This window comes from Cyanistes caeruleus, chromosome 5, assembly GCF_971803275.1.
Source record: "Cyanistes caeruleus chromosome 5, bCyaCae1.hap1.1, whole genome shotgun sequence".
Classification (NCBI taxonomy): Eukaryota; Metazoa; Chordata; class Aves; order Passeriformes; family Paridae; genus Cyanistes; species Cyanistes caeruleus.
The window spans coordinates 63,071,302-63,214,856 of NC_141705.1; positions in this window are offsets into that span (position 1 = coordinate 63,071,302).

Sequence of the window (143,555 nt, forward strand, 5' to 3'; positions counted from 1 at the left end):
TGGAATTGTGTGGGATTCTGAGGAGACTTGAAGAATTTTGAGGAATTTGTTTTAGATTTTGTGGGAATTTGTGGAGCTTTTGTGGGATTTTACTGGAATTTGGTGGGCCTTTTCAAGGACTTTGTGTGGTTTTGAGGAGACTTGAAGAATTTTCAGGGATTTTTCTTAGATTTTGTGGAAACTTGTGGAGGTTTTGTGCGATTTTTGTGTGATTTTGTGGGATATTGAGGCGATTTAGGGATCTTGAGGGATTTTTCATGTATTTTGTGGGAATTTGTGGTGATTTGGTGGGATATTTTTCTAGAATTTGGTCGTGTTTTGAGAAGATTTAGGGAATTTTGTGAGATTTTTCCTGGAATTTTGTTGGATACTGGGGAGATTTTGTGGGATGTTTGTGGAACTTTGAGGGACTCTTCTGGAATTTGGTGAGATTCTGTAGAGAACTGACGAATTATCAGGGATTTTTCATGTATTCTGTGGGAATTTGTGGAGATGTGGTGGGATTTTTGTGGATTTTGGCCATGTTTTGAGAAGATTTAGGGAATTTTGTGGGATTTTTCCTGGAATTTTGTTGGGTATTGAGGACATTTTGTGGGATGTTTCTGGAATTTGGTGGGGCTTTTCAAGAATTTTGTGGTATTTTGAAAAGATTTAGGGAATTTTGTGGTGTTTTTTCTTGAATTTTGTGGGAAACTGTGCTGATTTTATGGGGCGTTTCTGGAATTTGGTTGAGTTTTCCGAAGATTTAGGGATTTTTGTGAGATTTTTGTGGGATGTTCTGGGAATTGGTGGAGATTTTGTGGGACATTCCTGTGAATTGGTAGGGTTTTGAAATGATTTAGGGAGTTTTGTGGGACTTCTCTGGAATTTTGTGGGTTTTTTCTGGAATTGTGTGGGATTCTGAGGAGACTTGAAGAATTTTGAGGAATTTGTTTTAGATTTTGTGGGAATTTGTGGAGATTCTGTGGGATTTTACTGGAATTTGGTGGGCCTTTTCAAGGACTTTGTGTGGTTTTGAGGAGACTTGAAGAATTTTCAGGGATTTTTCTTAGATTTTGTGGAAACTTGTGGAGGTTTTGTGTGATTTTTGTGTGATTTTGTGGGATATTAAAGTGATTTAGGGATCTTGAGGGATTTTTCATGTATTTTGTGGGAATTTGTGGTGATTTGGTGGGATATTTTTCTAGAATTTGGTCGTGTTTTGAGAAGATTTAGGGAATTTTGTGAGATTTTTCCTGGAATTTTGTTGGATACTGGGGAGATTTTGTGGGATGTTTGTGGAACTTTGAGGGACTCTTCTGGAATTTGGTGAGATTCTGTAGAGAACTGATGAATTATCAGGGATTTTTCATGTATTCTGTGGGAATTTGTGGAGATTCTGTGGGATTTTTGTGGATTTTGGCCGTGTTTTGAGAAGATTTAGGGAATTTTGTGTGATTTTTCTGGGATTTTGTTGGGTATTGAGGACATTTTGTGGGATGTTTCTGGAATTTGGTGGGGCTTTTCAAGAATTTTGTGGTATTTTGAAAAGATTTAGGGAATTTTGTGGGTTTTTTTTCTTGAATTTTGTGGGAAACTGTGCTGATTTTATGGGGCGTTTCTGGAATTTGGTCGAGTTTTCCGAAGATTTAGGGATTTTTGTGAGATTTTTGTGGGATGTTCTGGGAATTGGTGGAGATTTTGTGGGACATTCCTGTGAATTGGTAGGGTTTTGAAATGATTTAGGGAGTTTTGTGGGACTTCTCTGGAATTTTGTGGGTTTTTTCTGGAATTGTGTGGGATTCTGAGGAGGCTTGAATTTTGAGGAATTTGTTTTAGATTTTGTGGGAATTTGTGGAGATTCTGTGGGATTTTACTGGAATTTGGTGGGCCTTTTCAAGGACTTTGTGTGGTTTTGAGGAGACTTGAAGAATTTTGAGGAATTTTTCTTAGATTTTGTGGAAACTTGTGGAGGTTTTGTGTGATTTTTGTGTGATTTTGTGGGATATTGAGGCGATTTAGGGATCTTGAGGGATTTTTCATGTATTTTGTGGGAATTTGTGGAGATTTGGTTGGATATTTTTCTAGAATTTGGTCGTGTTTTGAGAAGATTTAGGGAATTTTGTGAGATTTTTCCTGGAATTTTGTTGGATACTGGGGAGATTTTGTGGGATGTTTGTGGAACTTTGAGGGACTTTTCTGGAATTTGGTGAGATTCTGTAGAGAACTGACGAATTATCAGGGATTTTTCATGTATTCTGTGGGAATTTGTGGAGATGTGGTGGGATTTTTGTGGATTTTGGCCATGTTTTGAGAAGATTTAGGGAATTTTGTGGGATTTTTCCTGGAATTTTGTTGGGTATTGAGGACATTTTGTGGGATGTTTCTGGAATTTGGTGGGGCTTTTCAAGAATTTTGTGGTATTTTGAAAAGATTTTGGGAATTTTGTGGTGTTTTTTCTTGAATTTTGTGGGAAACTGTGCTGATTTTATGGGGCGTTTCTGGAATTTGGTTGAGTTTTCCGAAGATTTAGGGATTTTTGTGAGATTTTTGTGGGATGTTCTGGGAATTGGTGGAGATTTTGTGGGACATTCCTGTGAATTGGTAGGGTTTTGAAATGATTTAGGGAGTTTTGTGGGACTTCTCTGGAATTTTGTGGGTTTTTTCTGGAATTGTGTGGGATTCTGAGGAGACTTGAAGAATTTTGAGGAATTTGTTTTAGATTTTGTGGGAATTTGTGGAGATTCTGTGGGATTTTACTGGAATTTGGTGGGCCTTTTCAAGGACTTTGTGTGGTTTTGAGGAGACTTGAAGAATTTTCAGGGATTTTTCTTAGATTTTGTGGAAACTTGTGGAGGTTTTGTGCGATTTTTGTGTGATTTTGTGGGATATTGAGGCGATTTAGGGATCTTGAGGGATTTTTCATGTATTTTGTGGGAATTTGTGGTGATTTGGTGGGATATTTTTCTAGAATTTGGTCGTGTTTTGAGAAGATTTAGGGAATTTTGTGAGATTTTTCCTGGAATTTTGTTGGATACTGGGGAGATTTTGTGGGATGTTTGTGGAACTTTGAGGGACTTTTCTGCAATTTGGTGAGATTCTGTAGAGAACTGACGAATTATCAGGGATTTTTCATGTATTCTGTGGGAATTTGTGGAGATTCTGTGGGATTTTTGTGGATTTTGGCCGTGTTTTGAGAAGATTTAGGGAATTTTGTGTGATTTTTCTGGGATTTTGTTGGGTATTGAGGACATTTTGTGGGATGTTTCTGGAATTTGGTGGGGCTTTTCAAGAATTTTGTGGTATTTTGAAAAGATTTAGGGAATTTTGTGGTGTTTTTTCTTGAATTTTGTGGGAAACTGTGCTGATTTTATGGGGCGTTTCTGGAATTTGGTCGAGTTTTCCGAAGATTTAGGGATTTTTGTGAGATTTTTGTGGGATGTTCTGGGAATTGGTGGAGATTTTGTGGGACATTCCTGTGAATTGGTAGGGTTTTGAAATGATTTAGGGAGTTTTGTGGGACTTCTCTGGAATTTTGTGGGTTTTTTCTGGAATTGTGTGGGATTCTGAGGAGACTTGAATTTTGAGGAATTTGTTTTAGATTTTGTGGGAATTTGTGGAGATTCTGTGGGATTTTACTGGAATTTGGTGGGCCTTTTCAAGGACTTTGTGTGGTTTTGAGGAGACTTGAAGAATTTTGAGGAATTTTTCTTAGATTTTGTGGAAACTTGTGGAGGTTTTGTGTGATTTTTGTGTGATTTTGTGGGATATTGAGGCGATTTAGGGATCTTGAGGGATTTTTCATGTATTTTGTGGGAATTTGTGGAGATTTGGTTGGATATTTTTCTAGAATTTGGTCGTGTTTTGAGAAGATTTAGGGAATTTTGTGAGATTTTTCCTGGAATTTTGTTGGATACTGGGGAGATTTTGTGGGATGTTTGTGGAACTTTGAGGGACTTTTCTGGAATTTGGTGAGATTCTGTAGAGAACTGACGAATTATCAGGGATTTTTCATGTATTCTGTGGGAATTTGTGGAGATGTGGTGGGATTTTTGTGGATTTTGGCCGTGTTTTGAGAAGATTTAGGGAATTTTGTGTGATTTTTCTGGGATTTTGTTGGGTATTGAGGACATTTTGTGGGATGTTTCTGGAATTTGGTGGGGCTTTTCAAGAATTTTGTGGTATTTTGAAAAGATTTAGGGAATTTTGTGGTGTTTTTTCTTGAATTTTGTGGGAAACTGTGCTGATTTTATGGGGCGTTTCTGGAATTTGGTCGAGTTTTCCGAAGATTTAGGGATTTTTGTGAGATTTTTGTGGGATGTTCTGGGAATTGGTGGAGATTTTGTGGGACATTCCTGTGAATTGGTAGGGTTTTGAAATGATTTAGGGAGTTTTGTGGGACTTCTCTGGAATTTTGTGTGTTTTTTCTGGAATTGTGTGGGATTCTGAGGAGACTTGAAGAATTTTGAGGAATTTGTTTTAGATTTTGTGGGAATTTGTGGAGCTTTTGTGGGATTTTACTGGAATTTGGTGGGCCTTTTCAAGGACTTTGTGTGGTTTTGAGGAGACTTGAAGACTTTTCAGGGATTTTTCTTAGATTTTGTGGAAACTTGTGGAGGTTTTGTGTGATTTTTGTGGGATTTTGTGGGATATTGAGGCGATTTAGGGATCTTGAGGGATTTTTCATGTATTTTGTGGGAATTTGTGGTGATTTGGTGGGATATTTTTCTAGAATTTGGTCGTGTTTTGAGAAGATTTAGGGAATTTTGTGAGATTTTTCCTGGAATTTTGTTGGATACTGGGGAGATTTTGTGGGATGTTTGTGGAACTTTGAGGGACTCTTCTGGAATTTGGTGAGATTTTGTAGAGAACTGACGAATTATCAGGGATTTTTCATGTATTCTGTGGGAATTTGTGGAGATGTGGTGGGATTTTTGTGGATTTTGGCCATGTTTTGAGAAGATTTAGGGAATTTTGTGGGATTTTTCCTGGAATTTTGTTGGGTATTGAGGACATTTTGTGGGATGTTTCTGGAATTTGGTGGGGCTTTTCAAGAATTTTGTGGTATTTTGAAAAGATTTAGGGAATTTTGTGGTGTTTTTTCTTGAATTTTGTGGGAAACTGTGCTGATTTTATGGGGCGTTTCTGGAATTTGGTTGAGTTTTCCGAAGATTTAGGGATTTTTGTGAGATTTTTGTGGGATGTTCTGGGAATTGGTGGAGATTTTGTGGGACATTCCTGTGAATTGGTAGGGTTTTGAAATGATTTAGGGAGTTTTGTGGGACTTCTCTGGAATTTTGTGGGTTTTTTCTGGAATTGTGTGGGATTCTGAGGAGACTTGAAGAATTTTGAGGAATTTGTTTTAGATTTTGTGGGAACTTGTGGAGATTTTGTGGGACATTCCTGTGAATTGGTAGGGTTTTGAAATGATTTAGGGAGTTTTGTGGGACTTCTCTGGAATTTTGTGGGTTTTTTCTGGAATTGTGTGGGATTCTGAGGAGACTTGAAGAATTTTGAGGAATTTGTTTTAGATTTTGTGGGAACTTGTGGAGATTCTGTGGGATTTTACTGGAATTTGGTGGGCCTTTTCAAGGACTTTGTGTGGTTTTGAGGAGACTTGAAGAATTTTGAGGAATTTTTCTTAGATTTTGTGGAAACTTGTGGAGGTTTTGTGGGATTTTTGTGTGATTTTGTGGGATATTGAGGCGATTTAGGGATCTTGAGGGATTTTTCATGTATTTTGTGGGAATTTGTGGTGATTTGGTGGGATATTTTTCTAGAATTTGGTCGTGTTTTGAGAAGATTTAGGGAATTTTGTGGGATTTTTCCTGGAATTTTGTTTGATACTGGGGAGATTTTGTGGGATGTTTGTGGAACTTTGAGGGACTCTTCTGGAATTTGGTGAGATTCTGTAGAGAACTGACGAATTATCAGAGATTTTTCATGTATTCTGTGGGAATTTGTGGAGATTTGGTGGGATTTTTGTGGATTTTGGCCGTGTTTTGAGCAGATTTAGGGAATTTTGTGTGATTTTTCTGGGATTTTGTTGGGTATTGAGGACATTTTGTGGGATGTTTCTGGAATTTGGTGGGGCTTTTCAAGAATTTTGTGGTATTTTGAAAAGATTTAGGGAATTTTGTGGTGTTTTTTCTTGAATTTTGTGGGAAACTGTGCTGATTTTATGGGGCGTTTCTGGAATTTGGTCGAGTTTTCCGAAGATTTAGGGATTTTTGTGAGATTTTTGTGGGATGTTCTGGGAATTGGTGGAGATTTTGTGGGACATTGCTGTGAATTGGTAGGGTTTTGAAATGATTTAGGGAGTTTTGTGGGACTTCTCTGGAATTTTGTGGGTTTTTTCTGGAATTGTGTGGGATTCTGAGGAGACTTGAAGAATTTTGAGGAATTTTACTTAGATTTTGTGGAAACTTGTGGAGGTTTTGTGTGATTTTTGTGTGATTTTTTGGGATATTGAGGCGATTTAGGGATCTTGAGGGATTTTTCATGTATTTTGTGGGAATTTGTGGAGATTTGGTGGGATATTTTTCTAGAATTTGGTTGTGTTTTGAGAAGATTTAGGGAATTTTGTGTGATTTTTCTTGAATTTTGTGGGATATTGAGGAGATTTTGTGGGATGTTTGTGGAACTTTGAGGGACTTTTCTGGAATTTGGTGAGATTCTGTAGAGAACTGACAAATTATCAGGGATTTTTCATGTATTCTGTGGGAATTTGTGGAGATTTGGTGGGATTTTTGTGGATTTTGGCCGTGTTTTGAGAAGATTTAAGGAATTTTGTGTGATTTTTCTGGGATTTTGTTGGGTATTGAGGACATTTTGTGGGATGTTTCGGGAATTTGGTGGGGGTTTTCAAGAATTTTGTGGTATTTTGAAAAAATTTAGGGAATTGTGTGGTGTTTTTTCTTGAATTTTGTGGGAAACTGTGCTGATTTTATGGGGCGTTTCTGGAATTTGGTCGAGTTTTCAGAAGATTTAGGGATTTTTGTGAGATTTTTGTGGGATGTTCTGGGAATTGGTGGAGATTTTGTGGGACATTCCTGTGAATTGGTAGGGTTTTGAAATGATTTAGGGAGTTTTGTGGGACTTCTCTGGAATTTTGTGGGGTTTTTCTGAAATTGTGTGGTTTTGAGGAGACTTGAAGAACTTTGAGGAATTTGTTTTAGATTTTGTGGGAATTTGTGGAGATTCTGTGGGATTTTACTGGAATTTGGTGGGCCTTTTCAAGGACTTTGTGTGGTTTTGAGGAGACTTGAAGAATTTTGAGGAATTTTTCTTAGATTTTGTGGAAACTTGTGGAGGTTTTGTGGGATTTTTGTGTGATTTTGTGGGATATTGAGGCGATTTAGGGATCTTGAGGGATTTTTCATGTATTTTGTGGGAATTTGTGGTGATTTGGTGGGATATTTTTCTAGAATTTGGTCGTGTTTTGAGAAGATTTAGGGAATTTTGTGAGATTTTTCCTGGAATTTTGTTGGATACTGGGGAGATTTTGTGGGATGTTTGTGGAACTTTGAGGGACTTTTCTGCAATTTGGTGAGATTTTGTAGAGAACTGACGAATTATCAGGGATTTTTCATGTATTCTGTGGGAATTTGTGGAGATGTGGTGGGATTTTTGTGGATTTTGGCCGTGTTTTGAGAAGATTTAGGGAATTTTGTGTGATTTTTCTGGGATTTTGTTGGGTATTGAGGACATTTTGTGGGATGTTTCTGGAATTTGGTGGGGCTTTTCAAGAATTTTGTGGTATTTTGAAAAGATTTAGGGAATTTTGTGGTGTTTTTTCTTGAATTTTGTGGGAAACTGTGCTGATTTTATGGGGCGTTTCTGGAATTTGGTCAAGTTTTCCGAAGATTTAGGGATTTTTGTGAGATTTTTGTGGGATGTTCTGGGAATTGGTGGAGATTTTGTGGGACATTCCTGTGAATTGGTAGGGTTTTGAAATGATTTAGGGAGTTTTGTGGGACTTCTCTGGAATTTTGTGGGTTTTTTCTGGAATTGTGTGGGATTCTGAGGAGACTTGAAGAATTTTGAGGAATTTGTTTTAGATTTTGTGGGAATTTGTGGAGATTCTGTGGGATTTTACTGGAATTTGGTGGGCCTTTTCAAGGACTTTGTGTGGTTTTGAGGAGACTTGAAGAATTTTCAGGGATTTTTCTTAGATTTTGTGGAAACTTGGGGAGGTTTTGTGGGATTTTTGTGTGATTTTGTGGGATATTGAGGCGATTTAGGGATCTTGAGGGATTTTTCATGTATTTTGTGGGAATTTGTGGTGATTTGGTGGGATATTTTTCTAGAATTTGGTCGTGTTTTGAGAAGATTTAGGGAATTTTGTGAGATTTTTCCTGGAATTTTGTTGGATACTGGGGAGATTTTGTGGGATGTTTGTGGAACTTTGAGGGACTCTTCTGGAATTTGGTGAGATTCTGTAGAGAACTGACGAATTATCAGGGATTTTTCATGTATTCTGTGGGAATTTGTGGAGATTTGGTGGGATTTTTGTGGATTTTGGCCGTGTTTTGAGCAGATTTAGGGAATTTTGTGGGATTTTTCCTGGAATTTTGTTTGATACTGGGGAGATTTTGTGGGATGTTTGTGGAACTTTGAGGGACTCTTCTGGAATTTGGTGAGATTCTGTAGAGAACTGACGAATTATCAGAGATTTTTCATGTATTCTGTGGGAATTTGTGGAGATTTGGTGGGATTTTTGTGGATTTTGGCCGTGTTTTGAGAAGATTTAGGGAATTTTGTGTGATTTTTCTGGGATTTTGTTGGGTATTGAGGACATTTTGTGGGATGTTTCTGGAATTTGGTGGGGCTTTTCAAGAATTTTGTGGTATTTTGAAAAGATTTAGGGAATTTTGTGGTGTTTTTTCTTGAATTTTGTGGGAAACTGTGCTGATTTTATGGGGCGTTTCTGGAATTTGGTCGAGTTTTCCGAAGATTTAGGGATTTTTGTGAGATTTTTGTGGGATGTTCTGGGAATTGGTGGAGATTTTGTGGGACATTGCTGTGAATTGGTAGGGTTTTGAAATGATTTAGGGAGTTTTGTGGGACTTCTCTGGAATTTTGTGGGTTTTTTCTGGAATTGTGTGGGATTCTGAGGAGACTTGAAGAATTTTGAGGAATTTTACTTAGATTTTGTGGAAACTTGTGGAGGTTTTGTGTGATTTTTGTGTGATTTTTTGGGATATTGAGGCGATTTAGGGATCTTGAGGGATTTTTCATGTATTTTGTGGGAATTTGTGGAGATTTGGTGGGATATTTTTCTAGAATTTGGTTGTGTTTTGAGAAGATTTAGGGAATTTTGTGTGATTTTTCTTGAATTTGTGGGACATTGAGCAGATATTGTGGGATGTTTGTGGAACTTTGAGGGACTTTTCTGGAATTTGGTGAGATTCTGTAGAGAACTGACAAATTATCAGGGATTTTTCATGTATTCTGTGGGAATTTGTGGAGATTTGGTGGGATTTTTGTGGATTTTGGCCGTGTTTTGAGAAGATTTAGGGAATTTTGTGTGATTTTTCTGGGATTTTGTTGGATATTGAGGACATTTTGTGGGATGTTTCGGGAATTTGGTGGGGCTTTTCAAGAATTTTGTGGTATTTTGAAAAGGTTTAGGGAATTGTGTGGTGTTTTTTCTTGAATTTTGTGGGAAACTGTGCTGATTTTATGGGGCGTTTCTGGAATTTGGTCGAGTTTTCAGAAGATTTAGGGATTTTTGTGAGATTTTTGTGGGATGTTCTGGGAATTGGTGGAGATTTTGTGGGACATTCCTGTGAATTGGTAGGGTTTTGAAATGATTTAGGGAGTTTTGTGGGACTTCTCTGGAATTTTGTGGGGTTTTTCTGAAATTGTGTGGTTTTGAGGAGACTTGAAGAATTTTGAGGAATTTGTTTTAGATTTTGTGGGAATTTGTGGAGAATCTGTGGGATTTTACTGGAATTTGGTGGGCCTTTTCAAGGACTTTGTGTGGTTTTGAGGAGACTTGAAGACTTTTGAGGAATTTTTCTTAGATTTTGTGGAAACTTGTGGAGGTTTTGTGGGATTTTTGTGGGATTTTGTGGGATATTGAGGCGATTTAGGGATCTTGAGGGATTTTTCATGTATTTTGTGGGATTTTGTGGAGATTTGGTGGGACATTTTTCTAGAATTTGGTCGTGTTTTGAGAAGATTTAGGGAATTTTGTGTGATTTTTCTTGAATTTTGTGGGATATTGAGGAGATTTTGTGGGATGTTTGTGGAACTTTGAGGGACTTTTCTGGAATTTGGTGAGATTCTGTAGAGAACTGACAAATTAACAGGGATTTTTCATGTATTCTGTGGGAATTTGTGGAGATTTGGTGGGATATTTTTCTAGAATTTGGTCGTGTTTTGAGAAGATTTAGGGAATTTTGTGTGATTTTTCTTGAATTTTGTGGGATATTGAGGAGATTTTGTGGGATGTTTGTGGAACTTTGAGGGACTTTTCTGGAATTTGGTGAGATTCTGTAGAGAACTGAGGAATTTTCAGGAGTATTTTCATGTATTCTGTGGGAATTTGTGGAGATTCGGTGGGATTTTTGTGGATTTTGGCCATGTTTTTAGAAGATTTAGGGAATTTTGTGGGATTTTTCCTGGAATTTTATTGGATTCCGGGGAGATTTTGTGGGATGTTTGTGGAACTTTGAGGGACTTTTTAGGAATTTGGTGAGATTTTGTAGAGAATTGACGAATTATCAGGGATTTGTCATGTATTCTGTGGGAATTTGTGGAGATTCTGTGGGATTTTTCTGGAATTTGGTAGAGTTTTGAGAAGATTTAGGGAATTTTGTGTGATTTTTCTGGGATTTTGTTGGGCATTGAGGACATTTTGTGGGATGTTTCGGGAATTTGGTGGGGCTTTTCAAGAATTTTGTGGTATTTTGAAAAGGTTTAGGGAATTGTGTGGTGTTTTTTCTTGAATTTTGTGGGAAACTGTGCTGATTTTATGGGGCGTTTCTGGAATTTGGTCGAGTTTTCCGAAGATTTAGGGATTTTTGTGAGATTTTTGTGGGATGTTCTGGGAATTGGTGGAGATTTTGTGGGACATTCCTGTGAATTGGTAGGGTTTTGAAATGATTTAGGGAGTTTTGTGGGACTTCTCTGGAATTTTGTGGGGTTTTTCTGAAATTGTGTGGTTTTGAGGAGACTTGAAGAATTTTGAGGAATTTGTTTTAGATTTTGTGGGAATTTGTGGAGAATCTGTGGGATTTTACTGGAATTTGGTGTGCCTTATCAAGGACTTTGTGTGGTTTTGAGGAGACTTGAAGAATTTTGAGGAATTTTTCTTAGATTTTGTGGAAACTTGTGGAGGTTTTGTGGGATTTTTGTGGGATTTTGTGGGATATTGAGGCGATTTAGGGATCTTGAGGGATTTTTCATGTATTTTGTGGGATTTTGTGGAGATTTGGTGGGACATTTTTCTAGAATTTGGTCGTGTTTTGAGAAGATTTAGGGAATTTTGTGTGATTTTTCTTGAATTTTGTGGGATATTGAGGAGATTTTGTGGGATGTTTGTGGAACTTTGAGGGACTTTTCTGGAATTTGGTGAGATTCTGTAGAGAACTGACGAATTATCAGGGGTATTTTCATGTATTTTGTGGGAATTTGTGGAGATTCGGTGGGATATTTCTCTAGAATTTGGTCGTGTTTTGAGAAGATTTAGGGAATTTTGTGTGATTTTTCTTGAATTTTGTGGGATATTGAGGAGATTTTGTGGGATGTTTGTGGAACTTTGAGGGACTTTTCTGGAATTTGGTGAGATTCTGTAGAGAACTGAGGAATTTTCAGGGGTATTTTCATGTATTCTGTGGGAATTTGTGGAGATTCGGTGGGATTTTTGTGGATTTTGGCCATGTTTTTAGAAGATTTAGGGAATTTTGTGGGATTTTTCCTGGAATTTTATTGGATTCCGGGGAGATTTTGTGGGATGTTTGTGGAACTTTGAGGGACTTTTTAGGAATTTGGTGAGATTCTGTAGAGAATTGACGAATTATCAGGGATTTGTCATGTATTCTGTGGGAATTTGAGGAGATTCTGTGGGATTTTTCTGGAATTTGGTACAGTTTTGAGAAGATTTAGGGAATTCTGTGGGACTTTTCTGGGATTTTGTTGGATATTGAGGACATTTTGTGGGATGTTTCTGGAATTTGGTGGGGCTTTTCAAGAATTTTGTGGTATTGAAAAGATTTTGGGAATTTTGTGGTGTTTTTTCTTGAATTTTGTGGGAAACTGTGCTGATTTTATGGGGCGTTTCTGGAATTTGGTCGAGTTTTCAGAAGATTTAGGGATTTTTGTGAGATTTTTGTGGGATTTTCTGGGAATTGGTGGAGATTTTGTGGGACATTCCTGTGAATTGGTAGGGTTTTGAAATGATTTAGGGAGTTTTGTGGGACTTCTCTGGAATTTTGTGGGGTTTTTCTGGAATTGTGTGGTTTTGAGGAGACTTGAAGAATTTTGAGGAATTTTTCTTAGATTTTGTGGAAACTTGTGGAGGTTTTGTGGGATTTTTGTGGAATTTTTTGGGATATTGAGGCGATTTAGGGATCTTGAGGGATTTTTCATGTATTTTGTGGGAATTTGTGGAGATTTGGTGGGATATTTTTCTAGAATTTGGTTGTGTTTTGAGAAGATTTAGGGAATTTTGTGTGATTTTTCTTGAATTTTGTGGGACATTGAGGAGATTTTGTGGGATGTTTGTGGAACTTTGAGGGACTTTTCTGGAATTTGGTGAGATTCTGTAGAGAACTGACAAATTATCAGGGATTTTTCATGTATTCTGTGGGAATTTGTGGAGATTTGGTGGGATTTTTGTGGATTTTGGCCGTGTTTTGAGAAGATTTAGGGAATTTTGTGTGATTTTTCTGGGATTTTGTTGGGTATTGAGGACATTTTGTGGGATGTTTCGGGAATTTGGTGGGGCTTTTCAAGAATTTTGTGGTATTTTGAAAAGGTTTAGGGAATTGTGTGGTGTTTTTTCTTGAATTTTGTGGGAAACTGTGCTGATTTTATGGGGCGTTTCTGGAATTTGGTCGAGTTTTCCGAAGATTTAGGGATTTTTGTGAGATTTTTGTGGGATGTTCTGGGAATTGGTGGAGATTTTGTGGGACATTCCTGTGAATTGGTAGGGTTTTGAAATGATTTAGGGAGTTTTGTGGGACTTCTCTGGAATTTTGTGGGGTTTTTCTGAAATTGTGTGGTTTTGAGGAGACTTGAAGAATTTTGAGGAATTTGTTTTAGATTTTGTGGGAATTTGTGGAGAATCTGTGGGATTTTACTGGAATTTGGTGGGCCTTTTCAAGGACTTTGTGTGGTTTTGAGGAGACTTGAAAACTTTTGAGGAATTTTTCTTAGATTTTGTGGAAACTTGTGGAGGTTTTGTGGGATTTTTGTGGGATTTTGTGGGATATTGAGGCGATTTAGGGATCTTGAGGGATTTTTCATGTATTTTGTGGGATTTTGTGGAGATTTGGTGGGACATTTTTCTAGAATTTGGTCGTGTTTTGAGAAGATTTAGGGAATTTTGTGTGATTTTTCTTGAATTTTGTGGGATATTGAGGAGATTTTGTGGGATGTTTGTGGAACTTTGAGGGACTTTTCTGGAATTTGGTGAGATTCTGTAGAGAACTGACGAATTATCAGGGGTATTTTCATGTATTTTGTGGGAATTTGTGGAGATTTGGTGGGATATTTTTCTAGAATTTGGTCGTGTTTTGAGAAGATTTAGGGAATTTTGTGAGATTTTTCCTGGAATTTTGTTGGATACTGGGGAGATTTTGTGGGATGTTTGTGGAACTTTGAGGGACTTTTCTGCAATTTGGTGAGATTCTGTAGAGAACTGACGAATTATCAGGGATTTTTCATGTATTCTGTGGGAATTTGTGGAGATGTGGTGGGATTTTTGTGGATTTTGGCCGTGTTTTGAGAAGATTTAGGGAATTTTGTGTGATTTTTCTGGGATTTTGTTGGGTATTGAGGACATTTTGTGGGATGTTTCTGGAATTTGGTGGGGCTTTTCAAGAATTTTGTGGTATTTTGAAAAGATTTAGGGAATTTTGTGGTGTTTTTTCTTGAATTTTGTGGGAAACTGTGCTGATTTTATGGGGCGTTTCTGGAATTTGGTCAAGTTTTCCGAAGATTTAGGGATTTTTGTGAGATTTTTGTGGGATGTTCTGGGAATTGGTGGAGATTTTGTGGGACATTCCTGTGAATTGGTAGGGTTTTGAAATGATTTAGGGAGTTTTGTGGGACTTCTCTGGAATTTTGTGGGTTTTTTCTGGAATTGTGTGGGATTCTGAGGAGACTTGAAGAATTTTGAGGAATTTGTTTTAGATTTTGTGGGAATTTGTGGAGATTCTGTGGGATTTTACTGGAATTTGGTGGGCCTTTTCAAGGACTTTGTGTGGTTTTGAGGAGACTTGAAGAATTTTCAGGGATTTTTCTTAGATTTTGTGGAAACTTGGGGAGGTTTTGTGGGATTTTTGTGTGATTTTGTGGGATATTGAGGCGATTTAGGGATCTTGAGGGATTTTTCATGTATTTTGTGGGAATTTGTGGTGATTTGGTGGGATATTTTTCTAGAATTTGGTCGTGTTTTGAGAAGATTTAGGGAATTTTGTGAGATTTTTCCTGGAATTTTGTTGGATACTGGGGAGATTTTGTGGGATGTTTGTGGAACTTTGAGGGACTCTTCTGGAATTTGGTGAGATTCTGTAGAGAACTGACGAATTATCAGGGATTTTTCATGTATTCTGTGGGAATTTGTGGAGATTTGGTGGGATTTTTGTGGATTTTGGCCGTGTTTTGAGCAGATTTAGGGAATTTTGTGGGATTTTTCCTGGAATTTTGTTTGATACTGGGGAGATTTTGTGGGATGTTTGTGGAACTTTGAGGGACTCTTCTGGAATTTGGTGAGATTCTGTAGAGAACTGACGAATTATCAGAGATTTTTCATGTATTCTGTGGGAATTTGTGGAGATTTGGTGGGATTTTTGTGGATTTTGGCCGTGTTTTGAGCAGATTTAGGGAATTTTGTGTGATTTTTCTGGGATTTTGTTGGGTATTGAGGACATTTTGTGGGATGTTTCTGGAATTTGGTGGGGCTTTTCAAGAATTTTGTGGTATTTTGAAAAGATTTAGGGAATTTTGTGGTGTTTTTTCTTGAATTTTGTGGGAAACTGTGCTGATTTTATGGGGCGTTTCTGGAATTTGGTCGAGTTTTCCGAAGATTTAGGGATTTTTGTGAGATTTTTGTGGGATGTTCTGGGAATTGGTGGAGATTTTGTGGGACATTGCTGTGAATTGGTAGGGTTTTGAAATGATTTAGGGAGTTTTGTGGGACTTCTCTGGAATTTTGTGGGTTTTTTCTGGAATTGTGTGGGATTCTGAGGAGACTTGAAGAATTTTGAGGAATTTTACTTAGATTTTGTGGAATCTTGTGGAGGTTTTGTGTGATTTTTGTGTGATTTTTTGGGATATTGAGGCGATTTAGGGATCTTGAGGGATTTTTCATGTATTTTGTGGGAATTTGTGGAGATTTGGTGGGATATTTTTCTAGAATTTGGTTGTGTTTTGAGAAGATTTAGGGAATTTTGTGTGATTTTTCTTGAATTTGTGGGACATTGAGCAGATATTGTGGGATGTTTGTGGAACTTTGAGGGACTTTTCTGGAATTTGGTGAGATTCTGTAGAGAACTGACAAATTATCAGGGATTTTTCATGTATTCTGTGGGAATTTGTGGAGATTTGGTGGGATTTTTGTGGATTTTGGCCGTGTTTTGAGAAGATTTAAGGAATTTTGTGTGATTTTTCTGGGATTTTGTTGGGTATTGAGGACATTTTGTGGGATGTTTCGGGAATTTGGTGGGGGTTTTCAAGAATTTTGTGGTATTTTGAAAAGGTTTAGGGAATTGTGTGGTGTTTTTTCTTGAATTTTGTGGGAAACTGTGCTGATTTTATGGGGCGTTTCTGGAATTTGGTCGAGTTTTCAGAAGATTTAGGGATTTTTGTGAGATTTTTGTGGGATGTTCTGGGAATTGGTGGAGATTTTGTGGGACATTCCTGTGAATTGGTAGGGTTTTGAAATGATTTAGGGAGTTTTGTGGGACTTCTCTGGAATTTTGTGGGGTTTTTCTGAAATTGTGTGGTTTTGAGGAGACTTGAAGAATTTTGAGGAATTTGTTTTAGATTTTGTGGGAATTTGTGGAGAATCTGTGGGATTTTACTGGAATTTGGTGTGCCTTATCAAGGACTTTGTGTGGTTTTGAGGAGACTTGAAGAATTTTGAGGAATTTTTCTTAGATTTTGTGGAAACTTGTGGAGGTTTTGTGGGATTTTTGTGGGATTTTGTGGGATATTGAGGCGATTTAGGGATCTTGAGGGATTTTTCATGTATTTTGTGGGATTTTGTGGAGATTTGGTGGGACATTTTTCTAGAATTTGGTCGTGTTTTGAGAAGATTTAGGGAATTTTGTGTGATTTTTCTTGAATTTTGTGGGATATTGAGGAGATTTTGTGGGATGTTTGTGGAACTTCGAGGGACTTTTCTGGAATTTGGTGAGATTCTGTAGAGAACTGACGAATTATCAGGGGTATTTTCATGTATTTTGTGGGAATTTGTGGAGATTCGGTGGGATATTTTTCTAGAATTTGGTCGTGTTTTGAGAAGATTTAGGGAATTTTGTGTGATTTTTCTTGAATTTTGTGGGATATTGAGGAGATTTTGTGGGATGTTTGTGGAACTTTGAGGGACTTTTCTGGAATTTGGTGAGATTCTGTAGAGAACTGAGGAATTTTCAGGGGTATTTTCATGTATTCTGTGGGAATTTGTGGAGATTCGGTGGGATTTTTGTGGATTTTGGCCATGTTTTTAGAAGATTTAGGGAATTTTGTGGGATTTTTCCTGGAATTTTATTGGATTCCGGGGAGATTTTGTGGGATGTTTGTGGAACTTTGAGGGACTTTTTAGGAATTTGGTGAGATTCTGTAGAGAATTGACGAATTATCAGGGATTTGTCATGTATTCTGTGGGAATTTGTGGAGATTCTGTGGGATTTTTCTGGAATTTGGTACAGTTTTGAGAAGATTTAGGGAATTTTGTGGGACTTTTCTGGGATTTTGTTGGATATTGAGGACATTTTGTGGGATGTTTCTGGAATTTGGTGGGGCTTTTCAAGAATTTTGTGGTATTTTGAAAAGATTTTGGGAATTTTGTGGTGTTTTTTCTTGAATTTTGTGGGAAACTGTGCTGATTTTATGGGGCGTTTCTGGAATTTGGTCGAGTTTTCAGAAGATTTAGGGATTTTTGTGAGATTTTTTTGGGATTTTCTGGGAATTGGTGGAGATTTTGTGGGACATTCCTTTGAATTGGTAGGGTTTTGAAATGATTTAGGGAGTTTTGTGGGACTTCTCTGGAATTTTGTGGGGTTTTTCTGGAATTGTGTGGTTTTGAGGAGACTTGAAGACTTTTGAGGAATTTTTCTTAGATTTTGTGGAAACTTGTGGAGGTTTTGTGGGATTTTTGTGGAATTTTTTGGGATATTGAGGCGATTTAGGGATCTTGAGGGATTTTTCATGTATTTTGTGGGAATTTGTGGAGATTTGGTGGGATATTTTTCTAGAATTTGGTCGTGTTTTGAGAAGATTTAGGGAATTTTGTGTGATTTTTCTTGAATTTTGTGGGATATTGAGGAGATTTTGTGGGATGTTTGTGGAACTTTGAGGGACTTTTCTGGAATTTGGTGAGATTCTGTAGAGAACTGAGAAATTATCAGGGATTTTTCATGTATTCTGTGGGAATTTGTGGAGATTTGGTGGGATTTTTGTGGATTTTGGCCGTGTTTTGAGAAGATTTAGGGAATTTTGTGTGATTTTTCTGGGATTTTGTTGGATATTGAGGACATTTTGTGGGATGTTTCGGGAATTTGGTGGGGCTTTTCAAGAATTTTGTGGTATTTTGAAAAGGTTTAGGGAATTGTGTGGTGTTTTTTCTTGAATTTTGTGGGAAACTGTGCTGATTTTATGGGGCGTTTCTGGAATTTGGTTGAGTTTTCAGAAGATTTAGGGATTTTTGTGAGATTTTTGTGGGATGTTCTGGGAATTGGTGGAGATTTTGTGGGACATTCCTGTGAATTGGTAGGGTTTTGAAATGATTTAGGGAGTTTTGTGGGACTTCTCTGGAATTTTGTGGGGTTTTTCTGAAATTGTGTGGTTTTGAGGAGACTTGAAGAATTTTGAGGAATTTGTTTTAGATTTTGTGGGAATTTGTGGAGAATCTGTGGGATTTTACTGGAATTTGGTGGGCCTTTTCAAGGACTTTGTGTGGTTTTGAGGAGACTTGAAGACTTTTGAGGAATTTTTCTTAGATTTTGTGGAAACTTGTGGAGGTTTTGTGGGATTTTTGTGGGATTTTGTGGGATATTGAGGCGATTTAGGGATCTTGAGGGATTTTTCATGTATTTTGTGGGATTTTGTGGAGATTTGGTGGGACATTTTTCTAGAATTTGGTCGTGTTTTGAGAAGATTTAGGGAATTTTGTGTGATTTTTCTTGAATTTTGTGGGATATTGAGGAGATTTTGTGGGATGTTTGTGGAACTTTGAGGGACTTTTCTGGAATTTGGTGAGATTCTGTAGAGAACTGACAAATTAACAGGGATTTTTCATGTATTCTGTGGGAATTTGTGGAGATTTGGTGGGATATTTTTCTAGAATTTGGTCGTGTTTTGAGAAGATTTAGGGAATTTTGTGTGATTTTTCTTGAATTTTGTGGGATATTGAGGAGATTTTGTGGGATGTTTGTGGAACTTTGAGGGACTTTTCTGGAATTTGGTGAGATTCTGTAGAGAACTGAGGAATTTTCAGGAGTATTTTCATGTATTCTGTGGGAATTTGTGGAGATTCGGTGGGATTTTTGTGGATTTTGGCCATGTTTTTAGAAGATTTAGGGAATTTTGTGGGATTTTTCCTGGAATTTTATTGGATTCCGGGGAGATTTTGTGGGATGTTTGTGGAACTTTGAGGGACTTTTTAGGAATTTGGTGAGATTTTGTAGAGAATTGACGAATTATCAGGGATTTGTCATGTATTCTGTGGGAATTTGTGGAGATTCTGTGGGATTTTTCTGGAATTTGGTAGAGTTTTGAGAAGATTTAGGGAATTTTGTGTGATTTTTCTGGGATTTTGTTGGGCATTGAGGACATTTTGTGGGATGTTTCGGGAATTTGGTGGGGCTTTTCAAGAATTTTGTGGTATTTTGAAAAGGTTTAGGGAATTGTGTGGTGTTTTTTCTTGAATTTTGTGGGAAACTGTGCTGATTTTATGGGGCGTTTCTGGAATTTGGTCGAGTTTTCAGAAGATTTAGGGATTTTTGTGAGATTTTTGTGGGATGTTCTGGGAATTGGTGGAGATTTTGTGGGACATTCCTGTGAATTGGTAGGGTTTTGAAATGATTTAGGGAGTTTTGTGGGACTTCTCTGGAATTTTGTGGGGTTTTTCTGAAATTGTGTGGTTTTGAGGAGACTTGAAGAATTTTGAGGAATTTGTTTTAGATTTTGTGGGAATTTGTGGAGAATCTGTGGGATTTTACTGGAATTTGGTGTGCCTTATCAAGGACTTTGTGTGGTTTTGAGGAGACTTGAAGAATTTTGAGGAATTTTTCTTAGATTTTGTGGAAACTTGTGGAGGTTTTGTGGGATTTTTGTGGGATTTTGTGGGATATTGAGGCGATTTAGGGATCTTGAGGGATTTTTCATGTATTTTGTGGGATTTTGTGGAGATTTGGTGGGACATTTTTCTAGAATTTGGTCGTGTTTTGAGAAGATTTAGGGAATTTTGTGTGATTTTTCTTGAATTTTGTGGGATATTGAGGAGATTTTGTGGGATGTTTGTGGAACTTTGAGGGACTTTTCTGGAATTTGGTGAGATTCTGTAGAGAACTGACGAATTATCAGGGGTATTTTCATGTATTTTGTGGGAATTTGTGGAGATTCGGTGGGATATTTCTCTAGAATTTGGTCGTGTTTTGAGAAGATTTAGGGAATTTTGTGTGATTTTTCTTGAATTTTGTGGGATATTGAGGAGATTTTGTGGGATGTTTGTGGAACTTTGAGGGACTTTTCTGGAATTTGGTGAGATTCTGTAGAGAACTGAGGAATTTTCAGGGGTATTTTCATGTATTCTGTGGGAATTTGTGGAGATTCGGTGGGATTTTTGTGGATTTTGGCCATGTTTTTAGAAGATTTAGGGAATTTTGTGGGATTTTTCCTGGAATTTTATTGGATTCCGGGGAGATTTTGTGGGATGTTTGTGGAACTTTGAGGGACTTTTTAGGAATTTGGTGAGATTCTGTAGAGAATTGACGAATTATCAGGGATTTGTCATGTATTCTGTGGGAATTTGTGGAGATTCTGTGGGATTTTTCTGGAATTTGGTACAGTTTTGAGAAGATTTAGGGAATTCTGTGGGACTTTTCTGGGATTTTGTTGGATATTGAGGACATTTTGTGGGATGTTTCTGGAATTTGGTGGGGCTTTTCAAGAATTTTGTGGTATTGAAAAGATTTTGGGAATTTTGTGGTGTTTTTTCTTGAATTTTGTGGGAAACTGTGCTGATTTTATGGGGCGTTTCTGGAATTTGGTCGAGTTTTCAGAAGATTTAGGGATTTTTGTGAGATTTTTGTGGGATTTTCTGGGAATTGGTGGAGATTTTGTGGGACATTCCTGTGAATTGGTAGGGTTTTGAAATGATTTAGGGAGTTTTGTGGGACTTCTCTGGAATTTTGTGTGTTTTTTCTGGAATTGTGTGGTTTTGAGGAGACTTGAAGACTTTTGAGGAATTTTTCTTAGATTTTGTGGAAACTTGTGGAGGTTTTGTGGGATTTTTGTGGAATTTTTTGGGATATTGAGGCGATTTAGGGATCTTGAGGGATTTTTCATGTATTTTGTGGGAATTTGTGGAGATTTGGTGGGATATTTTTCTAGAATTTGGTTGTGTTTTGAGAAGATTTAGGGAATTTTGTTTGATTTTTCTTGAATTTTGTGGGACATTGAGGAGATTTTGTGGGATGTTTGTGGAACTTTGAGGGACTTTTCTGGAATTTGGTGAGATTCTGTAGAGAACTGACAAATTATCAGGGATTTTTCATGTATTCTGTGGGAATTTGTGGAGATTTGGTGGGATTTTTGTGGATTTTGGCCGTGTTTTGAGAAGATTTAGGGAATTTTGTGTGATTTTTCTGGGATTTTGTTGGGTATTGAGGACATTTTGTGGGATGTTTCGGGAATTTGGTGGGGCTTTTCAAGAATTTTGTGGTATTTTGAAAAGGTTTAGGGAATTGTGTGGTGTTTTTTCTTGAATTTTGTGGGAAACTGTGCTGATTTTATGGGGCGTTTCTGGAATTTGGTCGAGTTTTCCGAAGATTTAGGGATTTTTGTGAGATTTTTGTGGGATGTTCTGGGAATTGGTGGAGATTTTGTGGGACATTCCTGTGAATTGGTAGGGTTTTGAAATGATTTAGGGAGTTTTGTGGGACTTCTCTGGAATTTTGTGGGGTTTTTCTGAAATTGTGTGGTTTTGAGGAGACTTGAAGAATTTTGAGGAATTTGTTTTAGATTTTGTGGGAATTTGTGGAGAATCTGTGGGATTTTACTGGAATTTGGTGGGCCTTTTCAAGGACTTTGTGTGGTTTTGAGGAGACTTGAAAACTTTTGAGGAATTTTTCTTAGATTTTGTGGAAACTTGTGGAGGTTTTGTGGGATTTTTGTGGGATTTTGTGGGATATTGAGGCGATTTAGGGATCTTGAGGGATTTTTCATGTATTTTGTGGGATTTTGTGGAGATTTGGTGGGACATTTTTCTAGAATTTGGTCGTGTTTTGAGAAGATTTAGGGAATTTTGTGTGATTTTTCTTGAATTTTGTGGGATATTGAGGAGATTTTGTGGGATGTTTGTGGAACTTTGAGGGACTTTTCTGGAATTTGGTGAGATTCTGTAGAGAACTGACGAATTATCAGGGGTATTTTCATGTATTTTGTGGGAATTTGTGGAGATTTGGTGGGATATTTTTCTAGAATTTGGCCATGTTTTGAGAAGATTTAGGGAATTTTGTGTGATTTTTCTTGAATTTTGTGGGATATTGAGGAGATTTTGTGGGATGTTTGTGGAACTTTGAGGGACTTTTCTGGAATTTGGTGAGATTCTGTAGAGAACTGAGGAATTTTCAGGGGTATTTTCATGTATTCTGTGGGAATTTGTGGAGATTCGGTGGGATTTTTGTGGATTTTGGCCATGTTTTTAGAAGATTTAGGGAATTTTGTGGGATTTTTCCTGGAATTTTATTGGATTCCGGGGAGATTTTGTGGGATGTTTGTGGAACTTTGAGGGACTTTTTAGGAATTTGGTGAGATTCTGTAGAGAATTGACGAATTATCAGGGATTTGTCATGTATTCTGTGGGAATTTGTGGAGATTCTGTGGGATTTTTCTGGAATTTGGTAGAGTTTTGAGAAGATTTAGGGAATTTTGTGGGACTTTTCTGGGATTTTGTTGGATATTGAGGACATTTTGTGGGATGTTTCGGGAATTTGGTGGGGCTTTTCAAGAATTTTGTGGTATTTTGAAAAGATTTTGGGAATTTTGTGGTGTTTTTTCTTGAATTTTGTGGGAAACTGTGCTGATTTTATGGGGCGTTTCTGGAATTTGGTCGAGTTTTCAGAAGATTTAGGGATTTTTGTGAGATTTTTTTGGGATTTTCTGGGAATTGGTGGAGATTTTGTGGGACATTCCTTTGAATTGGTAGGGTTTTGAAATGATTTAGGGAGTTTTGTGGGACTTCTCTGGAATTTTGTGGGGTTTTTCTGGAATTGTGTGGTTTTGAGGAGACTTGAAGACTTTTGAGGAATTTTTCTTAGATTTTGTGGAAACTTGTGGAGGTTTTGTGGGATTTTTGTGGAATTTTTTGGGATATTGAGGCGATTTAGGGATCTTGAGGGATTTTTCATGTATTTTGTGGGAATTTGTGGAGATTTGGTGGGATATTTTTCTAGAATTTGGTCGTGTTTTGAGAAGATTTAGGGAATTTTGTGGGATTTTTCTTGAATTTTGTGGGATATTGAGGAGATTTTGTGGGATGTTTGTGGAACTTTGAGGGACTTTTCTGGAATTTGGTGAGATTCTGTAGAGAACTGACGAATTATCAGGGGTATTTTCATGTATTTTGTGGGAATTTGTGGAGATTCGGTGGGATATTTTTCTAGAATTTGGTCGTGTTTTGAGAAGATTTAGGGAATTTTGTGTGATTTTTCTTGAATTTTGTGGGATATTGAGGAGATTTTGTGGGATGTTTGTGGAACTTTGAGGGACTTTTCTGGAATTTGGTGAGATTCTGTAGAGAACTGACGAATTATCAGGGGTATTTTCATGTATTTTGTGGGAATTTGTGGAGATTCGGTGGGATATTTTTCTAGAATTTGGTCGTGTTTTGAGAAGATTTAGGGAATTTTGTGTGATTTTTCTTGAATTTTGTGGGATATTGAGGAGATTTTGTGGGATGTTTGTGGAACTTTGAGGGACTTTTCTGGAATTTGGTGAGATTCTGTAGAGAACTGACGAATTATCAGGGGTATTTTCATGTATTTTGTGGGAATTTGTGGAGATTCGGTGGGATATTTTTCTAGAATTTGGTCGTGTTTTGAGAAGATTTAGGGAATTTTGTGTGATTTTTCTTGAATTTTGTGGGATATTGAGGAGATTTTGTGGGATGTTTGTGGAACTTCGAGGGACTTTTCTGGAATTTGGTGAGATTCTGTAGAGAACTGACGAATTATCAGGGGTATTTTCATGTATTTTGTGGGAATTTGTGGAGATTCGGTGGGATATTTTTCTAGAATTTGGTCGTGTTTTGAGAAGATTTAGGGAATTTTGTGTGATTTTTCTTGAATTTTGTGGGATATTGAGGAGATTTTGTGGGATGTTTGTGGAACTTTGAGGGACTTTTCTGGAATTTGGTGAGATTCTGTAGAGAACTGAGGAATTTTCAGGGGTATTTTCATGTATTCTGTGGGAATTTGTGGAGATTCGGTGGGATTTTTGTGGATTTTGGCCATGTTTTTAGAAGATTTAGGGAATTTTGTGGGATTTTTCCTGGAATTTTATTGGATTCCGGGGAGATTTTGTGGGATGTTTGTGGAACTTTGAGGGACTTTTTAGGAATTTGGTGAGATTCTGTAGAGAATTGACGAATTATCAGGGATTTGTCATGTATTCTGTGGGAATTTGTGGAGATTCTGTGGGATTTTTCTGGAATTTGGTACAGTTTTGAGAAGATTTAGGGAATTCTGTGGGACTTTTCTGGGATTTTGTTGGATATTGAGGACATTTTGTGGGATGTTTCTGGAATTTGGTGGGGCTTTTCAAGAATTTTGTGGTATTTTGAAAAGATTTTGGGAATTTTGTGGTGTTTTTTCTTGAATTTTGTGGGAAACTGTGCTGATTTTATGGGGCGTTTCTGGAATTTGGTCGAGTTTTCAGAAGATTTAGGGATTTTTGTGAGATTTTTTTGGGATTTTCTGGGAATTGGTGGAGATTTTGTGGGACATTCCTGTGAATTGGTAGGGTTTTGAAATGATTTAGGGAGTTTTGTGGGACTTCTCTGGAATTTTGTGTGTTTTTTCTGGAATTGTGTGGTTTTGAGGAGACTTGAAGACTTTTGAGGAATTTTTCTTAGATTTTGTGGAAACTTGTGGAGGTTTTGTGGGATTTTTGTGGAATTTTTTGGGATATTGAGGCGATTTAGGGATCTTGAGGGATTTTTCATGTATTTTGTGGGAATTTGTGGAGATTTGGTGGGATATTTTTCTAGAATTTGGTTGTGTTTTGAGAAGATTTAGGGAATTTTGTGTGATTTTTCTTGAATTTTGTGGGACATTGAGGAGATTTTGTGGGATGTTTGTGGAACTTTGAGGGACTTTTCTGGAATTTGGTGAGATTCTGTAGAGAACTGACAAATTATCAGGGATTTTTCATGTATTCTGTGGGAATTTGTGGAGATTTGGTGGGATTTTTGTGGATTTTGGCCGTGTTTTGAGAAGATTTAGGGAATTTTGTGTGATTTTTCTGGGATTTTGTTGGGTATTGAGGACATTTTGTGGGATGTTTCGGGAATTTGGTGGGGCTTTTCTAGAATTTTGTGGTATTTTGAAAAGGTTTAGGGAATTGTGTGGTGTTTTTTCTTGAATTTTGTGGGAAACTGTGCTGATTTTATGGGGCGTTTCTGGAATTTGGTCGAGTTTTCCGAAGATTTAGGGATTTTTGTGAGATTTTTGTGGGATGTTCTGGGAATTGGTGGAGATTTTGTGGGACATTCCTTTGAATTGGTAGGGTTTTGAAATGATTTAGGGAGTTTCGTGGGACTTCTCTGGAATTTTGTGGGGTTTTTCTGAAATTGTGTGGTTTTGAGGAGACTTGAAGAATTTTGAGGAATTTGTTTTAGATTTTGTGGGAATTTGTGGAGAATCTGTGGGATTTTACTGGAATTTGGTGGGCCTTTTCAAGGACTTTGTGTGGTTTTGAGGAGACTTGAAGAATTTTGAGGAATTTTTCTTAGATTTTGTGGAAACTTGTGGAGGTTTTGTGGGATTTTTGTGGGATTTTGTGGGATATTGAGGCGATTTAGGGATCTTGAGGGATTTTTCATGTATTTTGTGGGATTTTGTGGAGATTTGGTGGGACATTTTTCTAGAATTTGGTCGTGTTTTGAGAAGATTTGTGGAATTTTGTGTGATTTTTCTTGAATTTTGTGGGATATTGAGGAGATTTTGTGGGATGTTTGTGGAACTTTGAGGGACTTTTCTGGAATTTGGTGAGATTCTGTAGAGAAGTGACGAATTATCAGGGGTATTTTCATGTATTTTGTGGGAATTTGTGGAGATTTGGTGGGATATTTTTCTAGAATTTGGTCGTGTTTTGAGAAGATTTAGGGAATTTTGTGTGATTTTTCTTGAATTTTGTGGGATATTGAGGAGATTTTGTGGGATGTTTGTGGAACTTTGAGGGACTTTTCTGGAATTTGGTGAGATTCTGTAGAGAACTGAGGAATTTTCAGGGGTATTTTCATGTATTCTGTGGGAATTTGTGGAGATGTGGTGGGATTTTTGTGGATTTTGGCCATGTTTTTAGAAGATTTAGGGAATTTTGTGGGATTTTTCCTGGAATTTTATTGGATTCCGGGGAGATTTTGTGGGATGTTTGTGGAACTTTGAGGGACTTTTTAGGAATTTGGTGAGATTCTGTAGAGAATTGACGAATTATCAGGGATTTGTCATGTATTCTGTGGGAATTTGTGGAGATTCTGTGGGATTTTTCTGGAATTTGGTACAGTTTTGAGAAGATTTAGGGAATTTTGTGTGATTTTTCTGGGATTTTGTTGGGTATTGAGGACATTTTGTGGGATGTTTCGGGAATTTGGTGGGGCTTTTCAAGAATTTTGTGGTATTTTGAAAAGGTTTAGGGAATTGTGTGGTGTTTTTTCTTGAATTTTGTGGGAAACTGTGCTGATTTTATGGGGCGTTTCTGGAATTTGGTCGAGTTTTCAGAAGATTTAGGGATTTTTGTGAGATTTTTTTGGGATGTTCTGGGAATTGGTGGAGATTTTGTGGGACATTCCTGTGAATTGGTAGGGTTTTGAAATGATTTAGGGAGTTTTGTGGGACTTCTCTGGAATTTTGTGGGGTTTTTCTGGAATTGTGTGGTTTTGAGGAGACTTGAAGACTTTTGAGGAATTTTTCTTAGATTTTGTGGAAACTTGTGGAGGTTTTGTGGGATTTTTGTGGAATTTTTTGGGATATTGAGGCGATTTAGGGATCTTGAGGGATTTTTCATGTATTTTGTGGGAATTTGTGGAGATTTGGTGGGATATTTTTCTAGAATTTGGTCGTGTTTTGAGAAGATTTAGGGAATTTTGTGGGATTTTTCTTGAATTTTGTGGGATATTGAGGAGATTTTGTGGGATGTTTGTGGAACTTTGAGGGACTTTTCTGGAATTTGGTGAGATTCTGTAGAGAACTGACGAATTATCAGGGGTATTTTCATGTATTTTGTGGGAATTTGTGGAGATTCGGTGGGATATTTTTCTAGAATTTGGTCGTGTTTTGAGAAGATTTAGGGAATTTTGTGTGATTTTTCTTGAATTTTGTGGGATATTGAGGAGATTTTGTGGGATGTTTGTGGAACTTTGAGGGACTTTTCTGGAATTTGGTGAGATTCTGTAGAGAACTGACGAATTATCAGGGGTATTTTCATGTATTTTGTGGGAATTTGTGGAGATTCGGTGGGATATTTTTCTAGAATTTGGTCGTGTTTTGAGAAGATTTAGGGAATTTTGTGTGATTTTTCTTGAATTTTGTGGGATATTGAGGAGATTTTGTGGGATGTTTGTGGAACTTTGAGGGACTTTTCTGGAATTTGGTGAGATTCTGTAGAGAACTGACGAATTATCAGGGGTATTTTCATGTATTTTGTGGGAATTTGTGGAGATTCGGTGGGATATTTTTCTAGAATTTGGTCGTGTTTTGAGAAGATTTAGGGAATTTTGTGTGATTTTTCTTGAATTTTGTGGGATATTGAGGAGATTTTGTGGGATGTTTGTGGAACTTTGAGGGACTTTTCTGGAATTTGGTGAGATTCTGTAGAGAACTGACGAATTATCAGGGGTATTTTCATGTATTTTGTGGGAATTTGTGGAGATTCGGTGGGATATTTTTCTAGAATTTGGTCGTGTTTTGAGAAGATTTAGGGAATTTTGTGTGATTTTTCTTGAATTTTGTGGGATATTGAGGAGATTTTGTGGGATGTTTGTGGAACTTTGAGGGACTTTTCTGGAATTTGGTGAGATTCTGTAGAGAACTGAGGAATTTTCAGGGGTATTTTCATGTATTCTGTGGGAATTTGTGGAGATTCGGTGGGATTTTTGTGGATTTTGGCCATGTTTTTAGAAGATTTAGGGAATTTTGTGGGATTTTTCCTGGAATTTTATTGGATTCCGGGGAGATTTTGTGGGATGTTTGTGGAACTTTGAGGGACTTTTTAGGAATTTGGTGAGATTCTGTAGAGAATTGACGAATTATCAGGGATTTGTCATGTATTCTGTGGGAATTTGTGGAGATTCTGTGGGATTTTTCTGGAATTTGGTACAGTTTTGAGAAGATTTAGGGAATTCTGTGGGACTTTTCTGGGATTTTGTTGGATATTGAGGACATTTTGTGGGATGTTTCTGGAATTTGGTGGGGCTTTTCAAGAATTTTGTGGTATTTTGAAAAGATTTTGGGAATTTTGTGGTGTTTTTTCTTGAATTTTGTGGGAAACTGTGCTGATTTTATGGGGCGTTTCTGGAATTTGGTCGAGTTTTCAGAAGATTTAGGGATTTTTGTGAGATTTTTTTGGGATTTTCTGGGAATTGGTGGAGATTTTGTGGGACATTCCTGTGAATTGGTAGGGTTTTGAAATGATTTAGGGAGTTTTGTGGGACTTCTCTGGAATTTTGTGTGTTTTTTCTGGAATTGTGTGGTTTTGAGGAGACTTGAAGACTTTTGAGGAATTTTTCTTAGATTTTGTGGAAACTTGTGGAGGTTTTGTGGGATTTTTGTGGAATTTTTTGGGATATTGAGGCGATTTAGGGATCTTGAGGGATTTTTCATGTATTTTGTGGGAATTTGTGGAGATTTGGTGGGATATTTTTCTAGAATTTGGTTGTGTTTTGAGAAGATTTAGGGAATTTTGTGTGATTTTTCTTGAATTTTGTGGGACATTGAGGAGATTTTGTGGGATGTTTGTGGAACTTTGAGGGACTTTTCTGGAATTTGGTGAGATTCTGTAGAGAACTGACAAATTATCAGGGATTTTTCATGTATTCTGTGGGAATTTGTGGAGATTTGGTGGGATTTTTGTGGATTTTGGCCGTGTTTTGAGAAGATTTAGGGAATTTTGTGTGATTTTTCTGGGATTTTGTTGGGTATTGAGGACATTTTGTGGGATGTTTCGGGAATTTGGTGGGGCTTTTCTAGAATTTTGTGGTATTTTGAAAAGGTTTAGGGAATTGTGTGGTGTTTTTTCTTGAATTTTGTGGGAAACTGTGCTGATTTTATGGGGCGTTTCTGGAATTTGGTCGAGTTTTCCGAAGATTTAGGGATTTTTGTGAGATTTTTGTGGGATGTTCTGGGAATTGGTGGAGATTTTGTGGGACATTCCTTTGAATTGGTAGGGTTTTGAAATGATTTAGGGAGTTTCGTGGGACTTCTCTGGAATTTTGTGGGGTTTTTCTGAAATTGTGTGGTTTTGAGGAGACTTGAAGAATTTTGAGGAATTTGTTTTAGATTTTGTGGGAATTTGTGGAGAATCTGTGGGATTTTACTGGAATTTGGTGGGCCTTTTCAAGGACTTTGTGTGGTTTTGAGGAGACTTGAAGAATTTTGAGGAATTTTTCTTAGATTTTGTGGAAACTTGTGGAGGTTTTGTGGGATTTTTGTGGGATTTTGTGGGATATTGAGGCGATTTAGGGATCTTGAGGGATTTTTCATGTATTTTGTGGGATTTTGTGGAGATTTGGTGGGACATTTTTCTAGAATTTGGTCGTGTTTTGAGAAGATTTGTGGAATTTTGTGTGATTTTTCTTGAATTTTGTGGGATATTGAGGAGATTTTGTGGGATGTTTGTGGAACTTTGAGGGACTTTTCTGGAATTTGGTGAGATTCTGTAGAGAAGTGACGAATTATCAGGGGTATTTTCATGTATTTTGTGGGAATTTGTGGAGATTTGGTGGGATATTTTTCTAGAATTTGGTCGTGTTTTGAGAAGATTTAGGGAATTTTGTGTGATTTTTCTTGAATTTTGTGGGATATTGAGGAGATTTTGTGGGATGTTTGTGGAACTTTGAGGGACTTTTCTGGAATTTGGTGAGATTCTGTAGAGAACTGAGGAATTTTCAGGGGTATTTTCATGTATTCTGTGGGAATTTGTGGAGATTCGGTGGGATTTTTGTGGATTTTGGCCATGTTTTTAGAAGATTTAGGGAATTTTGTGGGATTTTTCCTGGAATTTTATTGGATTCCGGGGAGATTTTGTGGGATGTTTGTGGAACTTTGAGGGACTTTTTAGGAATTTGGTGAGATTCTGTAGAGAATTGACGAATTATCAGGGATTTGTCATGTATTCTGTGGGAATTTGTGGAGATTCTGTGGGATTTTTCTGGAATTTGGTACAGTTTTGAGAAGATTTAGGGAATTTTGTGTGATTTTTCTGGGATTTTGTTGGGTATTGAGGACATTTTGTGGGATGTTTCGGGAATTTGGTGGGGCTTTTCAAGAATTTTGTGGTATTTTGAAAAGGTTTAGGGAATTGTGTGGTGTTTTTTCTTGAATTTTGTGGGAAACTGTGCTGATTTTATGGGGCGTTTCTGGAATTTGGTCGAGTTTTCAGAAGATTTAGGGATTTTTGTGAGATTTTTTTGGGATGTTCTGGGAATTGGTGGAGATTTTGTGGGACATTCCTGTGAATTGGTAGGGTTTTGAAATGATTTAGGGAGTTTTGTGGGACTTCTCTGGAATTTTGTGGGGTTTTTCTGGAATTGTGTGGTTTTGAGGAGACTTGAAGACTTTTGAGGAATTTTTCTTAGATTTTGTGGAAACTTGTGGAGGTTTTGTGGGATTTTTGTGGAATTTTTTGGGATATTGAGGCGATTTAGGGATCTTGAGGGATTTTTCATGTATTTTGTGGGAATTTGTGGAGATTTGGTGGGATATTTTTCTAGAATTTGGTCGTGTTTTGAGAAGATTTAGGGAATTTTGTGGGATTTTTCTTGAATTTTGTGGGATATTGAGGAGATTTTGTGGGATGTTTGTGGAACTTTGAGGGACTTTTCTGGAATTTGGTGAGATTCTGTAGAGAACTGACGAATTATCAGGGGTATTTTCATGTATTTTGTGGGAATTTGTGGAGATTCGGTGGGATATTTTTCTAGAATTTGGTCGTGTTTTGAGAAGATTTAGGGAATTTTGTGTGATTTTTCTTGAATTTTGTGGGATATTGAGGAGATTTTGTGGGATGTTTGTGGAACTTTGAGGGACTTTTCTGGAATTTGGTGAGATTCTGTAGAGAACTGACGAATTATCAGGGGTATTTTCATGTATTTTGTGGGAATTTGTGGAGATTCGGTGGGATATTTTTCTAGAATTTGGTCGTGTTTTGAGAAGATTTAGGGAATTTTGTGTGATTTTTCTTGAATTTTGTGGGATATTGAGGAGATTTTGTGGGATGTTTGTGGAACTTTGAGGGACTTTTCTGGAATTTGGTGAGATTCTGTAGAGAACTGACGAATTATCAGGGGTATTTTCATGTATTTTGTGGGAATTTGTGGAGATTCGGTGGGATATTTTTCTAGAATTTGGTCGTGTTTTGAGAAGATTTAGGGAATTTTGTGTGATTTTTCTTGAATTTTGTGGGATATTGAGGAGATTTTGTGGGATGTTTGTGGAACTTTGAGGGACTTTTCTGGAATTTGGTGAGATTCTGTAGAGAACTGACGAATTATCAGGGGTATTTTCATGTATTTTGTGGGAATTTGTGGAGATTCGGTGGGATATTTTTCTAGAATTTGGTCGTGTTTTGAGAAGATTTAGGGAATTTTGTGTGATTTTTCTTGAATTTTGTGGGATATTGAGGAGATTTTGTGGGATGTTTGTGGAACTTTGAGGGACTTTTCTGGAATTTGGTGAGATTCTGTAGAGAACTGAGGAATTTTCAGGGGTATTTTCATGTATTCTGTGGGAATTTGTGGAGATTCGGTGGGATTTTTGTGGATTTTGGCCATGTTTTTAGAAGATTTAGGGAATTTTGTGGGATTTTTCCTGGAATTTTATTGGATTCCGGGGAGATTTTGTGGGATGTTTGTGGAACTTTGAGGGACTTTTTAGGAATTTGGTGAGATTCTGTAGAGAATTGACGAATTATCAGGGATTTGTCATGTATTCTGTGGGAATTTGTGGAGATTCTGTGGGATTTTTCTGGAATTTGGTACAGTTTTGAGAAGATTTAGGGAATTCTGTGGGACTTTTCTGGGATTTTGTTGGATATTGAGGACATTTTGTGGGATGTTTCTGGAATTTGGTGGGGCTTTTCAAGAATTTTGTGGTATTTTGAAAAGATTTTGGGAATTTTGTGGTGTTTTTTCTTGAATTTTGTGGGAAACTGTGCTGATTTTATGGGGCGTTTCTGGAATTTGGTCGAGTTTTCAGAAGATTTAGGGATTTTTGTGAGATTTTTTTGGGATTTTCTGGGAATTGGTGGAGATTTTGTGGGACATTCCTGTGAATTGGTAGGGTTTTGAAATGATTTAGGGAGTTTTGTGGGACTTCTCTGGAATTTTGTGTGTTTTTTCTGGAATTGTGTGGTTTTGAGGAGACTTGAAGACTTTTGAGGAATTTTTCTTAGATTTTGTGGAAACTTGTGGAGGTTTTGTGGGATTTTTGTGGAATTTTTTGGGATATTGAGGCGATTTAGGGATCTTGAGGGATTTTTCATGTATTTTGTGGGAATTTGTGGAGATTTGGTGGGATATTTTTCTAGAATTTGGTTGTGTTTTGAGAAGATTTAGGGAATTTTGTGTGATTTTTCTTGAATTTTGTGGGACATTGAGGAGATTTTGTGGGATGTTTGTGGAACTTTGAGGGACTTTTCTGGAATTTGGTGAGATTCTGTAGAGAACTGACAAATTATCAGGGATTTTTCATGTATTCTGTGGGAATTTGTGGAGATTTGGTGGGATTTTTGTGGATTTTGGCCGTGTTTTGAGAAGATTTAGGGAATTTTGTGTGATTTTTCTGGGATTTTGTTGGGTATTGAGGACATTTTGTGGGATGTTTCGGGAATTTGGTGGGGCTTTTCAAGAATTTTGTGGTATTTTGAAAAGGTTTAGGGAATTGTGTGGTGTTTTTTCTTGAATTTTGTGGGAAACTGTGCTGATTTTATGGGGCGTTTCTGGAATTTGGTCGAGTTTTCCGAAGATTTAGGGATTTTTGTGAGATTTTTGTGGGATGTTCTGGGAATTGGTGGAGATTTTGTGGGACATTCCTTTGAATTGGTAGGGTTTTGAAATGATTTAGGGAGTTTCGTGGGACTTCTCTGGAATTTTGTGGGGTTTTTCTGAAATTGTGTGGTTTTGAGGAGACTTGAAGAATTTTGAGGAATTTGTTTTAGATTTTGTGGGAATTTGTGGAGAATCTGTGGGATTTTACTGGAATTTGGTGGGCCTTTTCAAGGACTTTGTGTGGTTTTGAGGAGACTTGAAGAATTTTGAGGAATTTTTCTTAGATTTTGTGGAAACTTGTGGAGGTTTTGTGGGATTTTTGTGGGATTTTGTGGGATATTGAGGCGATTTAGGGATCTTGAGGGATTTTTCATGTATTTTGTGGGATTTTGTGGAGATTTGGTGGGACATTTTTCTAGAATTTGGTCGTGTTTTGAGAAGATTTAGGGAATTTTGTGTGATTTTTCTTGAATTTTGTGGGATATTGAGGAGATTTTGTGGGATGTTTGTGGAACTTTGAGGGACTTTTCTGGAATTTGGTGAGATTCTGTAGAGAAGTGACGAATTATCAGGGGTATTTTCATGTATTTTGTGGGAATTTGTGGAGATTTGGTGGGATATTTTTCTAGAATTTGGTCGTGTTTTGAGAAGATTTAGGGAATTTTGTGTGATTTTTCTTGAATTTTGTGGGATATTGAGGAGATTTTGTGGGATGTTTGTGGAACTTTGAGGGACTTTTCTGGAATTTGGTGAGATTCTGTAGAGAACTGAGGAATTTTCAGGGGTATTTTCATGTATTCTGTGGGAATTTGTGGAGATTCGGTGGGATTTTTGTGGATTTTGGCCATGTTTTTAGAAGATTTAGGGAATTTTGTGGGATTTTTCCTGGAATTTTATTGGATTCCGGGGAGATTTTGTGGGATGTTTGTGGAACTTTGAGGGACTTTTTAGGAATTTGGTGAGATTCTGTAGAGAATTGACGAATTATCAGGGATTTGTCATGTATTCTGTGGGAATTTGTGGAGATTCTGTGGGATTTTTCTGGAATTTGGTACAGTTTTGAGAAGATTTAGGGAATTTTGTGTGATTTTTCTGGGATTTTGTTGGGTATTGAGGACATTTTGTGGGATGTTTCGGGAATTTGGTGGGGCTTTTCAAGAATTTTGTGGTATTTTGAAAAGGTTTAGGGAATTGTGTGGTGTTTTTTCTTGAATTTTGTGGGAAACTGTGCTGATTTTATGGGGCGTTTCTGGAATTTGGTCGAGTTTTCAGAAGATTTAGGGATTTTTGTGAGATTTTTTTGGGATGTTCTGGGAATTGGTGGAGATTTTGTGGGACATTCCTGTGAATTGGTAGGGTTTTGAAATGATTTAGGGAGTTTTGTGGGACTTCTCTGGAATTTTGTGGGGTTTTTCTGAAATTGTGTGGTTTTGAGGAGACTTGAAGAATTTTGAGGAATTTGTTTTAGATTTTGTGGGAATTTGTGGAGAATCTGTGGGATTTTACTGGAATTTGGTGGGCCTTTTCAAGGACTTTGTGTGGTTTTGAGGAGACTTGAAAACTTTTGAGGAATTTTTCTTAGATTTTGTGGAAACTTGTGGAGGTTTTGTGGGATTTTTGTGTGATTTTGTGGGATATTGAGGCGATTTAGGGATCTTGAGGGATTTTTCATGTATTTTGTGGGATTTTTTGGAGATTTGGTGGGACATTTTTCTAGAATTTAGTCGTGTTTTGAGAAGATTTAGGGAATTTTGTGTGATTTTCCTGGGATTTTGTGGGATATTGAGGAGATTTTGTGGGATGTTTGTGGAACTTTGAGGGACTTTTCTGGAATTTGGTGAGATTCTGTAGAGAACTGACAAATTATCAGGGATTTTTCATGTATTCTGTGGGAATTTGTGGAGATTTGGTGGGATATTTTTCTAGAATTTGGTCGTGTTTTGAGAAGATTTAGGGAATTTTGTGTGATTTTTCTTGAATTTTGTGGGATATTGAGGAGATTTTGTGGGATGTTTGTGGAACTTTGAGGGACTTTTCTGGAATTTGGTGAGATTCTGTAGAGAACTGAGGAATTTTCAGGAGTATTTTCATGTATTCTGTGGGAATTTGTGGAGATTCGGTGGGATTTTTGTGGATTTTGGCCATGTTTTTAGAAGATTTAGGGAATTTTGTGGGATTTTTCCTGGAATTTTATTGGATTCCGGGGAGATTTTGTGGGATGTTTGTGGAACTTTGAGGGACTTTTTAGGAATTTGGTGAGATTCTGTAGAGAATTGACGAATTATCAGGGATTTGTCATGTATTCTGTGGGAATTTGTGGAGATTCTGTGGGATTTTTCTGGAATTTGGTACAGTTTTGAGAAGATTTAGGGAATTTTGTGGGACTTTTCTGGGATTTTGTTGGATATTGAGGACATTTTGTGGGATGTTTCTGGAATTTGGTGGGGCTTTTCAAGAATTTTGTGGTATTTTGAAAAGATATAGGGAATTTTGTGGTGTTTTTTCTTGAATTTTGTGGGAAACTGTGCTGATTTTATGGGGCGTTTCTGGAATTTGGTTGAGTTTTCCGAAGATTTAGGGATTTTTGTGAGATTTTTGTGGGATGTTCTGGGAATTGGTGGAGATTTTGTGGGACATTCCTGTGAATTGGTAGGGTTTTGAAATGATTTAGGGAGTTTTGTGGGACTTCTCTGGAATTTTGTGGGTTTTTTCTGGAATTGTGTGGGATTCTGAGGAGACTTGAAGAATTTTGAGGAATTTGTTTTAGATTTTGTGGGAATTTGTGGAGAATCTGTGGGATTTTACTGGAATTTGGTGGGCCTTATCAAGGACTTTGTGTGGTTTTGAGGAGACTTGAAGAATTTTGAGGAATTTTTCTTAGATTTTGTGGAAACTTGTGGAGGTTTTGTGGGATTTTTGTGGGATTTTGTGGGATATTGAGGCGATTTAGGGATCTTGAGGGATTTTTCATGTATTTTGTGGGATTTTGTGGAGATTTGGTGGGACATTTTTCTAGAATTTAGTCGTGTTTTGAGAAGATTTAGGGAATTTTGTGTGATTTTCCTGGGATTTTGTGGGATATTGAGGAGATTTTGTGGGATGTTTGTGGAACTTTGAGGGACTTTTCTGGAATTTGGTGAGATTCTGTAGAGAACTGACAAATTATCAGGGATTTTTCATGTATTCTGTGGGAATTTGTGGAGATTTGGTGGGATATTTTTCTAGAATTTGGTCGTGTTTTGAGAAGATTTAGGGAATTTTGTGTGATTTTTCTTGAATTTTGTGGGATATTGAGGAGATTTTGTGGGATGTTTGTGGAACTTTGAGGGACTTTTCTGGAATTTGGTGAGATTCTGTAGAGAACTGAGGAATTTTCAGGGGTATTTTCATGTATTCTGTGGGAATTTGTGGAGATTCGGTGGGATTTTTGTGGATTTTGGCCATGTTTTTAGAAGATTTAGGGAATTTTGTGGGATTTTTCCTGGAATTTTATTGGATTCCGGGGAGATTTTGTGGGATGTTTGTGGAACTTTGAGGGACTTTTTAGGAATTTGGTGAGATTCTGTAGAGAATTGACGAATTATCAGGGATTTGTCATGTATTCTGTGGGAATTTGTGGAGATTCTGTGGGATTTTTCTGGAATTTGGTACAGTTTTGAGAAGATTTAGGGAATTTTGTGGGACTTTTCTGGGATTTTGTTGGATATTGAGGACATTTTGTGGGATGTTTCTGGAATTTGGTGGGGCTTTTCAAGAATTTTGTGGTATTTTGAAAAGATTTTGGGAATTTTGTGGTGTTTTTTCTTGAATTTTGTGGGAAACTGTGCTGATTTTATGGGGCGTTTCTGGAATTTGGTCGAGTTTTCAGAAGATTTAGGGATTTTTGTGAGATTTTTTTGGGATTTTCTGGGAATTGGTGGAGATTTTGTGGGACATTCCTGTGAATTGGTAGGGTTTTGAAATGATTTAGGGAGTTTTGTGGGACTTCTCTGGAATTTTGTGTGTTTTTTCTGGAATTGTGTGGTTTTGAGGAGACTTGAAGACTTTTGAGGAATTTTTCTTAGATTTTGTGGAAACTTGTGGAGGTTTTGTGGGATTTTTGTGGAATTTTTTGGGATATTGAGGCGATTTAGGGATCTTGAGGGATTTTTCATGTATTTTGTGGGAATTTGTGGAGATTTGGTGGGATATTTTTCTAGAATTTGGTTGTGTTTTGAGAAGATTTAGGGAATTTTGTGTGATTTTTCTTGAATTTTGTGGGACATTGAGGAGATTTTGTGGGATGTTTGTGGAACTTTGAGGGACTTTTCTGGAATTTGGTGAGATTCTGTAGAGAACTGACAAATTATCAGGGATTTTTCATGTATTCTGTGGGAATTTGTGGAGATTTGGTGGGATTTTTGTGGATTTTGGCCGTGTTTTGAGAAGATTTAGGGAATTTTGTGTGATTTTTCTGGGATTTTGTTGGGTATTGAGGACATTTTGTGGGATGTTTCGGGAATTTGGTGGGGCTTTTCAAGAATTTTGTGGTATTTTGAAAAGGTTTAGGGAATTGTGTGGTGTTTTTTCTTGAATTTTGTGGGAAACTGTGCTGATTTTATGGGGCGTTTCTGGAATTTGGTCGAGTTTTCCGAAGATTTAGGGATTTTTGTGAGATTTTTGTGGGATGTTCTGGGAATTGGTGGAGATTTTGTGGGACATTCCTGTGAATTGGTAGGGTTTTGAAATGATTTAGGGAGTTTTGTGGGACTTCTCTGGAATTTTGTGGGGTTTTTCTGAAATTGTGTGGTTTTGAGGAGACTTGAAGAATTTTGAGGAATTTGTTTTAGATTTTGTGGGAATTTGTGGAGAATCTGTGGGATTTTACTGGAATTTGGTGGGCCTTATCAAGGACTTTGTGTGGTTTTGAGGAGACTTGAAGAATTTTGAGGAATTTTTCTTAGATTTTGTGGAAACTTGTGGAGGTTTTGTGGGATTTTTGTGGGATTTTGTGGGATATTGAGGCGATTTAGGGATCTTGAGGGATTTTTCATGTATTTTGTGGGATTTTGTGGAGATTTGGTGGGACATTTTTCTAGAATTTGGTCGTGTTTTGAGAAGATTTAGGGAATTTTGTGTGATTTTTCTTGAATTTTGTGGGATATTGAGGAGATTTTGTGGGATGTTTGTGGAACTTTGAGGGACTTTTCTGGAATTTGGTGAGATTCTGTAGAGAACTGACGAATTATCAGGGGTATTTTCATGTATTTTGTGGGAATTTGTGGAGATTCGGTGGGATATTTTTCTAGAATTTGGTCGTGTTTTGAGAAGATTTAGGGAATTTTGTGTGATTTTTCTTGAATTTTGTGGGATATTGAGGAGATTTTGTGGGATGTTTGTGGAACTTTGAGGGACTTTTCTGGAATTTGGTGAGATTCTGTAGAGAACTGAGGAATTTTCAGGGGTATTTTCATGTATTCTGTGGGAATTTGTGGAGATTCGGTGGGATTTTTGTGGATTTTGGCCATGTTTTTAGAAGATTTAGGGAATTTTGTGGGATTTTTCCTGGAATTTTATTGGATTCCAGGGAGATTTTGTGGGATGTTTGTGGAACTTTGAGGGACTTTTTAGGAATTTGGTGAGATTCTGTAGAGAACTGACGAATTATCAGGGATTTGTCATTTATTCTGTGGGAATTTGTGGAGATTCTGTTGGATTTTTCTGGAATTTGGTAGAGTTTTGAGAAGATTTAGGGAATTTTGTGGGACTTTTCTGGGATTTTGTTGGATATTGAGGACATTTTGTGGGATGTTTCTGGAATTTGGTGGGGCTTTTCAAGAATTTTGTGGTATTTTGAAAAGATATAGGGAATTTTGTGGTGTTTTTTCTTGAATTTTGTGGGAAACTGTGCTGATTTTATGGGGCGTTTCTGGAATTTGGTCGAGTTTTCAGAAGATTTAGGGATTTTTGTGAGATTTTTGTGGGATGTTCTGGGAATTGGTGGAGATTTTGTGGGACATTCCTGTGAATTGGTAGGGTTTTGAAATGATTTAGGGAGTTTTGTGGGACTTCACTGGAATTTTGTGGGTTTTTTCTGGAATTGTGTGGTTCTGAGGAGACTTGAAGAATTTTGAGGAATTTGTTTTAGATTTTGTGGGAATTTGTGGAGAATCTGTGGGATTTTACTGGAATTTGGTGTGCCTTATCAAGGACTTTGTGTGGTTTTGAGGAGACTTGAAGAATTTTGAGGAATTTTACTTAGATTTTGTGGAAACTTGTGGAGGTTTTGTGGGATTTTTGTGGGATTTTGTGGGATATTGAGGCGATTTAGGGATCTTGAGGGATTTTTCATGTATTTTGTGGGATTTTGTGGAGATTTGGTGGGACATTTTTCTAGAATTTGGTCGTGTTTTGAGAAGATTTAGGGAATTTTGTGTGATTTTTCTTGAATTTTGTTGGATATTGAGGAGATTTTGTGGGATGTTTGTGGAACTTTGAGGGACTTTTCTGGAATTTGGTGAGATTCTGTAGAGAACTGACGAATTATCAGGGGTATTTTCATGTATTTTGTGGGAATTTGTGGAGATTCGGTGGGATATTTTTCTAGAATTTGGTCGTGTTTTGAGAAGATTTAGGGAATTTTGTGTGATTTTTCTTGAATTTTGTGGGATATTGAGGAGATTTTGTGGGATGTTTGTGGAACTTTGAGGGACTTTTCTGGAATTTGGTGAGATTCTGTAGAGAACTGAGGAATTTTCAGGGGTATTTTCATGTATTCTGTGGGAATTTGTGGAGATTCGGTGGGATTTTTGTGGATTTTGGCCATGTTTTTAGAAGATTTAGGGAATTTTGTGGGATTTTTCCTGGAATTTTATTGGATTCCGGGGAGATTTTGTGGGATGTTTGTGGAACTTTGAGGGACTTTTTAGGAATTTGGTGAGATTCTGTAGAGAATTGACGAATTATCAGGGATTTGTCATGTATTCTGTGGGAATTTGTGGAGATTCTGTGGGATTTTTCTGGAATTTGGTACAGTTTTGAGAAGATTTAGGGAATTTTGTGGGACTTTTCTGGGATTTTGTTGGATATTGAGGACATTTTGTGGGATGTTTCTGGAATTTGGTGGGGCTTTTCAAGAATTTTGTGGTATTTTGAAAAGATTTTGGGAATTTTGTGGTGTTTTTTCTTGAATTTTGTGGGAAACTGTGCTGATTTTATGGGGCGTTTCTGGAATTTGGTCGAGTTTTCCGAAGATTTAGGGATTTTTGTGAGATTTTTTTGGGATTTTCTGGGAATTGGTGGAGATTTTGTGGGACATTCCTGTGAATTGGTAGGGTTTTGAAATGATTTAGGGAGTTTTGTGGGACTTCTCTGGAATTTTGTGTGTTTTTTCTGGAATTGTGTGGTTTTGAGGAGACTTGAAGACTTTTGAGGAATTTTTCTTAGATTTTGTGGAAACTTGTGGAGGTTTTGTGGGATTTTTGTGGAATTTTTTGGGATATTGAGGCGATTTAGGGATCTTGAGGGATTTTTCATGTATTTTGTGGGAATTTGTGGAGATTTGGTGGGATATTTTTCTAGAATTTGGTTGTGTTTTGAGAAGATTTAGGGAATTTTGTGTGATTTTTCTTGAATTTTGTGGGACATTGAGGAGATTTTGTGGGATGTTTGTGGAACTTTGAGGGACTTTTCTGGAATTTGGTGAGATTCTGTAGAGAACTGACAAATTATCAGGGATTTTTCATGTATTCTGTGGGAATTTGTGGAGATTTGGTGGGATTTTTGTGGATTTTGGCCGTGTTTTGAGAAGATTTAGGGAATTTTGTGTGATTTTTCTGGGATTTTGTTGGGTATTGAGGACATTTTGTGGGATGTTTCGGGAATTTGGTGGGGCTTTTCAAGAATTTTGTGGTATTTTGAAAAGGTTTAGGGAATTGTGTGGTGTTTTTTCTTGAATTTTGTGGGAAACTGTGCTGATTTTATGGGGCGTTTCTGGAATTTGGTCGAGTTTTCCGAAGATTTAGGGATTTTTGTGAGATTTTTGTGGGATGTTCTGGGAATTGGTGGAGATTTTGTGGGACATTCCTGTGAATTGGTAGGGTTTTGAAATGATTTAGGGAGTTTTGTGGGACTTCTCTGGAATTTTGTGGGGTTTTTCTGAAATTGTGTGGTTTTGAGGAGACTTGAAGAATTTTGAGGAATTTGTTTTAGATTTTGTGGGAATTTGTGGAGAATCTGTGGGATTTTACTGGAATTTGGTGGGCCTTATCAAGGACTTTGTGTGGTTTTGAGGAGACTTGAAGAATTTTGAGGAATTTTTCTTAGATTTTGTGGAAACTTGTGGAGGTTTTGTGGGATTTTTGTGGGATTTTGTGGGATATTGAGGCGATTTAGGGATCTTGAGGGATTTTTCATGTATTTTGTGGGATTTTGTGGAGATTTGGTGGGACATTTTTCTAGAATTTGGTCGTGTTTTGAGAAGATTTAGGGAATTTTGTGTGATTTTTCTTGAATTTTGTGGGATATTGAGGAGATTTTGTGGGATGTTTGTGGAACTTTGAGGGACTTTTCTGGAATTTGGTGAGATTCTGTAGAGAACTGACGAATTATCAGGGGTATTTTCATGTATTTTGTGGGAATTTGTGGAGATTCGGTGGGATATTTTTCTAGAATTTGGTCGTGTTTTGAGAAGATTTAGGGAATTTTGTGTGATTTTTCTTGAATTTTGTGGGATATTGAGGAGATTTTGTGGGATGTTTGTGGAACTTTGAGGGACTTTTCTGGAATTTGGTGAGATTCTGTAGAGAACTGACGAATTATCAGAGATTTTTCATGTATTCTGTGGGAATTTGTGGAGATGTGGTGGGATTTTTGTGGATTTTGGTAGAGTTTTGAGAAGATTTAGGGAATTTTGTGGGACTTTTCTGGGATTTTGTTGGATATTGAGGACATTTTGTGGGATGTTTCTGGAATTTGGTGGGGCTTTTCAAGAATTTTGTGGTATTTTGAAAAGATTTAGGGAATTTTGTGGTGTTTTTTCTTGAATTTTGTGGGAAACTGTGCTGATTTTATGGGGCGTTTCTGGAATTTGGTCGAGTTTTCAGAAGATTTAGGGATTTTTGTGAGATTTTTGTGGGATTTTCTGGGAATTGGTGGAGATTTTGTGGGACATTCCTGTGAATTGGTAGGGTTTTGAAATGATTTAGGGAGTTTTGTGGGACTTCTCTGGAATTTTGTGGGGTTTTTCTGGAATTGTGTGGTTTTGAGGAGACTTGAAGACTTTTGAGGAATTTTTCTTAGATTTTGTGGAAACTTGTGGAGGTTTTGTGGGATTTTTGTGGAATTTTTTGGGATATTGAGGCGATTTAGGGATCTTGAGGGATTTTTCATGTATTTTGTGGGAATTTGTGGAGATTTGGTGGGATATTTTTCTAGAATTTGGTTGTGTTTTGAGAAGATTTAGGGAATTTTGTGTGATTTTTCTTGAATTTTGTGGGACATTGAGGAGATTTTGTGGGATGTTTGTGGAACTTTGAGGGACTTTTTAGGAATTTGGTGAGATTCTGTAGAGAACTGACGAATTATCAGGGATTTGTCATGTATTCTGTGGGAATTTGTGGAGATTCTGTGGGATTTTTTTGGATTTTGGCCGTGTTTTGAGAAGATTTAGGGAATTTTGTGTGACTTTTCTGGGATTTTGTTGGGTATTGAGGACATTTTGTGGGATGTTTCGGGAATTTGGTGGGGCTTTTCAAGAATTTTGTGGTATTTTGAAAAGATTTAGGGAATTTTGTGGTGTTTTTTCTTGAATTTTGTGGGAAACTGTGCTGATTTTATGGGGCGTTTCTGGAATTTGGTCGAGTTTTCAGAAGTGTTAGGGATTTTTGTGAGATTTTTTTGGGATGTTCTGGGAATTGGTGGAGATTTTGTGGGACATTCCTGTGAATTGGTAGGGTTTTGAAATGATTTAGGGAGTTTTGTGGGACTTCTCTGGAATTTTGTGTGTTTTTTCTGGAATTGTGTGGGATTCTGAGGAGACTTGAAGAATTTTGAGGAATTTGTTTTAGATTTTGTGGGAATTTGTGGAGAATCTGTGGGATTTACTGGAATTTGGTGGGCCTTTTCAAGGACTTTGTGTGGTTTTGAGGAGACTTGAAGAATTCTGAGGAATTTTTCTTAGATTTTGTGGAAACTTGTGGAGGTTTTGTGGGATTTTTGTGGAATTTTTTGGGATATTGAGGCGATTTAGGGATCTTGAGGGATTTTTCATGTATTTTGTGGGAATTTGTGGAGATTTGGTGGGATATTTTTCTAGAATTTAGTCGTGTTTTGAGAAGATTTAGGGAATTTTGTGTGATTTTTCTTGAATTTTGTGGGATATTGAGGAGATTTTGTGGGATGTTTGTGGAACTTTGAGGGACTTTTCTGGAATTTGGTGAGATTCTGTAGAGAAGTGACGAATTATCAGGGGTATTTTCATGTATTTTGTGGGAATTTGTGGAGATCCGGTGGGATATTTTTCTAGAATTTGGTCGTGTTTTGAGAAGATTTAGGGAATTTTGTGTGATTTTTCTTGAATTTTGTGGGATATTGAGGAGATTTTGTGGGATGTTTGTGGAACTTTGAGGGACTTTTCTGGAATTTGGTGAGATTCTGTAGAGAACTGAGGAATTTTCAGGGGTATTTTCATGTATTCTGTGGGAATTTGTGGAGATGTGGTGGGATTTTTGTGGATTTTGGCCATGTTTTTAGAAGATTTAGGGAATTTTGTGGGATTTTTCCTGGAATTTTATTGGATTCCGGGGAGATTTTGTGGGATGTTTGTGGAACTTTGAGGGACTTTTTAGGAATTTGGTGAGATTCTGTAGAGAATTGACGAATTATCAGGGATTTGTCATGTATTCTGTGGGAATTTGTGGAGATTCTGTGGGATTTTTCTGGAATTTGGTACAGTTTTGAGAAGATTTAGGGAATTTTGTGTGATTTTTCTGGGATTTTGTTGGGTATTGAGGACATTTTGTGGGATGTTTCGGGAATTTGGTGGGGCTTTTCAAGAATTTTGTGGTATTTTGAAAAGGTTTAGGGAATTGTGTGGTGTTTTTTCTTGAATTTTGTGGGAAACTGTGCTGATTTTATGGGGCGTTTCTGGAATTTGGTCGAGTTTTCAGAAGATTTAGGGATTTTTGTGAGATTTTTTTGGGATGTTCTGGGAATTGGTGGAGATTTTGTGGGACATTCCTGTGAATTGGTAGGGTTTTGAAATGATTTAGGGAGTTTTGTGGGACTTCTCTGGAATTTTGTGGGGTTTTTCTGGAATTGTGTGGTTTTGAGGAGACTTGAAGACTTTTGAGGAATTTTTCTTAGATTTTGTGGAAACTTGTGGAGGTTTTGTGGGATTTTTGTGGAATTTTTTGGGATATTGAGGCGATTTAGGGATCTTGAGGGATTTTTCATGTATTTTGTGGGAATTTGTGGAGATTTGGTGGGATATTTTTCTAGAATTTGGTCGTGTTTTGAGAAGATTTAGGGAATTTTGTGTGATTTTTCTTGAATTTTGTGGGATATTGAGGAGATTTTGTGGGATGTTTGTGGAACTTTGAGGGACTTTTCTGGAATTTGGTGAGATTCTGTAGAGAACTGACGAATTATCAGGGGTATTTTCATGTATTTTGTGGGAATTTGTGGAGATTCGGTGGGATATTTTTCTAGAATTTGGTCGTGTTTTGAGAAGATTTAGGGAATTTTGTGTGATTTTTCTTGAATTTTGTGGGATATTGAGGAGATTTTGTGGGATGTTTGTGGAACTTTGAGGGACTTTTCTGGAATTTGGTGAGATTCTGTAGAGAACTGACGAATTATCAGGGGTATTTTCATGTATTTTGTGGGAATTTGTGGAGATTCGGTGGGATATTTTTCTAGAATTTGGTCGTGTTTTGAGAAGATTTAGGGAATTTTGTGTGATTTTTCTTGAATTTTGTGGGATATTGAGGAGATTTTGTGGGATGTTTGTGGAACTTTGAGGGACTTTTCTGGAATTTGGTGAGATTCTGTAGAGAACTGACGAATTATCAGGGGTATTTTCATGTATTTTGTGGGAATTTGTGGAGATTCGGTGGGATATTTTTCTAGAATTTGGTCGTGTTTTGAGAAGATTTAGGGAATTTTGTGTGATTTTTCTTGAATTTTGTGGGATATTGAGGAGATTTTGTGGGATGTTTGTGGAACTTTGAGGGACTTTTCTGGAATTTGGTGAGATTCTGTAGAGAACTGACGAATTATCAGGGGTATTTTCATGTATTTTGTGGGAATTTGTGGAGATTCGGTGGGATATTTTTCTAGAATTTGGTCGTGTTTTGAGAAGATTTAGGGAATTTTGTGTGATTTTTCTTGAATTTTGTGGGATATTGAGGAGATTTTGTGGGATGTTTGTGGAACTTTGAGGGACTTTTCTGGAATTTGGTGAGATTCTGTAGAGAACTGAGGAATTTTCAGGGGTATTTTCATGTATTCTGTGGGAATTTGTGGAGATTCGGTGGGATTTTTGTGGATTTTGGCCATGTTTTTAGAAGATTTAGGGAATTTTGTGGGATTTTTCCTGGAATTTTATTGGATTCCGGGGAGATTTTGTGGGATGTTTGTGGAACTTTGAGGGACTTTTTAGGAATTTGGTGAGATTCTGTAGAGAATTGACGAATTATCAGGGATTTGTCATGTATTCTGTGGGAATTTGTGGAGATTCTGTGGGATTTTTCTGGAATTTGGTACAGTTTTGAGAAGATTTAGGGAATTCTGTGGGACTTTTCTGGGATTTTGTTGGATATTGAGGACATTTTGTGGGATGTTTCTGGAATTTGGTGGGGCTTTTCAAGAATTTTGTGGTATTTTGAAAAGATTTTGGGAATTTTGTGGTGTTTTTTCTTGAATTTTGTGGGAAACTGTGCTGATTTTATGGGGCGTTTCTGGAATTTGGTCGAGTTTTCAGAAGATTTAGGGATTTTTGTGAGATTTTTTTGGGATTTTCTGGGAATTGGTGGAGATTTTGTGGGACATTCCTGTGAATTGGTAGGGTTTTGAAATGATTTAGGGAGTTTTGTGGGACTTCTCTGGAATTTTGTGTGTTTTTTCTGGAATTGTGTGGTTTTGAGGAGACTTGAAGACTTTTGAGGAATTTTTCTTAGATTTTGTGGAAACTTGTGGAGGTTTTGTGGGATTTTTGTGGAATTTTTTGGGATATTGAGGCGATTTAGGGATCTTGAGGGATTTTTCATGTATTTTGTGGGAATTTGTGGAGATTTGGTGGGATATTTTTCTAGAATTTGGTTGTGTTTTGAGAAGATTTAGGGAATTTTGTGTGATTTTTCTTGAATTTTGTGGGACATTGAGGAGATTTTGTGGGATGTTTGTGGAACTTTGAGGGACTTTTCTGGAATTTGGTGAGATTCTGTAGAGAACTGACAAATTATCAGGGATTTTTCATGTATTCTGTGGGAATTTGTGGAGATTTGGTGGGATTTTTGTGGATTTTGGCCGTGTTTTGAGAAGATTTAGGGAATTTTGTGTGATTTTTCTGGGATTTTGTTGGGTATTGAGGACATTTTGTGGGATGTTTCGGGAATTTGGTGGGGCTTTTCAAGAATTTTGTGGTATTTTGAAAAGGTTTAGGGAATTGTGTGGTGTTTTTTCTTGAATTTTGTGGGAAACTGTGCTGATTTTATGGGGCGTTTCTGGAATTTGGTCGAGTTTTCCGAAGATTTAGGGATTTTTGTGAGATTTTTGTGGGATGTTCTGGGAATTGGTGGAGATTTTGTGGGACATTCCTTTGAATTGGTAGGGTTTTGAAATGATTTAGGGAGTTTCGTGGGACTTCTCTGGAATTTTGTGGGGTTTTTCTGAAATTGTGTGGTTTTGAGGAGACTTGAAGAATTTTGAGGAATTTGTTTTAGATTTTGTGGGAATTTGTGGAGAATCTGTGGGATTTTACTGGAATTTGGTGGGCCTTTTCAAGGACTTTGTGTGGTTTTGAGGAGACTTGAAGAATTTTGAGGAATTTTTCTTAGATTTTGTGGAAACTTGTGGAGGTTTTGTGGGATTTTTGTGGGATTTTGTGGGATATTGAGGCGATTTAGGGATCTTGAGGGATTTTTCATGTATTTTGTGGGATTTTGTGGAGATTTGGTGGGACATTTTTCTAGAATTTGGTCGTGTTTTGAGAAGATTTAGGGAATTTTGTGTGATTTTTCTTGAATTTTGTGGGATATTGAGGAGATTTTGTGGGATGTTTGTGGAACTTTGAGGGACTTTTCTGGAATTTGGTGAGATTCTGTAGAGAAGTGACGAATTATCAGGGGTATTTTCATGTATTTTGTGGGAATTTGTGGAGATTTGGTGGGATATTTTTCTAGAATTTGGTCGTGTTTTGAGAAGATTTAGGGAATTTTGTGTGATTTTTCTTGAATTTTGTGGGATATTGAGGAGATTTTGTGGGATGTTTGTGGAACTTTGAGGGACTTTTCTGGAATTTGGTGAGATTCTGTAGAGAACTGAGGAATTTTCAGGGGTATTTTCATGTATTCTGTGGGAATTTGTGGAGATTCGGTGGGATTTTTGTGGATTTTGGCCATGTTTTTAGAAGATTTAGGGAATTTTGTGGGATTTTTCCTGGAATTTTATTGGATTCCGGGGAGATTTTGTGGGATGTTTGTGGAACTTTGAGGGACTTTTTAGGAATTTGGTGAGATTCTGTAGAGAATTGACGAATTATCAGGGATTTGTCATGTATTCTGTGGGAATTTGTGGAGATTCTGTGGGATTTTTCTGGAATTTGGTACAGTTTTGAGAAGATTTAGGGAATTTTGTGTGATTTTTCTGGGATTTTGTTGGGTATTGAGGACATTTTGTGGGATGTTTCGGGAATTTGGTGGGGCTTTTCAAGAATTTTGTGGTATTTTGAAAAGGTTTAGGGAATTGTGTGGTGTTTTTTCTTGAATTTTGTGGGAAACTGTGCTGATTTTATGGGGCGTTTCTGGAATTTGGTCGAGTTTTCAGAAGATTTAGGGATTTTTGTGAGATTTTTTTGGGATGTTCTGGGAATTGGTGGAGATTTTGTGGGACATTCCTGTGAATTGGTAGGGTTTTGAAATGATTTAGGGAGTTTTGTGGGACTTCTCTGGAATTTTGTGGGGTTTTTCTGAAATTGTGTGGTTTTGAGGAGACTTGAAGAATTTTGAGGAATTTGTTTTAGATTTTGTGGGAATTTGTGGAGAATCTGTGGGATTTTACTGGAATTTGGTGGGCCTTTTCAAGGACTTTGTGTGGTTTTGAGGAGACTTGAAAACTTTTGAGGAATTTTTCTTAGATTTTGTGGAAACTTGTGGAGGTTTTGTGGGATTTTTGTGTGATTTTGTGGGATATTGAGGCGATTTAGGGATCTTGAGGGATTTTTCATGTATTTTGTGGGATTTTTTGGAGATTTGGTGGGACATTTTTCTAGAATTTAGTCGTGTTTTGAGAAGATTTAGGGAATTTTGTGTGATTTTCCTGGGATTTTGTGGGATATTGAGGAGATTTTGTGGGATGTTTGTGGAACTTTGAGGGACTTTTCTGGAATTTGGTGAGATTCTGTAGAGAACTGACAAATTAACAGGGATTTTTCATGTATTCTGTGGGAATTTGTGGAGATTTGGTGGGATATTTTTCTAGAATTTGGTCGTGTTTTGAGAAGATTTAGGGAATTTTGTGTGATTTTTCTTGAATTTTGTGGGATATTGAGGAGATTTTGTGGGATGTTTGTGGAACTTTGAGGGACTTTTCTGGAATTTGGTGAGATTCTGTAGAGAACTGAGGAATTTTCAGGAGTATTTTCATGTATTCTGTGGGAATTTGTGGAGATTCGGTGGGATTTTTGTGGATTTTGGCCATGTTTTTAGAAGATTTAGGGAATTTTGTGGGATTTTTCCTGGAATTTTATTGGATTCCGGGGAGATTTTGTGGGATGTTTGTGGAACTTTGAGGGACTTTTTAGGAATTTGGTGAGATTCTGTAGAGAATTGACGAATTATCAGGGATTTGTCATGTATTCTGTGGGAATTTGTGGAGATTCTGTGGGATTTTTCTGGAATTTGGTAGAGTTTTGAGAAGATTTAGGGAATTTTGTGGGACTTTTCTGGGATTTTGTTGGATATTGAGGACATTTTGTGGGATGTTTCTGGAATTTGGTGGGGCTTTTCAAGAATTTTGTGGTATTTTGAAAAGATATAGGGAATTTTGTGGTGTTTTTTCTTGAATTTTGTGGGAAACTGTGCTGATTTTATGGGGCGTTTCTGGAATTTGGTTGAGTTTTCCGAAGATTTAGGGATTTTTGTGAGATTTTTGTGGGATGTTCTGGGAATTGGTGGAGATTTTGTGGGACATTCCTGTGAATTGGTAGGGTTTTGAAATGATTTAGGGAGTTTTGTGGGACTTCTCTGGAATTTTGTGGGTTTTTTCTGGAATTGTGTGGGATTCTGAGGAGACTTGAAGAATTTTGAGGAATTTGTTTTAGATTTTGTGGGAATTTGTGGAGAATCTGTGGGATTTTACTGGAATTTGGTGGGCCTTATCAAGGACTTTGTGTGGTTTTGAGGAGACTTGAAGAATTTTGAGGAATTTTTCTTAGATTTTGTGGAAACTTGTGGAGGTTTTGTGGGATTTTTGTGGGATTTTGTGGGATATTGAGGCGATTTAGGGATCTTGAGGGATTTTTCATGTATTTTGTGGGATTTTGTGGTGATTTGGTGGGACATTTTTCTAGAATTTAGTCGTGTTTTGAGAAGATTTAGGGAATTTTGTGTGATTTTCCTGGGATTTTGTGGGATATTGAGGAGATTTTGTGGGATGTTTGTGGAACTTTGAGGGACTTTTCTGGAATTTGGTGAGATTCTGTAGAGAACTGACAAATTATCAGGGATTTTTCATGTATTCTGTGGGAATTTGTGGAGATTTGGTGGGATATTTTTCTAGAATTTGGTCGTGTTTTGAGAAGATTTAGGGAATTTTGTGTGATTTTTCTTGAATTTTGTGGGATATTGAGGAGATTTTGTGGGATGTTTGTGGAACTTTGAGGGACTTTTCTGGAATTTGGTGAGATTCTGTAGAGAACTGAGGAATTTTCAGGGGTATTTTCATGTATTCTGTGGGAATTTGTGGAGATTCGGTGGGATTTTTGTGGATTTTGGCCATGTTTTTAGAAGATTTAGGGAATTTTGTGGGATTTTTCCTGGAATTTTATTGGATTCCGGGGAGATTTTGTGGGATGTTTGTGGAACTTTGAGGGACTTTTTAGGAATTTGGTGAGATTCTGTAGAGAATTGACGAATTATCAGGGATTTGTCATGTATTCTGTGGGAATTTGTGGAGATTCTGTGGGATTTTTCTGGAATTTGGTACAGTTTTGAGAAGATTTAGGGAATTCTGTGGGACTTTTCTGGGATTTTGTTGGATATTGAGGACATTTTGTGGGATGTTTCTGGAATTTGGTGGGGCTTTTCAAGAATTTTGTGGTATTTTGAAAAGATTTTGGGAATTTTGTGGTGTTTTTTCTTGAATTTTGTGGGAAACTGTGCTGATTTTATGGGGCGTTTCTGGAATTTGGTCGAGTTTTCAGAAGATTTAGGGATTTTTGTGAGATTTTTTTGGGATTTTCTGGGAATTGGTGGAGATTTTGTGGGACATTCCTGTGAATTGGTAGGGTTTTGAAATGATTTAGGGAGTTTTGTGGGACTTCTCTGGAATTTTGTGTGTTTTTTCTGGAATTGTGTGGTTTTGAGGAGACTTGAAGACTTTTGAGGAATTTTTCTTAGATTTTGTGGAAACTTGTGGAGGTTTTGTGGGATTTTTGTGGAATTTTTTGGGATATTGAGGCGATTTAGGGATCTTGAGGGATTTTTCATGTATTTTGTGGGAATTTGTGGAGATTTGGTGGGATATTTTTCTAGAATTTGGTTGTGTTTTGAGAAGATTTAGGGAATTTTGTGTGATTTTTCTTGAATTTTGTGGGACATTGAGGAGATTTTGTGGGATGTTTGTGGAACTTTGAGGGACTTTCCTGGAATTTGGTGAGATTCTGTAGAGAACTGACAAATTATCAGGGATTTTTCATGTATTCTGTGGGAATTTGTGGAGATTTGGTGGGATTTTTGTGGATTTTGGCCGTGTTTTGAGAAGATTTAGGGAATTTTGTGTGATTTTTCTGGGATTTTGTTGGGTATTGAGGACATTTTGTGGGATGTTTCGGGAATTTGGTGGGGCTTTTCAAGAATTTTGTGGTATTTTGAAAAGGTTTAGGGAATTGTGTGGTGTTTTTTCTTGAATTTTGTGGGAAACTGTGCTGATTTTATGGGGCGTTTCTGGAATTTGGTCGAGTTTTCCGAAGATTTAGGGATTTTTGTGAGATTTTTGTGGGATGTTCTGGGAATTGGTGGAGATTTTGTGGGACATTCCTGTGAATTGGTAGGGTTTTGAAATGATTTAGGGAGTTTTGTGGGACTTCTCTGGAATTTTGTGGGGTTTTTCTGAAATTGTGTGGTTTTGAGGAGACTTGAAGAATTTTGAGGAATTTGTTTTAGATTTTGTGGGAATTTGTGGAGAATCTGTGGGATTTTACTGGAATTTGGTGGGCCTTATCAAGGACTTTGTGTGGTTTTGAGGAGACTTGAAGAATTTTGAGGAATTTTTCTTAGATTTTGTGGAAACTTGTGGAGGTTTTGTGGGATTTTTGTGGGATTTTGTGGGATATTGAGGCGATTTAGGGATCTTGAGGGATTTTTCATGTATTTTGTGGGATTTTGTGGAGATTTGGTGGGACATTTTTCTAGAATTTGGTCGTGTTTTGAGAAGATTTAGGGAATTTTGTGTGATTTTTCTTGAATTTTGTTGGATATTGAGGAGATTTTGTGGGATGTTTGTGGAACTTTGAGGGACTTTTCTGGAATTTGGTGAGATTCTGTAGAGAACTGACGAATTATCAGGGGTATTTTCATGTATTTTGTGGGAATTTGTGGAGATTCGGTGGGATATTTTTCTAGAATTTGGTCGTGTTTTGAGAAGATTTAGGGAATTTTGTGTGATTTTTCTTGAATTTTGTGGGATATTGAGGAGATTTTGTGGGATGTTTGTGGAACTTTGAGGGACTTTTCTGGAATTTGGTGAGATTCTGTAGAGAACTGAGGAATTTTCAGGGGTATTTTCATGTATTCTGTGGGAATTTGTGGAGATTCGGTGGGATTTTTGTGGATTTTGGCCATGTTTTTAGAAGATTTAGGGAATTTTGTGGGATTTTTCCTGGAATTTTATTGGATTCCGGGGAGATTTTGTGGGATGTTTGTGGAACTTTGAGGGACTTTTTAGGAATTTGGTGAGATTCTGTAGAGAATTGACGAATTATCAGGGATTTGTCATGTATTCTGTGGGAATTTGTGGAGATTCTGTGGGATTTTTCTGGAATTTGGTAGAGTTTTGAGAAGATTTAGGGAATTTTGTGGGACTTTTCTGGGATTTTGTTGGATATTGAGGACATTTTGTGGGATGTTTCTGGAATTTGGTGGGGCTTTTCAAGAATTTTGTGGTATTTTGAAAAGATTTTGGGAATTTTGTGGTGTTTTTTCTTGAATTTTGTGGGAAACTGTGCTGATTTTATGGGGCGTTTCTGGAATTTGGTCGAGTTTTCAGAAGATTTAGGGATTTTTGTGAGATTTTTTTGGGATTTTCTGGGAATTGGTGGAGATTTTGTGGGACATTCCTGTGAATTGGTAGGGTTTTGAAATGATTTAGGGAGTTTTGTGGGACTTCTCTGGAATTTTGTGTGTTTTTTCTGGAATTGTGTGGTTTTGAGGAGACTTGAAGACTTTTGAGGAATTTTTCTTAGATTTTGTGGAAACTTGTGGAGGTTTTGTGGGATTTTTGTGGAATTTTTTGGGATATTGAGGCGATTTAGGGATCTTGAGGGATTTTTCATGTATTTTGTGGGAATTTGTGGAGATTTGGTGGGATATTTTTCTAGAATTTGGTTGTGTTTTGAGAAGATTTAGGGAATTTTGTGTGATTTTTCTTGAATTTTGTGGGACATTGAGGAGATTTTGTGGGATGTTTGTGGAACTTTGAGGGACTTTTCTGGAATTTGGTGAGATTCTGTAGAGAACTGACAAATTATCAGGGATTTTTCATGTATTCTGTGGGAATTTGTGGAGATTTGGTGGGATTTTTGTGGATTTTGGCCGTGTTTTGAGAAGATTTAGGGAATTTTGTGTGATTTTTCTGGGATTTTGTTGGGTATTGAGGACATTTTGTGGGATGTTTCGGGAATTTGGTGGGGCTTTTCAAGAATTTTGTGGTATTTTGAAAAGGTTTAGGGAATTGTGTGGTGTTTTTTCTTGAATTTTGTGGGAAACTGTGCTGATTTTATGGGGCGTTTCTGGAATTTGGTCGAGTTTTCCGAAGATTTAGGGATTTTTGTGAGATTTTTGTGGGATGTTCTGGGAATTGGTGGAGATTTTGTGGGACATTCCTGTGAATTGGTAGGGTTTTGAAATGATTTAGGGAGTTTTGTGGGACTTCTCTGGAATTTTGTGGGGTTTTTCTGAAATTGTGTGGTTTTGAGGAGACTTGAAGAATTTTGAGGAATTTGTTTTAGATTTTGTGGGAATTTGTGGAGAATCTGTGGGATTTTACTGGAATTTGGTGGGCCTTATCAAGGACTTTGTGTGGTTTTGAGGAGACTTGAAGAATTTTGAGGAATTTTTCTTAGATTTTGTGGAAACTTGTGGAGGTTTTGTGGGATTTTTGTGGGATTTTGTGGGATATTGAGGCGATTTAGGGATCTTGAGGGATTTTTCATGTATTTTGTGGGATTTTGTGGAGATTTGGTGGGACATTTTTCTAGAATTTGGTCGTGTTTTGAGAAGATTTAGGGAATTTTGTGTGATTTTTCTTGAATTTTGTGGGATATTGAGGAGATTTTGTGGGATGTTTGTGGAACTTTGAGGGACTTTTCTGGAATTTGGTGAGATTCTGTAGAGAACTGACGAATTATCAGGGGTATTTTCATGTATTTTGTGGGAATTTGTGGAGATTCGGTGGGATATTTTTCTAGAATTTGGTCGTGTTTTGAGAAGATTTAGGGAATTTTGTGTGATTTTTCTTGAATTTTGTGGGATATTGAGGAGATTTTGTGGGATGTTTGTGGAACTTTGAGGGACTTTTCTGGAATTTGGTGAGATTCTGTAGAGAACTGACGAATTATCAGAGATTTTTCATGTATTCTGTGGGAATTTGTGGAGATGTGGTGGGATTTTTGTGGATTTTGGTAGAGTTTTGAGAAGATTTAGGGAATTTTGTGGGACTTTTCTGGGATTTTGTTGGATATTGAGGACATTTTGTGGGATGTTTCTGGAATTTGGTGGGGCTTTTCAAGAATTTTGTGGTATTTTGAAAAGATTTAGGGAATTTTGTGGTGTTTTTTCTTGAATTTTGTGGGAAACTGTGCTGATTTTATGGGGCGTTTCTGGAATTTGGTCGAGTTTTCAGAAGATTTAGGGATTTTTGTGAGATTTTTGTGGGATTTTCTGGGAATTGGTGGAGATTTTGTGGGACATTCCTGTGAATTGGTAGGGTTTTGAAATGATTTAGGGAGTTTTGTGGGACTTCTCTGGAATTTTGTGGGGTTTTTCTGGAATTGTGTGGTTTTGAGGAGACTTGAAGACTTTTGAGGAATTTTTCTTAGATTTTGTGGAAACTTGTGGAGGTTTTGTGGGATTTTTGTGGAATTTTTTGGGATATTGAGGCGATTTAGGGATCTTGAGGGATTTTTCATGTATTTTGTGGGAATTTGTGGAGATTTGGTGGGATATTTTTCTAGAATTTGGTTGTGTTTTGAGAAGATTTAGGGAATTTTGTGTGATTTTTCTTGAATTTTGTGGGACATTGAGGAGATTTTGTGGGATGTTTGTGGAACTTTGAGGGACTTTTTAGGAATTTGGTGAGATTCTGTAGAGAACTGACGAATTATCAGGGATTTGTCATGTATTCTGTGGGAATTTGTGGAGATTCTGTGGGATTTTTTTGGATTTTGGCCGTGTTTTGAGAAGATTTAGGGAATTTTGTGTGACTTTTCTGGGATTTTGTTGGGTATTGAGGACATTTTGTGGGATGTTTCGGGAATTTGGTGGGGCTTTTCAAGAATTTTGTGGTATTTTGAAAAGATTTAGGGAATTTTGTGGTGTTTTTTCTTGAATTTTGTGGGAAACTGTGCTGATTTTATGGGGCGTTTCTGGAATTTGGTCGAGTTTTCAGAAGTGTTAGGGATTTTTGTGAGATTTTTGTGGGATGTTCTGGGAATTGGTGGAGATTTTGTGGGACATTCCTGTGAATTGGTAGGGTTTTGAAATGATTTAGGGAGTTTTGTGGGACTTCTCTGGAATTTTGTGTGTTTTTTCTGGAATTGTGTGGGATTCTGAGGAGACTTGAAGAATTTTGAGGAATTTGTTTTAGATTTTGTGGGAATTTGTGGAGAATCTGTGGGATTTACTGGAATTTGGTGGGCCTTTTCAAGGACTTTGTGTGGTTTTGAGGAGACTTGAAGAATTCTGAGGAATTTTTCTTAGATTTTGTGGAAACTTGTGGAGGTTTTGTGGGATTTTTGTGGAATTTTTTGGGATATTGAGGCGATTTAGGGATCTTGAGGGATTTTTCATGTATTTTGTGGGAATTTGTGGAGATTTGGTGGGATATTTTTCTAGAATTTAGTCGTGTTTTGAGAAGATTTAGGGAATTTTGTGTGATTTTTCTTGAATTTTGTGGGATATTGAGGAGATTTTGTGGGATGTTTGTGGAACTTTGAGGGACTTTTCTGGAATTTGGTGAGATTCTGTAGAGAACTGACAAATTATCAGGGATTTTTCATGTATTCTGTGGGAATTTGTGGAGATTTGGTGGGATATTTTTCTAGAATTTGGTCGTGTTTTGAGAAGATTTAGGGAATTTTGTGTGATTTTTCTTGAATTTTGTGGGATATTGAGGAGATTTTGTGGGATGTTTGTGGAACTTTGAGGGACTTTTCTGGAATTTGGTGAGATTCTGTAGAGAACTGACGAATTATCAGGGGTATTTTCATGTATTCTGTGGGAATTTGTGGAGATGTGGTGGGATTTTTGTGGATTTTGGCCATGTTTTTAGAAGATTTAGGGAATTTTGTGGGATTTTTCCTGGAATTTTATTGGATTCCGGGGAGATTTTGTGGGATGTTTGTGGAACTTTGAGGGACTTTTTAGGAATTTGGTGAGATTCTGTAGAGAATTGACGAATTATCAGGGATTTGTCATGTATTCTGTGGGAATTTGTGGAGATTCTGTGGGATTTTTCTGGAATTTGGTAGAGTTTTGAGAAGATTTAGGGAATTTTGTGTGATTTTTCTGGGATTTTGTTGGGCATTGAGGACATTTTGTGGGATGTTTCGGGAATTTGGTGGGGCTTTTCAAGAATTTTGTGGTATTTTGAAAAGGTTTAGGGAATTGTGTGGTGTTTTTTCTTGAATTTTGTGGGAAACTGTGCTGATTTTATGGGGCGTTTCTGGAATTTGGTCGAGTTTTCCGAAGATTTAGGGATTTTTGTGAGATTTTTGTGGGATGTTCTGGGAATTGGTGGAGATTTTGTGGGACATTCCTGTGAATTGGTAGGGTTTTGAAATGATTTAGGGAGTTTTGTGGGACTTCTCTGGAATTTTGTGGGGTTTTTCTGAAATTGTGTGGTTTTGAGGAGACTTGAAGAATTTTGAGGAATTTGTTTTAGATTTTGTGGGAATTTGTGGAGAATCTGTGGGATTTTACTGGAATTTGGTGTGCCTTATCAAGGACTTTGTGTGGTTTTGAGGAGACTTGAAGAATTTTGAGGAATTTTTCTTAGATTTTGTGGAAACTTGTGGAGGTTTTGTGGGATTTTTGTGGGATTTTGTGGGATATTGAGGCGATTTAGGGATCTTGAGGGATTTTTCATGTATTTTGTGGGATTTTGTGGAGATTTGGTGGGACATTTTTCTAGAATTTGGTCGTGTTTTGAGAAGATTTAGGGAATTTTGTGTGATTTTTCTTGAATTTTGTGGGACATTGAGGAGATTTTGTGGGATGTTTGTGGAACTTTGAGGGACTTTTCTGGAATTTGGTGAGATTCTGTAGAGAACTGACGAATTATCAGGGATTTTTCATGTATTCTGTGGGAATTTGTGGAGATTCTGTGGGATTTTTGTGGATTTTGGTCGTGTTTTGAGAAGATTTAGGGAATTTTGTGTGATTTTTCTTGAATTTTGTGGGATATTGAGGAGATTTTGTGGGATGTTTGTGGAACTTTGAGGGACTTTTCTGGAATTTGGTGAGATTCTGTAGAGAACTGAGGAATTTTCAGGGGTATTTTCATGTATTCTGTGGGAATTTGTGGAGATTCGGTGGGATTTTTGTGGATTTTGGCCATGTTTTTAGAAGATTTAGGGAATTTTGTGGGATTTTTCCTGGAATTTTATTGGATTCCGGGGAGATTTTGTGGGATGTTTGTGGAACTTTGAGGGACTTTTTAGGAATTTGGTGAGATTCTGTAGAGAATTGACGAATTATCAGGGATTTGTCATGTATTCTGTGGGAATTTGTGGAGATTCTGTGGGATTTTTCTGGAATTTGGTAGAGTTTTGAGAAGATTTAGGGAATTTTGTGTGACTTTTCTGGGATTTTGTTGGATATTGAGGACATTTTGTGGGATGTTTCTGGAATTTGGTGGGGCTTTTCAAGAATTTTGTGGTATTTTGAAAAGATTTTGGGAATTTTGTGGTGTTTTTTCTTGAATTTTGTGGGAAACTGTGCTGATTTTATGGGGCGTTTCTGGAATTTGGTCGAGTTTTCAGAAGATTTAGGGATTTTTGTGAGATTTTTTTGGGATTTTCTGGGAATTGGTGGAGATTTTGTGGGACATTCCTGTGAATTGGTAGGGTTTTGAAATGATTTAGGGAGTTTTGTGGGACTTCTCTGGAATTTTGTGTGTTTTTTCTGGAATTGTGTGGTTTTGAGGAGACTTGAAGACTTTTGAGGAATTTTTCTTAGATTTTGTGGAAACTTGTGGAGGTTTTGTGGGATTTTTGTGGAATTTTTTGGGATATTGAGGCGATTTAGGGATCTTGAGGGATTTTTCATGTATTTTGTGGGAATTTGTGGAGATTTGGTGGGATATTTTTCTAGAATTTGGTTGTGTTTTGAGAAGATTTAGGGAATTTTGTGTGATTTTTCTTGAATTTTGTGGGACATTGAGGAGATTTTGTGGGATGTTTGTGGAACTTTGAGGGACTTTTCTGGAATTTGGTGAGATTCTGTAGAGAACTGACAAATTATCAGGGATTTTTCATGTATTCTGTGGGAATTTGTGGAGATTTGGTGGGATTTTTGTGGATTTTGGCCGTGTTTTGAGAAGATTTAGGGAATTTTGTGTGATTTTTCTGGGATTTTGTTGGGTATTGAGGACATTTTGTGGGATGTTTCGGGAATTTGGTGGGGCTTTTCAAGAATTTTGTGGTATTTTGAAAAGGTTTAGGGAATTGTGTGGTGTTTTTTCTTGAATTTTGTGGGAAACTGTGCTGATTTTATGGGGCGTTTCTGGAATTTGGTCGAGTTTTCCGAAGATTTAGGGATTTTTGTGAGATTTTTGTGGGATGTTCTGGGAATTGGTGGAGATTTTGTGGGACATTCCTGTGAATTGGTAGGGTTTTGAAATGATTTAGGGAGTTTTGTGGGACTTCTCTGGAATTTTGTGGGGTTTTTCTGAAATTGTGTGGTTTTGAGGAGACTTGAAGAATTTTGAGGAATTTGTTTTAGATTTTGTGGGAATTTGTGGAGAATCTGTGGGATTTTACTGGAATTTGGTGGGCCTTATCAAGGACTTTGTGTGGTTTTGAGGAGACTTGAAGAATTTTGAGGAATTTTTCTTAGATTTTGTGGAAACTTGTGGAGGTTTTGTGGGATTTTTGTGGGATTTTGTGGGATATTGAGGCGATTTAGGGATCTTGAGGGATTTTTCATGTATTTTGTGGGATTTTGTGGAGATTTGGTGGGACATTTTTCTAGAATTTGGTCGTGTTTTGAGAAGATTTAGGGAATTTTGTGTGATTTTTCTTGAATTTTGTGGGATATTGAGGAGATTTTGTGGGATGTTTGTGGAACTTTGAGGGACTTTTCTGGAATTTGGTGAGATTCTGTAGAGAACTGACGAATTATCAGGGGTATTTTCATGTATTTTGTGGGAATTTGTGGAGATCCGGTGGGATATTTTTCTAGAATTTGGTCGTGTTTTGAGAAGATTTAGGGAATTTTGTGTGATTTTTCTTGAATTTTGTGGGATATTGAGGAGATTTTGTGGGATGTTTGTGGAACTTTGAGGGACTTTTCTGGAATTTGGTGAGATTCTGTAGAGAACTGACGAATTATCAGAGATTTTTCATGTATTCTGTGGGAATTTGTGGAGATGTGGTGGGATTTTTGTGGATTTTGGTAGAGTTTTGAGAAGATTTAGGGAATTTTGTGGGACTTTTCTGGGATTTTGTTGGATATTGAGGACATTTTGTGGGATGTTTCTGGAATTTGGTGGGGCTTTTCAAGAATTTTGTGGTATTTTGAAAAGATTTTGGGAATTTTGTGGTGTTTTTTCTTGAATTTTGTGGGAAACTGTGCTGATTTTATGGGGCGTTTCTGGAATTTGGTCGAGTTTTCAGAAGATTTAGGGATTTTTGTGAGATTTTTGTGGGATTTTCTGGGAATTGGTGGAGATTTTGTGGGACATTCCTGTGAATTGGTAGGGTTTTGAAATGATTTAGGGAGTTTTGTGGGACTTCTCTGGAATTTTGTGGGGTTTTTCTGGAATTGTGTGGTTTTGAGGAGACTTGAAGACTTTTGAGGAATTTTTCTTAGATTTTGTGGAAACTTGTGGAGGTTTTGTGGGATTTTTGTGGAATTTTTTGGGATATTGAGGCGATTTAGGGATCTTGAGGGATTTTTCATGTATTTTGTGGGAATTTGTGGAGATTTGGTGGGATATTTTTCTAGAATTTGGTTGTGTTTTGAGAAGATTTAGGGAATTTTGTGTGATTTTTCTTGAATTTTGTGGGACATTGAGGAGATTTTGTGGGATGTTTGTGGAACTTTGAGGGACTTTTTAGGAATTTGGTGAGATTCTGTAGAGAACTGACGAATTATCAGGGATTTGTCATGTATTCTGTGGGAATTTGTGGAGATTCTGTGGGATTTTTTTGGATTTTGGCCGTGTTTTGAGAAGATTTAGGGAATTTTGTGTGACTTTTCTGGGATTTTGTTGGGTATTGAGGACATTTTGTGGGATGTTTCGGGAATTTGGTGGGGCTTTTCAAGAATTTTGTGGTATTTTGAAAAGATTTAGGGAATTTTGTGGTGTTTTTTCTTGAATTTTGTGGGAAACTGTGCTGATTTTATGGGGCGTTTCTGGAATTTGGTCGAGTTTTCAGAAGTGTTAGGGATTTTTGTGAGATTTTTGTGGGATGTTCTGGGAATTGGTGGAGATTTTGTGGGACATTCCTGTGAATTGGTAGGGTTTTGAAATGATTTAGGGAGTTTTGTGGGACTTCTCTGGAATTTTGTGTGTTTTTTCTGGAATTGTGTGGGATTCTGAGGAGACTTGAAGAATTTTGAGGAATTTGTTTTAGATTTTGTGGGAATTTGTGGAGAATCTGTGGGATTTACTGGAATTTGGTGGGCCTTTTCAAGGACTTTGTGTGGTTTTGAGGAGACTTGAAGAATTCTGAGGAATTTTTCTTAGATTTTGTGGAAACTTGTGGAGGTTTTGTGGGATTTTTGTGGAATTTTTTGGGATATTGAGGCGATTTAGGGATCTTGAGGGATTTTTCATGTATTTTGTGGGAATTTGTGGAGATTTGGTGGGATATTTTTCTAGAATTTAGTCGTGTTTTGAGAAGATTTAGGGAATTTTGTGTGATTTTTCTTGAATTTTGTGGGATATTGAGGAGATTTTGTGGGATGTTTGTGGAACTTTGAGGGACTTTTCTGGAATTTGGTGAGATTCTGTAGAGAACTGACAAATTATCAGGGATTTTTCATGTATTCTGTGGGAATTTGTGGAGATTCGGTGGGATTTTTGTGGATTTTGGCCATGTTTTTAGAAGATTTAGGGAATTTTGTGGGATTTTTCCTGGAATTTTATTGGATTCCGGGGAGATTTTGTGGGATGTTTGTGGAACTTTGAGGGACTTTTTAGGAATTTGGTGAGATTCTGTAGAGAATTGACGAATTATCAGGGATTTGTCATGTATTCTGTGGGAATTTGTGGAGATTCTGTGGGATTTTTCTGGAATTTGGTAGAGTTTTGAGAAGATTTAGGGAATTTTGTGGGACTTTTCTGGGATTTTGTTGGATATTGAGGACATTTTGTGGGATGTTTCTGGAATTTGGTGGGGCTTTTCAAGAATTTTGTGGTATTTTGAAAAGATTTTGGGAATTTTGTGGTGTTTTTTCTTGAATTTTGTGGGAAACTGTGCTGATTTTATGGGGCGTTTCTGGAATTTGGTCGAGTTTTCAGAAGATTTAGGGATTTTTGTGAGATTTTTTTGGGATTTTCTGGGAATTGGTGGAGATTTTGTGGGACATTCCTGTGAATTGGTAGGGTTTTGAAATGATTTAGGGAGTTTTGTGGGACTTCTCTGGAATTTTGTGTGTTTTTTCTGGAATTGTGTGGTTTTGAGGAGACTTGAAGACTTTTGAGGAATTTTTCTTAGATTTTGTGGAAACTTGTGGAGGTTTTGTGGGATTTTTGTGGAATTTTTTGGGATATTGAGGCGATTTAGGGATCTTGAGGGATTTTTCATGTATTTTGTGGGAATTTGTGGAGATTTGGTGGGATATTTTTCTAGAATTTGGTTGTGTTTTGAGAAGATTTAGGGAATTTTGTGTGATTTTTCTTGAATTTTGTGGGACATTGAGGAGATTTTGTGGGATGTTTGTGGAACTTTGAGGGACTTTTCTGGAATTTGGTGAGATTCTGTAGAGAACTGACAAATTATCAGGGATTTGTCATGTATTCTGTGGGAATTTGTGGAGATTTGGTGGGATTTTTGTGGATTTTGGCCGTGTTTTGAGAAGATTTAGGGAATTTTGTGTGATTTTTCTGGGATTTTGTTGGGTATTGAGGACATTTTGTGGGATGTTTCGGGAATTTGGTGGGGCTTTTCAAGAATTTTGTGGTATTTTGAAAAGGTTTAGGGAATTGTGTGGTGTTTTTTCTTGAATTTTGTGGGAAACTGTGCTGATTTTATGGGGCGTTTCTGGAATTTGGTCGAGTTTTCCGAAGATTTAGGGATTTTTGTGAGATTTTTGTGGGATGTTCTGGGAATTGGTGGAGATTTTGTGGGACATTCCTGTGAATTGGTAGGGTTTTGAAATGATTTAGGGAGTTTTGTGGGACTTCTCTGGAATTTTGTGGGGTTTTTCTGAAATTGTGTGGTTTTGAGGAGACTTGAAGAATTTTGAGGAATTTGTTTTAGATTTTGTGGGAATTTGTGGAGAATCTGTGGGATTTTACTGGAATTTGGTGGGCCTTATCAAGGACTTTGTGTGGTTTTGAGGAGACTTGAAGAATTTTGAGGAATTTTTCTTAGATTTTGTGGAAACTTGTGGAGGTTTTGTGGGATTTTTGTGGGATTTTGTGGGATATTGAGGCGATTTAGGGATCTTGAGGGATTTTTCATGTATTTTGTGGGATTTTGTGGAGATTTGGTGGGACATTTTTCTAGAATTTGGTCGTGTTTTGAGAAGATTTAGGGAATTTTGTGTGATTTTTCTTGAATTTTGTGGGATATTGAGGAGATTTTGTGGGATGTTTGTGGAACTTTGAGGGACTTTTCTGGAATTTGGTGAGATTCTGTAGAGAACTGACGAATTATCAGGGGTATTTTCATGTATTCTGTGGGAATTTGTGGAGATCCGGTGGGATATTTTTCTAGAATTTGGTCGTGTTTTGAGAAGATTTAGGGAATTTTGTGTGATTTTTCTTGAATTTTGTGGGATATTGAGGAGATTTTGTGGGATGTTTGTGGAACTTTGAGGGACTTTTCTGGAATTTGGTGAGATTCTGTAGAGAACTGACGAATTATCAGAGATTTTTCATGTATTCTGTGGGAATTTGTGGAGATGTGGTGGGATTTTTGTGGATTTTGGTAGAGTTTTGAGAAGATTTAGGGAATTTTGTGGGACTTTTCTGGGATTTTGTTGGATATTGAGGACATTTTGTGGGATGTTTCTGGAATTTGGTGGGGCTTTTCAAGAATTTTGTGGTATTTTGAAAAGATTTAGGGAATTTTGTGGTGTTTTTTCTTGAATTTTGTGGGAAACTGTGCTGATTTTATGGGGCGTTTCTGGAATTTGGTCGAGTTTTCAGAAGATTTAGGGATTTTTGTGAGATTTTTGTGGGATTTTCTGGGAATTGGTGGAGATTTTGTGGGACATTCCTGTGAATTGGTAGGGTTTTGAAATGATTTAGGGAGTTTTGTGGGACTTCTCTGGAATTTTGTGGGGTTTTTCTGGAATTGTGTGGTTTTGAGGAGACTTGAAGACTTTTGAGGAATTTTTCTTAGATTTTGTGGAAACTTGTGGAGGTTTTGTGGGATTTTTGTGGAATTTTTTGGGATATTGAGGCGATTTAGGGATCTTGAGGGATTTTTCATGTATTTTGTGGGAATTTGTGGAGATTTGGTGGGATATTTTTCTAGAATTTGGTTGTGTTTTGAGAAGATTTAGGGAATTTTGTGTGATTTTTCTTGAATTTTGTGGGACATTGAGGAGATTTTGTGGGATGTTTGTGGAACTTTGAGGGACTTTTTAGGAATTTGGTGAGATTCTGTAGAGAACTGACGAATTATCAGGGATTTGTCATGTATTCTGTGGGAATTTGTGGAGATTCTGTGGGATTTTTTTGGATTTTGGCCGTGTTTTGAGAAGATTTAGGGAATTTTGTGTGACTTTTCTGGGATTTTGTTGGGTATTGAGGACATTTTGTGGGATGTTTCGGGAATTTGGTGGGGCTTTTCAAGAATTTTGTGGTATTTTGAAAAGATTTAGGGAATTTTGTGGTGTTTTTTCTTGAATTTTGTGGGAAACTGTGCTGATTTTATGGGGCGTTTCTGGAATTTGGTCGAGTTTTCAGAAGTGTTAGGGATTTTTGTGAGATTTTTGTGGGATGTTCTGGGAATTGGTGGAGATTTTGTGGGACATTCCTGTGAATTGGTAGGGTTTTGAAATGATTTAGGGAGTTTTGTGGGACTTCTCTGGAATTTTGTGTGTTTTTTCTGGAATTGTGTGGGATTCTGAGGAGACTTGAAGAATTTTGAGGAATTTGTTTAAGATTTTGTGGGAATTTGTGGAGAATCTGTGGGATTTACTGGAATTTGGTGGGCCTTTTCAAGGACTTTGTGTGGTTTTGAGGAGACTTGAAGAATTCTGAGGAATTTTTCTTAGATTTTGTGGAAACTTGTGGAGGTTTTGTGGGATTTTTGTGGAATTTTTTGGGATATTGAGGCGATTTAGGGATCTTGAGGGATTTTTCATGTATTTTGTGGGAATTTGTGGAGATTTGGTGGGATATTTTTCTAGAATTTAGTCGTGTTTTGAGAAGATTTAGGGAATTTTGTGTGATTTTTCTTGAATTTTGTGGGATATTGAGGAGATTTTGTGGGATGTTTGTGGAACTTTGAGGGACTTTTCTGGAATTTGGTGAGATTCTGTAGAGAACTGAGAAATTATCAGGGATTTTTCATGTATTCTGTGGGAATTTGTGGAGATTTGGTGGGATATTTTTCTAGAATTTGGTCGTGTTTTGAGAAGATTTAGGGAATTTTGTGTGATTTTTCTTGAATTTTGTGGGATATTGAGGAGATTTTGTGGGATGTTTGTGGAACTTTGAGGGACTTTTCTGGAATTTGGTGAGATTCTGTAGAGAACTGACGAATTATCAGGGGTATTTTCATGTATTCTGTGGGAATTTGTGGAGATTCGGTGGGATTTTTGTGGATTTTGGCCATGTTTTTAGAAGATTTAGGGAATTTTGTGGGATTTTTCCTGGAATTTTATTGGATTCCGGGGAGATTTTGTGGGATGTTTGTGGAACTTTGAGGGACTTTTTAGGAATTTGGTGAGATTCTGTAGAGAATTGACGAATTATCAGGGATTTGTCATGAATTCTGTGGGAATTTGTGGAGATTCTGTGGGATTTTTCTGGAATTTGGTAGAGTTTTGAGAAGATTTAGGGAATTTTGTGTGATTTTTCTGGGATTTTGTTGGGCATTGAGGACATTTTGTGGGATGTTTCGGGAATTTGGTGGGGCTTTTCAAGAATTTTGTGGTATTTTGAAAAGGTTTAGGGAATTGTGTGGTGTTTTTTCTTGAATTTTGTGGGAAACTGTGCTGATTTTATGGGGCGTTTCTGGAATTTGGTCGAGTTTTCCGAAGATTTAGGGATTTTTGTGAGATTTTTGTGGGATGTTCTGGGAATTGGTGGAGATTTTGTGGGACATTCCTGTGAATTGGTAGGGTTTTGAAATGATTTAGGGAGTTTTGTGGGACTTCTCTGGAATTTTGTGGGGTTTTTCTGAAATTGTGTGGTTTTGAGGAGACTTGAAGAATTTTGAGGAATTTGTTTTAGATTTTGTGGGAATTTGTGGAGAATCTGTGGGATTTTACTGGAATTTGGTGTGCCTTATCAAGGACTTTGTGTGGTTTTGAGGAGACTTGAAGAATTTTGAGGAATTTTTCTTAGATTTTGTGGAAACTTGTGGAGGTTTTGTGGGATTTTTGTGGGATTTTGTGGGATATTGAGGCGATTTAGGGATCTTGAGGGATTTTTCATGTATTTTGTGGGATTTTGTGGAGATTTGGTGGGACATTTTTCTAGAATTTGGTCGTGTTTTGAGAAGATTTAGGGAATTTTGTGTGATTTTTCTTGAATTTTGTGGGATATTGAGGAGATTTTGTGGGATGTTTGTGGAACTTTGAGGGACTTTTCTGGAATTTGGTGAGATTCTGTAGAGAACTGACGAATTATCAGGGGTATTTTCATGTATTTTGTGGGAATTTGTGGAGATTCGGTGGGATATTTTTCTAGAATTTGGTCGTGTTTTGAGAAGATTTAGGGAATTTTGTGTGATTTTTCTTGAATTTTGTGGGATATTGAGGAGATTTTGTGGGATGTTTGTGGAACTTTGAGGGACTTTTCTGGAATTTGGTGAGATTCTGTAGAGAACTGAGGAATTTTCAGGGGTATTTTCATGTATTCTGTGGGAATTTGTGGAGATTCGGTGGGATTTTTGTGGATTTTGGCCATGTTTTTAGAAGATTTAGGGAATTTTGTGGGATTTTTCCTGGAATTTTATTGGATTCCGGGGAGATTTTGTGGGATGTTTGTGGAACTTTGAGGGACTTTTTAGGAATTTGGTGAGATTCTGTAGAGAATTGACGAATTATCAGGGATTTGTCATGTATTCTGTGGGAATTTGTGGAGATTCTGTGGGATTTTTCTGGAATTTGGTAGAGTTTTGAGAAGATTTAGGGAATTTTGTGGGACTTTTCTGGGATTTTGTTGGATATTGAGGACATTTTGTGGGATGTTTCTGGAATTTGGTGGGGCTTTTCAAGAATTTTGTGGTATTTTGAAAAGATTTTGGGAATTTTGTGGTGTTTTTTCTTGAATTTTGTGGGAAACTGTGCTGATTTTATGGGGCGTTTCTGGAATTTGGTCGAGTTTTCAGAAGATTTATGGATTTTTGTGAGATTTTTTTGGGATTTTCTGGGAATTGGTGGAGATTTTGTGGGACATTCCTGTGAATTGGTAGGGTTTTGAAATGATTTAGGGAGTTTTGTGGGACTTCTCTGGAATTTTGTGTGTTTTTTCTGGAATTGTGTGGTTTTGAGGAGACTTGAAGACTTTTGAGGAATTTTTCTTAGATTTTGTGGAAACTTGTGGAGGTTTTGTGGGATTTTTGTGGGATTTTGTGGGATATTGAGGCGATTTAGGGATCTTGAGGGATTTTTCATGTATTTTGTGGGATTTTGTGGAGATTTGGTGGGACATTTTTCTAGAATTTGGTCGTGTTTTGAGAAGATTTAGGGAATTTTGTGTGATTTTTCTGGGATTTTGTGGGATATTGAGGAGATTTTGTGGGATGTTTGTGGAACTTTGAGGGACTTTTCTGGAATTTGGTGAGATTCTGTAGAGAACTGACGAATTATCAGGGGTATTTTCATGTATTTTGTGGGAATTTGTGGAGATTCGGTGGGATATTTTTCTAGAATTTGGTCGTGTTTTGAGAAGATTTAGGGAATTTTGTGTGATTTTTCTTGAATTTTGTGGGATATTGAGGAGATTTTGTGGGATGTTTGTGGAACTTTGAGGGACTTTTCTGGAATTTGGTGAGATTCTGTAGAGAACTGAGGAATTTTCAGGGGTATTTTCATGTATTCTGTGGGAATTTGTGGAGATTCGGTGGGATTTTTGTGGATTTTGGCCATGTTTTTAGAAGATTTAGGGAATTTTGTGGGATTTTTCCTGGAATTTTATTGGATTCCGGGGAGATTTTGTGGGATGTTTGTGGAACTTTGAGGGACTTTTTAGGAATTTGGTGAGATTCTGTAGAGAATTGACGAATTATCAGGGATTTGTCATGTATTCTGTGGGAATTTGTGGAGATTCTGTGGGATTTTTCTGGAATTTGGTACAGTTTTGAGAAGATTTAGGGAATTTTGTGGGACTTTTCTGGGATTTTGTTGGATATTGAGGACATTTTGTGGGATGTTTCTGGAATTTGGTGGGGCTTTTCAAGAATTTTGTGGTATTTTGAAAAGATTTTGGGAATTTTGTGGTGTTTTTTCTTGAATTTTGTGGGAAACTGCTGATTTTATGGGGCGTTTCTGGAATTTGGTTGAGTTTTCAGAAGATTTAGGGATTTTTGTGAGATTTTTTTGGGATTTTCTGGGAATTGGTGGAGATTTTGTGGGACATTCCTTTGAATTGGTAGGGTTTTGAAATGATTTAGGGAGTTTTGTGGGACTTCTCTGGAATTTTGTGGGGTTTTTCTGGAATTGTGTGGTTTTGAGGAGACTTGAAGACTTTTGAGGAATTTTTCTTAGATTTTGTGGAAACTTGTGGAGGTTTTGTGGGATTTTTGTGGAATTTTTTGGGATATTGAGGCGATTTAGGGATCTTGAGGGATTTTTCATGTATTTTGTGGGAATTTGTGGAGATTTGGTGGGATATTTTTCTAGAATTTGGTCGTGTTTTGAGAAGATTTAGGGAATTTTGTGTGATTTTTCTTGAATTTTGTGGGATATTGAGGAGATTTTGTGGGATGTTTGTGGAACTTTGAGGGACTTTTCTGGAATTTGGTGAGATTCTGTAGAGAACTGAGAAATTATCAGGGATTTTTCATGTATTCTGTGGGAATTTGTGGAGATTCTGTGGGATTTTTGTGGATTTTGGCCGTGTTTTGAGAAGATTTAGGGAATTTTGTGTGATTTTTCTGGGATTTTGTTGGATATTGAGGACATTTTGTGGGATGTTTCGGGAATTTGGTGGGGCTTTTCAAGAATTTTGTGGTATTTTGAAAAGGTTTAGGGAATTGTGTGGTGTTTTTTCTTGAATTTTGTGGGAAACTGTGCTGATTTTATGGGGCGTTTCTGGAATTTGGAAGAGTTTTCAGAAGATTTAGGGATTTTTGTGAGATTTTTGTGGGATGTTCTGGGAATTGGTGGAGATTTTGTGGGACATTCCTGTGAATTGGTAGGGTTTTGAAATGATTTAGGGAGTTTTGTGGGACTTCTCTGGAATTTTGTGGGGTTTTTCTGAAATTGTGTGGTTTTGAGGAGACTTGAAGAATTTTGAGGAATTTGTTTTAGATTTTGTGGGAATTTGTGGAGAATCTGTGGGATTTTACTGGAATTTGGTGGGCCTTTTCAAGGACTTTGTGTGGTTTTGAGGAGACTTGAAGAATTTTGAGGAATTTTTCTTAGATTTTGTGGAAACTTGTGGAGGTTTTGTGGGATTTTTGTGGGATTTTGTGGGATATTGAGGCGATTTAGGGATCTTGAGGGATTTTTCATGTATTTTGTGGGATTTTGTGGAGATTTGGTGGGACATTTTTCTAGAATTTAGTCGTGTTTTGAGAAGATTTAGGGAATTTTGTGTGATTTTCCTGGGATTTTGTGGGATATTGAGGAGATTTTGTGGGATGTTTGTGGAACTTTGAGGGACTTTTCTGGAATTTGGTGAGATTCTGTAGAGAACTGAGGAATTTTCAGGAGTATTTTCATGTATTCTGTGGGAATTTGTGGAGATTCGGTGGGATTTTTGTGGATTTTGGCCATGTTTTTAGAAGATTTAGGGAATTTTGTGGGATTTTTCCTGGAATTTTATTGGATTCCGGGGAGATTTTGTGGGATGTTTGTGGAACTTTGAGGGACTTTTTAGGAATTTGGTGAGATTCTGTAGAGAATTGACGAATTATCAGGGATTTGTCATTTATTCTGTGGGAATTTGTGGAGATTCTGTTGGATTTTTCTGGAATTTGGTAGAGTTTTGAGAAGATTTAGGGAATTTTGTGGGACTTTTCTGGGATTTTGTTGGATATTGAGGACATTTTGTGGGATGTTTCTGGAATTTGGTGGGGCTTTTCAAGAATTTTGTGGTATTTTGAAAAGATATAGGGAATTTTGTGGTGTTTTTTCTTGAATTTTGTGGGAAACTGTGCTGATTTTATGGGGCGTTTCTGGAATTTGGTCGAGTTTTCAGAAGATTTAGGGATTTTTGTGAGATTTTTTTGGGATTTTCTGGGAATTGGTGGAGATTTTGTGGGACATTCCTGTGAATTGGTAGGGTTTTGAAATGATTTAGGGAGTTTTGTGGGACTTCACTGGAATTTTGTGGGTTTTTTCTGGAATTGTGTGGGATTCTGAGGAGACTTGAAGAATTTTGAGGAATTTGTTTTAGATTTTGTGGGAATTTGTGGAGAATCTGTGGGATTTTACTGGAATTTGGTGGGCCTTATCAAGGACTTTGTGTGGTTTTGAGGAGACTTGAAGAATTTTGAGGAATTTTTCTTAGATTTTGTGGAAACTTGTGGAGGTTTTGTGGGATTTTTGTGGGATTTTGTGGGATATTGAGGCGATTTAGGGATCTTGAGGGATTTTTCATGTATTTTGTGGGAATTTGTGGAGATTTGGTGGGATATTTTTCTAGAATTTGGTTGTGTTTTGAGAAGATTTAGGGAATTTTGTGTGATTTTTCTTGAATTTTGTGGGATATTGAGGAGATTTTGTGGGATGTTTGTGGAACTTTGAGGGACTTTTCTGGAATTTGGTGAGATTCTGTAGAGAACTGACGAATTATCAGAGATTTTTCATGTATTCTGTGGGAATTTGTGGAGATGTGGTGGGATTTTTGTGGATTTTGGTAGAGTTTTGAGAAGATTTAGGGAATTTTGTGGGACTTTTCTGGGATTTTGTTGGATATTGAGGACATTTTGTGGGATGTTTCTGGAATTTGGTGGGGCTTTTCAAGAATTTTGTGGTATTTTGAAAAGATTTAGGGAATTTTGTGGTGTTTTTTCTTGAATTTTGTGGGAAACTGTGCTGATTTTATGGGGTGTTTCTGGAATTTGGTCGAGTTTTCCGAAGATTTAGGGATTTTTGTGAGATTTTTGTGGGATGTTCTGGGAATTGGTGGAGATTTTGTGGGACATTCCTGTGAATTGGTAGGGTTTTGAAATGATTTAGGGAGTTTTGTGGGACTTCTCTGGAATTTTGTGGGTTTTTTCTGGAATTGTGTGGGATTCTGAGGAGACTTGAAGAATTTTGAGGAATTTGTTTTAGATTTTGTGGAAACTTGTGGAGGTTTTGTGGGATTTTTGTGGAATTTTTTGGGATATTGAGGCGATTTAGGGATCTTGAGGGATTTTTCATGTATTTTGTGGGAATTTGTGGAGATTTGGTGGGATATTTTTCTAGAATTTGGTTGTGTTTTGAGAAGATTTAGGGAATTTTGTGTGATTTTTCTTGAATTTTGTGGGACATTGAGGAGATTTTGTGGGATGTTTGTGGAACTTTGAGGGACTTTTTAGGAATTTGGTGAGATTCTGTAGAGAACTGACGAATTATCAGGGATTTGTCATGTATTCTGTGGGAATTTGTGGAGATTCTGTGGGATTTTTTTGGATTTTGGCCGTGTTTTGAGAAGATTTAGGGAATTTTGTGTGACTTTTCTGGGATTTTGTTGGGTATTGAGGACATTTTGTGGGATGTTTCGGGAATTTGGTGGGGCTTTTCAAGAATTTTGTGGAATTTTGAAAAGATTTAGGGAATTTTGTGGTGTTTTTTCTTGAATTTTGTGGGAAACTGTGCTGATTTTATGGGGCGTTTCTGGAATTTGGTCGAGTTTTCAGAAGTGTTAGGGATTTTTGTGAGATTTTTGTGGGATGTTCTGGGAATTGGTGGAGATTTTGTGGGACATTCCTGTGAATTGGTAGGGTTTTGAAATGATTTAGGGAGTTTTGTGGGACTTCTCTGGAATTTTGTGTGTTTTTTCTGGAATTGTGTGGGATTCTGAGGAGACTTGAAGAATTTTGAGGAATTTGTTTTAGATTTTGTGGGAATTTGTGGAGAATCTGTGGGATTTACTGGAATTTGGTGGGCCTTTTCAAGGACTTTGTGTGGTTTTGAGGAGACTTGAAGAATTCTGAGGAATTTTTCTTAGATTTTGTGGAAACTTGTGGAGGTTTTGTGGGATTTTTGTGGAATTTTTTGGGATATTGAGGCGATTTAGGGATCTTGAGGGATTTTTCATGTATTTTGTGGGAATTTGTGGAGATTTGGTGGGATATTTTTCTAGAATTTAGTCGTGTTTTGAGAAGATTTAGGGAATTTTGTGTGATTTTTCTTGAATTTTGTGGGATATTGAGGAGATTTTGTGGGATGTTTGTGGAACTTTGAGGGACTTTTCTGGAATTTGGTGAGATTCTGTAGAGAACTGACAAATTATCAGGGATTTTTCATGTATTCTGTGGGAATTTGTGGAGATTTGGTGGGATATTTTTCTAGAATTTGGTCGTGTTTTGAGAAGATTTAGGGAATTTTGTGTGATTTTTCTTGAATTTTGTGGGATATTGAGGAGATTTTGTGTGATGTTTGTGGAACTTTGAGGGACTTTTCTGGAATTTGGTGAGATTCTGTAGAGAACTGACGAATTATCAGAGATTTTTCATGTATTCTGTGGGAATTTGTGGAGATGTGGTGGGATTTTTGTGGATTTTGGTAGAGTTTTGAAAAGATTTAGGGAATTTTGTGGGACTTTTCTGGGATTTTGTTGGATATTGAGGACATTTTGTGGGATGTTTCTGGAATTTGGTGGGGCTTTTCAAGAATTTTGTGGTATTTTGAAAAGATTTAGGGAATTTTGTGAGATTTTTGTGGGATGTTCTGGGAATTGGTGGAGATTTTGTGGGACATTCCTGTGAATTGGTAGGGTTTTGAAATGATTTAGGGAGTTTTGTGGGACTTCTCTGGAATGTTGTGGGTTTTTTCTGGAATTGTGTGGGATTCTGAGGAGACTTGAAGAATTTTGAGGAATTTGTTTTAGATTTTGTGGGAATTTGTGGAGATTCTGTGGGATTTTACTGGAATTTGGTGGGCCTTTTCAAGGACTTTGTGTGGTTTTGAGGAGACTTGAAGAATTTTCAGGGATTTTTCTTAGATTTTGTGGAAACTTGTGGAGGTTTTGTGTGATTTTTGTGGAATTTTTTGGGATATTGAGGCGTTTTAGGGATCTTGAGGGATTTTTCATGTATTTTGTGGGAATTTGTGGAGATTTGGTGGGATATTTTTCTAGAATTTGGTTGTGTTTTGAGAAGATTTAGGGAATTTTGTGTGATTTTTCTTGAATTTTGTGGGACATTGAGGAGATTTTGTGGGATGTTTGTGGAACTTTGAGGGACTTTTCTGGAATTTGGTGAGATTCTGTAGAGAACTGACAAATTATCAGGGATTTTTCATGTATTCTGTGGGAATTTGTGGAGATTCTGTGGGATTTTTGTGGATTTTGGCCGTGTTTTGAGAAGATTTAGGGAATTTTGTGTGATTTTTCTGGGATTTTGTTGGGTATTGAGGACATTTTGTGGGATGTTTCGGGAATTTGGTGGGGCTTTTCAAGAATTTTGTGGTATTTTGAAAAGGTTTAGGGAATTGTGTGGTGTTTTTTCTTGAATTTTGTGGGAAACTGTGCTGATTTTATGGGGCGTTTCTGGAATTTGGTCGAGTTTTCAGAAGATTTAGGGATTTTTGTGAGATTTTTGTGGGATGTTCTGGGAATTGGTGGAGATTTTGTGGGACATTCCTGTGAATTGGTAGGGTTTTGAAATGATTTAGGGAGTTTTGTGGGACTTCTCTGGAATTTTGTGGGGTTTTTCTGAAATTGTGTGGTTTTGAGGAGACTTGAAGAATTTTGAGGAATTTGTTTTAGATTTTGTGGGAATTTGTGGAGAATCTGTGGGATTTTACTGGAATTTGGTGGGCCTTTTCAAGGACTTTGTGTGGTTTTGAGGAGACTTGAAGACTTTTGAGGAATTTTTCTTAGATTTTGTGGAAACTTGTGGAGGTTTTGTGGGATTTTTGTGGGATTTTGTGGGATATTGAGGCGATTTAGGGATCTTGAGGGATTTTTCATGTATTTTGTGGGATTTTGTGGAGATTTGGTGGGACATTTTTCTAGAATTTAGTCATGTTTTGAGAAGTTTTAGGGAATTTTGTGTGATTTTTCTGGGATTTTGTTGGATATTGAGGAGCTTTTCTGGGATGTTTGTGGAACTTTGAGGGACTTTTCTGGAATTTGGTGAGATTCTGTAGAGAACTGACGAATTATCAGGAGTATTTTCAGGTATTCTGTGGGAATTTGTGGAGATTCGGTGGGATTTTTGTGGATTTTGGCCATGTTTTGAGAAGATTTAGGGAATTTTGTGGGATTTTTCCTGGAATTTTATTGGATACCGGGGAGATTTTGTGGGATGTTTGTGGAACTTTGAGGGACTTTTTAGGAATTTGGTGAGATTCTGTAGAGAACTGACGAATTATCAGGGATTTGTCATGTATTCTGTGGGAATTTGTGGAGATTCTGTGGGATTTTTTTGGATTTTGGCCGTGTTTTGAGAAGATTTAGGGAATTTTGTGGGACTTTTCTGGGATTTTGTTGGATATTGAGGACATTTTGTGGGATGTTTCTGGAATTTGGTGGGGCTTTTCAAGAATTTTGTGGTATTTTGAAAAGATTTAGGGAATTTTGTGGTGTTTTTTCTTGAATTTTGTGGGAAACTGTGCTGATTTTATGGGGCGTTTCTGGAATTTGGTCGAGTTTTCAGAAGTGTTAGGGATTTTTGTGAGATTTTTGTGGGATGTTCTGGGAATTGGTGGAGATTTTGTGGGACATTCCTGTGAATTGGTAGGGTTTTGAAATGATTTAGGGAGTTTTGTGGGACTTCTCTGGAATTTTGTGTGTTTTTTCTGGAATTGTGTGGGATTCTGAGGAGACTTGAAGAATTTTGAGGAATTTGTTTTAGATTTTGTGGGAATTTGTGGAGAATCTGTGGGATTTACTGGAATTTGGTGGGCCTTTTCAAGGACTTTGTGTGGTTTTGAGGAGACTTGAAGAATTCTGAGGAATTTTTCTTAGATTTTGTGGAAACTTGTGGAGGTTTTGTGGGATTTTTGTGGAATTTTTTGGGATATTGAGGCGATTTAGGGATCTTGAGGGATTTTTCATGTATTTTGTGGGAATTTGTGGAGATTTGGTGGGATATTTTTCTAGAATTTAGTCGTGTTTTGAGAAGATTTAGGGAATTTTGTGTGATTTTTCTTGAATTTTGTGGGATATTGAGGAGATTTTGTGGGATGTTTGTGGAACTTTGAGGGACTTTTCTGGAATTTGGTGAGATTCTGTAGAGAACTGACAAATTATCAGGGATTTTTCATGTATTCTGTGGGAATTTGTGGAGATGTGGTGGGATATTTTTCTAGAATTTGGTCGTGTTTTGAGAAGATTTAGGGAATTTTGTGTGATTTTTCTTGAATTTTGTGGGATATTGAGGAGATTTTGTGGGATGTTTGTGGAACTTTGAGGGACTTTTCTGGAATTTGGTGAGATTCTGTAGAGAACTGACAAATTATCAGGGATTTTTCATGTATTCTGTGGGAATTTGTGGAGATTTGGTGGGATATTTTTCTAGAATTTGGTCGTGTTTTGAGAAGATTTAGGGAATTTTGTGTGATTTTTCTTGAATTTTGTGGGATATTGAGGAGATTTTGTGGGATGTTTGTGGAACTTTGAGGGACTTTTCTGGAATTTGGTGAGATTCTGTAGAGAACTGACGAATTATCAGGGATTTTTCATGTATTCTGTGGGAATTTGTGGAGATTTGGTGGGATATTTTTCTAGAATTTGGTCGTGTTTTGAGAAGATTTAGGGAATTTTGTGTGATTTTTCTTGAATTTTGTGGGATATTGAGGAGATTTTGTAGGATGTTTGTGGAACTTTGAGGGACTTTTCTGGAATTTGGTGAGATTCTGTAGAGAACTGACGAATTATCAGGGATTTTTCATGTATTCTGTGGGAATTTGTGGAGATGTGGTGGGATTTTTGTGGATTTTGGTAGAGTTTTGAGAAGATTTAGGGAATTTTGTGGGACTTTTCTGGGATTTTGTTGGATATTGAGGACATTTTGTGGGATGTTTCTGGAATTTGGTGGGGCTTTTCAAGAATTTTGTGGTATTTTGAAAAGATTTAGGGAATTTTGTGGTGTTTTTTCTTGAATTTTGTGGGAAACTGTGCTGATTTTATGGGGCGTTTCTGGAATTTGGTCGAGTTTTCCGAAGATTTAGGGATTTTTGTGAGATTTTTGTGGGATGTTCTGGGAATTGGTGGAGATTTTGTGGGACATTCCTGTGAATTGGTAGGGTTTTGAAATGATTTAGGGAGTTTTGTGGGACTTCTCTGGAATTTTGTGGGTTTTTTCTGGAATTGTGTGGGATTCTGAGGAGACTTGAAGAATTTTGAGGAATTTGTTTTAGATTTTGTGGGAATTTGTGGAGATTCTGTGGGATTTTACTGGAATTTGGTGGGCCTTTTCAAGGACTTTGTGTGGTTTTGAGGAGACTTGAAGAATTTTCAGGGATTTTTCTTAGATTTTGTGGAAACTTGTGGAGGTTTTGCGGGATTTTTGTGGAATTTTTTGGGATATTGAGGCGTTTTAGGGATCTTGAGGGATTTTTCATGTATTTTGTGGGAATTTGTGGAGATTTGGTAGGATATTTTTCTAGAATTTGGTTGTGTTTTGAGAAGATTTAGGGAATTTTGTGTGATTTTTCTTGAATTTTGTGGGACATTGAGGAGATTTTGTGGGATGTTTGTGGAACTTTGAGGGACTTTTCTGGAATTTGGTGAGATTCTGTAGAGAACTGACGAATTATCAGGGATTTTTCATGTATTCTGTGGGAATTTGTGGAGATTCTGTGGGATTTTTGTGGATTTTGGCCGTGTTTTGAGAAGATTTAGGGAATTTTGTGTGATTTTTCTGGGATTTTGTTGGGTATTGAGGACATTTTGTGGGATGTTTCGGGAATTTGGTGGGGCTTTTCAAGAATTTTGTGGTATTTTGAAAAGGTTTAGGGAATTGTGTGGTGTTTTTTCTTGAATTTTGTGGGAAACTGTGCTGATTTTATGGGGCGTTTCTGGAATTTGGTCGAGTTTTCCGAAGATTTAGGGATTTTTGTGAGATTTTTGTGGGATGTTCTGGGAATTGGTGGAGATTTTGTGGGACATTCCTGTGAATTGGTAGGGTTTTGAAATGATTTAGGGAGTTTTGTGGGACTTCTCTGGAATTTTGTGGGGTTTTTCTGAAATTGTGTGGTTTTGAGGAGACTTGAAGAATTTTGAGGAATTTGTTTTAGATTTTGTGGGAATTTGTGGAGAATCTGTGGGATTTTACTGGAATTTGGTGGGCCTTTTCAAGGACTTTGTGTGGTTTTGAGGAGACTTGAAGACTTTTGAGGAATTTTTCTTAGATTTTGTGGAAACTTGTGGAGGTTTTGTGGGATTTTTGTGGGATTTTGTGGGATATTGAGGCGATTTAGGGATCTTGAGGGATTTTTCATGTATTTTGTGGGATTTTGTGGAGATTTGATGGGACATTTTTCTAGAATTTTGTCGTGTTTTGAGAAGTTTTAGGGAATTTTGTGTGATTTTTCTGGGATTTTGTTGGATATTGAGGAGCTTTTCTGGGATGTTTGTGGAACTTTGAGGGACTTTTCTGGAATTTGGTGAGATTCTGTAGAGAACTGACGAATTATCAGGGGTATTTTCAGGTATTCTGTGGGAATTTGTGGAGATTCGGTGGGATTTTTGTGGATTTTGGCCGTGTTTTGAGAAGATTTAGGGAATTTTGTGGGATTTTTCCTGGAATTTTATTGGATACCGGGGAGATTTTGTGGGATTTTTGTGGAACTTTGAGGGACTTTTCTGGAATTTGGTGAGATTCTGTAGAGAACTGACGAATTATCAGGGATTTTTCATGTATTCTGTGGGAATTTGTGGAGATTTGGTGGGATATTTTTCTAGAATTTGGTCGTGTTTTGAGAAGATTTAGGGAATTTTGTGTGATTTTTCTTGAATTTTGTGGGATATTGAGGAGATTTTGTAGGATGTTTGTGGAACTTTGAGGGACTTTTCTGGAATTTGGTGAGATTCTGTAGAGAACTGACGAATTATCAGGGATTTTTCATGTATTCTGTGGGAATTTGTGGAGATGTGGTGGGATTTTTGTGGATTTTGGTAGAGTTTTGAGAAGATTTAGGGAATTTTGTGGGACTTTTCTGGGATTTTGTTGGATATTGAGGACATTTTGTGGGATGTTTCTGGAATTTGGTGGGGCTTTTCAAGAATTTTGTGGTATTTTGAAAAGATTTAGGGAATTTTGTGGTGTTTTTTCTTGAATTTTGTGGGAAACTGTGCTGATTTTATGGGGCGTTTCTGGAATTTGGTCGAGTTTTCAGAAGATTTAGGGATTTTTGTGAGATTTTTGTGGGATGTTCTGGGAATTGGTGGAGATTTTGTGGGACATTCCTGTGAATTGGTAGGGTTTTGAAATGATTTAGGGAGTTTTGTGGGACTTCTCTGGAATTTTGTGGGTTTTTTCTGGAATTGTGTGGGATTCTGAGGAGACTTGAAGAATTTTGAGGAATTTGTTTTAGATTTTGTGGGAATTTGTGGAGATTCTGTGGGATTTTACTGGAATTTGGTGGGCCTTTTCAAGGACTTTGTGTGGTTTTGAGGAGACTTGAAGAATTTTCAGGGATTTTTCTTAGATTTTGTGGAAACTTGTGGAGGTTTTGCGGGATTTTTGTGGAATTTTTTGGGATATTGAGGCGTTTTAGGGATCTTGAGGGATTTTTCATGTATTTTGTGGGAATTTGTGGAGATTTGGTAGGATATTTTTCTAGAATTTGGTTGTGTTTTGAGAAGATTTAGGGAATTTTGTGTGATTTTTCTTGAATTTTGTGGGACATTGAGGAGATTTTGTGGGATGTTTGTGGAACTTTGAGGGACTTTTCTGGAATTTGGTGAGATTCTGTAGAGAACTGACGAATTATCAGGGATTTTTCATGTATTCTGTGGGAATTTGTGGAGATTCTGTGGGATTTTTGTGGATTTTGGCCGTGTTTTGAGAAGATTTAGGGAATTTTGTGTGATTTTTCTGGGATTTTGTTGGGTATTGAGGACATTTTGTGGGATGTTTCGGGAATTTGGTGGGGCTTTTCAAGAATTTTGTGGTATTTTGAAAAGGTTTAGGGAATTGTGTGGTGTTTTTTCTTGAATTTTGTGGGAAACTGTGCTGATTTTATGGGGCGTTTCTGGAATTTGGTCGAGTTTTCCGAAGATTTAGGGATTTTTGTGAGATTTTTGTGGGATGTTCTGGGAATTGGTGGAGATTTTGTGGGACATTCCTGTGAATTGGTAGGGTTTTGAAATGATTTAGGGAGTTTTGTGGGACTTCTCTGGAATTTTGTGGGGTTTTTCTGAAATTGTGTGGTTTTGAGGAGACTTGAAGAATTTTGAGGAATTTGTTTTAGATTTTGTGGGAATTTGTGGAGAATCTGTGGGATTTTACTGGAATTTGGTGGGCCTTTTCAAGGACTTTGTGTGGTTTTGAGGAGACTTGAAGACTTTTGAGGAATTTTTCTTAGATTTTGTGGAAACTTGTGGAGGTTTTGTGGGATTTTTGTGGGATTTTGTGGGATATTGAGGCGATTTAGGGATCTTGAGGGATTTTTCATGTATTTTGTGGGATTTTGTGGAGATTTGATGGGACATTTTTCTAGAATTTTGTCGTGTTTTGAGAAGTTTTAGGGAATTTTGTGTGATTTTTCTGGGATTTTGTTGGATATTGAGGAGCTTTTCTGGGATGTTTGTGGAACTTTGAGGGACTTTTCTGGAATTTGGTGAGATTCTGTAGAGAACTGACGAATTATCAGGGGTATTTTCAGGTATTCTGTGGGAATTTGTGGAGATTCGGTGGGATTTTTGTGGATTTTGGCCGTGTTTTGAGAAGATTTAGGGAATTTTGTGGGATTTTTCCTGGAATTTTATTGGATACCGGGGAGATTTTGTGGGATGTTTGTGGAACTTTGAGGGACTTTTTAGGAATTTGGTGAGATTCTGTAGAGAACTGACGAATTATCAGGGATTTGTCATGTATTCTGTGGGAATTTGTGGGGATTCTGTGGGATTTTTTTGGATTTTGGCCGTGTTTTGAGAAGATTTAGGGAATTTTGTGTGACTTTTCAGGGATTTTGTTGGGTATTGAGGACATTTTGTGGGATGTTTCGGGAATTTGGTGGGGCTTTTCAAGAATTTTGTGGTATTTTGAAAAGATTTAGGGAATTTTGTGGTGTTTTTTCTTGAATTTTGTGGGAAACTGTGCTGATTTTATGGGGCGTTTCTGGAATTTGGTCGAGTTTTCCGAAGATTTAGGGATTTTTGTGAGATTTTTGTGGGATGTTCTTGGAATTGGTGGAGATTTTGTGGGACATTCCTGTGAATTGGTAGGGTTTTGAAATGATTTAGGGAGTTTTGTGGGACTTCTCTGGAATTTTGTGTGTTTTTTCTGGAATTGTGTGGGATTCTGAGGAGACTTGAAGAATTTTGAGGAATTTGTTTTAGATTTTGTGGGAATTTGTGGAGAATCTGTGGGATTTACTGGAATTTGGTGGGCCTGTTCAAGGACTTTGTGTGGTTTTGAGGAGACTTGAAGACTTTTGAGGAATTTTTCTTAGATTTTGTGGAAACTTGTGGAGGTTTTGTGGGATTTTTGTGGAATTTTTTGGGATATTGAGGCGATTTAGGGATCTTGAGGGATTTTTCATGTATTTTGTGGGAATTTGTGGAGATTTGGTGGGATATTTTTCTAGAATTTAGTCGTGTTTTGAGAAGATTTAGGGAATTTTGTGTGATTTTTCTTGAATTTTGTGGGATATTGAGGAGATTTTGTGGGATGTTTGTGGAACTTTGAGGGACTTTTCTGGAATTTGGTGAGATTCTGTAGAGAACTGACAAATTATCAGGGATTTTTCATGTATTCTGTGGGAATTTGTGGAGATTTGGTGGGATATTTTTCTAGAATTTGGTCGTGTTTTGAGAAGATTTAGGGAATTTTGTGTGATTTTTCTTGAATTTTGTGGGATATTGAGGAGATTTTGTGGGATGTTTGTGGAACTTTGAGGGACTTTTCTGGAATTTGGTGAGATTCTGTAGAGAACTGACAAATTATCAGGGATTTTTCATGTATTCTGTGGGAATTTGTGGAGATTTGGTGGGATATTTTTCTAGAATTTGGTCGTGTTTTGAGAAGATTTAGGGAATTTTGTGTGATTTTTCTTGAATTTTGTGGGATATTGAGGAGATTTTGTAGGATGTTTGTGGAACTTTGAGGGACTTTTCTGGAATTTGGTGAGATTCTGTAGAGAACTGACGAATTATCAGAGATTTTTCATGTATTCTGTGGGAATTTGTGGAGATGTGGTGGGATTTTTGTGGATTTTGGTAGAGTTTTGAGAAGATTTAGGGAATTTTGTGGGACTTTTCTGGGATTTTGTTGGATATTGAGGACATTTTGTGGGATGTTTCTGGAATTTGGTGGGGCTTTTCAAGAATTTTGTGGTATTTTGAAAAGATTTAGGGAATTTTGTGGTGTTTTTTCTTGAATTTTGTGGGAAACTGTGCTGATTTTATGGGGCGTTTCTGGAATTTGGTCGAGTTTTCCGAAGATTTAGGGATTTTTGTGAGATTTTTGTGGGATGTTCTGGGAATTGGTGGAGATTTTGTGGGACATTCCTGTGAATTGGTAGGGTTTTGAAATGATTTAGGGAGTTTTGTGGGACTTCTCTGGAATTTTGTGGGTTTTTTCTGGAATTGTGTGGGATTCTGAGGAGACTTGAAGAATTTTGAGGAATTTGTTTTAGATTTTGTGGGAATTTGTGGAGATTCTGTGGGATTTTACTGGAATTTGGTGGGCCTTTTCAAGGACTTTGTGTGGTTTTGAGGAGACTTGAAGAATTTTCAGGGATTTTTCTTAGATTTTGTGGAAACTTGTGGAGGTTTTGTGGGATTTTTGTGGAATTTTTTGGGATATTGAGGCGTTTTAGGGATCTTGAGGGATTTTTCATGTATTTTGTGGGAATTTGTGGAGATTTGGTAGGATATTTTTCTAGAATTTGGTTGTGTTTTGAGAAGATTTAGGGAATTTTGTGTGATTTTTCTTGAATTTTGTGGGACATTGAGGAGATTTTGTGGGATGTTTGTGGAACTTTGAGGGACTTTTCTGGAATTTGGTGAGATTCTGTAGAGAACTGACGAATTATCAGGGATTTTTCATGTATTCTGTGGGAATTTGTGGAGATTCTGTGGGATTTTTGTGGATTTTGGCCGTGTTTTGAGAAGATTTAGGGAATTTTGTGTGATTTTTCTGGGATTTTGTTGGGTATTGAGGACATTTTGTGGGATGTTTCGGGAATTTGGTGGGGCTTTTCAAGAATTTTGTGGTATTTTGAAAAGGTTTAGGGAATTGTGTGGTGTTTTTTCTTGAATTTTGTGGGAAACTGTGCTGATTTTATGGGGCGTTTCTGGAATTTGGTCGAGTTTTCCGAAGATTTAGGGATTTTTGTGAGATTTTTGTGGGATGTTCTGGGAATTGGTGGAGATTTTGTGGGACATTCCTGTGAATTGGTAGGGTTTTGAAATGATTTAGGGAGTTTTGTGGGACTTCTCTGGAATTTTGTGGGGTTTTTCTGAAATTGTGTGGTTTTGAGGAGACTTGAAGAATTTTGAGGAATTTGTTTTAGATTTTGTGGGAATTTGTGGAGAATCTGTGGGATTTTACTGGAATTTGGTGGGCCTTTTCAAGGACTTTGTGTGGTTTTGAGGAGACTTGAAGACTTTTGAGGAATTTTTCTTAGATTTTGTGGAAACTTGTGGAGGTTTTGTGGGATTTTTGTGGGATTTTGTGGGATATTGAGGCGATTTAGGGATCTTGAGGGATTTTTCATGTATTTTGTGGGATTTTGTGGAGATTTGATGGGACATTTTTCTAGAATTTTGTCGTGTTTTGAGAAGTTTTAGGGAATTTTGTGTGATTTTTCTGGGATTTTGTTGGATATTGAGGAGCTTTTCTGGGATGTTTGTGGAACTTTGAGGGACTTTTCTGGAATTTGGTGAGATTCTGTAGAGAACTGACGAATTATCAGGGGTATTTTCAGGTATTCTGTGGGAATTTGTGGAGATTCGGTGGGATTTTTGTGGATTTTGGCCGTGTTTTGAGAAGATTTAGGGAATTTTGTGGGATTTTTCCTGGAATTTTATTGGATACCGGGGAGATTTTGTGGGATTTTTGTGGAACTTTGAGGGACTTTTCTGGAATTTGGTGAGATTCTGTAGAGAACTGACGAATTATCAGGGATTTTTCATGTATTCTGTGGGAATTTGTGGAGATTTGGTGGGATATTTTTCTAGAATTTGGTCGTGTTTTGAGAAGATTTAGGGAATTTTGTGTGATTTTTCTTGAATTTTGTGGGATATTGAGGAGATTTTGTAGGATGTTTGTGGAACTTTGAGGGACTTTTCTGGAATTTGGTGAGATTCTGTAGAGAACTGACGAATTATCAGGGATTTTTCATGTATTCTGTGGGAATTTGTGGAGATGTGGTGGGATTTTTGTGGATTTTGGTAGAGTTTTGAGAAGATTTAGGGAATTTTGTGGGACTTTTCTGGGATTTTGTTGGATATTGAGGACATTTTGTGGGATGTTTCTGGAATTTGGTGGGGCTTTTCAAGAATTTTGTGGTATTTTGAAAAGATTTAGGGAATTTTGTGGTGTTTTTTCTTGAATTTTGTGGGAAACTGTGCTGATTTTATGGGGCGTTTCTGGAATTTGGTCGAGTTTTCAGAAGATTTAGGGATTTTTGTGAGATTTTTGTGGGATGTTCTGGGAATTGGTGGAGATTTTGTGGGACATTCCTGTGAATTGGTAGGGTTTTGAAATGATTTAGGGAGTTTTGTGGGACTTCTCTGGAATTTTGTGGGTTTTTTCTGGAATTGTGTGGGATTCTGAGGAGACTTGAAGAATTTTGAGGAATTTGTTTTAGATTTTGTGGGAATTTGTGGAGATTCTGTGGGATTTTACTGGAATTTGGTGGGCCTTTTCAAGGACTTTGTGTGGTTTTGAGGAGACTTGAAGAATTTTCAGGGATTTTTCTTAGATTTTGTGGAAACTTGTGGAGGTTTTGCGGGATTTTTGTGGAATTTTTTGGGATATTGAGGCGTTTTAGGGATCTTGAGGGATTTTTCATGTATTTTGTGGGAATTTGTGGAGATTTGGTAGGATATTTTTCTAGAATTTGGTTGTGTTTTGAGAAGATTTAGGGAATTTTGTGTGATTTTTCTTGAATTTTGTGGGACATTGAGGAGATTTTGTGGGATGTTTGTGGAACTTTGAGGGACTTTTCTGGAATTTGGTGAGATTCTGTAGAGAACTGACGAATTATCAGGGATTTTTCATGTATTCTGTGGGAATTTGTGGAGATTCTGTGGGATTTTTGTGGATTTTGGCCGTGTTTTGAGAAGATTTAGGGAATTTTGTGTGATTTTTCTGGGATTTTGTTGGGTATTGAGGACATTTTGTGGGATGTTTCGGGAATTTGGTGGGGCTTTTCAAGAATTTTGTGGTATTTTGAAAAGGTTTAGGGAATTGTGTGGTGTTTTTTCTTGAATTTTGTGGGAAACTGTGCTGATTTTATGGGGCGTTTCTGGAATTTGGTCGAGTTTTCCGAAGATTTAGGGATTTTTGTGAGATTTTTGTGGGATGTTCTGGGAATTGGTGGAGATTTTGTGGGACATTCCTGTGAATTGGTAGGGTTTTGAAATGATTTAGGGAGTTTTGTGGGACTTCTCTGGAATTTTGTGGGGTTTTTCTGAAATTGTGTGGTTTTGAGGAGACTTGAAGAATTTTGAGGAATTTGTTTTAGATTTTGTGGGAATTTGTGGAGAATCTGTGGGATTTTACTGGAATTTGGTGGGCCTTTTCAAGGACTTTGTGTGGTTTTGAGGAGACTTGAAGACTTTTGAGGAATTTTTCTTAGATTTTGTGGAAACTTGTGGAGGTTTTGTGGGATTTTTGTGGGATTTTGTGGGATATTGAGGCGATTTAGGGATCTTGAGGGATTTTTCATGTATTTTGTGGGATTTTGTGGAGATTTGATGGGACATTTTTCTAGAATTTTGTCGTGTTTTGAGAAGTTTTAGGGAATTTTGTGTGATTTTTCTGGGATTTTGTTGGATATTGAGGAGCTTTTCTGGGATGTTTGTGGAACTTTGAGGGACTTTTCTGGAATTTGGTGAGATTCTGTAGAGAACTGACGAATTATCAGGGGTATTTTCAGGTATTCTGTGGGAATTTGTGGAGATTCGGTGGGATTTTTGTGGATTTTGGCCGTGTTTTGAGAAGATTTAGGGAATTTTGTGGGATTTTTCCTGGAATTTTATTGGATACCGGGGAGATTTTGTGGGATGTTTGTGGAACTTTGAGGGACTTTTTAGGAATTTGGTGAGATTCTGTAGAGAACTGACGAATTATCAGGGATTTGTCATGTATTCTGTGGGAATTTGTGGGGATTCTGTGGGATTTTTTTGGATTTTGGCCGTGTTTTGAGAAGATTTAGGGAATTTTGTGTGACTTTTCAGGGATTTTGTTGGGTATTGAGGACATTTTGTGGGATGTTTCGGGAATTTGGTGGGGCTTTTCAAGAATTTTGTGGTATTTTGAAAAGATTTAGGGAATTTTGTGGTGTTTTTTCTTGAATTTTGTGGGAAACTGTGCTGATTTTATGGGGCGTTTCTGGAATTTGGTCGAGTTTTCCGAAGATTTAGGGATTTTTGTGAGATTTTTGTGGGATGTTCTTGGAATTGGTGGAGATTTTGTGGGACATTCCTGTGAATTGGTAGGGTTTTGAAATGATTTAGGGAGTTTTGTGGGACTTCTCTGGAATTTTGTGTGTTTTTTCTGGAATTGTGTGGGATTCTGAGGAGACTTGAAGAATTTTGAGGAATTTGTTTTAGATTTTGTGGGAATTTGTGGAGAATCTGTGGGATTTACTGGAATTTGGTGGGCCTGTTCAAGGACTTTGTGTGGTTTTGAGGAGACTTGAAGACTTTTGAGGAATTTTTCTTAGATTTTGTGGAAACTTGTGGAGGTTTTGTGGGATTTTTGTGGAATTTTTTGGGATATTGAGGCGATTTAGGGATCTTGAGGGATTTTTCATGTATTTTGTGGGAATTTGTGGAGATTTGGTGGGATATTTTTCTAGAATTTAGTCGTGTTTTGAGAAGATTTAGGGAATTTTGTGTGATTTTTCTTGAATTTTGTGGGATATTGAGGAGATTTTGTGGGATGTTTGTGGAACTTTGAGGGACTTTTCTGGAATTTGGTGAGATTCTGTAGAGAACTGACAAATTATCAGGGATTTTTCATGTATTCTGTGGGAATTTGTGGAGATTTGGTGGGATATTTTTCTAGAATTTGGTCGTGTTTTGAGAAGATTTAGGGAATTTTGTGTGATTTTTCTTGAATTTTGTGGGATATTGAGGAGATTTTGTGGGATGTTTGTGGAACTTTGAGGGACTTTTCTGGAATTTGGTGAGATTCTGTAGAGAACTGACAAATTATCAGGGATTTTTCATGTATTCTGTGGGAATTTGTGGAGATTTGGTGGGATATTTTTCTAGAATTTGGTCGTGTTTTGAGAAGATTTAGGGAATTTTGTGTGATTTTTCTTGAATTTTGTGGGATATTGAGGAGATTTTGTAGGATGTTTGTGGAACTTTGAGGGACTTTTCTGGAATTTGGTGAGATTCTGTAGAGAACTGACGAATTATCAGAGATTTTTCATGTATTCTGTGGGAATTTGTGGAGATGTGGTGGGATTTTTGTGGATTTTGGTAGAGTTTTGAGAAGATTTAGGGAATTTTGTGTGACTTTTCTGGGATTTTGTTGGATATTGAGGACATTTTGTGGGATGTTTCTGGAATTTGGTGGGGCTTTTCAAGAATTTTGTGGTATTTTGAAAAGATTTAGGGAATTTTGTGGTGTTTTTTCTTGAATTTTGTGGGAAACTGTGCTGATTTTATGGGGCGTTTCTGGAATTTGGTCGAGTTTTCCGAAGATTTAGGGATTTTTGTGAGATTTTTGTGGGATGTTCTGGGAATTGGTGGAGATTTTGTGGGACATTCCTGTGAATTGGTAGGGTTTTGAAATGATTTAGGGAGTTTTGTGGGACTTCTCTGGAATTTTGTGGGTTTTTTCTGGAATTGTGTGGGATTCTGAGGAGACTTGAAGAATTTTGAGGAATTTGTTTTAGATTTTGTGGGAATTTGTGGAGATTCTGTGGGATTTTACTGGAATTTGGTGGGCCTTTTCAAGGACTTTGTGTGGTTTTGAGGAGACTTGAAGAATTTTCAGGGATTTTTCTTAGATTTTGTGGAAACTTGTGGAGGTTTTGTGGGATTTTTGTGGAATTTTTTGGGATATTGAGGCGTTTTAGGGATCTTGAGGGATTTTTCATGTATTTTGTGGGAATTTGTGGAGATTTGGTAGGATATTTTTCTAGAATTTGGTTGTGTTTTGAGAAGATTTAGGGAATTTTGTGTGATTTTTCTTGAATTTTGTGGGACATTGAGGAGATTTTGTGGGATGTTTGTGGAACTTTGAGGGACTTTTCTGGAATTTGGTGAGATTCTGTAGAGAACTGACGAATTATCAGGGATTTTTCATGTATTCTGTGGGAATTTGTGGAGATTCTGTGGGATTTTTGTGGATTTTGGCCGTGTTTTGAGAAGATTTAGGGAATTTTGTGTGATTTTTCTGGGATTTTGTTGGGTATTGAGGACATTTTGTGGGATGTTTCGGGAATTTGGTGGGGCTTTTCAAGAATTTTGTGGTATTTTGAAAAGGTTTAGGGAATTGTGTGGTGTTTTTTCTTGAATTTTGTGGGAAACTGTGCTGATTTTATGGGGCGTTTCTGGAATTTGGTCGAGTTTTCCGAAGATTTAGGGATTTTTGTGAGATTTTTGTGGGATGTTCTGGGAATTGGTGGAGATTTTGTGGGACATTCCTGTGAATTGGTAGGGTTTTGAAATGATTTAGGGAGTTTTGTGGGACTTCTCTGGAATTTTGTGGGGTTTTTCTGAAATTGTGTGGTTTTGAGGAGACTTGAAGAATTTTGAGGAATTTGTTTTAGATTTTGTGGGAATTTGTGGAGAATCTGTGGGATTTTACTGGAATTTGGTGGGCCTTTTCAAGGACTTTGTGTGGTTTTGAGGAGACTTGAAGACTTTTGAGGAATTTTTCTTAGATTTTGTGGAAACTTGTGGAGGTTTTGTGGGATTTTTGTGGGATTTTGTGGGATATTGAGGCGATTTAGGGATCTTGAGGGATTTTTCATGTATTTTGTGGGATTTTGTGGAGATTTGGTGGGACATTTTTCTAGAATTTAGTCGTGTTTTGAGAAGTTTTAGGGAATTTTGTGTGATTTTTCTGGGATTTTGTTGGATATTGAGGAGCTTTTCTGGGATGTTTGTGGAACTTTGAGGGACTTTTCTGGAATTTGGTGAGATTCTGTAGAGAACTGACGAATTATCAGGGGTATTTTCAGGTATTCTGTGGGAATTTGTGGAGATTCGGTGGGATTTTTGTGGATTTTGGCCATGTTTTGAGAAGATTTAGGGAATTTTGTGGGATTTTTCCTGGAATTTTATTGGATACCGGGGAGATTTTGTGGGATGTTTGTGGAACTTTGAGGGACTTTTTAGGAATTTGGTGAGATTCTGTAGAGAACTGACGAATTATCAGGGATTTGTCATGTATTCTGTGGGAATTTGTGGGGATTCTGTGGGATTTTTTTGGATTTTGGCCGTGTTTTGAGAAGATTTAGGGAATTTTGTGTGACTTTTCTGGGATTTTGTTGGGTATTGAGGACATTTTGTGGGATGTTTCGGGAATTTGGTGGGGCTTTTCAAGAATTTTGTGGTATTTTGAAAAGATTTAGGGAATTTTGTGGTGTTTTTTCTTGAATTTTGTGGGAAACTGTGCTGATTTTATGGGGCGTTTCTGGAATTTGGTCAAGTTTTCCGAAGATTTAGGGATTTTTGTGAGATTTTTGTGGGATGTTCTGGGAATTGGTGGAGATTTTGTGGGACATTCCTGTGAATTGGTAGGGTTTTGAAATGATTTAGGGAGTTTTGTGGGACTTCTCTGGAATTTTGTGTGTTTTTTCTGGAATTGTGTGGGATTCTGAGGAGACTTGAAGAATTTTGAGGAATTTGTTTTAGATTTTGTGGGAATTTGTGGAGAATCTGTGGGATTTACTGGAATTTGGTGGGCCTTTTCAAGGACTTTGTGTGGTTTTGAGGAGACTTGAAGACTTTTGAGGAATTTTTCTTAGATTTTGTGGAAACTTGTGGAGGTTTTGTGGGATTTTTGTGGAATTTTTTGGGATATTGAGGCGATTTAGGGATCTTGAGGGATTTTTCATGTATTTTGTGGGAATTTGTGGAGATTTGGTGGGATATTTTTCTAGAATTTAGTCGTGTTTTGAGAAGATTTAGGGAATTTTGTGTGATTTTTCTTGAATTTTGTGGGATATTGAGGAGATTTTGTGGGATGTTTGTGGAACTTTGAGGGACTTTTCTGGAATTTGGTGAGATTCTGTAGAGAACTGACGAATTATCAGAGATTTTTCATGTATTCTGTGGGAATTTGTGGAGATGTGGTGGGATTTTTGTGGATTTTGGTAGAGTTTTGAGAAGATTTAGGGAATTTTGTGGGACTTTTCTGGGATTTTGTTGGATATTGAGGACATTTTGTGGGATGTTTCTGGAATTTGGTGGGGCTTTTCAAGAATTTTGTGGTATTTTGAAAAGATTTAGGGAATTTTGTGGTGTTTTTTCTTGAATTTTGTGGGAAACTGTGCTGATTTTATGGGGCGTTTCTGGAATTTGGTCGAGTTTTCCGAAGATTTAGGGATTTTTGTGAGATTTTTGTGGGATGTTCTGGGAATTGGTGGAGATTTTGTGGGACATTCCTGTGAATTGGTAGGGTTTTGAAATGATTTAGGGAGTTTTGTGGGACTTCTCTGGAATTTTGTGGGTTTTTTCTGGAATTGTGTGGGATTCTGAGGAGACTTGAAGAATTTTGAGGAATTTGTTTTAGATTTTGTGGGAATTTGTGGAGATTCTGTGGGATTTTACTGGAATTTGGTGGGCCTTTTCAAGGACTTTGTGTGGTTTTGAGGAGACTTGAAGAATTTTCAGGGATTTTTCTTAGATTTTGTGGAAACTTGTGGAGGTTTTGTGGGATTTTTGTGGAATTTTTTGGGATATTGAGGCGTTTTAGGGATCTTGAGGGATTTTTCATGTATTTTGTGGGATTTTGTGGAGATTTGGTAGGATATTTTCTAGAATTTGGTTGTGTTTTGAGAAGATTTAGGGAATTTTGTGTGATTTTTCTTGAATTTTGTGGGACATTGAGGAGATTTTGTGGGATGTTTGTGGAACTTTGAGGGACTTTTCTGGAATTTGGTGAGATTCTGTAGAGAACTGACGAATTATCAGGGATTTTTCATGTATTCTGTGGGAATTTGTGGAGATTCTGTGGGATTTTTGTGGATTTTGGCCGTGTTTTGAGAAGATTTAGGGAATTTTGTGTGATTTTTCTGGGATTTTGTTGGGTATTGAGGACATTTTGTGGGATGTTTGTGGAACTTTGAGGGACTTTTTAGGAATTTGGTGAGATTCTGTAGAGAACTGACGAATTATCAGGGATTTGTCATGTATTCTGTGGGAATTTGTGGAGATTCTGTAAGATTTTTTTGGATTTTGGCCGTGTTTTGAGAAGATTTAGGGAATTTTGTGTGACTTTTCTGGGATTTTGTTGGGTATTGAGGACATTTTGTGGGATGTTTCGGGAATTTGGTGGGGCTTTTCAAGAATTTTGTGGTATTTTGAAAAGATTTAGGGAATTGTGTGGTGTTTTTTCTTGAATTTTGTGGGAAACTGTGCTGATTTTATGGGGCGTTTCTGGAATTTGGTCGAGTTTTCAGAAGATTTAGGGATTTTTGTGAGATTTTTGTGGGATGTTCTGGGAATTGGTGGAGATTTTGTGGGACATTCCTGTGAATTGGTAGGGTTTTGAAATGATTTAGGGAGTTTTGTGGGACTTCTCTGGAATTTTGTGGGTTTTTTCTGGAATTGTGTGGGATTCTGAGGAGACTTGAAGAATTTTGAGGAATTTGTTTTAGATTTTGTGGGAATTTGTGGAGAATCTGTGGGATTTACTGGAATTTGGTGGGCCTTTTCAAGGACTTTGTGTGGTTTTGAGGAGACTTGAAGACTTTTGAGGAATTTTTCTTAGATTTTGTGGAAACTTGTGGAGGTTTTGTGGGATTTTTGTGGAATTTTTTGGGATATTGAGGCGATTTAGGGATCTTGAGGGATTTTTCATGTATTTTGTGGGAATTTGTGGAGATTTGGTGGGATATTTTTCTAGAATTTAGTCGTGTTTTGAGAAGATTTAGGGAATTTTGTGTGATTTTTCTTGAATTTTGTGGGATATTGAGGAGATTTTGTGGGATGTTTGTGGAACTTTGAGGGACTTTTCTGGAATTTGGTGAGATTCTGTAGAGAACTGACAAATTATCAGGGATTTTTCATGTATTCTGTGGGAATTTGTGGAGATTTGGTGGGATATTTTTCTAGAATTTGGTCGTGTTTTGAGAAGATTTAGGGAATTTTGTGTGATTTTTCTTGAATTTTGTGGGATATTGAGGAGATTTTGTGGGATGTTTGTGGAACTTTGAGGGACTTTTCTGGAATTTGGTGAGATTCTGTAGAGAACTGACAAATTATCAGGGATTTTTCATGTATTCTGTGGGAATTTGTGGAGATTTGGTGGGATATTTTTCTAGAATTTGGTCGTGTTTTGAGAAGATTTAGGGAATTTTGTGTGATTTTTCTTGAATTTTGTGGGATATTGAGGAGATTTTGTGGGATGTTTGTGGAACTTTGAGGGACTTTTCTGGAATTTGGTGAGATTCTGTAGAGAACTGACGAATTATCAGGGATTTTTCATGTATTCTGTGGGAATTTGTGGAGATGTGGTGGGATTTTTGTGGATTTTGGTAGAGTTTTGAGAAGATTTAGGGAATTTTGTGGGACTTTTCTGGGATTTTGTTGGATATTGAGGACATTTTGTGGGATGTTTCTGGAATTTGGTGGGGCTTTTCAAGAATTTTGTGGTATTTTGAAAAGATTTAGGGAATTTTGTGGTGTTTTTTCTTGAATTTTGTGGGAAACTGTGCTGATTTTATGGGGTGTTTCTGGAATTTGGTCGAGTTTTCCGAAGATTTAGGGATTTTTGTGAGATTTTTGTGGGATGTTCTGGGAATTGGTGGAGATTTTGTGGGACATTCCTGTGAATTGGTAGGGTTTTGAAATGATTTAGGGAGTTTTGTGGGACTTCTCTGGAATTTTGTGGGTTTTTTCTGGAATTGTGTGGGATTCTGAGGAGACTTGAAGAATTTTGAGGAATTTGTTTTAGATTTTGTGGAAACTTGTGGAGGTTTTGTGGGATTTTTGTGGAATTTTTTGGGATATTGAGGCGATTTAGGGATCTTGAGGGATTTTTCATGTATTTTGTGGGAATTTGTGGAGATTTGGTGGGATATTTTTCTAGAATTTGGTTGTGTTTTGAGAAGATTTAGGGAATTTTGTGTGATTTTTCTTGAATTTTGTGGGACATTGAGGAGATTTTGTGGGATGTTTGTGGAACTTTGAGGGACTTTTTAGGAATTTGGTGAGATTCTGTAGAGAACTGACGAATTATCAGGGATTTGTCATGTATTCTGTGGGAATTTGTGGAGATTCTGTGGGATTTTTTTGGATTTTGGCCGTGTTTTGAGAAGATTTAGGGAATTTTGTGTGACTTTTCTGGGATTTTGTTGGGTATTGAGGACATTTTGTGGGATGTTTCGGGAATTTGGTGGGGCTTTTCAAGAATTTTGTGGTATTTTGAAAAGATTTAGGGAATTTTGTGGTGTTTTTTCTTGAATTTTGTGGGAAACTGTGCTGATTTTATGGGGCGTTTCTGGAATTTGGTCGAGTTTTCCGAAGATTTAGGGATTTTTGTGAGATTTTTGTGGGATGTTCTGGGAATTGGTGGAGATTTTGTGGGACATTCCTGTGAATTGGTAGGGTTTTGAAATGATTTAGGGAGTTTTGTGGGACTTCTCTGGAATTTTGTGGGTTTTTTCTGGAATTGTGTGGGATTCTGAGGAGACTTGAAGAATTTTGAGGAATTTGTTTTAGATTTTGTGGGAATTTGTGGAGAATCTGTGGGATTTACTGGAATTTGGTGGGCCTTTTCAAGGACTTTGTGTGGTTTTGAGGAGACTTGAAGACTTTTGAGGAATTTTTCTTAGATTTTGTGGAAACTTGTGGAGGTTTTGTGGGATTTTTGTGGAATTTTTTGGGATATTGAGGCGATTTAGGGATCTTGAGGGATTTTTCATGTATTTTGTGGGAATTTGTGGAGATTTGGTGGGATATTTTTCTAGAATTTAGTCGTGTTTTGAGAAGATTTAGGGAATTTTGTGTGATTTTTCTTGAATTTTGTGGGATATTGAGGAGATTTTGTGGGATGTTTGTGGAACTTTGAGGGACTTTTCTGGAATTTGGTGAGATTCTGTAGAGAATTGACAAATTATCAGGGATTTTTCATGTATTCTGTGGGAATTTGTGGAGATTTGGTGGGATATTTTTCTAGAATTTGGTCGTGTTTTGAGAAGATTTAGGGAATTTTGTGTGATTTTTCTTGAATTTTGTGGGATATTGAGGAGATTTTGTGGGATGTTTGTGGAACTTTAAGGGACTTTTCTGGAATTTGGTGAGATTCTGTAGAGAACTGACGAATTATCAGAGATTTTTCATGTATTCTGTGGGAATTTGTGGAGATGTGGTGGGATTTTTGTGGATTTTGGTAGAGTTTTGAGAAGATTTAGGGAATTTTGTGGGACTTTTCTGGGATTTTGTTGGATATTGAGGACATTTTGTGGGATGTTTCTGGAATTTGGTGGGGCTTTTCAAGAATTTTGTGGTATTTTGAAAAGATTTAGGGAATTTTGTGGTGTTTTTTCTTGAATTTTGTGGGAAACTGTGCTGATTTTATGGGGCGTTTCTGGAATTTGGTCGAGTTTTCCGAAGATTTAGGGATTTTTGTGAGATTTTTGTGGGATGTTCTGGGAATTGGTGGAGATTTTGTGGGACATTCCTGTGAATTGGTAGGGTTTTGAAATGATTTAGGGAGTTTTGTGGGACTTCTCTGGAATTTTGTGTGTTTTTTCTGGAATTGTGTGGGATTCTGAGGAGACTTGAAGAATTTTGAGGAATTTGTTTTAGATTTTGTGGAAACTTGTGGAGGTTTTGTGGGATTTTTGTGGAATTTTTTGGGATATTGAGGCGTTTTAGGGATCTTGAGGGATTTTTCATGTATTTTGTGGGAATTTGTGGAGATTTGGTGGGATATTTTTCTAGAATTTGGTTGTGTTTTGAGAAGATTTAGGGAATTTTGTGTGATTTTTCTTGAATTTTGTGGGACATTGAGGAGATTTTGTGGGATGTTTGTGGAACTTTGAGGGACTTTTCTGGAATTTGGTGAGATTCTGTAGAGAACTGACGAATTATCAGGGATTTTTCATGTATTCTGTGGGAATTTGTGGAGATGTGTTGGGATTTTTGTGGATTTTGGTAGAGTTTTGAGAAGATTTAGGGAATTTTGTGGGACTTTTCTGGGATTTTGTTGGGTATTGAGGACATTTTGTGGGATGTTTCGGGAATTTGGTGGGGCTTTTCAAGAATTTTGTGGTATTTTGAAAAGGTTTAGGGAATTGTGTGGTGTTTTTTCTTGAATTTTGTGGGAAACTGTGCTGATTTTATGGGGCGTTTCTGGAATTTGGTCGAGTTTTCAGAAGATTTAGGGATTTTTGTGAGATTTTTGTGGGATGTTCTGGGAATTGGTGGAGATTTTGTGGGACATTCCTGTGAATTGGTAGGGTTTTGAAATGATTTAGGGAGTTTTGTGGGACTTCTCTGGAATTTTGTGGGTTTTTTCTGGAATTGTGTGGGATTCTGAGGAGACTTGAAGAATTTTGAGGAATTTGTTTTAGATTTTGTGGGAATTTGTGGAGAATCTGTGGGATTTACTGGAATTTGGTGGGCCTTTTCAAGGACTTTGTGTGGTTTTGAGGAGACTTGAAGACTTTTGAGGAATTTTTCTTAGATTTTGTGGAAACTTGTGGAGGTTTTGTGGGATTTTTGTGGGATTTTGTGGGATATTGAGGCGATTTAGGGATCTTGAGGGATTTTTCATGTATTTTGTGGGATTTTGTGGAGATTTGATGGGACATTTTTCTAGAATTTAGTCGTGTTTTGAGAAGTTTTAGGGAATTTTGTGTGATTTTTCTGGGATTTTGTTGGATATTGAGGAGCTTTTCTGGGATGTTTGTGGAACTTTGAGGGACTTTTCTGGAATTTGGTGAGATTCTGTAGAGAACTGACGAATTATCAGGTGTATTTTCAGGTATTCTGTGGGAATTTGTGGAGATTCGGTGGGATTTTTGTGGATTTTGGCCATGTTTTGAGAAGATTTAGGGAATTTTGTGGGATTTTTCCTGGAATTTTATTGGATACCGGGGAGATTTTGTGGGATGTTTGTGGAACTTTGAGGGACTTTTTAGGAATTTGGTGAGATTCTGTAGAGAACTGACGAATTATCAGGGATTTGTCATGTATTCTGTGGGAATTTGTGGGGATTCTGTGGGATTTTTTTGGATTTTGGCCGTGTTTTGAGAAGATTTAGGGAATTTTGTGTGACTTTTCTGGGATTTTGTTGGGTATTGAGGACATTTTGTGGGATGTTTCGGGAATTTGGTGGGGCTTTTCAAGAATTTTGTGGTATTTTGAAAAGATTTAGGGAATTTTGTGGTGTTTTTTCTTGAATTTTGTGGGAAACTGTGCTGATTTTATGGGGCGTTTCTGGAATTTGGTCAAGTTTTCCGAAGATTTAGGGATTTTTGTGAGATTTTTGTGGGATGTTCTGGGAATTGGTGGAGATTTTGTGGGACATTCCTGTGAATTGGTAGGGTTTTGAAATGATTTAGGGAGTTTTGTGGGACTTCTCTGGAATTTTGTGTGTTTTTTCTGGAATTGTGTGGGATTCTGAGGAGACTTGAAGAATTTTGAGGAATTTGTTTTAGATTTTGTGGGAATTTGTGGAGAATCTGTGGGATTTACTGGAATTTGGTGGGCCTTTTCAAGGACTTTGTGTGGTTTTGAGGAGACTTGAAGACTTTTGAGGAATTTTTCTTAGATTTTGTGGAAACTTGTGGAGGTTTTGTGGGATTTTTGTGGAATTTTTTGGGATATTGAGGCGATTTAGGGATCTTGAGGGATTTTTCATGTATTTTGTGGGAATTTGTGGAGATTTGGTGGGATATTTTTCTAGAATTTAGTCGTGTTTTGAGAAGATTTAGGGAATTTTGTGTGATTTTTCTTGAATTTTGTGGGATATTGAGGAGATTTTGTGGGATGTTTGTGGAACTTTGAGGGACTTTTCTGGAATTTGGTGAGATTCTGTAGAGAACTGACAAATTATCAGGGATTTTTCATGTATTCTGTGGGAATTTGTGGAGATTTGGTGGGATATTTTTCTAGAATTTGGTCGTGTTTTGAGAAGATTTAGGGAATTTTGTGTGATTTTTCTTGAATTTTGTGGGATATTGAGGAGATTTTGTGGGATGTTTGTGGAACTTTGAGGGACTTTTCTGGAATTTGGTGAGATTCTGTAGAGAACTGACAAATTATCAGGGATTTTTCATGTATTCTGTGGGAATTTGTGGAGATTTGGTGGGATATTTTTCTAGAATTTGGTCGTGTTTTGAGAAGATTTAGGGAATTTTGTGTGATTTTTCTTGAATTTTGTGGGATATTGAGGAGATTTTGTGGGATGTTTGTGGAACTTTGAGGGACTTTTCTGGAATTTGGTGAGATTCTGTAGAGAACTGACGAATTATCAGAGATTTTTCATGTATTCTGTGGGAATTTGTGGAGATGTGTTGGGATTTTTGTGGATTTTGGTAGAGTTTTGAGAAGATTTAGGGAATTTTGTGGGACTTTTCTGGGATTTTGTTGGATATTGAGGACATTTTGTGGGATGTTTCTGGAATTTGGTGGGGCTTTTCAAGAATTTTGTGGTATTTTGAAAAGATTTAGGGAATTTTGTGGTGTTTTTTCTTGAATTTTGTGGGAAACTGTGCTGATTTTATGGGGCGTTTCTGGAATTTGGTCGAGTTTTCCGAAGATTTAGGGATTTTTGTGAGATTTTTGTGGGATGTTCTGGGAATTGGTGGAGATTTTGTGGGACATTCCTGTGAATTGGTAGGGTTTTGAAATGATTTAGGGAGTTTTGTGGGACTTCTCTGGAATTTTGTGGGTTTTTTCTGGAATTGTGTGGGATTCTGAGGAGACTTGAAGAATTTTGAGGAATTTGTTTTAGATTTTGTGGGAATTTGTGGAGATTCTGTGGGATTTTACTGGAATTTGGTGGGCCTTTTCAAGGACTTTGTGTGGTTTTGAGGAGACTTGAAGAATTTTCAGGGATTTTTCTTAGATTTTGTGGAAACTTGTGGAGGTTTTGTGGGATTTTTGTGGAATTTTTTGGGATATTGAGGCGTTTTAGGGATCTTGAGGGATTTTTCATGTATTTTGTGGGAATTTGTGGAGATTTGGTAGGATATTTTTCTAGAATTTGGTTGTGTTTTGAGAAGATTTAGGGAATTTTGTGTGATTTTTCTTGAATTTTGTGGGACATTGAGGAGATTTTGTGGGATGTTTGTGGAACTTTGAGGGACTTTTCTGGAATTTGGTGAGATTCTGTAGAGAACTGACGAATTATCAGGGATTTTTCATGTATTCTGTGGGAATTTGTGGAGATTCTGTGGGATTTTTGTGGATTTTGGCCGTGTTTTGAGAAGATTTAGGGAATTTTGTGTGATTTTTCTGGGATTTTGTTGGGTATTGAGGACATTTTGTGGGATGTTTCGGGAATTTGGTGGGGCTTTTCAAGAATTTTGTGGTATTTTGAAAAGGTTTAGGGAATTGTGTGGTGTTTTTTCTTGAATTTTGTGGGAAACTGTGCTGATTTTATGGGGCGTTTCTGGAATTTGGTCGAGTTTTCCGAAGATTTAGGGATTTTTGTGAGATTTTTGTGGGATGTTCTGGGAATTGGTGGAGATTTTGTGGGACATTCCTGTGAATTGGTAGGGTTTTGAAATGATTTAGGGAGTTTTGTGGGACTTCTCTGGAATTTTGTGGGGTTTTTCTGAAATTGTGTGGTTTTGAGGAGACTTGAAGAATTTTGAGGAATTTGTTTTAGATTTTGTGGGAATTTGTGGAGAATCTGTGGGATTTTACTGGAATTTGGTGGGCCTTTTCAAGGACTTTGTGTGGTTTTGAGGAGACTTGAAGACTTTTGAGGAATTTTTCTTAGATTTTGTGGAAACTTGTGGAGGTTTTGTGGGATTTTTGTGGGATTTTGTGGGATATTGAGGCGATTTAGGGATCTTGAGGGATTTTTCATGTATTTTGTGGGATTTTGTGGAGATTTGGTGGGACATTTTTCTAGAATTTAGTCGTGTTTTGAGAAGTTTTAGGGAATTTTGTGTGATTTTTCTGGGATTTTGTTGGATATTGAGGAGCTTTTCTGGGATGTTTGTGGAACTTTGAGGGACTTTTCTGGAATTTGGTGAGATTCTGTAGAGAACTGACGAATTATCAGGGGTATTTTCAGGTATTCTGTGGGAATTTGTGGAGATTCGGTGGGATTTTTGTGGATTTTGGCCATGTTTTGAGAAGATTTAGGGAATTTTGTGGGATTTTTCCTGGAATTTTATTGGATACCGGGGAGATTTTGTGGGATGTTTGTGGAACTTTGAGGGACTTTTTAGGAATTTGGTGAGATTCTGTAGAGAACTGACGAATTATCAGGGATTTGTCATGTATTCTGTGGGAATTTGTGGGGATTCTGTGGGATTTTTTTGGATTTTGGCCGTGTTTTGAGAAGATTTAGGGAATTTTGTGTGACTTTTCTGGGATTTTGTTGGGTATTGAGGACATTTTGTGGGATGTTTCGGGAATTTGGTGGGGCTTTTCAAGAATTTTGTGGTATTTTGAAAAGATTTAGGGAATTTTGTGGTGTTTTTTCTTGAATTTTGTGGGAAACTGTGCTGATTTTATGGGGCGTTTCTGGAATTTGGTCAAGTTTTCCGAAGATTTAGGGATTTTTGTGAGATTTTTGTGGGATGTTCTGGGAATTGGTGGAGATTTTGTGGGACATTCCTGTGAATTGGTAGGGTTTTGAAATGATTTAGGGAGTTTTGTGGGACTTCTCTGGAATTTTGTGTGTTTTTTCTGGAATTGTGTGGGATTCTGAGGAGACTTGAAGAATTTTGAGGAATTTGTTTTAGATTTTGTGGGAATTTGTGGAGAATCTGTGGGATTTACTGGAATTTGGTGGGCCTTTTCAAGGACTTTGTGTGGTTTTGAGGAGACTTGAAGACTTTTGAGGAATTTTTCTTAGATTTTGTGGAAACTTGTGGAGGTTTTGTGGGATTTTTGTGGAATTTTTTGGGATATTGAGGCGATTTAGGGATCTTGAGGGATTTTTCATGTATTTTGTGGGAATTTGTGGAGATTTGGTGGGATATTTTTCTAGAATTTAGTCGTGTTTTGAGAAGATTTAGGGAATTTTGTGTGATTTTTCTTGAATTTTGTGGGATATTGAGGAGATTTTGTGGGATGTTTGTGGAACTTTGAGGGACTTTTCTGGAATTTGGTGAGATTCTGTAGAGAACTGACAAATTATCAGGGATTTTTCATGTATTCTGTGGGAATTTGTGGAGATTTGGTGGGATATTTTTCTAGAATTTGGTCGTGTTTTGAGAAGATTTAGGGAATTTTGTGTGATTTTTCTTGAATTTTGTGGGATATTGAGGAGATTTTGTGGGATGTTTGTGGAACTTTGAGGGACTTCTCTGGAATTTGGTGAGATTCTGTATAGAACTGACAAATTATCAGGGATTTTTCATGTATTCTGTGGGAATTTGTGGAGATTTGGTGGGATATTTTTCTAGAATTTGGTCGTGTTTTGAGAAGGTTTAGGGAATTTTGTGTGATTTTTCTTGAATTTTGTGGGATATTGAGGAGATTTTGTGGGATGTTTGTGGAACTTTGAGGGACTTTTCTGGAATTTGGTGAGATTCTGTAGAGAACTGACGAATTATCAGAGATTTTTCATGTATTCTGTGGGAATTTGTGGAGATGTGGTGGGATTTTTGTGGATTTTGGTAGAGTTTTGAGAAGATTTAGGGAATTTTGTGGGACTTTTCTGGGATTTTGTTGGATATTGAGGACATTTTGTGGGATGTTTCTGGAATTTGGTGGGGCTTTTCAAGAATTTTGTGGTATTTTGAAAAGATTTAGGGAATTTTGTGGTGTTTTTTCTTGAATTTTGTGGGAAACTGTGCTGATTTTATGGGGCGTTTCTGGAATTTGGTCGAGTTTTCCGAAGATTTAGGGATTTTTGTGAGATTTTTGTGGGATGTTCTGGGAATTGGTGGAGATTTTGTGGGACATTCCTGTGAATTGGTAGGGTTTTGAAATGATTTAGGGAGTTTTGTGGGACTTCTCTGGAATTTTGTGGGTTTTTTCTGGAATTGTGTGGGATTCTGAGGAGACTTGAAGAATTTTGAGGAATTTGTTTTAGATTTTGTGGGAATTTGTGGAGATTCTGTGGGATTTTACTGGAATTTGGTGGGCCTTTTCAAGGACTTTGTGTGGTTTTGAGGAGACTTGAAGAATTTTCAGGGATTTTTCTTAGATTTTGTGGAAACTTGTGGAGGTTTTGTGGGATTTTTGTGGAATTTTTTGGGATATTGAGGCGTTTTAGGGATCTTGAGGGATTTTTCATGTATTTTGTGGGAATTTGTGGAGATTTGGTAGGATATTTTCTAGAATTTGGTTGTGTTTTGAGAAGATTTAGGGAATTTTGTGTGATTTTTCTTGAATTTTGTGGGACATTGAGGAGATTTTGTGGGATGTTTGTGGAACTTTGAGGGACTTTTCTGGAATTTGGTGAGATTCTGTAGAGAACTGACGAATTATCAGGGATTTTTCATGTATTCTGTGGGAATTTGTGGAGATTCTGTGGGATTTTTGTGGATTTTGGCCGTGTTTTGAGAAGATTTAGGGAATTTTGTGTGATTTTTCTGGGATTTTGTTGGGTATTGAGGACATTTTGTGGGATGTTTGTGGAACTTTGAGGGACTTTTTAGGAATTTGGTGAGATTCTGTAGAGAACTGACGAATTATCAGGGATTTGTCATGTATTCTGTGGGAATTTGTGGAGATTCTGTAAGATTTTTTTGGATTTTGGCCGTGTTTTGAGAAGATTTAGGGAATTTTGTGTGACTTTTCTGGGATTTTGTTGGGTATTGAGGACATTTTGTGGGATGTTTCGGGAATTTGGTGGGGCTTTTCAAGAATTTTGTGGTATTTTGAAAAGATTTAGGGAATTGTGTGGTGTTTTTTCTTGAATTTTGTGGGAAACTGTGCTGATTTTATGGGGCGTTTCTGGAATTTGGTCGAGTTTTCAGAAGATTTAGGGATTTGTGTGAGATTTTTGTGGGATGTTCTGGGAATTGGTGGAGATTTTGTGGGACATTCCTGTGAATTGGTAGGGTTTTGAAATGATTTAGGGAGTTTTGTGGGACTTCTCTGGAATTTTGTGGGTTTTTTCTGGAATTGTGTGGGATTCTGAGGAGACTTGAAGAATTTTGAGGAATTTGTTTTAGATTTTGTGGGAATTTGTGGAGAATCTGTGGGATTTACTGGAATTTGGTGGGCCTTTTCAAGGACTTTGTGTGGTTTTGAGGAGACTTGAAGACTTTTGAGGAATTTTTCTTAGATTTTGTGGAAACTTGTGGAGGTTTTGTGGGATTTTTGTGGAATTTTTTGGGATATTGAGGCGATTTAGGGATCTTGAGGGATTTTTCATGTATTTTGTGGGAATTTGTGGAGATTTGGTGGGATATTTTTCTAGAATTTAGTCGTGTTTTGAGAAGATTTAGGGAATTTTGTGTGATTTTTCTTGAATTTTGTGGGATATTGAGGAGATTTTGTGGGATGTTTGTGGAACTTTGAGGGACTTTTCTGGAATTTGGTGAGATTCTGTAGAGAACTGACAAATTATCAGGGATTTTTCATGTATTCTGTGGGAATTTGTGGAGATTTGGTGGGATATTTTTCTAGAATTTGGTCGTGTTTTGAGAAGATTTAGGGAATTTTGTGTGATTTTTCTTGAATTTTGTGGGATATTGAGGAGATTTTGTGGGATGTTTGTGGAACTTTGAGGGACTTTTCTGGAATTTGGTGAGATTCTGTAGAGAACTGACAAATTATCAGGGATTTTTCATGTATTCTGTGGGAATTTGTGGAGATTTGGTGGGATATTTTTCTAGAATTTGGTCGTGTTTTGAGAAGATTTAGGGAATTTTGTGTGATTTTTCTTGAATTTTGTGGGATATTGAGGAGATTTTGTGGGATGTTTGTGGAACTTTGAGGGACTTTTCTGGAATTTGGTGAGATTCTGTAGAGAACTGACGAATTATCAGAGATTTTTCATGTATTCTGTGGGAATTTGTGGAGATGTGGTGGGATTTTTGTGGATTTTGGTAGAGTTTTGAGAAGATTTAGGGAATTTTGTGGGACTTTTCTGGGATTTTGTTGGATATTGAGGACATTTTGTGGGATGTTTCTGGAATTTGGTGGGGCTTTTCAAGAATTTTGTGGTATTTTGAAAAGATTTAGGGAATTTTGTGGTGTTTTTTCTTGAATTTTGTGGGAAACTGTGCTGATTTTATGGGGTGTTTCTGGAATTTGGTCGAGTTTTCCGAAGATTTAGGGATTTTTGTGAGATTTTTGTGGGATGTTCTGGGAATTGGTGGAGATTTTGTGGGACATTCCTGTGAATTGGTAGGGTTTTGAAATGATTTAGGGAGTTTTGTGGGACTTCTCTGGAATTTTGTGGGTTTTTTCTGGAATTGTGTGGGATTCTGAGGAGACTTGAAGAATTTTGAGGAATTTGTTTTAGATTTTGTGGAAACTTGTGGAGGTTTTGTGGGATTTTTGTGGAATTTTTTGGGATATTGAGGCGATTTAGGGATCTTGAGGGATTTTTCATGTATTTTGTGGGAATTTGTGGAGATTTGGTGGGATATTTTTCTAGAATTTGGTTGTGTTTTGAGAAGATTTAGGGAATTTTGTGTGATTTTTCTTGAATTTTGTGGGACATTGAGGAGATTTTGTGGGATGTTTGTGGAACTTTGAGGGACTTTTTAGGAATTTGGTGAGATTCTGTAGAGAACTGACGAATTATCAGGGATTTGTCATGTATTCTGTGGGAATTTGTGGAGATTCTGTGGGATTTTTTTGGATTTTGGCCGTGTTTTGAGAAGATTTAGGGAATTTTGTGTGACTTTTCTGGGATTTTGTTGGGTATTGAGGACATTTTGTGGGATGTTTCGGGAATTTGGTGGGGCTTTTCAAGAATTTTGTGGTATTTTGAAAAGATTTAGGGAATTTTGTGGTGTTTTTTCTTGAATTTTGTGGGAAACTGTGCTGATTTTATGGGGCGTTTCTGGAATTTGGTCGAGTTTTCCGAAGATTTAGGGATTTTTGTGAGATTTTTGTGGGATGTTCTGGGAATTGGTGGAGATTTTGTGGGACATTCCTGTGAATTGGTAGGGTTTTGAAATGATTTAGGGAGTTTTGTGGGACTTCTCTGGAATTTTGTGGGTTTTTTCTGGAATTGTGTGGGATTCTGAGGAGACTTGAAGAATTTTGAGGAATTTGTTTTAGATTTTGTGGGAATTTGTGGAGAATCTGTGGGATTTACTGGAATTTGGTGGGCCTTTTCAAGGACTTTGTGTGGTTTTGAGGAGACTTGAAGACTTTTGAGGAATTTTTCTTAGATTTTGTGGAAACTTGTGGAGGTTTTGTGGGATTTTTGTGGAATTTTTTGGGATATTGAGGCGATTTAGGGATCTTGAGGGATTTTTCATGTATTTTGTGGGAATTTGTGGAGATTTGGTGGGATATTTTTCTAGAATTTAGTCGTGTTTTGAGAAGATTTAGGGAATTTTGTGTGATTTTTCTTGAATTTTGTGGGATATTGAGGAGATTTTGTGGGATGTTTGTGGAACTTTGAGGGACTTTTCTGGAATTTGGTGAGATTCTGTAGAGAACTGACAAATTATCAGGGATTTTTCATGTATTCTGTGGGAATTTGTGGAGATTTGGTGGGATATTTTTTCTAGAATTTGGTCGTGTTTTGAGAAGATTTAGGGAATTTTGTGTGATTTTTCTTGAATTTTGTGGGATATTGAGGAGATTTTGTGGGATGTTTGTGGAACTTTAAGGGACTTTTCTGGAATTTGGTGAGATTCTGTAGAGAACTGACGAATTATCAGAGATTTTTCATGTATTCTGTGGGAATTTGTGGAGATGTGGTGGGATTTTTGTGGATTTTGGTAGAGTTTTGAGAAGATTTAGGGAATTTTGTGGGACTTTTCTGGGATTTTGTTGGATATTGAGGACATTTTGTGGGATGTTTCTGGAATTTGGTGGGGCTTTTCAAGAATTTTGTGGTATTTTGAAAAGATTTAGGGAATTTTGTGGTGTTTTTTCTTGAATTTTGTGGGAAACTGTGCTGATTTTATGGGGCGTTTCTGGAATTTGGTCGAGTTTTCCGAAGATTTAGGGATTTTTGTGAGATTTTTGTGGGATGTTCTGGGAATTGGTGGAGATTTTGTGGGACATTCCTGTGAATTGGTAGGGTTTTGAAATGATTTAGGGAGTTTTGTGGGACTTCTCTGGAATTTTGTGTGTTTTTTCTGGAATTGTGTGGGATTCTGAGGAGACTTGAAGAATTTTGAGGAATTTGTTTTAGATTTTGTGGAAACTTGTGGAGGTTTTGTGGGATTTTTGTGGAATTTTTTGGGATATTGAGGCGATTTAGGGATCTTGAGGGATTTTTCATGTATTTTGTGGGAATTTGTGGAGATTTGGTGGGATATTTTTCTAGAATTTGGTTGTGTTTTGAGAAGATTTAGGGAATTTTGTGTGATTTTTCTTGAATTTTGTGGGACATTGAGGAGATTTTGTGGGATGTTTGTGGAACTTTGAGGGACTTTTTAGGAATTTGGTGAGATTCTGTAGAGAACTGACGAATTATCAGGGATTTGTCATGTATTCTGTGGGAATTTGTGGAGATTCTGTGGGATTTTTTTGGATTTTGGCCGTGTTTTGAGAAGATTTAGGGAATTTTGTGTGACTTTTCTGGGATTTTGTTGGGTATTGAGGACATTTTGTGGGATGTTTCGGGAATTTGGTGGGGCTTTTCAAGAATTTTGTGGTATTTTGAAAAGATTTAGGGAATTTTGTGGTGTTTTTTCTTGAATTTTGTGGGAAACTGTGCTGATTTTATGGGGCGTTTCTGGAATTTGGTCGAGTTTTCCGAAGATTTAGGGATTTTTGTGAGATTTTTGTGGGATGTTCTGGGAATTGGTGGAGATTTTGTGGGACATTCCTGTGAATTGGTAGGGTTTTGAAATGATTTAGGGAGTTTTGTGGGACTTCTCTGGAATTTTGTGGGTTTTTTCTGGAATTGTGTGGGATTCTGAGGAGACTTGAAGAATTTTGAGGAATTTGTTTTAGATTTTGTGGGAATTTGTGGAGAATCTGTGGGATTTACTGGAATTTGGTGGGCCTTTTCAAGGACTTTGTGTGGTTTTGAGGAGACTTGAAGACTTTTGAGGAATTTTTCTTAGATTTTGTGGAAACTTGTGGAGGTTTTGTGGGATTTTTGTGGAATTTTTTGGGATATTGAGGCGATTTAGGGATCTTGAGGGATTTTTCATGTATTTTGTGGGAATTTGTGGAGATTTGGTGGGATATTTTTCTAGAATTTAGTCGTGTTTTGAGAAGATTTAGGGAATTTTGTGTGATTTTTCTTGAATTTTGTGGGATATTGAGGAGATTTTGTGGGATGTTTGTGGAACTTTGAGGGACTTTTCTGGAATTTGGTGAGATTCTGTAGAGAACTGACAAATTATCAGGGATTTTTCATGTATTCTGTGGGAATTTGTGGAGATTTGGTGGGATATTTTTCTAGAATTTGGTCGTGTTTTGAGAAGATTTAGGGAATTTTGTGTGATTTTTCTTGAATTTTGTGGGATATTGAGGAGATTTTGTGGGATGTTTGTGGAACTTTAAGGGACTTTTCTGGAATTTGGTGAGATTCTGTAGAGAACTGACGAATTATCAGAGATTTTTCATGTATTCTGTGGGAATTTGTGGAGATGTGGTGGGATTTTTGTGGATTTTGGTAGAGTTTTGAGAAGATTTAGGGAATTTTGTGGGACTTTTCTGGGATTTTGTTGGATATTGAGGACATTTTGTGGGATGTTTCTGGAATTTGGTGGGGCTTTTCAAGAATTTTGTGGTATTTTGAAAAGATTTAGGGAATTTTGTGGTGTTTTTTCTTGAATTTTGTGGGAAACTGTGCTGATTTTATGGGGCGTTTCTGGAATTTGGTCGAGTTTTCAGAAGATTTAGGGATTTTTGTGAGATTTTTGTGGGATGTTCTGGGAATTGGTGGAGATTTTGTGGGACATTCCTGTGAATTGGTAGGGTTTTGAAATGATTTAGGGAGTTTTGTGGGACTTCTCTGGAATTTTGTGGGTTTTTTCTGGAATTGTGTGGGATTCTGAGGAGACTTGAAGAATTTTGAGGAATTTGTTTTAGATTTTGTGGAAACTTGTGGAGGTTTTGTGGGATTTTTGTGGAATTTTTTGGGATATTGAGGCGTTTTAGGGATCTTGAGGGATTTTTCATGTATTTTGTGGGAATTTGTGGAGATTTGGTGGGATATTTTTCTAGAATTTGGTTGTGTTTTGAGAAGATTTAGGGAATTTTGTGTGATTTTTCTTGAATTTTGTGGGACATTGAGGAGATTTTGTGGGATGTTTGTGGAACTTTGAGGGACTTTTCTGGAATTTGGTGAGATTCTGTAGAGAACTGACGAATTATCAGGGATTTTTCATGTATTCTGTGGGAATTTGTGGAGATGTGTTGGGATTTTTGTGGATTTTGGTAGAGTTTTGAGAAGATTTAGGGAATTTTGTGGGACTTTTCTGGGATTTTGTTGGGTATTGAGGACATTTTGTGGGATGTTTCGGGAATTTGGTGGGGCTTTTCAAGAATTTTGTGGTATTTTGAAAAGGTTTAGGGAATTGTGTGGTGTTTTTTCTTGAATTTTGTGGGAAACTGTGCTGATTTTATGGGGCGTTTCTGGAATTTGGTCGAGTTTTCAGAAGATTTAGGGATTTTTGTGAGATTTTTGTGGGATGTTCTGGGAATTGGTGGAGATTTTGTGGGACATTCCTGTGAATTGGTAGGGTTTTGAAATGATTTAGGGAGTTTTGTGGGACTTCTCTGGAATTTTGTGGGTTTTTTCTGGAATTGTGTGGGATTCTGAGGAGACTTGAAGAATTTTGAGGAATTTGTTTTAGATTTTGTGGGAATTTGTGGAGAATCTGTGGGATTTACTGGAATTTGGTGGGCCTTTTCAAGGACTTTGTGTGGTTTTGAGGAGACTTGAAGACTTTTGAGGAATTTTTCTTAGATTTTGTGGAAACTTGTGGAGGTTTTGTGGGATTTTTGTGGGATTTTGTGGGATATTGAGGCGATTTAGGGATCTTGAGGGATTTTTCATGTATTTTGTGGGATTTTGTGGAGATTTGATGGGACATTTTTCTAGAATTTAGTCGTGTTTTGAGAAGTTTTAGGGAATTTTGTGTGATTTTTCTGGGATTTTGTTGGATATTGAGGAGCTTTTCTGGGATGTTTGTGGAACTTTGAGGGACTTTTCTGGAATTTGGTGAGATTCTGTAGAGAACTGACGAATTATCAGGTGTATTTTCAGGTATTCTGTGGGAATTTGTGGAGATTCGGTGGGATTTTTGTGGATTTTGGCCATGTTTTGAGAAGATTTAGGGAATTTTGTGGGATTTTTCCTGGAATTTTATTGGATACCGGGGAGATTTTGTGGGATGTTTGTGGAACTTTGAGGGACTTTTCTGGAATTTGGTGAGATTCTGTAGAGAACTGACAAATTATCAGGGATTTTTCATGTATTCTGTGGGAATTTGTGGAGATTTGGTGGGATATTTTTCTAGAATTTGGTCGTGTTTTGAGAAGATTTAGGGAATTTTGTGTGATTTTTCTTGAATTTTGTGGGATATTGAGGAGATTTTGTGGGATGTTTGTGGAACTTTGAGGGACTTTTCTGGAATTTGGTGAGATTCTGTAGAGAACTGACGAATTATCAGAGATTTTTCATGTATTCTGTGGGAATTTGTGGAGATGTGTTGGGATTTTTGTGGATTTTGGTAGAGTTTTGAGAAGATTTAGGGAATTTTGTGGGACTTTTCTGGGATTTTGTTGGATATTGAGGACATTTTGTGGGATGTTTCTGGAATTTGGTGGGGCTTTTCAAGAATTTTGTGGTATTTTGAAAAGATTTAGGGAATTTTGTGGTGTTTTTTCTTGAATTTTGTGGGAAACTGTGCTGATTTTATGGGGCGTTTCTGGAATTTGGTCGAGTTTTCCGAAGATTTAGGGATTTTTGTGAGATTTTTGTGGGATGTTCTGGGAATTGGTGGAGATTTTGTGGGACATTGCTGTGAATTGGTAGGGTTTTGAAATGATTTAGGGAGTTTTGTGGGACTTCTCTGGAATTTTGTGGGTTTTTTCTGGAATTGTGTGGGATTCTGAGGAGACTTGAAGAATTTTGAGGAATTTGTTTTAGATTTTGTGGGAATTTGTGGAGATTCTGTGGGATTTTACTGGAATTTGGTGGGCCTTTTCAAGGACTTTGTGTGGTTTTGAGGAGACTTGAAGAATTTTCAGGGATTTTTCTTAGATTTTGTGGAAACTTGTGGAGGTTTTGTGGGATTTTTGTGGAATTTTTTGGGATATTGAGGCGTTTTAGGGATCTTGAGGGATTTTTCATGTATTTTGTGGGAATTTGTGGAGATTTGGTAGGATATTTTTCTAGAATTTGGTCGTGTTTTGAGAAGATTTAGGGAATTTTGTGTGATTTTTCTTGAATTTTGTGGGACATTGAGGAGATTTTGTGGGATGTTTGTGGAACTTTGAGGGACTTTTCTGGAATTTGGTGAGATTCTGTAGAGAACTGACGAATTATCAGGGATTTTTCATGTATTCTGTGGGAATTTGTGGAGATTCTGTGGGATTTTTGTGGATTTTGGCCGTGTTTTGAGAAGATTTAGGGAATTTTGTGTGATTTTTCTGGGATTTTGTTGGGTATTGAGGACATTTTGTGGGATGTTTCGGGAATTTGGTGGGGCTTTTCAAGAATTTTGTGGTATTTTGAAAAGGTTTAGGGAATTGTGTGGTGTTTTTTCTTGAATTTTGTGGGAAACTGTGCTGATTTTATGGGGCGTTTCTGGAATTTGGTCGAGTTTTCCGAAGATTTAGGGATTTTTGTGAGATTTTTGTGGGATGTTCTGGGAATTGGTGGAGATTTTGTGGGACATTCCTGTGAATTGGTAGGGTTTTGAAATGATTTAGGGAGTTTTGTGGGACTTCTCTGGAATTTTGTGGGGTTTTTCTGAAATTGTGTGGTTTTGAGGAGACTTGAAGAATTTTGAGGAATTTGTTTTAGATTTTGTGGGAATTTGTGGAGAATCTGTGGGATTTTACTGGAATTTGGTGGGCCTTTTCAAGGACTTTGTGTGGTTTTGAGGAGACTTGAAGACTTTTGAGGAATTTTTCTTAGATTTTGTGGAAACTTGTGGAGGTTTTGTGGGATTTTTGTGGGATTTTGTGGGATATTGAGGCGATTTAGGGATCTTGAGGGATTTTTCATGTATTTTGTGGGATTTTGTGGAGATTTGGTGGGACATTTTTCTAGAATTTAGTCGTGTTTTGAGAAGTTTTAGGGAATTTTGTGTGATTTTTCTGGGATTTTGTTGGATATTGAGGAGCTTTTCTGGGATGTTTGTGGAACTTTGAGGGACTTTTCTGGAATTTGGTGAGATTCTGTAGAGAACTGACGAATTATCAGGGGTATTTTCAGGTATTCTGTGGGAATTTGTGGAGATTCGGTGGGATTTTTGTGGATTTTGGCCATGTTTTGAGAAGATTTAGGGAATTTTGTGGGATTTTTCCTGGAATTTTATTGGATACCGGGGAGATTTTGTGGGATGTTTGTGGAACTTTGAGGGACTTTTTAGGAATTTGGTGAGATTCTGTAGAGAACTGACGAATTATCAGGGATTTGTCATGTATTCTGTGGGAATTTGTGGGGATTCTGTGGGATTTTTTTGGATTTTGGCCGTGTTTTGAGAAGATTTAGGGAATTTTGTGTGACTTTTCTGGGATTTTGTTGGGTATTGAGGACATTTTGTGGGATGTTTCGGGAATTTGGTGGGGCTTTTCAAGAATTTTGTGGTATTTTGAAAAGATTTAGGGAATTTTGTGGTGTTTTTTCTTGAATTTTGTGGGAAACTGTGCTGATTTTATGGGGCGTTTCTGGAATTTGGTCAAGTTTTCCGAAGATTTAGGGATTTTTGTGAGATTTTTGTGGGATGTTCTGGGAATTGGTGGAGATTTTGTGGGACATTCCTGTGAATTGGTAGGGTTTTGAAATGATTTAGGGAGTTTTGTGGGACTTCTCTGGAATTTTGTGTGTTTTTTCTGGAATTGTGTGGGATTCTGAGGAGACTTGAAGAATTTTGAGGAATTTGTTTTAGATTTTGTGGGAATTTGTGGAGAATCTGTGGGATTTACTGGAATTTGGTGGGCCTTTTCAAGGACTTTGTGTGGTTTTGAGGAGACTTGAAGACTTTTGAGGAATTTTTCTTAGATTTTGTGGAAACTTGTGGAGGTTTTGTGGGATTTTTGTGGAATTTTTTGGGATATTGAGGCGATTTAGGGATCTTGAGGGATTTTTCATGTATTTTGTGGGAATTTGTGGAGATTTGGTGGGATATTTTTCTAGAATTTAGTCGTGTTTTGAGAAGATTTAGGGAATTTTGTGTGATTTTTCTTGAATTTTGTGGGATATTGAGGAGATTTTGTGGGATGTTTGTGGAACTTTGAGGGACTTTTCTGGAATTTGGTGAGATTCTGTAGAGAACTGACAAATTATCAGGGATTTTTCATGTATTCTGTGGGAATTTGTGGAGATTTGGTGGGATATTTTTCTAGAATTTGGTCGTGTTTTGAGAAGATTTAGGGAATTTTGTGTGATTTTTCTTGAATTTTGTGGGATATTGAGGAGATTTTGTGGGATGTTTGTGGAACTTTGAGGGACTTCTCTGGAATTTGGTGAGATTCTGTATAGAACTGACAAATTATCAGGGATTTTTCATGTATTCTGTGGGAATTTGTGGAGATTTGGTGGGATATTTTTCTAGAATTTGGTCGTGTTTTGAGAAGGTTTAGGGAATTTTGTGTGATTTTTCTTGAATTTTGTGGGATATTGAGGAGATTTTGTGGGATGTTTGTGGAACTTTGAGGGACTTTTCTGGAATTTGGTGAGATTCTGTAGAGAACTGACGAATTATCAGAGATTTTTCATGTATTCTGTGGGAATTTGTGGAGATGTGGTGGGATTTTTGTGGATTTTGGTAGAGTTTTGAGAAGATTTAGGGAATTTTGTGGGACTTTTCTGGGATTTTGTTGGATATTGAGGACATTTTGTGGGATGTTTCTGGAATTTGGTGGGGCTTTTCAAGAATTTTGTGGTATTTTGAAAAGATTTAGGGAATTTTGTGGTGTTTTTTCTTGAATTTTGTGGGAAACTGTGCTGATTTTATGGGGCGTTTCTGGAATTTGGTCGAGTTTTCCGAAGATTTAGGGATTTTTGTGAGATTTTTGTGGGATGTTCTGGGAATTGGTGGAGATTTTGTGGGACATTCCTGTGAATTGGTAGGGTTTTGAAATGATTTAGGGAGTTTTGTGGGACTTCTCTGGAATTTTGTGGGTTTTTTCTGGAATTGTGTGGGATTCTGAGGAGACTTGAAGAATTTTGAGGAATTTGTTTTAGATTTTGTGGGAATTTGTGGAGATTCTGTGGGATTTTACTGGAATTTGGTGGGCCTTTTCAAGGACTTTGTGTGGTTTTGAGGAGACTTGAAGAATTTTCAGGGATTTTTCTTAGATTTTGTGGAAACTTGTGGAGGTTTTGTGGGATTTTTGTGGAATTTTTTGGGATATTGAGGCGTTTTAGGGATCTTGAGGGATTTTTCATGTATTTTGTGGGAATTTGTGGAGATTTGGTAGGATATTTTCTAGAATTTGGTTGTGTTTTGAGAAGATTTAGGGAATTTTGTGTGATTTTTCTTGAATTTTGTGGGATATTGAGGAGATTTTGTGGGATGTTTGTGGAACTTTGAGGGACTTTTCTGGAATTTGGTGAGATTCTGTAGAGAACTGACGAATTATCAGGGATTTTTCATGTATTCTGTGGGAATTTGTGGAGATTCTGTGGGATTTTTGTGGATTTTGGCCGTGTTTTGAGAAGATTTAGGGAATTTTGTGTGATTTTTCTGGGATTTTGTTGGGTATTGAGGACATTTTGTGGGATGTTTGTGGAACTTTGAGGGACTTTTTAGGACTTTGGTGAGATTCTGTAGAGAACTGACGAATTATCAGGGATTTGTCATGTATTCTGTGGGAATTTGTGGAGATTCTGTAAGATTTTTTTGGATTTTGGCCGTGTTTTGAGAAGATTTAGGGAATTTTGTGTGACTTTTCTGGGATTTTGTTGGGTATTGAGGACATTTTGTGGGATGTTTCGGGAATTTGGTGGGGCTTTTCAAGAATTTTGTGGTATTTTGAAAAGATTTAGGGAATTGTGTGGTGTTTTTTCTTGAATTTTGTGGGAAACTGTGCTGATTTTATGGGGCGTTTCTGGAATTTGGTCGAGTTTTCAGAAGATTTAGGGATTTGTGTGAGATTTTTGTGGGATGTTCTGGGAATTGGTGGAGATTTTGTGGGACATTCCTGTGAATTGGTAGGGTTTTGAAATGATTTAGGGAGTTTTGTGGGACTTCTCTGGAATTTTGTGGGTTTTTTCTGGAATTGTGTGGGATTCTGAGGAGACTTGAAGAATTTTGAGGAATTTGTTTTAGATTTTGTGGGAATTTGTGGAGAATCTGTGGGATTTACTGGAATTTGGTGGGCCTTTTCAAGGACTTTGTGTGGTTTTGAGGAGACTTGAAGACTTTTGAGGAATTTTTCTTAGATTTTGTGGAAACTTGTGGAGGTTTTGTGGGATTTTTGTGGAATTTTTTGGGATATTGAGGCGATTTAGGGATCTTGAGGGATTTTTCATGTATTTTGTGGGAATTTGTGGAGATTTGGTGGGATATTTTTCTAGAATTTAGTCGTGTTTTGAGAAGATTTAGGGAATTTTGTGTGATTTTTCTTGAATTTTGTGGGATATTGAGGAGATTTTGTGGGATGTTTGTGGAACTTTGAGGGACTTTTCTGGAATTTGGTGAGATTCTGTAGAGAACTGACAAATTATCAGGGATTTTTCATGTATTCTGTGGGAATTTGTGGAGATTTGGTGGGATATTTTTCTAGAATTTGGTCGTGTTTTGAGAAGATTTAGGGAATTTTGTGTGATTTTTCTTGAATTTTGTGGGATATTGAGGAGATTTTGTGGGATGTTTGTGGAACTTTGAGGGACTTTTCTGGAATTTGGTGAGATTCTGTAGAGAACTGACAAATTATCAGGGATTTTTCATGTATTCTGTGGGAATTTGTGGAGATTTGGTGGGATATTTTTCTAGAATTTGGTCGTGTTTTGAGAAGATTTAGGGAATTTTGTGTGATTTTTCTTGAATTTTGTGGGATATTGAGGAGATTTTGTGGGATGTTTGTGGAACTTTGAGGGACTTTTCTGGAATTTGGTGAGATTCTGTAGAGAACTGACGAATTATCAGAGATTTTTCATGTATTCTGTGGGAATTTGTGGAGATGTGGTGGGATTTTTGTGGATTTTGGTAGAGTTTTGAGAAGATTTAGGGAATTTTGTGGGACTTTTCTGGGATTTTGTTGGATATTGAGGACATTTTGTGGGATGTTTCTGGAATTTGGTGGGGCTTTTCAAGAATTTTGTGGTATTTTGAAAAGATTTAGGGAATTTTGTGGTGTTTTTTCTTGAATTTTGTGGGAAACTGTGCTGATTTTATGGGGTGTTTCTGGAATTTGGTCGAGTTTTCCGAAGATTTAGGGATTTTTGTGAGATTTTTGTGGGATGTTCTGGGAATTGGTGGAGATTTTGTGGGACATTCCTGTGAATTGGTAGGGTTTTGAAATGATTTAGGGAGTTTTGTGGGACTTCTCTGGAATTTTGTGGGTTTTTTCTGGAATTGTGTGGGATTCTGAGGAGACTTGAAGAATTTTGAGGAATTTGTTTTAGATTTTGTGGAAACTTGTGGAGGTTTTGTGGGATTTTTGTGGAATTTTTTGGGATATTGAGGCGATTTAGGGATCTTGAGGGATTTTTCATGTATTTTGTGGGAATTTGTGGAGATTTGGTGGGATATTTTTCTAGAATTTGGTTGTGTTTTGAGAAGATTTAGGGAATTTTGTGTGATTTTTCTTGAATTTTGTGGGACATTGAGGAGATTTTGTGGGATGTTTGTGGAACTTTGAGGGACTTTTTAGGAATTTGGTGAGATTCTGTAGAGAACTGACGAATTATCAGGGATTTGTCATGTATTCTGTGGGAATTTGTGGAGATTCTGTGGGATTTTTTTGGATTTTGGCCGTGTTTTGAGAAGATTTAGGGAATTTTGTGTGACTTTTCTGGGATTTTGTTGGGTATTGAGGACATTTTGTGGGATGTTTCGGGAATTTGGTGGGGCTTTTCAAGAATTTTGTGGTATTTTGAAAAGATTTAGGGAATTTTGTGGTGTTTTTTCTTGAATTTTGTGGGAAACTGTGCTGATTTTATGGGGCGTTTCTGGAATTTGGTCGAGTTTTCCGAAGATTTAGGGATTTTTGTGAGATTTTTGTGGGATGTTCTGGGAATTGGTGGAGATTTTGTGGGACATTCCTGTGAATTGGTAGGGTTTTGAAATGATTTAGGGAGTTTTGTGGGACTTCTCTGGAATTTTGTGGGTTTTTTCTGGAATTGTGTGGGATTCTGAGGAGACTTGAAGAATTTTGAGGAATTTGTTTTAGATTTTGTGGGAATTTGTGGAGAATCTGTGGGATTTACTGGAATTTGGTGGGCCTTTTCAAGGACTTTGTGTGGTTTTGAGGAGACTTGAAGACTTTTGAGGAATTTTTCTTAGATTTTGTGGAAACTTGTGGAGGTTTTGTGGGATTTTTGTGGAATTTTTTGGGATATTGAGGCGATTTAGGGATCTTGAGGGATTTTTCATGTATTTTGTGGGAATTTGTGGAGATTTGGTGGGATATTTTTCTAGAATTTAGTCGTGTTTTGAGAAGATTTAGGGAATTTTGTGTGATTTTTCTTGAATTTTGTGGGATATTGAGGAGATTTTGTGGGATGTTTGTGGAACTTTGAGGGACTTTTCTGGAATTTGGTGAGATTCTGTAGAGAACTGACAAATTATCAGGGATTTTTCATGTATTCTGTGGGAATTTGTGGAGATTTGGTGGGATATTTTTCTAGAATTTGGTCGTGTTTTGAGAAGATTTAGGGAATTTTGTGTGATTTTTCTTGAATTTTGTGGGATATTGAGGAGATTTTGTGGGATGTTTGTGGAACTTTAAGGGACTTTTCTGGAATTTGGTGAGATTCTGTAGAGAACTGACGAATTATCAGAGATTTTTCATGTATTCTGTGGGAATTTGTGGAGATGTGGTGGGATTTTTGTGGATTTTGGTAGAGTTTTGAGAAGATTTAGGGAATTTTGTGGGACTTTTCTGGGATTTTGTTGGATATTGAGGACATTTTGTGGGATGTTTCTGGAATTTGGTGGGGCTTTTCAAGAATTTTGTGGTACTTTGAAAAGATTTAGGGAATTTTGTGGTGTTTTTTCTTGAATTTTGTGGGAAACTGTGCTGATTTTATGGGGCGTTTCTGGAATTTGGTCGAGTTTTCCGAAGATTTAGGGATTTTTGTGAGATTTTTGTGGGATGTTCTGGGAATTGGTGGAGATTTTGTGGGACATTCCTGTGAATTGGTAGGGTTTTGAAATGATTTAGGGAGTTTTGTGGGACTTCTCTGGAATTTTGTGTGTTTTTTCTGGAATTGTGTGGGATTCTGAGGAGACTTGAAGAATTTTGAGGAATTTGTTTTAGATTTTGTGGAAACTTGTGGAGGTTTTGTGGGATTTTTGTGGAATTTTTTGGGATATTGAGGCGTTTTAGGGATCTTGAGGGATTTTTCATGTATTTTGTGGGAATTTGTGGAGATTTGGTGGGATATTTTTCTAGAATTTGGTTGTGTTTTGAGAAGATTTAGGGAATTTTGTGTGATTTTTCTTGAATTTTGTGGGACATTGAGGAGATTTTGTGGGATGTTTGTGGAACTTTGAGGGACTTTTCTGGAATTTGGTGAGATTCTGTAGAGAACTGACGAATTATCAGGGATTTTTCATGTATTCTGTGGGAATTTGTGGAGATTCTGTGGGATTTTTGTGGATTTTGGCCGTGTTTTGAGAAGTTTTAGGGAATTTTGTGTGATTTTTCTGGGATTTTGTTGGGTATTGAGGACATTTTGTGGGATGTTTCGGGAATTTGGTGGGGCTTTTCAAGAATTTTGTGGTATTTTGAAAAGGTTTAGGGAATTGTGTGGTGTTTTTTCTTGAATTTTGTGGGAAACTGTGCTGATTTTATGGGGCGTTTCTGGAATTTGGTCGAGTTTTCCGAAGATTTAGGGATTTTTGTGAGATTTTTGTGGGATGTTCTGGGAATTGGTGGAGATTTTGTGGGACATTCCTGTGAATTGGTAGGGTTTTGAAATGATTTAGGGAGTTTTGTGGGACTTCTCTGGAATTTTGTGGGTTTTTTCTGGAATTGTGTGGGATTCTGAGGAGACTTGAAGAATTTTGAGGAATTTGTTTTAGATTTTGTGGGAATTTGTGGAGAATCTGTGGGATTTACTGGAATTTGGTGGGCCTTTTCAAGGACTTTGTGTGGTTTTGAGGAGACTTGAAGACTTTTGAGGAATTTTTCTTAGATTTTGTGGAAACTTGTGGAGGTTTTGTGGGATTTTTGTGGAATTTTTTGGGATATTGAGGCGATTTAGGGATCTTGAGGGATTTTTCATGTATTTTGTGGGAATTTGTGGAGATTTGGTGGGATATTTTTCTAGAATTTGGTCGTGTTTTGAGAAGATTTAGGGAATTTTGTGTGATTTTTCTTGAATTTTGTGGGATATTGAGGAGATTTTGTGGGATGTTTGTGGAACTTTGAGGGACTTTTCTGGAATTTGGTGAGATTCTGTAGAGAACTGACAAATTATCAGGGATTTTTCATGTATTCTGTGGGAATTTGTGGAGATTTGGTGGGATATTTTTCTAGAATTTGGTCGTGTTTTGAGAAGATTTAGGGAATTTTGTGTGATTTTTCTTGAATTTTGTGGGATATTGAGGAGATTTTGTGGGATGTTTGTGGAACTTTGAGGGACTTTTCTGGAATTTGGTGAGATTCTGTAGAGAACTGACGAATTATCAGGGGTATTTTCATGTATTCTGTGGGAATTTGTGGAGATTCGGTGGGATTTTTGTGGATTTTGGCCATGTTTTTAGAAGATTTAGGGAATTTTGGGGATTTTTCCTGGAATTTTATTGGATTCCGGGGAGATTTTGTGGGATGTTTGTGGAACTTTGAGGGACTTTTCTGGAATTTGGTGAGATTCTGTAGAGAATTGACGAATTATCAGGGATTTGTCATGTATTCTGTGGGAATTTGTGGAGATTCTGTGGGATTTTTCTGGAATTTGGTAGAGTTTTGAGAAGATTTAGGGAATTTTGTGGGACTTTTCTGGGATTTTGTTGGATATTGAGGACATTTTGTGGGATGTTTCTGGAATTTGGTGGGGCTTTTCAAGAATTTTGTGGTATTTTGAAAAGATTTAGGGAATTTTGTGGTGTTTTTTCTTGAATTTTGTGGGAAACTGTGCTGATTTTATGGGGCGTTTCTGGAATTTGGTCGAGTTTTCCGAAGATTTAGGGATTTTTGTGAGATTTTTGTGGGATGTTCTGGGAATTGGTGGAGATTTTGTGGGACATTCCTGTGAATTGGTAGGGTTTTGAAATGATTTAGGGAGTTTTGTGGGACTTCTCTGGAATTTTGTGTGTTTTTTCTGGAATTGTGTGGGATTCTGAGGAGACTTGAAGAATTTTGAGGAATTTTTCTTAGATTTTGTGGAAACTTGTGGAGGTTTTGTGGGATTTTTGTGGAATTTTTTGGGATATTGAGGCGTTTTAGGGATCTTGAGGGATTTTTCATGTATTTTGTGGGAATTTGTGGAGATTTGGTGGGATATTTTTCTAGAATTTGGTTGTGTTTTGAGAAGATTTAGGGAATTTTGTGTGATTTTTCTTGAATTTTGTGGGACATTGAGGAGATTTTGTGGGATGTTTGTGGAACTTTGAGGGACTTTTCTGGAATTTGGTGAGATTCTGTAGAGAACTGACGAATTATCAGGGATTTTTCATGTATTCTGTGGGAATTTGTGGAGATTCTGTGGGATTTTTGTGGATTTTGGCCGTGTTTTGAGAAGATTTAGGGAATTTTGTGTGATTTTTCTGGGATTTTGTTGGGTATTGAGGACATTTTGTGGGATGTTTCGGGAATTTGGTGGGGCTTTTCAAGAATTTTGTGGTATTTTGAAAAGGTTTAGGGAATTGTGTGGTGTTTTTTCTTGAATTTTGTGGGAAACTGTGCTGATTTTATGGGGCGTTTCTGGAATTTGGTCGAGTTTTCAGAAGATTTAGGGATTTTTGTGAGATTTTTGTGGGATGTTCTGGGAATTGGTGGAGATTTTGTGGGACATTCCTGTGAATTGGTAGGGTTTTGAAATGATTTAGGGAGTTTTGTGGGACTTCTCTGGAATTTTGTGGGTTTTTTCTGGAATTGTGTGGGATTCTGAGGAGACTTGAAGAATTTTGAGGAATTTGTTTTATATTTTGTGGGAATTTGTGGAGAATCTGTGGGATTTACTGGAATTTGGTGGGCCTTTTCAAGGACTTTGTGTGGTTTTGAGGAGACTTGAAGACTTTTGAGGAATTTTTCTTAGATTTTGTGGAAACTTGTGGAGGTTTTGTGGGATTTTTGTGGAATTTTTTGGGATATTGAGGCGATTTAGGGATCTTGAGGGATTTTTCATGTATTTTGTGGGAATTTGTGGAGATTTGGTGGGACATTTTTCTAGAATTTGGTCGTGTTTTGAGAAGATTTAGGGAATTTTGTGTGATTTTTCTTGAATTTTGTGGGATATTGAGGAGATTTTGTGGGATGTTTGTGGAACTTTGAGGGACTTTTCTGGAATTTGGTGAGATTCTGTAGAGAACTGACAAATTATCAGGGATTTTTCACGTATTCTGTGGGAATTTGTGGAGATTTGGTGGGATATTTTTCTAGAATTTGGTCGTGTTTTGAGAAGATTTAGGGAATTTTGTGTGATTTTTCTTGAATTTTGTGGGATATTGAGGAGATTTTGTGGGATGTTTGTGGAACTTTGAGGGACTTTTCTGGAATTTGGTGAGATTCTGTAGAGAACTGACGAATTATCAGGGGTATTTTCATGTATTCTGTGGGAATTTGTGGAGATTCGGTGGGATTTTTGTGGATTTTGGCCATGTTTTTAGAAGATTTAGGGAATTTTGGGGATTTTTCCTGGAATTTTATTGGATTCCGGGGAGATTTTGTGGGATGTTTGTGGAACTTTGAGGGACTTTTCTGGAATTTGGTGAGATTCTGTAGAGAATTGACGAATTATCAGGGATTTGTCATGTATTCTGTGGGAATTTGTGGAGATTCTGTGGGATTTTTCTGGAATTTGGTAGAGCTTTGAGAAGATTTAGGGAATTTTGTGGGACTTTTCTGGGATTTTGTTGGATATTGAGGACATTTTGTGGGATGTTTCTGGAATTTGGTGGGGCTTTTCAAGAATTTTGTGGTACTTTGAAAAGATTTAGGGAATTTTGTGGTGTTTTTTCTTGAATTTTGTGGGAAACTGTGCTGATTTTATGGGGCGTTTCTGGAATTTGGTCGAGTTTTCCGAAGATTTAGGGATTTTTGTGAGATTTTTGTGGGATGTTCTGGGAATTGGTGGAGATTTTGTGGGACATTCCTGTGAATTGGTAGGGTTTTGAAATGATTTAGGGAGTTTTGTGGGACTTCTCTGGAATTTTGTGGGGTTTTTCTGGAATTGTGTGGTTTTGAGGAGACTTGAAGACTTTTGAGGAATTTTTCTTAGATTTTGTGGAAACTTGTGGAGGTTTTGTGGGATTTTTGTGGAATTTTTTGGGATATTGAGGCGATTTAGGGATCTTGAGGGATTTTTCATGTATTTTGTGGGAATTTGTGGAGATTTGGTGGGATATTTTTCTAGAATTTGGTTGTGTTTTGAGAAGATTTAGGGAATTTTGTGTGATTTTTCTTGAATTTTGTGGGACATTGAGGAGATTTTGTGGGATGTTTGTGGAACTTTGAGGGACTTTTCTGGAATTTGGTGAGATTCTGTAGAGAACTGACGAATTATCAGGGATTTTTCATGTATTCTGTGGGAATTTGTGGAGATTCTGTGGGATTTTTGTGGATTTTGGCCGTGTTTTGAGAAGATTTAGGGAATTTTGTGTGATTTTTCTGGGATTTTGTTGGGTATTGAGGACATTTTGTGGGATGTTTCGGGAATTTGGTGGGGCTTTTCAAGAATTTTGTGGTATTTTGAAAAGGTTTAGGGAATTGTGTGGTGTTTTTTCTTGAATTTTGTGGGAAACTGTGCTGATTTTATGGGGCGTTTCTGGAATTTGGTCGAGTTTTCAGAAGATTTAGGGATTTGTGTGAGATTTTTGTGGGATGTTCTGGGAATTGGTGGAGATTTTGTGGGACATTCCTGTGAATTGGTAGGGTTTTGAAATGATTTAGGGAGTTTTGTGGGACTTCTCTGGAATTTTGTGGGTTTTTTCTGAAATTGTGTGGTTTTGAGGAGACTTGAAGAATTTTGAGGAATTTGTTTTAGATTTTGTGGGAATTTGTGGAGAATGTGTGGGATTTACTGGAATTTGGTGGGCCTTTTCAAGGACTTTGTGTGGTTTTGAGGAGACTTGAAGACTTTTGAGGAATTTTTCTTAGATTTTGTGGAAACTTGTGGAGGTTTTGTGGGATTTTTGTGGGATTTTGTGGGATATTGAGGCGATTTAGGGATCTTGAGGGATTTTTCATGTATTTTGTGGGAATTTGTGGAGATTTGGTGGGATATTTTTCTAGAATTTGGTCGTGTTTTGAGAAGATTTAGGGAATTTTGTGTGATTTTTCTTGAATTTTGTGGGATATTGAGGAGATTTTGTGGGATGTTTGTGGAACTTTGAGGGACTTTTCTGGAATTTGGTGAGATTCTGTAGAGAACTGACAAATTATCAGGGATTTTTCATGTACTCTGTGGGAATTTGTGGAGATTCTGTGGGATTTTTTTGGATTTTGGCCGTGTTTTGAGAAGATTTAGGGAATTTTGTGTGACTTTTCTGGGATTTTGTTGGGTATTGAGGACATTTTGTGGGATGTTTCGGGAATTTGGTGGGGCTTTTCAAGAATTTTGTGGTATTTTGAAAAGATTTAGGGAATTTTGTGGTGTTTTTTCTTGAATTTTGTGGGAAACTGTGCTGATTTTATGGGGCGTTTCTGGAATTTGGTCGAGTTTTCAGAAGTGTTAGGGATTTTTGTGAGATTTTTGTGGGATGTTCTGGGAATTGGTGGAGATTTTGTGGGACATTCCTGTGAATTGGTAGGGTTTTGAAATGATTTAGGGAGTTTTGTGGGACTTCTCTGGAATTTTGTGTGTTTTTTCTGGAATTGTGTGGGATTCTGAGGAGACTTGAAGAATTTTGAGGAATTTGTTTTAGATTTTGTGGGAATTTGTGGAGAATCTGTGGGATTTACTGGAATTTGGTGGGCCTTTTCAAGGACTTTGTGTGGTTTTGAGGAGACTTGAAGACTTTTGAGGAATTTTTCTTAGATTTTGTGGAAACTTGTGGAGGTTTTGTGTGATTTTTGTGGAATTTTTTGGGATATTGAGGCGATTTAGGGATCTTGAGGGATTTTTCATGTATTTTGTGGGAATTTGTGGAGATTTGGTGGGATATTTTTCTAGAATTTGGTCGTGTTTTGAGAAGATTTAGGGAATTTTGTGAGATTTTTCCTGGAATTTTGTTGGATACTGGGGAGATTTTGTGGGATGTTTTTGGAACTTTGAGGGACTTTTTAGGAATTTGGTGAGATTCTGTAGAGAACTGACGAATTATCAGGGATTTGTCATGTATTCTGTGGGAATTTGTGGAGATTCTGTGGGATTTTTTTGGATTTTGGCCGTGTTTTGAGAAGATTTAGGGAATTTTGTGTGATTTTTCTTGAATTTTGTGGGATATTGAGGAGATTTTGTGGGATGTTTGTGGAACTTTGAGGGACTTTTCTGGAATTTGGTGAGATTCTGTAGAGAACTGACGAATTATCAGGGGTATTTTCATGTATTCTGTGGGAATTTGTGGAGATTCGGTGGGATTTTTGTGGATTTTGGCCATGTTTTTAGAAGATTTAGGGAATTTTGGGGATTTTTCCTGGAATTTTATTGGATTCTGGGGAGATTTTGTGGGATGTTTGTGGAACTTTGAGGGACTTTTCTGGAATTTGGTGAGATTCTGTAGAGAATTGACGAATTATCAGGGATTTGTCATGTATTCTGTGGGAATTTGTGGAGATTCTGTGGGATTTTTCTGGAATTTGGTAGAGTTTTGAGAAGATTTAGGGAATTTTGTGGGACTTTTCTGGGATTTTGTTGGATATTGAGGACATTTTGTGGGATGTTTCTGGAATTTGGTGGGGCTTTTCAAGAATTTTGTGGTATTTTGAAAAGATTTAGGGAATTTTGTGGTGTTTTTTCTTGAATTTTGTGGGAAACTGTGCTGATTTTATGGGGCGTTTCTGGAATTTGGTCGAGTTTTCCGAAGATTTAGGGATTTTTGTGAGATTTTTGTGGGATGTTCTGGGAATTGGTGGAGATTTTGTGGGACATTCCTGTGAATTGGTAGGGTTTTGAAATGATTTAGGGAGTTTTGTGGGACTTCTCTGGAATTTTGTGGGTTTTTTCTGGAATTGTGTGGGATTCTGAGGAGACTTGAAGAATTTTGAGGAATTTTACTTAGATTTTGTGGAAACTTGTGGAGGTTTTGTGTGATTTTTGTGTGATTTTGTGGGATATTGAGGCGATTTAGGGATCTTGAGGGATTTCTCATGTATTTTGTGGGAATTTGTGGAGATTTGGTGGGATATTTTTCTAGAATTTGGTCGTGTTTTGAGAAGATTTAGGGAATTTTGTGTGATTTTTCTTGAATTTTGTGGGACATTGAGGAGATTTTGTGGGATGTTTGTGGAACTTTGAGGGACTTTTCTGGAATTTGGTGAGATTCTGTAGAGAACTGACGAATTATCAGGGATTTTTCATGTATTCTGTGGGAATTTGTGGAGATTTGGTGGGATTTTTGTGGATTTTGGCCGTGTTTTGAGAAGATTTAGGGAATTTTGTGTGATTTTTCTGGGATTTTGTTGGGTATTGAGGACATTTTGTGGGATGTTTCGGGAATTTGGTGGGGCTTTTCAAGAATTTTGTGGTATTTTGAAAAGGTTTAGGGAATTGTGTGGTGTTTTTTCTTGAATTTTGTGGGAAACTGTGCTGATTTTATGGGGCGTTTCTGGAATTTGGTCGAGTTTTCAGAAGATTTAGGGATTTGTGTGAGATTTTTGTGGGATGTTCTGGGAATTGGTGGAGATTTTGTGGGACATTCCTGTGAATTGGTAGGGTTTTGAAATGATTTAGGGAGTTTTGTGGGACTTCTCTGGAATTTTGTGGGGTTTTTCTGAAATTGTGTGGTTTTGAGGAGACTTGAAGAATTTTGAGGAATTTGTTTTAGATTTTGTGGGAATTTGTGAGAATGTGTGGGATTTACTGGAATTTGGTGGGCCTTTTCAAGGACTTTGTGTGGTTTTGAGGAGACTTGAAGACTTTTGAGGAATTTTTCTTAGATTTTGTGGAAACTTGTGGAGGTTTTGTGGGATTTTTGTGGAATTTTTTGGGATATTGAGGCGATTTAGGGATCTTGGGGGATTTTTCATGTATTTTGTGGGAATTTGTGGAGATTTGGTGGGATATTTTTCTAGAATTTGGTCGTGTTTTGAGAAGATTTAGGGAATTTTGTGGGATTTTTCTTGAATTTTGTGGGATATTGAGGAGATTTTGTGGGATGTTTGTGGAACTTTGAGGGACTTTTCTGGAATTTGGTGAGATTCTGTAGAGAACTGACAAATTATCAGGGATTTTTCATGTACTCTGTGGGAATTTGTGGAGATTCTGTGGGATTTTTTTGGATTTTGGCCGTGTTTTGAGAAGATTTAGGGAATTTTGTGTGACTTTTCTGGGATTTTGTTGGGTATTGAGGACATTTTGTGGGATGTTTCGGGAATTTGGTGGGGCTTTTCAAGAATTTTGTGGTATTTTGAAAAGATTTAGGGAATTTTGTGGTGTTTTTTCTTGAATTTTGTGGGAAACTGTGCTGATTTTATGGGGCGTTTCTGGAATTTGGTCGAGTTTTCAGAAGTGTTAGGGATTTTTGTGAGATTTTTGTGGGATGTTCTGGGAATTGGTGGAGATTTTGTGGGACATTCCTGTGAATTGGTAGGGTTTTGAAATGATTTAGGGAGTTTTGTGGGACTTCTCTGGAATTTTGTGTGTTTTTTCTGGAATTGTGTGGGATTCTGAGGAGACTTGAAGAATTTTGAGGAATTTGTTTTAGATTTTGTGGGAATTTGTGGAGAATCTGTGGGATTTACTGGAATTTGGTGGGCCTTTTCAAGGACTTTGTGTGGTTTTGAGGAGACTTGAAGACTTTTGAGGAATTTTTCTTAGATTTTGTGGAAACTTGTGGAGGTTTTGTGTGATTTTTGTGGAATTTTTTGGGATATTGAGGCGATTTAGGGATCTTGAGGGATTTTTCATGTATTTTGTGGGAATTTGTGGAGATTTGGTGGGATATTTTTCTAGAATTTGGTCGTGTTTTGAGAAGATTTAGGGAATTTTGTGAGATTTTTCCTGGAATTTTGTTGGATACTGGGGAGATTTTGTGGGATGTTTTTGGAACTTTGAGGGACTTTTTAGGAATTTGGTGAGATTCTGTAGAGAACTGACGAATTATCAGGGATTTGTCATGTATTCTGTGGGAATTTGTGGAGATTCTGTGGGATTTTTTTGGATTTTGGCCGTGTTTTGAGAAGATTTAGGGAATTTTGTGTGATTTTTCTTGAATTTTGTGGGATATTGAGGAGATTTTGTGGGATGTTTGTGGAACTTTGAGGGACTTTTCTGGAATTTGGTGAGATTCTGTAGAGAACTGACGAATTATCAGGGGTATTTTCATGTATTCTGTGGGAATTTGTGGAGATTCGGTGGGATTTTTGTGGATTTTGGCCATGTTTTTAGAAGATTTAGGGAATTTTGGGGATTTTTCCTGGAATTTTATTGGATTCCGGGGAGATTTTGTGGGATGTTTGTGGAACTTTGAGGGACTTTTCTGGAATTTGGTGAGATTCTGTAGAGAATTGACGAATTATCAGGGATTTGTCATGTATTCTGTGGGAATTTGTGGAGATTCTGTGGGATTTTTCTGGAATTTGGTAGAGTTTTGAGAAGATTTAGGGAATTTTGTGGGACTTTTCTGGGATTTTGTTGGATATTGAGGACATTTTGTGGGATGTTTCTGGAATTTGGTGGGGCTTTTCAAGAATTTTGTGGTATTTTGAAAAGATTTAGGGAATTTTGTGGTGTTTTTTCTTGAATTTTGTGGGAAACTGTGCTGATTTTATGGGGCGTTTCTGGAATTTGGTCGAGTTTTCCGAAGATTTAGGGATTTTTGTGAGATTTTTGTGGGATGTTCTGGGAATTGGTGGAGATTTTGTGGGACATTGCTGTGAATTGGTAGGGTTTTGAAATGATTTAGGGAGTTTTGTGGGACTTCTCTGGAATTTTGTGGGTTTTTTCTGGAATTGTGTGGGATTCTGAGGAGACTTGAAGAATTTTGAGGAATTTTACTTAGATTTTGTGGAAACTTGTGGAGGTTTTGTGTGATTTTTGTGTGATTTTGTGGGATATTGAGGCGATTTAGGGATCTTGAGGGATTTCTCATGTATTTTGTGGGAATTTGTGGAGATTTGGTGGGATATTTTTCTAGAATTTGGTCGTGTTTTGAGAAGATTTAGGGAATTTTGTGTGATTTTTCTTGAATTTTGTGGGACATTGAGGAGATTTTGTGGGATGTTTGTGGAACTTTGAGGGACTTTTCTGGAATTTGGTGAGATTCTGTAGAGAACTGACGAATTATCAGGGATTTTTCATGTATTCTGTGGGAATTTGTGGAGATTTGGTGGGATTTTTGTGGATTTTGGCCGTGTTTTGAGAAGATTTAGGGAATTTTGTGTGATTTTTCTGGGATTTTGTTGGGTATTGAGGACATTTTGTGGGATGTTTCGGGAATTTGGTGGGGCTTTTCAAGAATTTTGTGGTATTTTGAAAAGGTTTAGGGAATTGTGTGGTGTTTTTTCTTGAATTTTGTGGGAAACTGTGCTGATTTTATGGGGCGTTTCTGGAATTTGGTCGAGTTTTCAGAAGATTTAGGGATTTGTGTGAGATTTTTGTGGGATGTTCTGGGAATTGGTGGAGATTTTGTGGGACATTCCTGTGAATTGGTAGGGTTTTGAAATGATTTAGGGAGTTTTGTGGGACTTCTCTGGAATTTTGTGGGGTTTTTCTGAAATTGTGTGGTTTTGAGGAGACTTGAAGAATTTTGAGGAATTTGTTTTAGATTTTGTGGGAATTTGTGGAGAATCTGTGGGATTTACTGGAATTTGGTGGGCCTTTTCAAGGACTTTGTGTGGTTTTGAGGAGACTTGAAGACTTTTGAGGAATTTTTCTTAGATTTTGTGGAAACTTGTGGAGGTTTTGTGGGATTTTTGTGGAATTTTTTGGGATATTGAGGCGATTTAGGGATCTTGGGGGATTTTTCATGTATTTTGTGGGAATTTGTGGAGATTTGGTGGGATATTTTTCTAGAATTTGGTCGTGTTTTGAGAAGATTTAAAGAATTTTGTGGGATTTTTCTTGAATTTTGTGGGATATTGAGGAGATTTTGTGGGATGTTTGTGGAACTTTGAGGGACTTTTCTGGAATTTGGTGAGATTCTGTAGAGAACTGACAAATTATCAGGGATTTTTCATGTACTCTGTGGGAATTTGTGGAGATTCTGTGGGATTTTTTTGGATTTTGGCCGTGTTTTGAGAAGATTTAGGGAATTTTGTGTGACTTTTCTGGGATTTTGTTGGGTATTGAGGACATTTTGTGGGATATTTCGGGAATTTGGTGGGGCTTTTCAAGAATTTTGTGGTATTTTGAAAAGATTTAGGGAATTTTGTGGTGTTTTTTCTTGAATTTTGTGGGAAACTGTGCTGATTTTATGGGGCGTTTCTGGAATTTGGTCGAGTTTTCAGAAGTGTTAGGGATTTTTGTGAGATTTTTGTGGGATGTTCTGGGAATTGGTGGAGATTTTGTGGGACATTCCTGTGAATTGGTAGGGTTTTGAAATGATTTAGGGAGTTTTGTGGGACTTCTCTGGAATTTTGTGTGTTTTTTCTGGAATTGTGTGGGATTCTGAGGAGACTTGAAGAATTTTGAGGAATTTGTTTTAGATTTTGTGGGAATTTGTGGAGAATCTGTGGGATTTACTGGAATTTGGTGGGCCTTTTCAAGGACTTTGTGTGGTTTTGAGGAGACTTGAAGACTTTTGAGGAATTTTTCTTAGATTTTGTGGAAACTTGTGGAGGTTTTGTGGGATTTTTGTGGAATTTTTTGGGATATTGAGGCGATTTAGGGATCTTGAGGGATTTTTCATGTATTTTGTGGGAATTTGTGGAGATTTGGTGGGATATTTTTCTAGAATTTGGTCGTGTTTTGAGAAGATTTAGGGAATTTTGTGAGATTTTTCCTGGAATTTTGTTGGATACTGGGGAGATTTTGTGGGATGTTTTTGGAACTTTGAGGGACTTTTTAGGAATTTGGTGAGATTCTGTAGAGAACTGACGAATTATCAGGGATTTGTCATGTATTCTGTGGGAATTTGTGGAGATTCTGTGGGATTTTTTTGGATTTTGGCCGTGTTTTGAGAAGATTTAGGGAATTTTGTGTGATTTTTCTTGAATTTTGTGGGATATTGAGGAGATTTTGTGGGATGTTTGTGGAACTTTGAGGGACTTTTCTGGAATTTGGTGAGATTCTGTAGAGAACTGACGAATTATCAGGGGTATTTTCATGTATTCTGTGGGAATTTGTGGAGATTCGGTGGGATTTTTGTGGATTTTGGCCATGTTTTTAGAAGATTTAGGGAATTTTGGGGATTTTTCCTGGAATTTTATTGGATTCCGGGGAGATTTTGTGGGATGTTTGTGGAACTTTGAGGGACTTTTCTGGAATTTGGTGAGATTCTGTAGAGAATTGACGAATTATCAGGGATTTGTCATGTATTCTGTGGGAATTTGTGGAGATTCTGTGGGATTTTTCTGGAATTTGGTAGAGTTTTGAGAAGATTTAGGGAATTTTGTGGGACTTTTCTGGGATTTTGTTGGATATTGAGGACATTTTGTGGGATGTTTCTGGAATTTGGTGGGGCTTTTCAAGAATTTTGTGGTATTTTGAAAAGATTTAGGGAATTTTGTGGTGTTTTTTCTTGAATTTTGTGGGAAACTGTGCTGATTTTATGGGGCGTTTCTGGAATTTGGTCGAGTTTTCCGAAGATTTAGGGATTTTTGTGAGATTTTTGTGGGATGTTCTGGGAATTGGTGGAGATTTTGTGGGACATTGCTGTGAATTGGTAGGGTTTTGAAATGATTTAGGGAGTTTTGTGGGACTTCTCTGGAATTTTGTGGGTTTTTTCTGGAATTGTGTGGGATTCTGAGGAGACTTGAAGAATTTTGAGGAATTTTACTTAGATTTTGTGGAAACTTGTGGAGGTTTTGTGTGATTTTTGTGGAATTTTTTGGGATATTGAGGCGATTTAGGGATCTTGAGGGATTTTTCATGTATTTTGTGGGAATTTGTGGAGATTTGGTGGGATATTTTTCTAGAATTTGGTTGTGTTTTGAGAAGATTTAGGGAATTTTGTGTGATTTTTCTTGAATTTTGTGGGACATTGAGGAGATTTTGTGGGATGTTTGTGGAACTTTGAGGGACTTTTCTGGAATTTGGTGAGATTCTGTAGAGAACTGACAAATTATCAGGGATTTTTCATGTATTCTGTGGGAATTTGTGAAGATTTGGTGGGATTTTTGTGGATTTTGGCCGCGTTTTGAGAAGATTTAGGGAATTTTGTGTGATTTTTCTGGGATTTTGTTGGGTATTGAGGACATTTTGTGGGATGTTTCGGGAATTTGGTGGGGCTTTTCAAGAATTTTGTGGTATTTTGAAAAGGTTTAGGGAATTGTGTGGTGTTTTTTCTTGAATTTTGTGGGAAACTGTGCTGATTTTATGGGGCGTTTCTGGAATTTGGTCGAGTTTTCAGAAGATTTAGGGATTTTTGTGAGATTTTTGTGGGATGTTCTGGGAATTGGTGGAGATTTTGTGGGACATTCCTGTGAATTGGTAGGGTTTTGAAATGATTTAGGGAGTTTTGTGGGACTTCTCTGGAATTTTGTGTGTTTTTTCTGGAATTGTGTGGGATTCTGAGGAGACTTGAAGAATTTTGAGGAATTTTTCTTAGATTTTGTGGAAACTTGTGGAGGTTTTGTGTGATTTTTGTGGAATTTTTTGGGATATTGAGGCGATTTAGGGATCTTGAGGGATTTTTCATGTATTTTGTGGGAATTTGTGGAGATTTGGTGGGATATTTTTCTAGAATTTGGTCGTGTTTTGAGAAGATTTAGGGAATTTTGTGAGATTTTTCCTGGAATTTTGTTGGATACTGGGGAGATTTTGTGGGATGTTTTTGGAACTTTGAGGGACTTTTTAGGAATTTGGTGAGATTCTGTAGAGAACTGACAAATTATCAGGGATTTGTCATGTATTCTGTGGGAATTTGTGGAGATTCTGTGGGATTTTTGTGGATTTTGGCCGTGTTTTGAGAAGATTTAGGGAATTTTGTGTGATTTTTCTTGAATTTTGTGGGATATTGAGGAGATTTTGTGGGATGTTTGTGGAACTTTGAGGGACTTTTCTGGAATTTGGTGAGATTCTGTAGAGAACTGACGAATTATCAGGGGTATTTTCATGTATTCTGTGGGAATTTGTGGAGATTCGGTGGGATTTTTGTGGATTTTGGCCATGTTTTTAGAAGATTTAGGGAATTTTGGGGATTTTTCCTGGAATTTTATTGGATTCCGGGGAGATTTTGTGGGATGTTTGTGGAACTTTGAGGGACTTTTCTGGAATTTGGTGAGATTCTGTAGAGAATTGACGAATTATCAGGGATTTGTCATGTATTCTGTGGGAATTTGTGGAGATTCTGTGGGATTTTTCTGGAATTTGGTAGAGTTTTGAGAAGATTTAGGGAATTTTGTGGGACTTTTCTGGGATTTTGTTGGATATTGAGGACATTTTGTGGGATGTTTCTGGAATTTGGTGGGGCTTTTCAAGAATTTTGTGGTATTTTGAAAAGATTTAGGGAATTTTGTGGTGTTTTTTCTTGAATTTTGTGGGAAACTGTGCTGATTTTATGGGGCGTTTCTGGAATTTGGTCGAGTTTTCCGAAGATTTAGGGATTTTTGTGAGATTTTTGTGGGATTTTCTGGGAATTGGTGGAGATTTTGTGGGACATTGCTGTGAATTGGTAGGGTTTTGAAATGATTTAGGGAGTTTTGTGGGACTTCTCTGGAATTTTGTGGGGTTTTTCTGGAATTGTGTGGTTTTGAGGAGACTTGAAGACTTTTGAGGAATTTTTCTTAGATTTTGTGGAAACTTGTGGAGGTTTTGTGGGATTTTTGTGGAATTTTTTGGGATATTGAGGCGATTTAGGGATCTTGAGGGATTTTTCATGTATTTTGTGGGAATTTGTGGAGATTTGGTGGGATATTTTTCTAGAATTTGGTTGTGTTTTGAGAAGATTTAGGGAATTTTGTGTGATTTTTCTTGAATTTTGTGGGACATTGAGGAGATTTTGTGGGATGTTTGTGGAACTTTGAGGGACTTTTTAGGAATTTGGTGAGATTCTGTAGAGAACTGACAAATTATCAGGGATTTTTCATGTATTCTGTGGGAATTTGTGGAGATTCTGTGGGATTTTTGTGGATTTTGGCCGTGTTTTGAGAAGATTTAGGGAATTTTGTGTGATTTTTCTGGGATTTTGTTGGGTATTGAGGACATTTTGTGGGATGTTTCGGGAATTTGGTGGGGCTTTTCAAGAATTTTGTGGTATTTTGAAAAGGTTTAGGGAATTGTGTGGTGTTTTTTCTTGAATTTTGTGGGAAACTGTGCTGATTTTATGGGGCGTTTCTGGAATTTGGTCGAGTTTTCAGAAGATTTAGGGATTTTTGGGAGATTTTTGTGGGATGTTCTGGGAATTGGTGGAGATTTTGTGGGACATTCCTGTGAATTGGTAGGGTTTTGAAATGATTTAGGGAGTTTTGTGGGACTTCTCTGGAATTTTGTGGGGTTTTTCTGAAATTGTGTGGTTTTGAGGAGACTTGAAGAATTTTGAGGAATTTGTTTTAGATTTTGTGGGAATTTGTGGAGAATCTGTGGGATTTTACTGGAATTTGGTGGGCCTTTTCAAGGACTTTGTGTGGTTTTGAGGAGACTTGAAGAATTTTGAGGAATTTTTCTTAGATTTTGTGGAAACTTGTGGAGGTTTTGTGGGATTTTTGTGGGATTTTGTGGGATATTGAGGCGATTTAGGGATCTTGAGGGATTTTTCATGTATTTTGTGGGATTTTGTGGAGATTTGGTGGGACATTTTTCTAGAATTTGGTCGTGTTTTGAGAAGTTTTAGGGAATTTTGTGTGATTTTTCTGGGATTTTGTTGGATATTGAGGAGCTTTTCTGGGATGTTTGTGGAACTTTGAGGGACTTTTCTGGAATTTGGTGAGATTCTGTAGAGAACTGACGAATTATCAGGGATTTGTCATGTATTCTGTGGGAATTTGTGGAGATTCTGTGGGATTTTTTTGGATTTTGGCCGTGTTTTGAGAAGATTTAGGGAATTTTGTGTGACTTTTCTGGGATTTTGTTGGGTATTGAGGACATTTTGTGGGATGTTTCGGGAATTTGGTGGGGCTTTTCAAGAATTTTGTGGTATTTTGAAAAGATTTAGGGAATTTTGTGGTGTTTTTTCTTGAATTTTGTGGGAAACTGTGCTGATTTTATGGGGCGTTTCTGGAATTTGGTCGAGTTTTCAGAAGTGTTAGGGATTTTTGTGAGATTTTTGTGGGATGTTCTGGGAATTGGTGGAGATTTTGTGGGACATTCCTGTGAATTGGTAGGGTTTTGAAATGATTTAGGGAGTTTTGTGGGACTTCTCTGGAATTTTGTGTGTTTTTTCTGGAATTGTGTGGGATTCTGAGGAGACTTGAAGAATTTTGAGGAATTTGTTTTAGATTTTGTGGGAATTTGTGGAGAATCTGTGGGATTTACTGGAATTTGGTGGGCCTTTTCAAGGACTTTGTGTGGTTTTGAGGAGACTTGAAGACTTTTGAGGAATTTTTCTTAGATTTTGTGGAAACTTGTGGAGGTTTTGTGGGATTTTTGTGGAATTTTTTGGGATATTGAGGCGATTTAGGGATCTTGAGGGATTTTTCATGTATTTTGTGGGAATTTGTGGAGATTTGGTGGGATATTTTTCTAGAATTTGGTCGGGTTTTGAGAAGATTTAGGGAATTTTGTGTGATTTTTCTTGAATTTTGTGGGATATTGAGGAGATTTTGTGGGATGTTTGTGGAACTTTGAGGGACTTTTCTGGAATTTGGTGAGATTCTGTAGAGAACTGACAAATTATCAGGGATTTTTCATGTATTCTGTGGGAATTTGTGGAGATTTGGTGGGATATTTTTCTAGAATTTGGTCGTGTTTTGAGAAGATTTAGGGAATTTTGTGTGATTTTTCTTGAATTTTGTGGGATATTGAGGAGATTTTGTGGGATGTTTGTGGAACTTTGAGGGACTTTTCTGGAATTTGGTGAGATTCTGTAGAGAACTGACGAATTATCAGGGGTATTTTCATGTATTCTGTGGGAATTTGTGGAGATTTGGTGGGATTTTTGTGGATTTTGGCCATGTTTTTAGAAGATTTAGGGAATTTTGGGGATTTTTCCTGGAATTTTATTGGATTCCGGGGAGATTTTGTGGGATGTTTGTGGAACTTTGAGGGACTTTTCTGGAATTTGGTGAGATTCTGTAGAGAATTGACGAATTATCAGGGATTTGTCATGTATTCTGTGGGAATTTGTGGAGATTCTGTGGGATTTTTCTGGAATTTGGTAGAGTTTTGAGAAGATTTAGGGAATTTTGTGGGACTTTTCTGGGATTTTGTTGGATATTGAGGACATTTTGTGGGATGTTTCTGGAATTTGGTGGGGCTTTTCAAGAATTTTGTGGTATTTTGAAAAGATTTAGGGAATTTTGTGGTGTTTTTTCTTGAATTTTGTGGGAAACTGTGCTGATTTTATGGGGCGTTTCTGGAATTTGGTCGAGTTTTCCGAAGATTTAGGGATTTTTGTGAGATTTTTGTGGGATTTTCTGGGAACTGGTGGAGATTTTGTGGGACATTCCTGTGAATTGGTAGGGTTTTGAAATGATTTAGGGAGTTTTGTGGGACTTCTCTGGAATTTTGTGGGGTTTTTCTGGAATTGTGTGGTTTTGAGGAGAATTGAAGACTTTTGAGGAATTTTTCTTAGATTTTGTGGAAACTTGTGGAGGTTTTGTGGGATTTTTGTGGAATTTTTTGGGATATTGAGGCGATTTAGGGATCTTGAGGGATTTTTCATGTATTTTGTGGGAATTTGTGGAGATTTGGTGGGATATTTTTCTAGAATTTGGTTGTGTTTTGAGAAGATTTAGGGAATTTTGTGGGATTTTTCTTGAATTTTGTGGGACATTGAGGAGATTTTGTGGGATGTTTGTGGAACTTTGAGGGACTTTTCTGGAATTTGGTGAGATTCTGTAGAGAACTGACAAATTATCAGGGATTTTTCATGTATTCTGTGGGAATTTGTGGAGATGTCGTGGGATTTTTGTGGATTTTGGTAGAGTTTTGAAAAGATTTAGGGAATTTTGTGGTGTTTTTTCTTGAATTTTGTGGGAAACTGTGCTGATTTTATGGGGCGTTTCTGGAATTTGGTCGAGTTTTCAGAAGATTTAGGGATTTTTGTGAGATTTTTGTGGGATGTTCTGGGAATTGGTGGAGATTTTGTGGGACATTCCTGTGAATTGGTAGGGTTTTGAAATGATTTAGGGAGTTTTGTGGGACTTCTCTGGAATTTTGTGGGGTTTTTCTGAAATTGTGTGGTTTTGAGGAGACTTGAAGAATTTTGAGGAATTTGTTTTAGATTTTGTGGGAATTTGTGGAGAATCTGTGGGATTTTACTGGAATTTGGTGGGCCTTTTCAAGGACTTTGTGTGGTTTTGAGGAGACTTGAAGAATTTTGAGGAATTTTTCTTAGATTTTGTGGAAACTTGTGGAGGTTTTGTGGGATTTTTGTGGAATTTTTTGGGATATTGAGGCGATTTAGGGATCTTGAGGGATTTTTCATGTATTTTGTGGGATTTTGTGGAGATTTGGTGGGACATTTTTCTAGAATTTAGTCGTGTTTTGAGAAGTTTTAGGGAATTTTGTGTGATTTTTCTGGGATTTTGTTGGATATTGAGGAGCTTTTCTGGGATGTTTGTGGAACTTTGAGGGACTTTTCTGGAATTTGGTGAGATTCTGTAGAGAACTGACGAATTATCAGGGATTTGTCATGTATTCTGTGGGAATTTGTGGAGATTCTGTGGGATTTGTTTGGATTTTGGCCGTGTTTTGAGAAGATTTAGGGAATTTTGTGTGAGTTTTCTGGGATTTTGTTGGGTATTGAGGACATTTTGTGGGATGTTTCGGGAATTTGGTGGGGCTTTTCAAGAATTTTGTGGTATTTTGAAAAGATTTAGGGAATTTTGTGGTGTTTTTTCTTGAATTTTGTGGGAAACTGTGCTGATTTTATGGGGCGTTTCTGGAATTTGGTCGAGTTTTCAGAAGTGTTAGGGATTTTTGTGAGATTTTTGTGGGATGTTCTGGGAATTGGTGGAGATTTTGTGGGACATTCCTGTGAATTGGTAGGGTTTTGAAATGATTTAGGGAGTTTTGTGGGACTTCTCTGGAATTTTGTGTGTTTTTTCTGGAATTGTGTGGGATTCTGAGGAGACTTGAAGAATTTTGAGGAATTTGTTTTAGATTTTGTGGGAATTTGTGGAGAATCTGTGGGATTTACTGGAATTTGGTGGGCCTTTTCAAGGACTTTGTGTGGTTTTGAGGAGACTTGAAGACTTTTGAGGAATTTTTCTTAGATTTTGTGGAAACTTGTGGAGGTTTTGTGTGATTTTTGTGGAATTTTTTGGGATATTGAGGCGATTTAGGGATCTTGAGGGATTTTTCATGTATTTTGTGGGAATTTGTGGAGATTTGGTGGGATATTTTTCTAGAATTTGGTCGTGTTTTGAGAAGATTTAGGGAATTTTGTGAGATTTTTCCTGGAATTTTGTTGGATACTGGGGAGATTTTGTGGGATGTTTTTGGAACTTTGAGGGACTTTTTAGGAATTTGGTGAGATTCTGTAGAGAACTGACAAATTATCAGGGATTTGTCATGTATTCTGTGGGAATTTGTGGAGATTCTGTGGGATTTTTGTGGATTTTGGCCGTGTTTTGAGAAGATTTAGGGAATTTTGTGTGATTTTTCTTGAATTTTGTGGGATATTGAGGAGATTTTGTGGGATGTTTGTGGAACTTTGAGGGACTTTTCTGGAATTTGGTGAGATTCTGTAGAGAACTGACGAATTATCAGGGGTATTTTCATGTATTCTGTGGGAATTTGTGGAGATTCGGTGGGATTTTTGTGGATTTTGGCCATGTTTTTAGAAGATTTAGGGAATTTTGGGGATTTTTCCTGGAATTTTATTGGATTCCGGGGAGATTTTGTGGGATGTTTGTGGAACTTTGAGGGACTTTTCTGGAATTTGGTGAGATTCTGTAGAGAATTGACGAATTATCAGGGATTTGTCATGTATTCTGTGGGAATTTGTGGAGATTCTGTGGGATTTTTCTGGAATTTGGTAGAGTTTTGAGAAGATTTAGGGAATTTTGTGGGACTTTTCTGGGATTTTGTTGGATATTGAGGACATTTTGTGGGATGTTTCTGGAATTTGGTGGGGCTTTTCAAGAATTTTGTGGTATTTTGAAAAGATTTAGGGAATTTTGTGGTGTTTTTTCTTGAATTTTGTGGGAAACTGTGCTGATTTTATGGGGCGTTTCTGGAATTTGGTCGAGTTTTCCGAAGATTTCGGGATTTTTGTGAGATTTTTGTGGGATTTTCTGGGAATTGGTGGAGATTTTGTGGGACATTCCTGTGAATTGGTAGGGTTTTGAAATGATTTAGGGAGTTTTGTGGGACTTCTCTGGAATTTTGTGGGGTTTTTCTGGAATTGTGTGGTTTTGAGGAGACTTGAAGACTTTTGAGGAATTTTTCTTAGATTTTGTGGAAACTTGTGGAGGTTTTGTGGGATTTTTGTGGAATTTTTTGGGATATTGAGGCGATTTAGGGATCTTGAGGGATTTTTCATGTATTTTGTGGGAATTTGTGGAGATTTGGTGGGATATTTTTCTAGAATTTGGTCGGGTTTTGAGAAGATTTAGGGAATTTTGTGTGATTTTTCTTGAATTTTGTGGGATATTGAGGAGATTTTGTGGGATGTTTGTGGAACTTTGAGGGACTTTTCTGGAATTTGGTGAGATTCTGTAGAGAACTGACAAATTATCAGGGATTTTTCATGTATTCTGTGGGAATTTGTGGAGATTTGGTGGGATATTTTTCTAGAATTTGGTCGTGTTTTGAGAAGATTTAGGGAATTTTGTGTGATTTTTCTTGAATTTTGTGGGATATTGAGGAGATTTTGTGGGATGTTTGTGGAACTTTGAGGGACTTTTCTGGAATTTGGTGAGATTCTGTAGAGAACTGACGAATTATCAGGGGTATTTTCATGTATTCTGTGGGAATTTGTGGAGATTTGGTGGGATTTTTGTGGATTTTGGCCATGTTTTTAGAAGATTTAGGGAATTTTGGGGATTTTTCCTGGAATTTTATTGGATTCCGGGGAGATTTTGTGGGATGTTTGTGGAACTTTGAGGGACTTTTCTGGAATTTGGTGAGATTCTGTAGAGAATTGACGAATTATCAGGGATTTGTCATGTATTCTGTGGGAATTTGTGGAGATTCTGTGGGATTTTTCTGGAATTTGGTAGAGTTTTGAGAAGATTTAGGGAATTTTGTGGGACTTTTCTGGGATTTTGTTGGATATTGAGGACATTTTGTGGGATGTTTCTGGAATTTGGTGGGGCTTTTCAAGAATTTTGTGGTATTTTGAAAAGATTTAGGGAATTTTGTGGTGTTTTTTCTTGAATTTTGTGGGAAACTGTGCTGATTTTATGGGGCGTTTCTGGAATTTGGTCGAGTTTTCCGAAGATTTAGGGATTTTTGTGAGATTTTTGTGGGATTTTCTGGGAACTGGTGGAGATTTTGTGGGACATTCCTGTGAATTGGTAGGGTTTTGAAATGATTTAGGGAGTTTTGTGGGACTTCTCTGGAATTTTGTGGGGTTTTTCTGGAATTGTGTGGTTTTGAGGAGAATTGAAGACTTTTGAGGAATTTTTCTTAGATTTTGTGGAAACTTGTGGAGGTTTTGTGGGATTTTTGTGGAATTTTTTGGGATATTGAGGCGATTTAGGGATCTTGAGGGATTTTTCATGTATTTTGTGGGAATTTGTGGAGATTTGGTGGGATATTTTTCTAGAATTTGGTTGTGTTTTGAGAAGATTTAGGGAATTTTGTGGGATTTTTCTTGAATTTTGTGGGACATTGAGGAGATTTTGTGGGATGTTTGTGGAACTTTGAGGGACTTTTCTGGAATTTGGTGAGATTCTGTAGAGAACTGACAAATTATCAGGGATTTTTCATGTATTCTGTGGGAATTTGTGGAGATGTCGTGGGATTTTTGTGGATTTTGGTAGAGTTTTGAAAAGATTTAGGGAATTTTGTGGTGTTTTTTCTTGAATTTTGTGGGAAACTGTGCTGATTTTATGGGGCGTTTCTGGAATTTGGTCGAGTTTTCAGAAGATTTAGGGATTTTTGTGAGATTTTTGTGGGATGTTCTGGGAATTGGTGGAGATTTTGTGGGACATTCCTGTGAATTGGTAGGGTTTTGAAATGATTTAGGGAGTTTTGTGGGACTTCTCTGGAATTTTGTGGGGTTTTTCTGAAATTGTGTGGTTTTGAGGAGACTTGAAGAATTTTGAGGAATTTGTTTTAGATTTTGTGGGAATTTGTGGAGAATCTGTGGGATTTTACTGGAATTTGGTGGGCCTTTTCAAGGACTTTGTGTGGTTTTGAGGAGACTTGAAGAATTTTGAGGAATTTTTCTTAGATTTTGTGGAAACTTGTGGAGGTTTTGTGGGATTTTTGTGGAATTTTTTGGGATATTGAGGCGATTTAGGGATCTTGAGGGATTTTTCATGTATTTTGTGGGATTTTGTGGAGATTTGGTGGGACATTTTTCTAGAATTTAGTCGTGTTTTGAGAAGTTTTAGGGAATTTTGTGTGATTTTTCTGGGATTTTGTTGGATATTGAGGAGCTTTTCTGGGATGTTTGTGGAACTTTGAGGGACTTTTCTGGAATTTGGTGAGATTCTGTAGAGAACTGACGAATTATCAGGGATTTGTCATGTATTCTGTGGGAATTTGTGGAGATTCTGTGGGATTTGTTTGGATTTTGGCCGTGTTTTGAGAAGATTTAGGGAATTTTGTGTGAGTTTTCTGGGATTTTGTTGGGTATTGAGGACATTTTGTGGGATGTTTCGGGAATTTGGTGGGGCTTTTCAAGAATTTTGTGGTATTTTGAAAAGATTTAGGGAATTTTGTGGTGTTTTTTCTTGAATTTTGTGGGAAACTGTGCTGATTTTATGGGGCGTTTCTGGAATTTGGTCGAGTTTTCAGAAGTGTTAGGGATTTTTGTGAGATTTTTGTGGGATGTTCTGGGAATTGGTGGAGATTTTGTGGGACATTCCTGTGAATTGGTAGGGTTTTGAAATGATTTAGGGAGTTTTGTGGGACTTCTCTGGAATTTTGTGTGTTTTTTCTGGAATTGTGTGGGATTCTGAGGAGACTTGAAGAATTTTGAGGAATTTGTTTTAGATTTTGTGGGAATTTGTGGAGAATCTGTGGGATTTACTGGAATTTGGTGGGCCTTTTCAAGGACTTTGTGTGGTTTTGAGGAGACTTGAAGACTTTTGAGGAATTTTTCTTAGATTTTGTGGAAACTTGTGGAGGTTTTGTGTGATTTTTGTGGAATTTTTTGGGATATTGAGGCGATTTAGGGATCTTGAGGGATTTTTCATGTATTTTGTGGGAATTTGTGGAGATTTGGTGGGATATTTTTCTAGAATTTGGTCGTGTTTTGAGAAGATTTAGGGAATTTTGTGAGATTTTTCCTGGAATTTTGTTGGATACTGGGGAGATTTTGTGGGATGTTTTTGGAACTTTGAGGGACTTTTTAGGAATTTGGTGAGATTCTGTAGAGAACTGACAAATTATCAGGGATTTGTCATGTATTCTGTGGGAATTTGTGGAGATTCTGTGGGATTTTTGTGGATTTTGGCCGTGTTTTGAGAAGATTTAGGGAATTTTGTGTGATTTTTCTTGAATTTTGTGGGATATTGAGGAGATTTTGTGGGATGTTTGTGGAACTTTGAGGGACTTTTCTGGAATTTGGTGAGATTCTGTAGAGAACTGACGAATTATCAGGGGTATTTTCATGTATTCTGTGGGAATTTGTGGAGATTCGGTGGGATTTTTGTGGATTTTGGCCATGTTTTTAGAAGATTTAGGGAATTTTGGGGATTTTTCCTGGAATTTTATTGGATTCCGGGGAGATTTTGTGGGATGTTTGTGGAACTTTGAGGGACTTTTCTGGAATTTGGTGAGATTCTGTAGAGAATTGACGAATTATCAGGGATTTGTCATGTATTCTGTGGGAATTTGTGGAGATTCTGTGGGATTTTTCTGGAATTTGGTAGAGTTTTGAGAAGATTTAGGGAATTTTGTGGGACTTTTCTGGGATTTTGTTGGATATTGAGGACATTTTGTGGGATGTTTCTGGAATTTGGTGGGGCTTTTCAAGAATTTTGTGGTATTTTGAAAAGATTTAGGGAATTTTGTGGTGTTTTTTCTTGAATTTTGTGGGAAACTGTGCTGATTTTATGGGGCGTTTCTGGAATTTGGTCGAGTTTTCCGAAGATTTCGGGATTTTTGTGAGATTTTTGTGGGATTTTCTGGGAATTGGTGGAGATTTTGTGGGACATTCCTGTGAATTGGTAGGGTTTTGAAATGATTTAGGGAGTTTTGTGGGACTTCTCTGGAATTTTGTGGGGTTTTTCTGGAATTGTGTGGTTTTGAGGAGACTTGAAGACTTTTGAGGAATTTTTCTTAGATTTTGTGGAAACTTGTGGAGGTTTTGTGGGATTTTTGTGGAATTTTTTGGGATATTGAGGCGATTTAGGGATCTTGAGGGATTTTTCATGTATTTTGTGGGAATTTGTGGAGATTTGGTGGGATATTTTTCTAGAATTTGGTCGGGTTTTGAGAAGATTTAGGGAATTTTGTGTGATTTTTCTTGAATTTTGTGGGATATTGAGGAGATTTTGTGGGATGTTTGTGGAACTTTGAGGGACTTTTCTGGAATTTGGTGAGATTCTGTAGAGAACTGACAAATTATCAGGGATTTTTCATGTATTCTGTGGGAATTTGTGGAGATTTGGTGGGATATTTTTCTAGAATTTGGTCGTGTTTTGAGAAGATTTAGGGAATTTTGTGTGATTTTTCTTGAATTTTGTGGGATATTGAGGAGATTTTGTGGGATGTTTGTGGAACTTTGAGGGACTTTTCTGGAATTTGGTGAGATTCTGTAGAGAACTGACGAATTATCAGGGGTATTTTCATGTATTCTGTGGGAATTTGTGGAGATTTGGTGGGATTTTTGTGGATTTTGGCCATGTTTTTAGAAGATTTAGGGAATTTTGGGGATTTTTCCTGGAATTTTATTGGATTCCGGGGAGATTTTGTGGGATGTTTGTGGAACTTTGAGGGACTTTTCTGGAATTTGGTGAGATTCTGTAGAGAATTGACGAATTATCAGGGATTTGTCATGTATTCTGTGGGAATTTGTGGAGATTCTGTGGGATTTTTCTGGAATTTGGTAGAGTTTTGAGAAGATTTAGGGAATTTTGTGGGACTTTTCTGGGATTTTGTTGGATATTGAGGACATTTTGTGGGATGTTTCTGGAATTTGGTGGGGCTTTTCAAGAATTTTGTGGTATTTTGAAAAGATTTAGGGAATTTTGTGGTGTTTTTTCTTGAATTTTGTGGGAAACTGTGCTGATTTTATGGGGCGTTTCTGGAATTTGGTCGAGTTTTCCGAAGATTTAGGGATTTTTGTGAGATTTTTGTGGGATTTTCTGGGAACTGGTGGAGATTTTGTGGGACATTCCTGTGAATTGGTAGGGTTTTGAAATGATTTAGGGAGTTTTGTGGGACTTCTCTGGAATTTTGTGGGGTTTTTCTGGAATTGTGTGGTTTTGAGGAGAATTGAAGACTTTTGAGGAATTTTTCTTAGATTTTGTGGAAACTTGTGGAGGTTTTGTGGGATTTTTGTGGAATTTTTTGGGATATTGAGGCGATTTAGGGATCTTGAGGGATTTTTCATGTATTTTGTGGGAATTTGTGGAGATTTGGTGGGATATTTTTCTAGAATTTGGTTGTGTTTTGAGAAGATTTAGGGAATTTTGTGTGATTTTTCTTGAATTTTGTGGGACATTGAGGAGATTTTGTGGGATGTTTGTGGAACTTTGAGGGACTTTTCTGGAATTTGGTGAGATTCTGTAGAGAACTGACAAATTATCAGGGATTTTTCATGTATTCTGTGGGAATTTGTGGTGATGTGGTGGGATTTTTGTGGATTTTGGTAGAGTTTTGAAAAGATTTAGGGAATTTTGTGGTGTTTTTTCTTGAATTTTGTGGGAAACTGTGCTGATTTTATGGGGCGTTTCTGGAATTTGGTCGAGTTTTCAGAAGATTTAGGGATTTTTGTGAGATTTTTGTGGGATGTTCTGGGAATTGGTGGAGATTTTGTGGGACATTCCTGTGAATTGGTAGGGTTTTGAAATGATTTAGGGAGTTTTGTGGGACTTCTCTGGAATTTTGTGGGGTTTTTCTGAAATTGTGTGGTTTTGAGGAGACTTGAAGAATTTTGAGGAATTTGTTTTAGATTTTGTGGGAATTTGTGGAGAATCTGTGGGATTTTACTGGAATTTGGTGGGCCTTTTCAAGGACTTTGTGTGGTTTTGAGGAGACTTGAAGAATTTTGAGGAATTTTTCTTAGATTTTGTGGAAACTTGTGGAGGTTTTGTGGGATTTTTGTGGAATTTTTTGGGATATTGAGGCGATTTAGGGATCTTGAGGGATTTTTCATGTATTTTGTGGGATTTTGTGGAGATTTGGTGGGACATTTTTCTAGAATTTAGTCGTGTTTTGAGAAGTTTTAGGGAATTTTGTGTGATTTTTCTGGGATTTTGTTGGATATTGAGGAGCTTTTCTGGGATGTTTGTGGAACTTTGAGGGACTTTTCTGGAATTTGGTGAGATTCTGTAGAGAACTGACGAATTATCAGGGATTTGTCATGTATTCTGTGGGAATTTGTGGAGATTCTGTGGGATTTGTTTGGATTTTGGCCGTGTTTTGAGAAGATTTAGGGAATTTTGTGTGACTTTTCTGGGATTTTGTTGGGTATTGAGGACATTTTGTGGGATGTTTCGGGAATTTGGTGGGGCTTTTCAAGAATTTTGTGGTATTTTGAAAAGATTTAGGGAATTTTGTGGTGTTTTTTCTTGAATTTTGTGGGAAACTGTGCTGATTTTATGGGGCGTTTCTGGAATTTGGTCGAGTTTTCAGAAGTGTTAGGGATTTTTGTGAGATTTTTGTGGGATGTTCTGGGAATTG